Source organism: Cupressus sempervirens, chromosome 11 (genome assembly GCF_028749045.1).
Source record: "Cupressus sempervirens isolate cs-2001-9-10 chromosome 11, ASM2874904v1, whole genome shotgun sequence".
Classification (NCBI taxonomy): Eukaryota; Viridiplantae; Streptophyta; class Pinopsida; order Cupressales; family Cupressaceae; genus Cupressus; species Cupressus sempervirens.
The window spans coordinates 153,647,363-153,791,541 of NC_143128.1; positions in this window are offsets into that span (position 1 = coordinate 153,647,363).

Consider the following 144,179-nt stretch of genomic DNA (forward strand, 5'->3'; position numbering starts at 1 on the left):
CAAACTCTCTCAAATCAAACTCTTCTGTAATAACTCATAAACTTTCCTATTTAACACTTCATTTTCTATTGGTGTCATTTTGTATGCTTCTTTATTTGGAAAACTAGCTCTTGGAACCAAATCCATCTGGTGACTAATCTTCCTCACTGGGGCCAATCCATTAGGTATGTTATCTAATACAATATCAAAAAACTCTTCCAACATATCTGCAACTTTTGCAAGTATCTCCTCTACTTCTTCCTTACTATCTTTAGGAATTATAGAAAAACACATATGCTCATGCTTCATACCTTTAAGAATCTCTTTTCCATCAACAAAACATATTCTAGTACCACTATATTGTTAGTCTCAAAATGGTTTTTGACAATTGAGTGCCAACACATTTAATCACTTTTTACATTGGAGCCAAGTACACTACATATGTCAAGCCACCACATGAGTCGAGTCAGGAAACCCAATAGGTGCTGAGTGATCTTCAGGTGCCGAGCAGCCTTCTAGTGCTGAGTGAAGATTAGGTGCCAAGTGAAGATTAAGTGCCGAATGACTTAAGGTGCCAAGCATGATACAAGTACCGAGTGACATTTGAGTGCCGAGTCATAGATGATGTCAAGCAATATAGAAATACAACAAGTATCGAGTAAGCCAATTTAGTATATGTGTTGAGAAACACAGAATGCACATATGAGTTTGTAACATTGCAAATTCAGTCGATGTAAACCATTTTTATAGCTGACACATGATGAATCTTGAAGGATTAAAAGATAAGATCAAGTCTTTTGTTTTTCCCATGCAATCAACATGCAACCAATAAGAAAAATGGAAAAGGCATGCAACCAATTGTTAATATGCAAGAAGTGAGTAGGAAATAGAGATTCAATATGGATTGTAGATCCATACCTAACCCTAAGTCTTCAAATGTCTTTATAAGGAAGAAAAAATCACATTGAACCCTATGGTGAATGGATGAGGGTGTGCAAGGAAAATTAATTCTCAGAGTGAAGAGTATCAGATCACAAGGGATCAAGATCAAAATAACTAGATCAAGTTCCTATATTTAGCAATCAAAGGATTGTAAGCTATCAGGTTTATTATACCTAATACTCTCCAGCAATTGTATTAGAAAGAAAATCCTATGGTAGTAGGTTATCTTAGCAACTATTTTTTAAATCCTATAAATAGGTGATGAAATCCTTTAGTAGGGTAACACTTCTTGTAAAGTGTTTGAAATCCTTTAACTAGGTCACTATTGATACAATCTAAAGCCTTTAATAGGGCAGGCCTTTAACAGTGCAAACCATCAAAAGTGGTTAAAATTTATTGCTACAATAAATTTTGTGGATATCATCCCCACCCTAGTTTAACCTTCTTATTCCTGGAGGGTTTCTGGGTTACCAAAATCTCAAGTGTTATGTGGTGATGATTATGTGTTTTTCATAATTGTTTGATATGTTTATATGCATGCAATCTATTTTCAGTTAAGAAAAAGTTTTAATGGACAAAGCACAATACTTCTAATTCACCCCCCCTCTCAGAAGAATTATTCCTATTTGAATATTCCAACAATTGGTATTAGAGCAGCAAGGTTCTCATAAGAAGAAGTCTAACAACTTGGAGAAAAAGATCTAAAGATGAAAGTCTTCAAACTTGGGAAGATTATTGACAATCAAGTGATTGATGTGCAACTGGCTCCACACAAAGTAGAGGAAGCAAGGGAGGAATTGAGAAAATTCTTGAAGAGAAGGAAGGATATAGCCATAGCTGAAAATGATATAAACTACAAAGATATTGATACCACAAAACTATGCACCAATGGAGACACTAAAGAGTTTGATGTAGCAATAGCAGAACTGATGGGAAAAAACAAAGTTCAAGCAGACGAGATAATATCTCTCAAGATGGAACATGAATATCAAGCAATAATGTTATGTGAAATCATTGAACAAAAGAAAAGAGTAGTTGAGGACAAAGTCATGATGGAAAATGACAAAAGAAATATTGCAAACAGACTTGAAGAAAAATGTACTGAATTATCAAGGATCTCAAACATGCAGATGGATACACTTGCTCAAATAATGAATCTTCATCATGAACTCAATATAAAAGATATTTAGATTTCTACTTTGAAGATGCAGAATGAACAACTAAAGAATGAATTGAATAGAGAAAAAGAGGTAGCAGAGAATCTCAACAAATCAAGTGAAGCCATCAACTATTTTGAACAATTGATGAAATTTCCAAGATCATCCAATGATACATCGGGACTTGGATACAATAGCACCGAAATTGGAGAATCATCAAAGAGTGTTGAACAAAGAGGTCACAAAGGTAAGGATTCTAAACTGACTTGTCATTACTGTAATAAAAGGGGGCATACTACTAATGTTTGCAAGAGTAGAAGAATCAATCAGACAAGCACACCCAAAAACAAAAGTTACTATCACAAGTGCAACATACAAGGATATATGACACAAGATCACAGATCTAGAGTTACAAGGACAAAAAGATTTGATGGACATTGTTATAATTATAAGAAGTATGGACACAGAGAATTTGAATGTAGATCAAAGCCTATGTGGACATCAAATCAACAAAAAAAAACAAAAGGAAATGAAAGTCAATACCATTGGGATTACAACACCAGGTATAGCTATCATTATTGTTAGGAATATGGACATATACCCTAGAATTGCATAAGAATAGATTTTAGAGGGAATTATAGCAAGTGGCTAAGCCAAACCACATGTTTTAGTTGCCTGAAAACTGGTCATATTAGCACAAACTGTCCGACAAGGTCAAAAGCACCAAAAATTGAATCAAACAAGGGCAAAAAAATATTGATGAGGAATACATTAGAAAAAATATGAAGAAGACATGGCAGAAAAAGAATGAATAAAGTACATCCAATGAAAGGGTCACTTCACCCACAAGGTCAAGTGATCATTTCTCATCCAATTAATCTCAAGATGAGTCTATGGGGTTGATACATACAAGGAAGTATCATACATCAGCCCTAAATCATGAAGAAGCAATGCAAAGTACAAATCCGCATGAAACAAGATGCGAAGACAAAATGATGCCGAGACTGTCTTTAGATGTCGAGTAAAATCCTAGTGGAAGCCGAGTTCCTAACAATGATTGAGTTGATGACTGATACTGAGTTAAGAAACTCCTATGGAAGCTGAGTAAAATAAGAATGTAGTGCAAGTCGAGTAATGTTAAAAATCCTTCATAAGTTGAGTTTGCAGTTAAGCATTTAATATGATGGAAATAGGGTATATTATCGCGATTTCAATCATTTTTCCTCATCCTGATCAAGGAGCAGAGGAGATAAAGAGCATAGAGTGAATTTACAATAGAGAATCTAGTATTCCAAGCAAATTGCAACCTCCTACAATGAGTTTTCATTGATCTTAAGGTATTTTCATTTGTGTTGAGCTACGCAGTTTTGTATTTCTATGTAAAAGAAACCCTAGTTTACATAAATGGCTTCGAGCTCCAATAAAACCCTAAAAAAAGGAATCGTTTGAAGTCCAGCTAGTGTCTAATGAAGGTAGGCAGCCTAATTTTCACCCTATTCTTGAAGTGGGATACAAAAATGACCTAGTCGAAGCCCTTTCTTGCATACCCCCAAACGTCGTCATGGTTCAAGATGTAAGAAGATGTTACAATTGCAAGATAGGAGCCCTAGGAGACATGGAAATTAGAGAAGCCTTTGTAAAGCTATGTGTCAATGGAGTATTAAAAGATGAATACAAAATTGTTGAAAGGAAGGTTTTGACACAAGTTTAAAGTTTTCCCACCATATTCAAGACAGAGTGGATCGGACTTGTATTGAGCAGAATTCATGATGGTAGTCTATGGTTAGAAGATGTCCCTGTCAAACTAACAAAAATAATAATTCATAGGGTAACTGGATATCCTACCCTAGATTGGCACAAGACCTTGAGAAGTGAATCCAAGGAGTTCATTGAAAAGAATACAAGTGCTCAGTGGAACAAGAGAGGAATGACTATTCATACCATTCAGGATCCTCTAGGTGAGTTTGATATTAGAGTTATTGCCCACAAATTCTACCAATCCAGTAGACTCAACAGTGTGTTGTGCATAGTAGTAGATGTAGGTTATAAACTGGTGAAAAAGGATCATACTTATGATTGGCTAAACTACAACTACAATAGATAAATGAAAACCTAACTGCCATAAGAAGGACAAAGGGTGCTCAATGTAAATTTGGAACAATTTTGGTTTGTATATTCTTTTATGTTCAGAATGAATTTCCTTCTTTCAGCAAAGTGACATGGAGGAGTGATAAGACTATCATATCCCAAATAAATGAGTATATAGAACAAATGGGAGAAAATTTTGATGCTTTGATGACAAGCTATCTTGAGGATTTCAAGAAATCCATGAAGCAAAGGGTGAGAATACTACTTTCTTTAGTAGAAAAACATATTAATGATATATGCTTCTTAGTTGATATTGACTTCACCTACATTCAAGCTACAATTCCAAGGGTGAGATGGCTAAGGCCATTTGGTTATGAAATCAATGTTGATGAAGCATCTGCAGCAATAACTACATTGTTGGTAGAAGAAACCGATAAGTGTGCCCCACATTTTGGCACTTATGATGTGGTAAGATCAAAGATAAATATGGAATTAAAAACTACCTCCACATTGAAAAAGAAAGATAAATTGACGAAGAAAATTAAGAAGTAGTTTGGTGAAGGGGTAGAGGCTGAAGCTAAAGATGATAATGATGACAATGATGAAAGACCTTAACAAAACATATATAGTCGGCCAAATAGATTTTTGACAATTACTTTAGAAATTTTGGGTAGCCCAACTTTGAAAGGACATAACTCACGAACCATTGCTCTGATTGGCTATTATAACCACTTTTTAGAAATGCCAACTCTTGATCTATAGGCTTGGAACTGTGCTAGTGCTCTTTCGTTGAGTTTTTGGACCTCATCTAGGCACTCTAAGGCCTCCAATAGTGAGCCTAAATCTTTTTCTACAAATTTTTTCATCGAAAATCTGCAATAGCTTCTCTCATACTAATGCTTGAGAAATGAAATATTTATGGTAGACTTACAACTCTAAAATGAACCTTCCTATAGAAAATAAGAACATTTCAAGCTCATATGAAAAACTTACTAAATATAAAAAGCTCACAGAAATAGCAACCTCCCTATCTCCTAGTCCTTATTAAAATAGAAAAGACTAACAATAAAATATTTTTGGGTGATGCAAGACTGCTCAGACACCAAGGATTCTCTTGCATCACATCCTCTTCTTTCAACCTGTAAGCCTATTTATTCTATAAATCCCTTTTACCTACATGTAACTTACGTAAATCTAAAGTCTAATTTTCAGCAAGGAGTCCATTTTTCCTATCATTAAAAACTCGCATTGAATCTTTGTATCCACCTACACAACTTCATCATAATATTTAGGTTCACCAACATATGCTAATAATTTAGAATACAAACAAGGAGAAAATATTTTTGGAGCTTTCCATAGCCTTGTTAACCATCTACCATTCACTAGGGTTTGTGATATTTGTTGTTGTATTTTTTGTAGAGCATGAGAAAGTTTTGAAACATCATCCTTTCGAGTATCATCCATGACTACATGAACATTTCTTTTTTCTCATGTTGCTGCAATAGATTTTTGTACAACACTTTCTCATTGAATATAATATCCCTACTTATTACAAAATCTATTTTCAAAATCAATATGTGTAGATGCTTCACAACCAAACATTCTAAGAAAAGAATAATCCACCTTCTTACTATTCACTAGTACATTTGCACCCATTTTTCTATAAAAAAATTTGACCAAAGCTATGACTCCTCCTTATTTTTTGATTTTATTCCCACGTTGGTTGAAAAAAAAAAATTTCTCACTTTGGTCAAAATTTTGACCAACATCGGTTTGCCCAACTTGAATATATCTAAAGTTTTCCCAAGTTTTTGACCAACTTGGGTCATAACAGAATTTTGAGCAAAAATTTTTGACAAAGAATTAAAGGTCAAGCCCACATTTGAGTTCAATAAATTTTTCATTACTCATGATTTTGTGGGCTGAACTTTAATGGTGATTTTGTGAGACTGAACTTTAATGGTGATTTTGCATGGCTGAACTTTGGTGATTTTGTAAGGGAATTGAATTTGAGGGGACTTGTGATTGATTAGTTGGATTTTTTGGAAGACTCAAATGGAAGCAACATGTGATGAGTGATGAATTTTATAAGGATTTGAATTATCATCTTAGCTGAACTTTGGTGATTTCAAGATTTTGGGATTTCGGGTGAACTTTGTTGACCATTTTTTCTCGTAGCAGCCCTTTTCAACTATATCTCTGCTAAAATTTGGTGATTTGGGGATTTCAAGATTTAGAGTGAACTTTGGTGACCATTTTTTCTCATAGCAGGCCTTTTTGAGCATAAGAAAGAAAGCAACCATAAGCAAGCTTTGACCTATAACTGAATCACTCTTTATGGTTTGTAACTGCCTCCATTTTTTCTTGTTGATATTGCATGCAAGAAACCTTTCTATTAGTAAGAGTATCCAAATAATATATTATCTTGAAATAATAGACAAAAGGGTTGCACATCTATTAAAGTTTTTTCGTAGACTCATTTTTTCTAGATTCCTTTTGAAACTGTCTTGGGAAACCTTTTAGTATTAATTGATTTAGCACCACTAGTACTATACTAGCAATAAAATTTGATCAATGTTTTCATGAATTTGATAAACATATTTAAGTTTATCTAGCTCCTATTTATTGTGTTTTTATACACAAGAAATTTATTAAGTAACTCATTTGAGCATACTACAACTTGAAATTATTATTGTTCTTGTGAAGTTGGAGTTCCTATAAGGAATATGTGTTCTTGTGAAGTTGGAGTTCCTATATGGAATATGTGTTCTTCTCTCTCACTTCCCACTAGATCAACAAGCCACAACTCACTTTACCATCACACAAATGCTATAGTAAGAGCTATTGCTATGTTCATTAGCATTGGCAGAACCAATTTCTCTAGAATTTCTCTTAGTAAGTCCAAAAACATGAGGAACACCTTCAGCTGCCTATTTTATCTCATGATTTCTAAAAATTTTCCATTGCTAAGATGGAGATTCTTGTACAATTTTATGTACTCATATTTTTAATATTATATCTTTAACAATCATTGTCTTTGTATTCATATAAACAAGTGGACTATTTGAACCTACATATACATATATATCTAATTCTGACAAGATTTTATGATCTTATATAAACACATAATAACACTTATTCTGGGAGGCCCATTGGTAAATACTATCTCTACAAAATAAGGTCCAAAATGTAATCTCCTATGGGAAGGTCATTGATAATATAGCAAAAATCTCCATAGTGAGTAGATTGGTAGATCTAACACATAGCATTCCAAGTGAAAAATAAGGTTCCATTGCTGACACCATCATCTTTGGATAGGCATGTTCCCACTGATGCAATTTCAAATAAACCACTACATTTGATGGCAACAATAAAAGATAATATGTGACTATCCTGATTGTAACAATTTTATAGCCTTTAATTGTTTTCTATTTTACCTTCTAAGGTCTTTAAGATCTATTTCTACTCACTATGAATTAACATCTTTTAGACACTCATTCCATGATTTATGACTTTAAAATATACCACATTTAGTTTGATAAGAATGTTGTTTCTTAACTTTATAGTATTATACTTGACAATCGAACCATCCAAAACTTTTCATCAATACAATAATGACATATTTTCTTTCCAAGAAGCGTTGTCACCTAAACATTACCACATTTGCAAAGAAAAGGGGATCCATCTATACGAAACACATTAGTGCAGACAAAGTTTGGTTGGGGTCAATAACACCATCATTGGGTGTGAATAAAGCATAGTTCAAAGATACCTAGTGAAGGTTATCTATCTAGGCATAATATCATGAAGAGCAACATTGTTTCACCAAAAGAAAATGCTACCATGGACTTCAAGAAAAAAAATAAGGAAAACTTATTGTCTACTCCCTATTTAGGATAGAAATGATATAGAAAACATACTAAGTGTATGAGTTCTCAATACCCTACATGTTATCTGGTGTTTAGCAGCTCCAGGAAATAGCATAAGTTTTGACAATATTCATATACATTGAAGTTGTATTTGCATGGTCTTGTATTATTGGAGAATGATAAACTCTATAAAATTATTTTCAACTCCATCCATTCTAAAGTAAATGCATTTCCATGTTCAAAGATCCCTAAAACAAAAGGAGAAAAAGTCTTATCCTATATGTATCTTCCTATTTGGGTCTAAGTTTTCTTCCAATATAGTCTTCCATTAACTATGCACAAGTACCAAGTGTCATGATATTACAAACATACAGCTTTAGTAGATAATGAAAACCCTAACTGTGTGTATTATCTCATTAAGGTTAAATTCTTCATTTATTAAACTTCCTTGAAGAAACCTACAACATGCCTTTGGTAAGACTCAAGAGAACGCAGCGGTCACAAAACTTCCTTTTTGACTCTCTGAACAATTAGGAAGTATGGGATTGTGGAAATGACCACCTAAAGATATTCAAATGGAAAGTGATGCAATAGGATAGGGTGGTGGTATTCAAAAGCACAATAAGATTTTGTAATTTCAGAGGTTTAGGTACTCTAGCCTATCAACAACCTCTAATGTTGAATTGTCAAGGCTTTCACAATATCACACAATGGTGTATTTTCTTTCATAGACTCACAACTAAGACTCTATTACAATTTTATACCCTCACTTCACAAAATCTCCTCAAACTAAACCTATAAGCTCAATACTCTGCCTATTAGTCCTGCTACATACATAGAATGTAAAAAATTCTACCTTTTCAATACAATTGACAATGTAATGATGCTTAGTCATGCCCTATTTGGTGTACTACAACAAATCATAGACTTCCTTATGTTTTTTTTGGACTAACACAATTAACCTTGACTGATGCCCTATTTTTATGCATAAAGGTTGACCTATTAACAAAGGAACTACATGAAAAAATCCACCTGGCACTTCCTACTATTAGATAGTGTTTTCTTATGCCATCAAATTGTCAATTCCAAAAGGAATTAGTCCCAAGAGTTCTGCAAATCCCGATCCCAAATTCTTGACTCCAAACCTAATTTTGCTAGGGCTTCCTCAATGTTCACTCTCCACACGATCTTGCATCCAATTAGTGATGGATTCACCTTCACTTTACTCTATTTAAATGTTCCCAGGCATAAAATTCACTCCTTCTTGGGCATCTCATTCAATGCCACACATGACATTCAATTATATCTTCACATTGTTCCTTAATTGTGATTACTTCTATCAAACATGAATGTGCATATGCACAGTTAGAGTTTTATGATACATGTTAAGTAATGTCATTCCATGAATGTTAGGCCTCTACATTCATGGAATGACCTTCATTCTCCCTAAGGTATTACAATAACAAAAAGTTTCAATAAAGAGCAACTAATTGAATTATAACTGGTGCAACAGTAACTTACTATAATATGAAATTCAATAGAAAAACAGAAAAAATAATGAAGTGACTCGGTCCAAAATAGATGGAGATTCAATCAAATTGGGATTCAAAATGGAGTCAATTTGCAGAAAATAGAAAGATTCTACATTTGGTGTTTCTTGTTCACCAATACATAACCCAATCCTTCTTCTCCCCCTATCGTAATAGAGACTTCTTCTCTCATATAAAAGACCCCCTATAACTACTTAAGAAACTAACTCAACCAACTTCCATTTTTTGAGTTGAATGTTAAGCATACAACCCCAAACTTCTCAATCCCTAAACTAGCCATGACTTTTTTTAAATATTTAAATTTTAAATAACAAAAATGGTTTTATTTTGATACTTAACCTTTTGTCTAATATCTAGACCTATCCCATGCCCCTTCTATACTTCTTGAAACATTATTGAAGCTTGGACACTTTAGTACATTACAATCAATTCTTTATTCTATAAGAGGATATTACACAATTAAAGTAGTCCTTTGAGGACATTACAATATGATTGAAGAATTACACTATTTTAGTATCATTATAGGATCTAAACCCTTCCAATTGGTTTGAAAACCATGTTTATACATTCCATACTTTTGGTTTGTTTTGAGGTTCTTTGGGGTCTCTATGATCTTCAACTTTGGCTTGGTTGTGCATGGTGCTCCTGCACCAGCGAGGTAATTGGAAACTTTAGAAATTGCTAAAATAGGTTCCCAAAGATAAAACATAACATATAGACCTTTTCTAAAAATTACCATGTTAATAATCTTTAATCGATATTAGAAATTGACCATTTCTGTGGTGACAGTTTATCCACTTTGTCAATTCTAAAATGCTCCCTTGGTTGTCATACTAATTGCTTTGCATCAAGTGTCTCATTGTCCTCTATCATTTTCCTATGACTATCTATTTTGATCTAAATGATCTTCACACTTGGTATTAGGAAGAAAAAAACACTTAAGATGTTATTATTATGGATAAATCTTATTTCCTATTTAAGTTCTCAAAATGATAATATGAACAAGGAGAAACTTCAAGATTTTGGTTCTCAGATTTGCACCAAATATGCCTCTATGAAGTAACATTTCACCCCAAACACTATTCTTTGGTACCTTTAAAGTGGATCTTAGTTCATTAAGTAGTTAAACACTTGATGAAATGTATGTTTTCCCCTTGCTAGGAAAATTTATGCTATTATTAGAGCTATTGAATTCTATAACATCAGGAATAACATAATCAGGATAGACTAGCAGAATATTTTTGGAGGTCAAAATTTGCACTTTTTGAACCTTCCTTGGCAAGGTTCATTCCATGAATACCATCTTCTAAAAAATGCTCATAAATGTTCATAGTTATAGCTAGTTTTTACCAAAATGAATGATCCCATCCAATTGTGTTTTATGCTAAAACATTTTGATAACTTGTAGAATTCGCAAGACCATTGCTTAAATTCTTGATCATTTTTCTTATGCATGTATCCATAGAGAAATTGTATGTAAACAACTCCTAATTGAACTCTCAAAATCTAAAAATACTTAATACAATTGTTCCTCATATTGCTCCAAAAATGAGAATAGTTGAACAAATTGTTTAATTTAGTAATGGTCAAACCCTAAAAAAACTTAAATAGAAAAAAATTAGTGGTAGTGAAATATCTTTAAATAAGGATGCGAGTCCACATCATAACCAAAAACCATCATTGGAAAAAAACTCCCCTTAGGGGTAGCCATATACTATCTCAACTAAAGAAGGGAGTGGTATTTTCTCCATTCTCCAACTTGACTAGTCTACCCAATGCCATAGGAACTTGATGGCCTTAGTGGCTTTTGCCAGCTTGTCACCTAAATCCTTAATGAAGTTTTCTATATTCACCATCTTTCTAATCAATGCCTTTAATGTTGCCTTGATGCCCCCATATTGTCTCTAAAAATGCTAACCATCTAAACTCAGAATCGGTAGTACAAGGTCCCTGTGTCCTCTGCCCTCTCCCTCTCCTATTGTTCCCCATCTTGAATACAACATCTAGATGTTATTTTAGAGGTAGCCTCATAGAGCTTATTGGTTATTCATTCATTGACAAGACATTTTATTTCTCAGACCTCATCACTCACTCAACCCCAAGACCTTAATGATATAATCAATTTTTCTCATTTTTATGAATATCATTAAACCTTTCTTGAAATTTTATTTTTATTTTTTCAAAAACTAGGTGTAGTACATAGGCACCAAAAAAATAAATGACTTGCTTTACATCAACAATTACTGTTATGTTGACATCATTAGTAAACATGCCAAAAGATAGAAATATACAGTTCTCAATACAATCAAAGACTCAAACACTAATCATAAAACTTTTGGTAGTCGTTTATAATGAAAATTCAAAAAAGTAATTAGACTTATTTACAAAAATATTAAGATGTGTCATTTTAAATCACACAGTTGTTTTCTAAAAAATATTACATGTTTCATTGGATAATTAGGAAATGTACTCACCATGTCGAGCAGTAAACTCAAACCACAAAGGAAAATTCTTAGGCCACAATTACTCATTTTCTTCCCAAAGTAATGCTAATAACATATTTTGAGTTCTAGGATAATAAAAAATTGAGATCTAAGGTAATTAACCCTAGAGACACTCGTATAACCCTAGACTCTAACCACAAGAGAAATATAGATTTAACAAATCAATACTAGGTTGCAATACGTTGGTTAAAACACAAATAGGTCAAGGCTACTTTTTAATAGTCCTTGGCACCCTACCACAAGAGTGAAGATTCAACTCAACTATGTCTAAAGATACCTAAACCAAATTCATAGGCTCAAGGTAGGACCCTAAAGATACCAAGAGAGAATATACCTAGAACCATACAAGTTGAGTTTTAAAAGAAAAAGCAACATAGAAGATAAAAATAAACACCTTTCTATAGTGATATGTAGGAGATATTTTCCATAGCAAGTTAGCTTATAGTATTGCTATTAGGATTCAATTGTGTAGTTCTTGATACCCATGCTTTATGAGTAGTACTTCAAAAATAGCATGATAGAGCATAAGGAACAATTATTTTAAAGCCAGGTGTTCAAATTCCTACAAAATTATTAGATAGGAAAATGGAGTAGGGTGGTTGGGAAAAGTGCAAACTATACAACCCTATGGGTAGTTTTGTTGCCATCTACAAATCACAAACATGGATAAGCCCTCTGTCATAGGGTTCACTAGATTTTCAACTTCGAGTTTGGAATTTTACAAATTTATTAACAAGAATGTATAAAAATTGTGGAAGCTTGTGAATATTTTTATTAAAATGTGTTGGTGTAAATAAGTAAATACTTATTTACACCAAAAAAATGTGTTTAGAAATCATTTGTATCCTAGGGCTTTTTTATTTTTTTCTATTAGATAATAAATACACACAATTACTTCCATTCCTTGATAATCTAGAGATCTGATCCAAACAATAACAGTAAAAAAATTATTTATGCACAAGCAGAGAGGAGAATGAAGTTAGTGTGGTTATGTCAACTGCCTTGTCCGGGCAGGCAAGGTGTCATTAGCTAGACACAAGGTGCTTCTAAATAGAGTGAGACCCAAGTGCCTAAATTTATAAGAGAGTATATAACATTCAACAAAATAATATCGTAATTAAACAAAGGTGTGGCACTTAGGGTTCTTAAGGAAGTTGTGATCCTAACATATTACTAACTTTGCCTTCTGAACCTTCTAATTCACCTTTATCTTTATTTGCATGGTGAGTTGCAATTTACTCAAAGTGCCTAGGTGTATTGTCTCTAAGAATGCTAACCATTAAATTACAAACTACAATATTCAGTCTCTGAGAAGAGTCTTCATTGTTTCAATTTTATGGTTATATTAAATTGAAAAAAAATTGTTCTACAATTTGCATGTGGCCTGATCATGGTAATAAAAAAAAGTAGTTCCTTAAACTTAGCCTCCTATTATAATAATTTTAAATTACATCAATACTTTTCCCAAGCTTTGTCCTAATTTCTTTGATAGGTATTTATTGGCACCTTTTTTGAAGAATGTCATTTTCACATGAAGATTCATGCATATTTTTTCTCAACTTTGTTATAGTTTTTGTCAATTCTTAAGTAGCCTTTTTAAGTTTCACCAATTCATCTTTTAAAAAATAGTAAACTCTCTTTTCCTTTCTTCATCCATTTACCCAACTTTTCCATCAAAACATTAATTTATTTGTACAAATAAGAATGAATTACCTAATAATGCACTAATTCTTAATCTTCTACAATTTTCAAACATAATATAATCTCCTTTGGTGATAGGATTGGTGGATGTTGAGACTCCTTTAACTGTTGTTAGATTTAGACTTTCCTAATGTCTAAGTTGAAGAAAACATTGTTCTCCTCAAACAACATTAGACTTAAAAAGGTATTTCACCACAAATCCACTTTTTCATCTTGACCAACTGATTAAGTGTTGGGGACTATGATCAACAATAAAAAATTTAAAGCCATATCAACCTCAATTTATGGTGAAAATTTCCTCTAATTTTCTCTCATCCATGCTTTAACAATCTAATGCCCATGATCATTTGTTTAATTATGAATTCCCTCCTACTAACAACATGTAGTGGTTTGTAGTAACATGCAAAGGTTGTTCACATTCAAAACATGTTGATTATATACTTTTGTGGTGAATCTTTTTGGTTAGTGAATTCATTGAATATATAGCAATCTTTCCTTATTCTCCAATAGGTTGTGGTCCCTCTTTAGAAGGAGGAAGCTTTGTACATATTTCCCTTTGCATAGCCAATGTGGTGATTTTTACCCCAACCAAATGCTAACTTGAATACTACAATTATGATTACAAAGTAGCAGCACTCTTTTGAAAACCTTTGACAAATTCTTTACACAATCTTTGTAAAAAAAATCATTGGTTTGTGCTCAAAACATTTGTATCCATATGTTTACTATCTTTTTACATTCTGGATCATTGGAGACCCAGGGAATTGTCCTCAAAATTCCAAAAACTTCATTGTATTATAATGTAGAAGTGTTGTTACAATTAGAGAATACATTAGTTATACCAAATTTTTCTTTCAAAATAATATGTACAGATATAAACATTAAGTACAACATGTTCAATTTTTTTGCAGATAATATATACATTAGTTAGATCAAATTTTTCTTTCAAAACCATATGTTTAGATATAAACATTAAGTACAACATGTCCAATTTATTTGTAGATATATTTTCCTGTGATGAAAGACTACACCTAACAACATGAACCTAGAACAAAATAATGAGACAATGGCTACATTGTGGTCTCAATTCTGAAGAAAAGCTAATAAATGTAATTTTCTTTGCAAAAAGTGTAAGGGCTTAAATAATCAAAGAAGTCTAATCACAACAACATAGAGTCATTGTAGGTAACATGGTCACATTGATGGTGGCCATTATTTTCATCCATTGTTGAATGTGGATTTCCTACTGGAGAAACATGGAGATGCAAATATCCAATCTAAGGATAACACTCCCATAGAAGAAAATGATAATGTGCTAGAGAACATGATTGAAGAAGATGGTATTGGAGTAGGTGATGAAGAGGCTCACGATGATGGTACTAGCACATCTAATAATGATGATGATGATGGTCTTGATATAACCTTACTTGAGAAGGCACATGAGCCCCTATACAAAGGCTCCCAAAAAACTTTTATCTTGGCTATAGTGTTGTTGGTGAACTTAAAGGTTATGAATGGTTATCCAATGTAGAAATGTCATGTATGTTAAGGTATGCCATTTTTTTCATCTTCAATATTAGCATACAATTACTATTCTTTATATTAACAATGCATATTTATTGTTGTAGGTTGATAGGTGAGTTTTTGTTACCACCATCAATCATTTTTCCTTGTTCGTACTGAGAATTATCTACCATTATGAATCAAATTGAAATGAAGTATTAGAAAATACATGCATGTCCTAATGATCACATTTTATATCATAAACAACATGATTTTGCAATAAATTGCCTTGATTGTCATATTAGTAGATATTGGTCAGATCAAATAACAAAAAAGATGCCTCACAAGGTTCTTTGGTAAATTTCCATTATTCGATGTCTTCAACAATTATTTAGGTGCACTAGCTTGGCACAATTTATGGATTACCATGCATGAAAAATAAGTCAAGATGACATTATGTGAATGCCTACAGATGGTTCTGCATTTAAAGAGATAGAAGAAACATGGTCACACTTTAAAGAAGAACATCATAATTTGAAGCTTTCATTAGTAGTGGATGGTGTAAATCCATTTGGAGATATGAGATCCGTTTACTCAGTGTGGCCTATTTTTGTTATTAACAATAGAATTCCTCCTTGGATGTCCATAAAGGGGGAGTACATAATTTTGTCGATGATTGTGCTAGGTATTTTTCATTTAATAATTTTCTAAATTTTTATAAACAATGCATGAAAATAGTCATAATAATTATGTAATGTTTATGTTCATTCAATTACTAGGTAAGTACCAAGTTAAAGATATCAACATGTATATTGAGCCCCTAATTGATGAGTTGTTGAAGTTATGGAATGGTGTCACTATGTATGACATCTCTAGACCAATAGGACATTGACAATTTCAATTCCATGCAATGCTTGTATGGACAATACATGATGCCCTTGGCCTAACTCTTTTTTGTGGTATGTTATAATGTTAAGATCACATACTTTTGGTCTATTAAAGTGTTTACACATTACTTATTTTATGCTTAAGATGCACATGATAATTGAACATGATCTTTTAGGTCTTTAGACAAAGGGAAAATTCGCATGTACAATTTGTGGTCTGAAGATGAAATCTTATCATTCAAGAAGTTTAGGAAAGCAGGTGTTTAATGAGTTTAGGAACTTTCTCTAAAATAATAATAAGTATCAAATTACTGGAAAACATCTTTTTAATGGGAAAGAAGAGACATTATCAAGGCTACAAAGAATGACACCTCATTTATGGAAGTTAGAATATAATTGACTAAATTGTCGAGGTAATGTCTAGTTTGTTGTCTGAAGTTTAAAATTTGTATTTTGATATTGTCTTATATTTACTAATGATGTAATTGATGCTCATGAGGGTTGTCAAGGCATCACTGACCAAATTCCTAGAGAAATGAAAAGTTATCCTACTCAATTTAGTAGGTTACTGCACTTAATTTATTTGATGTTATTCATATTAGAAAGAATGTAACATAGAGAGTATGAGAAATATTGGATGGAAGGTATGATAGAGAAAAATTTCCAAAATTTGTACTAACATTCTTGAATCCAACCATGCATTAAAATATTTCATTGAATCAAATAGCAATGGAGACTACATAAATACAAGTGCCCTTCCTTGGTTATTAACAGAGAAACAAAGTGATGCATTAAACGAAGTCATAAAAATAAAAAATAAAAATTTTCAATAGGATTTTCTACAAATATAAGAACTATTTTATCAAAGACAAGTGATTTTGGGCCAGGATTGAAAATAAATGATTCGTATACCTTCATCAAGGTAAGTCATGTTCTCTATTTACGGTATATTTGTAAAATTAAATGTACTACCTATTGCATTATTTAATAATATATTGCAATGATCATCTTTTAGTGATTGTAGTACTTCCTACCTCTATCCCTCCTACACTAGTTTGTCAACAATATTAAACAAGTTAAATACAACCTTGAAAAATACATGAGGTTAGAAGTGTTTTTCCTTAGATTTGTATAATTTTATCTAGAATCTAATATATAATTTTATCTGAAATATCATTTATATGTTCTTGTGTGTTGAATCTCTTTTAGGTGGTTGTCATCTAAATAAATTGATAAAAAAGATATAAAATATTGGAAGAGAAAAATTCCACATCTTATGTGTGAAATGCAAAAGTGTCTACCTTCATTCTTTTCAATGCTCAAGAACACTACCTCATACATCAAGTTGAGGAGATTGAACTGTGTGGACCTATACAAACTAGGTCAATGTAGATGGTTGAGAGGCACTTGAAATTTATGAAGGGCTTGGTTCAACAAAGAGCATGTCTTGAGTGTTCTATCGTAGAGGGATATATGGTATACTAGACCATGGTGTACATTAGTAAATATCTTTCAAAATTTGTAGCAAATATCCACATAGATCACATTTGGGATCCCAACTCTAATGAAAAATTTGGAGGAAAGTTCTTGCTAGGGAAAGGTAGATTGAGGAGATTGACAGCTAATTTTCAATATTTTTTTTGTAGTTTATTAATTCTTATTCATCATCAATATAAGTTGTTTCTAACTGGTCTAATTGTTTTCTTTTGTAGTTGGTTGTGAGTGGGATGCACTACATTTGTATATTACAAACGATCTTGATTAGATGATAGTATGGATTGAATAGTCTCAAGAAAATGGTTGTTCATTAACATGGGATAGTGTTGCATCATTGGTTAAAGAAGCTCATCATAATAGAGATCCCAGTGTTACGCTTGTTGGTGTTTTAAAAAACTATTGAACCACAAAATGCTCAATACCAAAATAATAATACTCAAACAACCTAAGGATTAGCTAGTTCCTATTAACAACTACATGTGTAAACCATTTGGACCCAACTTCAACAAAACCAAGGATGGTTTTCTACTCTTTAGGTTCTGCAAAACCAAGGTGGGTATACCTAGGGGATGATTCAAACTAAATGTTGTTATATGAGAACTATATTAGTTTCATTCTGATTCTCATCTTCTATCTTCAGACACAAACATGATTTTGACATTTTAGATAAAATACATCCCATATAGCAGATTTGGTCACGATTCTTCTATAAATTTGCAAGTATTTCCAGCAATAGTGGCTAACTAAGGTTAAAACATTCCATGCAAACAAGTGTTGATCACCTTTGCAAATCTTTAAGAAAATTAAAATCTTCAAGAAAGTTGATTGTGATTTTAAATTTGATTCTTATTCATGATCTACCTAGCTACAGACTAAATTAATTTGATCAGTGTTTATTCCATTGGGATTTAAAGTCTACTACAATTTATAGATCTAATTTGTTGCATTATAGCAGACATTATTAGCTATTCTTATTGGAATTCATTCTTACTAACATCCTTTCTATTACCACAACAATCCCATCAAATTCATCAAAGCCTTTACTTAATTCATTGAATTAATAGTAGTAATGAATTGACATACAACCTAAATGAATTGCATTCAATTGGATGAGATTTACTCATACAATCTCAAAATAACTAGGTAACAATGAAGGAGACAAGTTCAACAAGAATTGATATGGGGACAACTCAAATTTGTATTAATTTTCCTTAAAATTTGTATACAATTGTAGTAAACTCATAATGACCCTAGAAATAAACACAAGGATCACTCAATATTAATGTATTCTTAGAAAATTTGCAGAAAAGATACATTATAAAGTTTGCTCCAAGACTGGACCAAAAGCATCCTAAGTATAAAACTAAAATGCATTAGAAATTAGACCCTTCTCTAGCCCTGGAATCTTACTTGTATAATGTGAGATACAACAAGCTTCAGGCATAGAGAATTGACAAGTGTCCGTTTACAAAAGATATTTACATTTTGCTACCACAAAAAGACAAAATTGTGTGTAACAGAAAAACTTATACATCATTATATTCTTTTGGTAGGCCCTTTTTTTGTTACATCTCTTGGAACAATAAAACTCTATGATTTGATTCTCTTATTATTCTAAATCTTTGGAATAAGTGGATATTAGACTTGAAAGTGATGTGTCTTCTTCAGTTACTTGCAAGCTTACTTCAACTTGGGGATTCTTCTTGTCTTCATCATTAACTATTAAGGTAACAATTACATTTGCATCTTTTTCTACCTTATCACCTTCTACCATCTATTCTGTAGACAAAAAATTGTTCCTTCCACTCATTGAAAATAGTTTCATCAAGCCAATCAAAATTTAGGATCTCCCTTTGCATAGTTACTAAAGAATTTCCAACTGGTTCTATTTCAACAAAGCCTTTTTATGATGCCACTATAGAATAACTACACTTTAACCAACTCCTCATTGGACATTACCCATAATAAATGCCCAATTTCATTTATAACATTATTCATTCTTTGACAAAATATTTCATCCAATTCCTTTTTCCACTCTTCCTTTTCCTTTATTTTATCAATTGTTTTTAGAGCACTAGGAAATAGATCAAACTTTTCAGCTATGTATTTGGAGAAACAAATTTTAACTCTTTTCTGAAATGAATCATGTTTGCCATGAAAATTCTCCAACTTATCTAACAAATCAAAAATCTTCTCTATCTAATGACATGATAGCGGGATGACAGATACGTACATGATAGTAATATCATTATTTCTTTTAGTCCACTTTTGTATAATGGGTTTTATTCTATCCTCATTTCCCTTTGATTCATCTTTGAGTGTTGCAATCCTTGCCAACTGATCAAAAAATGTTGGCCTTTCTATTCTATCCATCAAATACATTATACCCTACCTTATTTTTTCTTCATATTGATTGTTCAACTCTACATGCATTGCATATAATTTATTATTTTCTTCTCCAAATTCTTTTGAAGTGTGGAATTGAGGCCTCTCTAGGGTGTCTAGAATCTCAATAATAGGAGTTGATTTAAATGGTTCAATAGGTGGCCGGGGGTATACAATTTTAGGTCTGCTAGATTCTCCAATCTTTCTTTTCCCAAGTTTCTTTTCCATTTGAGATATTTGGTTTTCCAATAATTGTATTTGCTTACCCCTTTCCTCATATGCCTTCAAAACTTCTTGAAATATAGCATTAAGTTCCAAAAACTTATCCTCTTCCTCTCCAGGCACCACATTATCGAATTTCATTATTTTTGAAGCAATTCCAATAATTTGTTTGCTACTAACCTCACCAGCCCTATACACTGTAAGTGCACCAGTATGCTTTGCACTAGATTTTTCTTGCATTCTGGTTTTGTCTCTCTTCTCAATTGACTAGATTACTAAGGCTTGGTGGTCATCATTGAATTTACATCCCCTGTGGGCCTACAATATTTCTTCCTCTATTTTATATTGTACATCTTTTTCTTTTCTAATTGAATAAAAAATCATAGCATTAACTATGTCCCATTTTGGCAAAATTAGGACCCTTGACTCCTTGACCAATTGCCTCCTGGCCTGTATGTGAATTGGGCAAATTCACTCTAAAACTTGGCTTTTACCTCCTTTTTAATAATAGAGCTTGATTTTCTAGGTTACTCTGCTTTTATTTTCTCACGTGTCTTCTCAAAATTTCCTATATTTTTCCTCCATAAAAATTGTGCAAAAGCCCTAGATTTTACAAAATTTTCATCATTTATAAACTTCTCAGAAGCTTGAGCAATAATTGGCTCTATCTTCTTACCTTGATAATCAGAAATTGTAAGGTCCAAGGAGGGTATAGGAGGCTCTTAAGGTACTCCACTTTCTAGGTTTGTAGTGGTAACAATGACATCCCCTTCTCCACCAATCTGTCTTAGTTGCTCCCTTAAGAATGCTCCATCATCTATTCAGATTGGGGTTTGGCTTGGGGAGTACTCTTCTACACAAGAACAGTATCCTTCTTCCAACTTTTTCCTCTTTGTGGCACTAGTTGTAGATGGGCTCTCTAGCCTTGGCCTTACATGAGGGAAAACCTACTGTATGTGCTGCACCATCACATATCCCACCCTCTTTTGCAATGTGTACTGATCAAGGGCCAATATTTTTCTGTTGTTTATTCTTCTCTATATCTTTGTAGCTCTATCTGGATAAGCTTTGATATAAGTAGCCTTTTTCTCTTTTATGGCTTGCATTATTGTAGCAAAATTATTTATTAACACATGCATTTTGGCTCCCCAATATTTTTTATCTTTCAGAGGGTCATAGTTAGAGTCAGAAGCATTAATAAATTCCAAAGTCTTACTAAATACTACCCTTTTTTCTTTCCTTAATTCTTGCTCTTTTAAATAGAAAATATTTCTGATAATATCTTCAAGAAAATATACCAGTTGTACCATACAAGAAGCTTTTATTCTTTCTCTCAAAACATCATAAAATCCTTCTAGATCAATATATCTCGCATGGGACTCTACCATGTTGTATCTGTCCAAAAATAAACTGAGATGTCTCCATCCCTTTTGACAAAAATAAAATTATGGGCCACTAAGACTACTGGAAAAAAGGTACCTTTTTTAGTCATTTCTCTTTCCTCTATGGTGTCGATCTGCCATGATAATTTTTCTATCCCTATCTTCAAAGGCACATGGAAAGGTAACACATGAAGCTTCCCTAGAAAGCCATATACTCTAATCATTGTAGAAACATTATATGGGATTATATCCCCCCAATTATGACTAACCAAAAGCCCTTTTGCATGGTCCTTAGGTCAGACCAATTCTAGCAGTGATTGTGGAATTCTAGGGCTATCACCTCTCAAAAGTAGTCTAAGCTTGGATGCAAAATATCTATCAAATCTCACAAAACTGGCATCTCTGGCCTCTGAAGTCATGTCAACACTCCACAACTAGACCAGATTCTTTTCTCCATCTCTTTTTACTTCCAAATCCATACCCTTAGAGAAAAAGGTAACTCGCTTAAATAGACATATATGCATGAGCAATGAATACCAACAAAAGGGTTTGTTTACTTTTCCTTGTGATATCCCCACTAAACCATTATGAATTTCTTCGGCAAGAAAAGTGGCAAAATCAAGAATACTACTCATTCCAAATTGCAATGTTTGATCCATGATAAGAACAATGGAGCCTTTAATATGTTCCTCCTCATCCATCCCAAAAATTCTACATAGGGTGAAGTATAATGCTTGAGCCCTAGGATTGAAATGTTTTCTCATTAATGGTTCTGGTGTATGTACTGTAACCAAAGGAAATGTACCAATCCTAGCCAAATATTGTTGCAGAGGCACTATCCTTAGGTATGCTCTTTGTGTATCATACCTTGCTTGAAGTTCATCCATGTCAATGGTCTCATGCATAGCATGGTTAGGGTTAAGATTGAAAACTTCTCTAATCAGTTCAGGAGAAACCTTATAAAGATTGTCTCTAGCATAATTTTTCACAAAAACAATAATATGATCATACTTCTTGGCCAAATAAGCAAGTAGATCACTATCAAAGAAAACCCTAGGTACTAATAGTTTGCCAATGTCAAATTCCCAAACATTTCTCAAAAGAGTGTCAAGGTTTCTCTTAGCAAACCATTTTTTAAACAATTCCAAACCTCCCATAGAAACATTTGCATCTCTTACCCAATTATCTCTATCATAAAAACCCTCAGCTACAACTAACCTAGAGTTCTTTGGTATAATCTCTCTCCCCTTAGTTATTTCATTTATAGATAGTGGGAGTTGTTCAAGGAAATCATCATGCACAACCCTCTTAAGGTATTTAGTCTATCCAAAGAATTCCTTTCGTGGAGGCATTTTAAAAGATTTTAAACTTTCACAGCACCAAATACCTAATTTTACGAGTTGCGGACCTCTTACCCGCTAAATTTGTGCTTCTTTTCTATGGAATTTTCACTGCAATTCATTGAATCACCTGGTAGAATTTATGTGCCCTAGCTCTGGAAGTTTTTGGTGCTCTAATAACTTTTCATGCTTTTTTTGTTCAATAATGGTGGCTTCATGAATTTTATTCATGCATTAAGACCACATGAATTAAATCTAAGCACATTAACTTTCATTAGCCGTTATTTCCATGTTGTTGTCAAATTTAAATCTTATTCGTTAATTTCAGTAGATAGGATGGCCCTAATTCAAAAAGTAGAATTTCTCTATTGCTTTAAAAATTTGGCCACGTGTCAAAAAAGTGCTTCCCTGCATTGCTTAAACTTCTTGTACTTTGAAATTATGGGCAAGCCCCAGTTGTTGATCTTTCTCCAGATCAACAACCAAGAGAAATAAAACATTTTTATAGCAATAGGTGAAAAGTGTAATACAATTGGCTTAATAAATATTCCAACTTGGCACACATCATCCCAATTTGTCACAACTAGTCCCACTTTTCCACATGTCACGTTAGTGCTTCCCCACATTGTTTAAATTTCTTGCACCTTGAAATTATGAGCAAGTCCTAACCCTTCATCATAGTTGAATTGACAATCATGTATTATTGTACTTTGATGGTACCCAATCAGTTGCATTGACAAATAGAAAGCCTCCATTGAATCAATGTCTTCTAAAAAACTTCCATGCAAGCAGGTCCCTTATTATTTTCTAAGAAAGTGGGTCCCTAACATCACATTTTCCATGTGTCAAGTTGGCGCTTCCCTGCTTTATTTAACCAGTGAGCATTTTCATGATGTGGGAAAGCACCAACCGTCGATCTCTATAAGATCAACAGCTATTGACATCATTATGGAAATATGTCCACATGGTGCTTGCTCACATTGCTTAAACTTCTTGCAGGTTCTTAATGTGGGGAAGCTCCCTTCATCGATCTAACCAAGAACAATTGTGGGTCAAAATCTTTGTCTTGTATGGTGCAATCACCCAATTTGACCAATACAATATCACCTTTTAACCATCATTCTCTAACAAGTCTAACTACTACATTAATTATTAGAGTTTCCACTCCCATGACATCATCACTCTTAGCTAGGCACACTTGTCATATTTGACCAATGAACATGCTTGAATTATTACAGTTTTACGACATGGCATGACTTAGAAATATTCCCAAAACCTAGTCCCACTATGCCATATAGTGCAAGGGTGCTTGCCCACATTATTTAAAATTCAAGTAGTTTCTTATTGTGGGTAAGTGTTGGCCACTAATATTTGAAAATCTATAGTCATGAAGATTTAATTCATCTTTTATTGGTAACCTTTCTGAATGGCCCAACTAGCATTACACATCAGCAACCTTTTATAGCTTGGCACAATTGAGCACATACCCTACATAGTTGGTCCCACCTTACACACATCAAATTAGCACTTTCTCACATTCTTTAAAATTCATGCAACTTCATATAGTGAGTAAGTGTTGACCATGGATCTTACATAGATCAACGATCATGAACTCTTGCACCCTTACAACATAGAGTCAGCAGGAATGACCAATGAGACACTTCACGTTAATCCAACTCATTTGAAAATTTCCGTGGAAGATATGTCATTAATACCCTCTAAAAAGGTGGGCCCATGATGTCATGTTGTGCCATGTATCACATTGGTGCTTCCCTTCTTTTTTTAAATCTCGTGCATCTTCTTAATGCAGGCAAGCACTGGCCTTTGATCTTAACAAGATCAATGGTGCATCAAAACTCAACAAAAACTAATACCTTCATTATAGTACCAACCAATGACATCGTAGGAATTTTACAATGTGGATTAAAGGTACTAAAAATTCTAAAAAAATTTCCAACAAACTTTGACAAACCATAAATTTTGTGGTGCACTGAAGTTCCATCATGAGCAAGGGCTACATGGCATAAAGATGCTTGCCTGCTTTAGTTAAAAACCTTACATTTCAATATTGTGGGGATGTCCCATCCATTGATCTAACCAAGATCGATGGTTGATAAAAAGGTGTTGCAATTAATGTTTTCAACAAAATATTCAAAATAACTGCTACCAAAAACAAGGATATAAAAGGTTTAACAAAAATTAATGAAGTCCTCCTTGCATAAATAAAACCCTAGGGTAAAAATGTCCTACCTAAAATAGTTTGAAATAGTGTTTTCAAAAGTTTTCAAAAGCTAGGGTGAAATAAGATAAAGCATTAGGGTTTTTTGATGAATTTTACCCAGGGCCTTAACCTAATTAAAAAATTTCAAGGCACATAGGATTTTTCACTGTTGAATGCACAAAATAGAAATGGTGAAAATCCAAGTCAACAATGCCAATGGTACTTGATCTGGTATATGGTTTAAGAGATACAAAGGTGCATAGAAGATTACTAATCATGAGCCATAAGTTTAATATCACCTCACAGATCACTGCAAATAATCTTGACATGTTTGAAAAATTGTAGGTCAAACACCACAAAGCTATATACTACCATGGCCATAAATTTCACACTAAAAAGTCAGAAAAAATATTAAAAACATGTGATTCTGGGATAAGTGCAGTCTTTGCGGTCACTAATACTTTGTCTAGAACTGACATACATCCTCCAAAATTTGAAAATTGATATTATGGCATTTTGGATGATATACTTGAGTGCAAATTTAAGTCATTCAAAATATTTCTATTTGTCATCAAATGGTATAGGCTATGGCTTAATCAAAATGATCCTAATAGGATTGTTATTGAACATGATAGTGGATTTACAATAATTAATACAAGGTCAATTGAGCCAATCGAAGATGAGCCCTATGTTCTTCCAAGCCAATGCAAGCAAATGTTTTACTTTAGCATTTGACATGAACCATGTTGGTCATTTGTTGTTAGACATGATCCAAAAGGAAGGTTGGCAAAGTATAATGTGATGGAAGAAGAAGATTCTAAAGAAGCAAAAGATGAAGAAAATGATTATCACAAGGGACTGTTACCAAATAATGAAGAAGAAGATGGTGATCACTCTAGTCATGCTGATAGTAATGGTGATAATGATGATCATGATCATGATCATGATCATGTTGATGAATACATTCATGATCATGATGATGATGGTCATGATGATGATAGTGATGAAGATGATGATGATGGCGATGAAGATGATGGTGGTGATGACGATGGTCAAAGTGACAAGTATCATGATGGTGATGATGATGATGACATGGATGAAGAATATGGTCAATGAAATGTCTATCTAGGTATGATTAATGTCAACTATGATAGGGTCATGTATGACCAAACTTTTCTTTCAAAACCATATGTGCAGATATAAACATTAAGTAGAACATGTCAAATATTTTTTTACATATACACATTAGTTACACCAAATTTTTGGGTAACTTAAGATAAAATATTTACATATACAATCTACTTTATTATTAATATTTTTTTTGGTAAGTCTATTACTTTTATTTCACTACTAATTGCTAAGAATTACTAATCTTTTTCACAAGGCAACATGGATAGACCACCACGTTGTACAGGTGAGGAAGCACCATCTCACACACCTTCTTCAACAGAGGTAAACCTTAATTATTTTAATTGTTCAAATTATATAGAAATAAATGTCATATTATTATGTTCTTTCAAAATCATATGTGCAGATATAAAAATTAAGTAAAACATGTCAAATACTTTCATTTTGCTACTGATCTCTAAGAATTACTAGTCTTTTTCACAAGGTAACATGGGTAGACCACCACGTATAGATGAGGATGCACCATTTCACACACCTTCAATGGAGGTAAACATTAATTATTGTAATTTTAATTGTTATATACAAACAAATTTCATATTATTATGTTCTTTTCATTATGGCTTTGGAGTTATTTTGATGAAATTTATTGATTTTGAATTTTTCAAATATATACATTAGTTACACCAAATTTTTCTTTCAAAACCATATGTGTAGATACAAAAATTAAGTACAACATGTCAAATACTTTCATTTCACTACTGATTTCTAAGAATTAGTAATCTCTTTCATAGGGAAACATGGGTAGACCATCACACATAGGTGGGGCTGCACCAACTTAAACAACTTCAACAGAGGTAAATATTAATTATTGTAATTTTTATTGTTATATAGAAACAAATGTCATATTATTTTGTTATTTTCTTTATGAATTTGGAGTTATTTTCATAAAATTTCATTGATATCAATGTCACAAATGATAGGAAAAAGGTAGAATGATAGCAGATCAAATGCTATCTAAAATACTGGTGTCATTTCTACATGACATCGCCTTTAGTGTTGACCCTATGTTCATGGCCCAACAACTCAAACAAAGATACACTAATGAAATTGTCAACATTATCATCGACTATGAAACAAGCAAGGAGAAAGAGGCACTAAAAAAAGAATTGGACTATAGGGTCTAATCTTTGAAGGTAAGTAGTAATTAATCTAAAGCAATAATAGAAGTTCAATAAATGTTAATATTTTATAGTATCTTATGGATCATGATCTAAAATGTTATGTGTTCTTGTACATAAATATGTGACAGTTGTGACATCACACAGTGAACATGGTGAGGGTTGTAGCACACAACCTTCATGTACGTAACACTTTCTTTATTTGTTTTCATCAACATTATAACACTTAACTTTTTTTTTGGATGCTTCTAGCTAGTATCCCATTTTATCTTTATCCATTGCAGATGTCTTTTCTAACAATATTGTACTCTTTACCTCACGATGAAGTGTGGATGCCTCCTTCAGTCAGTGGTCCAATATTGCCTTGTGCATTGTTAGCAACAAGGAGCATGCAAATATCATCATCTATGCCTAGCACAACTGGTAAAAACTTGTTTTCATATATTGCATAGTGTGCTAATCATGCATTTTTCTATGTTGGGTGGATTTTGTACTCAAATTACCTATTTTGTACACTAATAGATAGACTTTTAGTTGATAGAGAAATAGAGAGTAGTACTATTGAAGCTGATCCATTTCTTGGAGTAGTCTATGCGACTAGTACTGGTTCATTTAAAGGGACATTGTTGTTGAACAAGAAAACTATGTTTTTGTTTAAATTACCAAAGCTTCCAGGTGCTTTAAAACCATTATTATTTAAAGTGTAAATTTAGTTTACTTATACATAACTCATTTTGGATTGATAATCCCTTTCTGTTTTTGTAGGTAATAATGTTTTCTTTGACCATCTTTTTGATATGACATTGAGGCTATTTGGACCCGCCATATGTAAAAGGTGCATAGTTTCATATCATTGCTACATTAAAAAAAAATTCTTCTATTTATTGTACTATATTAAAGTCATTGATCTAACAATTTAAAAAAAATTAAAAGGTGGAATTTATAGGCTTTTGAATTAGAAAATTAGCTGATTACATCTTTTGAGGACCTATTTGGAAAAAACATTTTTGACACTACCCTACTTCTAAAAAGAGCATCAAGGCATATAAAGATTGTGACAGATTAATATAGAAGAGGTCTTATGGAGAACCCAAAGTACGAGTGTCCTCCTTTGATTCCATCGATGGAGTGGAATGAAATAATAGAAGATGCAAAGGAGAAAAGGCTATGTGAAAATAGAGTAAATGAACTAACACAAGGCAAAAGAAGGTATTGTCATGCTAGTATTAAGTACATTGTAATCATACACTAATTAGTGATCTTTGTAAATATATAATCTAACATGTTTGAAACTATTCATAGACTACAAGACACATCTATGGCTACAAAAGTGAGACTAGAAAAAGTTGGCCAACACAAACTTGGCTCTAGTGGCTATATGAATCTTTAGTCTTGACTTGTAAGTAGTAGAAATGAAATTTTATATATATATATATATATATATATAATGTTGCAAACAATTTTGTTTAATGAAACCATACATACAAAACTAACGATGTTAAGAAAAAATACAGGGCACAGAATTCAATGTGGAGCTCATAGATGAGGATAGAAAAATTGCCTTGAAGGAAGGCTATAAAGTCATGCTTGCACACCTATGCCAAGAATCTGAAAGCCTTACCCAAGAATTTGGTACACCAAATGAGACATAGGTAAATTGGTCAGATGAAAAGTAAATGAAATTGAATAGTTGAGAAAATTCTTTTTTGGTGCTAGTTTTGAACATAAATTGACTGCATAACAATTTACTACAGCCTTCTTATGCTATCATAAAACCCGCTCGTAATGGAGGCCATGATGTGCATTATAGTGGTGGAGATATTAATTTTCTATTGGAAATTAATCATGCAATTATGAATAAAATTTAACATCTTCAATTCCAATTTGATGTGTATCCTTTTTTTGAATATTTTAGAGCATGTTGAACATCATGGTGAAGGAGTGGAGCATGTTCCAAGTGTTCAGCATGTTGATGTAGCAATGGATGAAAATGTTAATGTACATGATGTGGCATTGTTAGGTAAGAAAAATGCATGTTATGTTGTACTAGTACTTAATTATAGACTTGTAGTAGTTAAAAAAATAAAAAGAGTATGCCAATTTAACCCATTTACTTGTTCTTGCAATAGAGCCCCCTTTAGTGTAGTAGCCTCTTGCTCCTCCAAAGAGGAGGAGCCATTGTAATTTGACATTACATGTGCCACAAGAGGAGGACAATGAGAAAGATTTTTATGCTCCTATCAGCAATTTTCTTAACATAGCTAAGAAAAACAAAAAGAAGAAATGATTTTCAAAATGGTCTTTGATAAACCTTTTTGGATAATGAAAGAACTTTCTTTTAAGTAATTATCTATGAATGTTGCATATTAATATTGATTATTATTTTATGTTAATGAATATTGTTATGTGTTAATGAAGTCTTGATTAGTACTGTGTATTAATGAATTTTATATCACATTAATAAATGTTATGTGATTTTACTGATTGAATGTTATAGTTCATAAATGGATCAATGCATGAATGAAGTATGTAATTAGATTATAATGGGTAGTTTAGATTGATGTTAGGGGGAGAAGGGTGAGGTTAGATTAGCTTCCACCTTCACATGGTTGGCCTTGTTAAGTAGAGAATATTATAGTATTCTCGAAACCAAGTGAAGCTCAAACTAACATACCAAGGAATCGCAAAACCAAAACCCATCTACCTTCTCATCTTCTCATCCCAAAAAGTCATCTTTTCTACCACTTTTTGGATATTCAATAATCTATTATTCACAATCTTGATAATGACAGCCTCCATCTTGTCAGTAAGTTGTTACTATCCTATACTTTCCTTTTATTTTTAAAAATATGTCTATTTCTCTCCTACCATAACTCACATATGACAATAGATGGTGTTGCAGTCCACAAGCCACCATACAAATAGTCCTTATTTTGAATAGATGTTTTTCTTTTGTCTTATCTATTTTGAAATTAGGTAATTATATCCCTCCATAGTAATCTAGTTTGTAGTAGTCATTTAATAGTTCCTCTAAAAAACCTCAACCCCATAAGAAATCTGCAAACCATAGTTGATGAGGACTACTGGAGCAACCTTCATTACTACATCCAAACCAAGGTAACCCATTTACTTTGTTTTTGTATACCATGGAAAGACTTGAAAACTTATCTCCATATTCCAACTTTATTAAACCAATTTCTCCTCTTTCTCTTTTGGTGCTCAGAATTGGTATTACTATTCAAAGACAGTAGCACAGAAAGTAACATGTGAGTATGTGATGTTTAAAGGTATTCTTCATTTGATAACATTACTAGGGTATGTTTAGTTTTGTTTGTTACTTTTGTATCTAATTTTAAATACCTTTCTAGGTTTGCATATATGTTTATAAAATTCAATACAATGGACTTACTCAAACATAATTCATGTTCATTTTTTATGGTTTCTAATATTAGCCCATGAAATTGGTTTAATGTTACTCTAGGCAATTCATCAATAGTGCAACTAGAATTTCCTTCACCTTGCAGTTCAATAAAGAAATTACTTGTATTTGAGAACCATGTCCCAGAAATCAATATTGATAAAGGTGAACATCCAAGTCCAATGTTTGTTGTTGATTGTCCTTTCCAAGAAGATTTTTCCATCCCAAACAAGTTCAAATCTTCATGGTATGTGAGATTTTTTCATTAGCTTTTTTTTTCCAATGAAATCTAGAGCATGTCTCATATAGAGTATATTTTTTTCCATTGAAAAGTTAAATATTGAATCTCTAAGAATGGATGGTATTTATTGTTCAGAGGAATAGTTTCCTAATCTACTATATGTTAGAAATGTACTTGTTGATTTTCATTTCATTGGGGATTATAATACAATTTTTTCTAGATGGCATTCCCCTAGAAATTCATTAGATCCCCATATGTCAAACTGGTCAAGTTCATGTGATCAAGGGAAAATTCATGTTTTTGAGTCATATTTGAAGTAAGTATACTAAATGTAACCATTTTGGGTTAATAGCATGGTTGGAAGAGTAAATGCAAAAGGTTGCTCAAAAATTTTCAAGTGACTTAGTAACTTTTGTTGACAACTTTTCACCAATGGCTAATTTTAGCTAAAAAGTTGGTTGAGAGCAGTTGGGAAGGCTTACAATGTATTTAAACACTCATGTGCATGCCCAAAAAGATGTTGTGGAAGGATTTGGGTTGTAAGACAACAAATCTAATAATGTAAGATTTTCTCTGCAAATTGGTGGTTGCAAATCTTCTTTCTGATTGAAATCATATTGGACATAGTAGAATGTTTTTCTAACATTCATTTGGTATGGTTTGAAGTTCATTTAAACCATTATGTTTAATTCACCTTAACTATTTATGTAGACTGTTATAACTAATAGTTTCTTCGCAGTATGAGGGTTATCATGTGGATATGACACATTCCACTTTATGTGACAATTGTTCCTTGTGGAATGGGTTTGGAATGGTGTATTATAGGATGTTATAACACTAGAATTGTAGAAGAGATCATGGAGATTACATGTTAATACCCTAAAGTAGAGGGTAAAAGGGAAACTGTGCATTCTTGGTGCCATGTATTGGTTTGAGTGAGATCATTGAATGAGAGGGTAATTTTATGAATGATTATGTACCTTCTCATACAACCATCTAAGATCATTGACAATCTCCATTTTTTAACCGCACCCCCTTTTAAGTCCCCAATGAATAATTTAGAATTCTCATTAATCCATAGCTTCTACACCTATTTTCTTTAGTATCATTAATCCCCACAATAGGGCCCTAGCCTTAGCCAAGTTGTCAGTGTCTACTCTAAAGTCTTAAGCATATACACCTTGTGGCTTCCACCATGCATCTTTAAAACTCCACCACTTACAACTTTTCCAAGATTCCCTTTAGCATCTCCATTTAATTTCAGCTTCACCCACCTATGCTCTGACTTTTCCTCCTTATATGTCTTATTGCTACCTTTAGTCAGAAAGGGAGCCATCATGATGCCCCTAAAATTAGTCCATGAGTCTGCGCAGCCCAATTCTGCTTCCTCTACATTCTAATCATCTTTCTTATGAATCTCTCAAAATTCTTTAATGGTGTTAACCACCCTATCCCATATCCTATGAAAATTCACCTCTTTGCCTTAATTGAGTTCCTTTCAAGCCAAATATTCGCCACAATGATTGCCGCAACCATATTCTATATTATTTTCAGGCCCAAACTAGTGGAATTAGAATCCCGCAACTCCAAAAGTCTAACCACATCTTTCTAAATCACCCCACTTGAATCCCCATTTAGCCTAGAAATAGCTCCAAATCTTCCATGTAACATTGCAATGAATGAAAAGGAGATCACTATTTTCTTCTTGAAATTTACACAACACATTTGGAAGGGCTTGTCTTGTCCAATACCTGAAGTTTATCCCAATTTAGGGCTCTTCTTTTCCAAGCCATCCATAAAAACAAAATTTATATTGGTTTTGCAAAGCTTTTTCCAAATCAATGGATTTCCTTTGGAGCCAGCATTAAAGAAATATTTGATAAAGTGTCCTTGATCATCTCCATAACACTATCCTCATTCACCTCCCCACCAAAGGTCACTTGGCCAATCTTATCACATGTGAATTGTAACTCAGCAATAGCTTCTTTCAACCTTTTCCAATACCTATTTAGAGGGAGCCTTACAATTGAGTCCTCAACTTGAGTCCCCTCAACTTCCTCAAAATGTGTCATCAGGGGGACAAAACATTGGTGCTCATTGAAAGCCTTATCTTCCATCCATTAGTCCTCCAAAATTTAGTCTTGTCACCTCTACCCCATTTCCAATTCATATCCAGACTCAAGAAATTGCAGTAGTTTCACAAAAAATTTCAAATACTTGAACCTCCAGGTAGCTTACAAGTGAAAAAATTGTCAACATTGTTCATCAAATACTTAGTCTATATGACTTGGCTCCACAACTTATCTTTGTCGTGATAGAGCCTCCATAGTAATCTAATTCCCAATGCCTAATTCATATCCTTACACTTTCTAATTTCTAAATGACCCTACACATTTGGCTTAAAAGCATCATCTTATTTACCTAAATATATTTGAATGAATTGTACAACTATCTTAGATGACCTTATTGTACCTTCTCATACGATAATCTGTAGCTTGTCCATATAAGATGAACATGTGTTGAATTGGCACCCTAAATCTTCATTGTAGTCCTTTGAGTCATGTAGGTGTCTTGGCTAAAGAGATCACTTAGCCTACCAAATGGTCTTAGTTGTTTGCTCTTTCTATTTCTATACCCTAAATATATTTATCATCTTGTATCATTGAGTTATTTCATTAATCATTAGTTAGCATTGTAGTTAGGATCATTTTTTTTAATCTAACCAAATCTACCTAGCTTGTTAGAATACTATTAAAAGTGAGATGGTGTTCGTCCATTCATCAAATTGAGTTTTCTATGCAATAGATTTGATTTCCTCTCTTATTTATGATTTTCCACTTATGTACTTGTCATAGTGTCTTAAGCTATTGTAGATTCATGATCCATCCCCTAGTCCAACTAATTCAACATCATAAAAGAAACAAAAAATAGCTCACATGTTGTCATCTCTACCGATGAAGCCACATTCAATGATGCATCCTTTTCCAACTATTGCAATAGTACAACCTTCATCATCAAAAAAAAGAGGAGATTCTCTTGGAAAATATGTATGTTGTTTGCATACTTGGGAAAGGAATATTTTTAAACTCTAAGAAGTGATAACTGCACCTTCATAATAATGTTCATTTGACTAAGTTTATATTTCTAGCATCAAATATCTTTAAGGCTTTGTGGAAATATCTCTTATCAGCTCAATGTGGAAAATTGTGTGACCGAATTCATGTATGGTTATGCAGATAATAGAAAATCTTATAGATAATTCAGTGTCTTGCTATTAATGCCATCTTGAATTGTGGGCATGCTCTTTTTGGTTGAATATAGGCAGCTCTTGTAAACATTCTTGTAGGTTTTCAAGTATGGGTGCAAGATTCTAAAGTGGCCTGGATTGATGGAGAAGTTGTGGAGATTAAAGGTCAAGAGGTTAAAGTTCAGAAAATTGATGGAAAGCTAGTAAGTAAGAAATTTTGTTTTGAATGAAAATCTCTTTAGATTTCTTTTTTAATTTATTGTGATTGCTTACAATCGATTTAACAAAATCTTACCAATAGCAATAGGTTTGTAGGAAAACCAATGGCTTATGTCTAGGAATATTATTTCCAACATTTCTTTGTGGATTTTTTATGCTTTCTTTTTGGTCAATGGTTAAAAAGATTCTTTTTCGGAGAAGCTACGTTGCAATATTTCTTTTTTAGGATTGCTTTCATTTCCCCCTAGCAATATAGTCACGCTTTATGCATACTAACCTTGTTCTCCACATTTATGGTGACTACACAAGACATCAACACAACTCTTTTGGCATCAATAAATCAACTTTCTGTAAGGCTTTGTTTGATATCTTGAAACTCAACTAAACGAAGAAATCTGCTCTAGTTGTATACTTACTCCTTTCACCAAATATCCTACACTTCCTTCACTCCCAACACTACTTTTTCTAGAGTTTCTAGGTACTATCCATCAAAAGTTTCTTTAAGGAAATGACTAAGATTGAGTGAAGAGAAATGGGTCCCAGGAGCATTCTTACAACTTTGGACCATTCCAACCATTTGCAAAAACCAATGGAATATCAACACTAGATAGAGAAACATTTAACTAAACACATGCACTAAACAATAGCTAATATACTGCCATTCACCATGAGAATGAAAGCTCAAAATAAGAATCCTTCACAAATGTGGCCACCCTACTTGAATAAATTAAAGCATGATGAAAGTGCAACGAAACTAGTTAAGAAGCTTCATTAACTATCCTCAAGTGTTTCATATTTTTAAAGAGTTTAGGAATAATACTCATACACTAGGACTTAACTTGTGTCACTCTATAAATTAACACCTATAAAATGTCTCATTGATGTGACATTATACACTAAGTATGAGGTCATGTATAACTTCAAGCTATTTGACACCTTTGAAGGATAATCACAAATTGCATCACTAATCTGCTTTACCCAAAAGATTTTATGATTTTCATTCTAACAATGTGAATGTATTGATACATTCATTAGTGAAAAATTTAAGATTTAGGAAGACATTTAATCCTACTAAGAAGGGTTATCAAATCATTGACCTCTTGTTGGAATTTAGTATGGGAGAGTCTTTGGCCACCTTTCAATGGCAAGCTTGGATGTCTTGAGCCAATTCATGTTTATATTCTTCGTACATTTCTAAGAGCTCTTGCATTATAATCTTATGCTAACTATATGATGATAATAGTATACTCATTGATGTTTGGGCATCTAAAATTATTATAAATGAAATCCTCGTCTAGCATTATAATTATTTTAATCTACATTTTTAATGCTCTTGTTCTCTAAATCAATCTGACTCAAGGCTCATTTCATTGACTGACCTTCCCCTTTAGTTCCTTGTCAAAGATGTGAAACACACACTATAACATGTCTCTCTAGCATCTTGATCTATCAATGGAAGGGTTGAACAAAATGGCATGATGTAATCAAATCTAATTTCTAGATGTCCTGAATGGTGATGAACACGTAACCCAGCTAAAGTTTTAGCATCTCCACAATAAGCATGCAAGATCCTTATCTTGTTTTGTAGCTCTTCAATTACATTTGTTGCATCTAACTGCTGATAATGAGACAAAGTTGACTGTACACCCTCTACTATGATGGCTTGCAATTTTGTCCTGCCCCCAATCATGTATTGAACTTCCATTACTAGAAATTAATCTAGTAGAAGGAACTAGAGAATTTGTATTCTAATAGTAGCATTTAGGAGATATTGTGCAATATGGAGATAACATCCCTTCAATTTGTAGCTTTGGAGTGATGCCCTCACATCAAAGTTTTGCAAGGCTACTTTTATAAATAGCAACACTAAACTAGTTGGTTCTTAACAAGTGAAATTACAATGCCACCTATTTAAGATATGTCCCTAAGCCAATCACACCCCATATCAAAGCTCTTATGGTTAGCTATCCATATCAAACTTGAACTTGACTCTAATGCTATGATAAATTGAAACTAGTAGAAGCCTACCAACACCACCTTACCAATGAAAGGAACTTGTGTCCTTCACATTCTTTATCACAACATAATACTACATTACATCACATATAATAATGCAGAGAAAATTTTATGCCCTAAAATAAATAAATAAAATGTAGTTCAAAGAATAAACTCCACACTACATAAGGTGAATGTCCTGGTTATAGTCTTCTTCAAAGTTTCCAACTCATAATACATAATGGTTTTTCTGCAATTAAGTGTGGTTTGGAGAATAAGCTTTGAACTACATAGTAGAATGATCCAAAGACAGAAGGGTGCATCATGAGAAAATTTTCTCACCCTTGCAAAGTGAAGGATTGGCAACATGATAGCTTTGTAGTTAGGGTTATAAAATAAGGTGACCAATGGCAACCTTTGGATTTTTAAATTTGGTCTCTGTACATTTAAGATTTGGCAGTTTTCATGTCATTAATCTTCTTGGACTAGGATCTTTAGTTCTGTTGAAGTCACTTACAATGCCTTGTAAAGTGTAAATAGATTAAAGCTTTGTACTATAAACTTTTTCCTATTTTTTGCATTTTACTTTTCCTTAGACACTGGATTGTTTGGTATTAGTTATTCATGTTGTGGACTTTTCATAGGAATCCCTTTCCATTTGTGATAATTTGAAGATTTTTTTTCATAAGAAAAGTTTTTAAGGGATAAGTTGGTTACATCTTGACTCATTGAATCTTTCTCAAGTTCTAGTCACTTGACTTTGGCTAGTTCTACACTAGGATAATTGAAATGTTGTGGTCAATGCTTTTTCTTTACATTCTGTTACCTATATGAAAGTATGGTGTCAGAAATAATATTTAAAATAGAAGTTAATATATGATGTGCAAGGAGAAAGTTAAGAAATGTGCACATTAATTAGTTACACTATCTATTATAGCATGCCATTTCTAGTGCATGGTTATTTGTTTATTGATAGGTGTGTTTTTCTTCTAGAAAACTTGGCTAGTACATTATGTTAAAGCATAGTTGTATAGATCTATTTCAACTCAATCACCATTTCCTACTATCCTATGTGGGACAATATAATAATTTTATAAAATTCATCCTATTATTATCCAAAATGAGCACATCTTAAAGGTAGTTAGTCCAATGATGACATAGTAATAACGATTTGAGAAAGATCTCAATGTAAGGCTTTTGTTGGGCATCTAACATGCCCATTCAATAGCCCTTAAATTAATAATGTTGACCAAGTCAAGATTAGAAGCCTTGAATTAGAGGCTTTAATTCTTGGTGACTCTTGTAGAGGGTTTCTTGCTTCATACAAACTTCAATTTTTTTTGTGTACGACTCTTAATCTGAGCTTTCCTCCTATAGGCACCACTTGTCAAACCACAATTACTACAAGAGCTTTTAGGTTAGGTTATAATGGCTCCAGCCAGTGGTGAACCAGTTGTTTCTGGTTCTCTCACTGCTACTTCAAAATGTCATGGCATCGCCTCTGAACAAATTCCCATGCAAGTCTGTCCCAAAGGTCTTTCATGAGGCAATCCTGATATTATCCTTCCTTTACAAGAATTTGATGATTTTTGTGTCTAATTAGAACACCACACCTTGATAGGTTATTTTGTTGGTAGGACTCCTCATGAAGCTATGCTCTGAGACTAGATTAACAAATGCTAGACTCCTCATGGGGTGTGCCTTGATTTTGTGCAAAACCTTACCAAAGGTTTTTTTTTTTTCTTTCACTTTGCTAACCCGTCACAAGCAGACGTAGTCTTTAACAACAGACCTTGGTCTGTGAATTCCTCTCTGCTTGTTTTCCAAAAATGGTCTTGAGACTTCATAGTCTTAGATGATAAAAAGCTTAGGGTTCCTATGTGGGTCGAGTTTCTAGGTCTTCCCTTGCCATGTTGGCCTTTCATTGAGTCCATTGCCAAAACCCTTGGCAAAGTTGTCACCAAGGAATCTGAGAAATTTTTTAATGCCCACCCATAGTGACGTGTTTATGTCAAAGTTGATCTTTCCAAGGATCTCAAGGATTCTATGGAAATCTAGATTGGAGATCAAACCTTCTCCCAGAAGGTGCTTTACTTGAATTTACCCAACACTTGTTATAGGTGCTTGTCTGTAGAACACAAGATCAAGGATCGCCCTCTGGCTATGCCTAGGGTCAAGCCCATGCCTAAAGAAGCACATGCCAAACAGGCCGAAGGAAAGAAGGAAGAATGGGTTACTATTGGGTGCAAGGGCAAGGGTCCCTTGATCCCTTGTCCCCCAAGCCATCTTATGCAGTGATTTTTGTGGTTCCTCCTATTCCCAAGGAGCGTTCCACACCGGCTAGAATGGGCCCATAAGTGGCTCCCACAACACCTATTACAGGCATTTCATAGGTTCCAAACCCTACTAGTATGCAGGGGATTAAGGTGGTCGCCAGGGTTTCTACCTTGGCTAGGGTTCATGCTCCTATTGCAGTTTCTTCCATTGTGCCATCAGGAACAAGACGTTCTCATAGTCCTCCTAGACATGCAAAGAAACCATAGGTGAAATGGTAGGTTGTTAGGTTAGACAATTTCCCGTTTGACTTCCACTAGGTTTCTACCTTTTTGCATAATAGCTACTCCTCTCTTGAGGATGAGGATGATATGGAATAGTTCTCATGAACTTCCTCTCCTGGAATGTTTAGGTCTTTCCGACCTCTCCAAAAAATTCTATGTCCGGGACACCCATCATAGACTTGGTAATTTAGATTTTCTCTGCCTTCAAGAAGTTTAAGATTTCTGGTTTTGAGCTTTCTGCTATGTGTTACATCATTTGGTAGGATGGCATTCTATTTTCCTCTTAGAATGAACCTGGCTGAGGTGGTGTAGTTACTCTCCTATCACCTCACCTTCTTTCTACTATTATTTCACACAGTTCTGAATCCACGCATAGAATTATCTAGCTTTTGCTTTCCATTCACAATCATTCTTTTGGAGTCATTAATGTTTATGCCTCCAATGATGCTATGGAAAGGTCCCATGTGTGGGTTTGGCTAGCTGACAACTTGCCTCCCACTACTTAGGTCATGTGTGGGGTCTTTAGTATGGTTCAAGTTGCATCTAACAAAGATGGCATTCTGCCCCTTAGGGTGGATAGCTGAGGAAAGAGAAGCCTAGTACTACGTGCAAAATAAATTAGGCCTTTTTGATCCCAATACAAACCACCACTAGATTAGTGGGGTTTGGCACACTTGGTCAAACTTTCAAGCTAGCTTTGACCATATTTTAAAGCACCTTGATCATGCTATGATCTCTGTGCAATGTTTTTTCTCTTTTTCTGAAGATCAAGATCTACCTGTCATTCCCTTGACAGATGTGACATTATTCAACCACTATCCCATCTATTTTTTCATTTCTTGGCAAACAACTATCCCTAAGGTGGCCAAGTCTCAATTCTTCCTCAACATGTCTATGCTACTGCATGCTTCCACCATCTCGCACATCCAATGTGTCTAGAATTTGGAGCCATGTCCACCATCCCAACGGTAATGGATTCAATGGTGGAATGATGCCATTACCAAAACCACACAATTTTTTTGCATCTATGGGTGTCTGCTGGCAATTTTCAGGAAATGCTCTTATGAAGAAAACACCCTTGCCCTCAAAAAAGCCTCTGAGGCTCTCACCTTCAACCCCTTTGATGTGGATTTGCAAATTAATCTTGCCAAGCTTTGCCATGACAAGCAAATTGCTAACAACTATGCTACCCATGGAGCTCAAATCAAGGCCCATCTCCACTAGTTGGAGGTTGGTGATAAAGCCTCAAAGGAGTTCTTTTAGGCTCTCCAGGCCCATCATACCAATTTTGGAATTAAAAAGATCAAATAGGGAATGGTTGTTCTATCTAGTCTCTTTGACATCCTGCAAGCCTTCGTTCAGTATTATGAGACCATTTTTGCTTCATAGGGAAATTTGATTGCTCAGGAGGAGGCTCTCAGAAAGTGTATCTCTATTACTCCAAACTGCCTTGCAATTGAGAAACATGCTTTCTGTGAGAAACTTCTTTCCCCTAGAGACCTTAAAGAGGCAGTTGACTCCATGGCGGATGACAAATCTCCTGGATGTGATGGCTTTCCCTGTGAATTTGATGGGGACACAACCCAAGCACAAAATGGACACAAAAAGAAAGGGAAAATTTTATTAACTATGAAAAAATGCTAGTACACTTAGTGCAAAGAAATAGACTCCAAAATATGCCCTATAGGCTTACAATAGCATAAATTTGGAGATAAATTCTTCTCCTAGTACCTTCTCTCAAACTCCACTCTGTATTGCCTTTTACAATGCTAGAAATGTTCTTAAATAGACCTCAAAGGGTTAAGGATTAGGAATAGATTCTAGAAAGTGCTAGTTCACATCCACCGACCAAATAGAAGGCTCTAGAAGTAACATTAGAAGTTGGCACAAAATTAGAAGAATCCAGAAATGGTAACCAATCTTTCGAGAGGCATAACTTTTGAACCGTAGCTTCGATTGACGAACTATTTACAGTTTTAGAAAGCTCTTGAAGCACTCTAGAGCCCTATGGAAAGGCTTTTCTTGTACCCCACTTTTTGGCACTATTTGAGGTCATTTAATGTCCCTAACCTAACTTTGAAGCATTCTTAGGATGTCTCCAGAAATTGAAAAACTGCGATAACTTTCAAATTGTGGGGCCTTTTGACTGATTCTTTTTTTGGAATGCTCTAAATTATAATTACAATCATTCGACCAATTTAAACCTTCTAGTTCACCAAAATGTTTGCTCAATTACATACTCCTATTTTTTTGGCATTTACATGTATCCCAAGGTGATTAAAAACTCTAACCTAGAACACTAATAGTGGAACTGTGAGAGTTGGAACCTTTATTTGACCCAAATGGGTATCTAGAAATGAAAACACATAAAACAAAAACTAAGTCTAAGTACATTTGTTTTTTTTTGGTGGCACAGGATTGCCCTTATACCTCTAGATGCTCCTACATTAGAATTCTATAAACACCTCTGGGAACAAATAGGTCCTAACTTGCACAAAGTCTATCTTGAAGCATACCATATTAAAAGCTTAGAAGTGATAATCAATAAAGGGAATATCAAATTCATACCTAAAGTTGGTGATCTTGAGGACATATACAATTGGACACCCATTACCCTTATGAATGTGTCTTATAAGATCATTTCCAAGGCGCTCTCTCTCAAAATTAGGCACATGTTGCCTTTAATTGTGTGGCCTAAGAAAACTGGCTTCATCAAGTCCAGATATATTCTTGACAACATCATTGTTTTTTGCGAGGGTATGGAATGGGCTTACAAGTCCAAGAAGTGGGCTATCTTTTTAAAGATTGATTTTGCTAAAGCCTATGATTGCATTGAATGGCCCTTCATCTTGGCTATGCTTTAGGCTCTAGGTTTTGGTCACAAATTTTTTCAGTCTATGGAGATGGTCTTTGGTGATGCTAATGCTTGCATTGCCATCAATAATTTGCTATCTAAAGCTTTTGGACTTTTTCGTTCAATTAGGGAAGGTTACCCTCTAGCTCCAGTGCTTTATGTCCTTGTTGTTGAAGGTTTTGGCTATTTGTTAGCTCATTATGTGTCTTCTGGACTAGTTCATGGCATTTCCTTACCTGATTCTTCATCCCAGTTAGTCAATGGCTATTTTTCTGATGATTCCTTTCTTATGCTTCTTGAGGATGAAGAAAATATCAAAAAAGCTTTAAATTGTCTAGACACCTTTTGTAAAGCCTTTGGCTCTGCCATCCAATGGCATAAATGCTCTGTTACTGCCAGTCTTTTTTGCTAGCTCCACCTTGGCTTAGCCAATTCTATTGGAAATGGGTTACTCACGAGGAAATCTTCCACTTTCTTGGCATTCTCTTTGCCTTCCAGGCCTCTCCTGTGGAGCTTTGGAATGATGTGCTTGCCAAGATTAGCAAAAAGCTCAACTATTGGATCACCAAGCCGCTTTGTCTTGTTGGTAAATTCTAGATTTGTTCTAAGATTCTAGTTGCCACCCATGTCTACTATTCTTCCTGTTGGATGCCATCCAAAGCTTCTTATCTCAAGTTGGAATGTTTGCTCAGAGATTTTCTTTGAGCTTCTAGTTTTGATTGTCATGGTTTTCACAGAGTTGCTTGGGATTTTTTTTGTCTCCCAAGGGATTCTAGTGGTCTTGGCCTACTTTCCACTCAAAAACAAGGTCGTTCTCTCTGTGCCAAATAGATTATTTGAGCTACCTCTAGGGATGAAGCCTAGAAGATTTTGGTAAGGCACTGCATTTCTTTTAGCTTCCCTATTAACAGGCCTGCATGGAAGGGGATTGATTTTGAAACCCTTCACATAATGTGTGAACTAGTGGCCATTTAGGGCTCATTTATTATTAAGAGTATTTGGAAAGCCTAGAAAGCTCTTAAGTCATGGCTTCGTTGGGTTGGAGATGAGTTTTGCAATGGGCATTCCTTGAGTCAATAGAACATTTGGTTGTCTCCCCTATTTTCTATGTATGGTACTCCTCTCGCCAAGATTCAAGGTGCCAATGCTCTACATTTTTTCAAACATGGCATCTGCACTCCTAAGGATCTCTTTTCAAGAGTCACCATGAGTTTTAGGTCATGGGAAAATATGCAAGTTTAGTAGCGCCTTGTTAGTATGGATCAATAGACTTTTGACCTTCTGTTGTCTTCCATGCATGTGCACCTTGTTCATACGGTGGAGATTCAGTCTGGTCAGCCTTGGTGACATGATTGGAAGTGGTATCCTGCCACTCCATTTGCCAATTATAAGCCCAGTATGGGGTATCGATGGCTCTTACCTCATCTTTCAATGGTTGACATGCTTAACCAGTAGTGGCATTTGCAATCTTTGCTCTCTCAATGGAGAAAACATTTTGACGCCATTTGGAGTGCTATTATAAAACCCAAGATTGCCCACTTTTCTTGGTGCCTTTCCTTCTAAGGTCTTCCCCTAGGGCCTCAGCTCAAGCACATTGGGATTCTTGATCCCATATGCCCCTTCTGTGGTCAACCTGAGTCCCTTTTGCATTTTTTTTGGTTTTGTAAGTGTGCTCAAAATTATTGGCACTGGATTCATGATTTTTTAAAGCCTTTCAAGCCCGAACCATTTTCATGGCACATGATCCTATTGGGTGATTCCCCCATATTTCCTTAGAAATTCCCTCAATTTTGGCATACCTTTAGGATGGAAATTTTGTTTTCTCTATGGAAAGATAGGAATGATTTTCTGTTCACTCATAGCTTTTGGATGTTAACATTGCTATGTACACTAAAGCATGCATTTGTAACAATGTGATAATGTAGATTCAGGTGCAAGCTAATAAAGTTTCCCTAGAAGTTGCTTACTTACAAGAATTGTTAAATCATTGGGGCAATGCTCCTTGTACCATTTCCAAAGTTCCTTCGGATGCCTCGACTGATGCCTGTATGCCTCATGGCCACCATTCTTGCTGCCACTCCTCAGGTTGCGACTTACACATGCCACATTCCTAATCTTCTCGCCACCACTCTCCTAGTGGTGGTGATTGCAGATGGAGGTGCCGCTCTACTTCCCCACCTTGTGGTGGTTCTGGCTAGTCCCTAGGTCTACCTCTTGGGCCTCGGTGGATACATTCTAGGAACTTTCCTCGCCTGGATTTCGCTATTTCTCCTCCATGGCCAGAGTTTAAAGAAGCGGAGGCTACCCCTAATCTTGCTGCTGGCGATGATGGTTGTTCATAGTCTGCCCCAAAATCCCACTTATAGATAAGGATTTCCTGATAGAGATGATCCTCCTCCTTCAACTAACACTACCTTGGTAGCCTGAGGTGGTTTATTCTATTTTTTTTAATCAATAGTTGCTATTTCTGGCTAAGGTTGTGTTGTTAAGTTTGGCTGCAGCCATGTGAACTCTTTCACGGCGTGATCTTGTATCCCTCGGCCCCTTTTTTGTGAATTGTATTCTTAGTATATTTTATTAATAGAAAATGACTATTCATCAAAAAAAGATTAGAAGCCTTATTCAAAACACTTTCACTTATTTTTTTTTCTTTGGCTTCTACATCAACACTCACATAGGGGATAGAAACCCACAGCAAAGATGAAGACTACCAGTCTGTGGTGCAAGTTAATCAATGATGAAGTAGACAATGAAGAAGTGCCCTTTCCACATCCCTTACAACCACAATATTGACCTCGTGGAGATTAGAAACCTTATATTAATTGGTGTCTTTGACCCCAAAAATTTTGGTTACATCTGCATCACTCACATAATTAATGGTGCCCTATGCATACATTTCTAGTTGTTCCATGTTGTATCAAGCAATTTTTTCTTATCCAAGCCATTTAATTTGTAAACTTTTAAATCTCTACAAAGATAAATTTGGAGTAGGAGAATTTTTCTTCTCAAATGTGTCCTCTGATTATAAAGTGTCCATTCCATTATCTTTTCAACAAACAAGACATTTGTAGTTCAATAGATAATGGAATGGATGCTTTACAATCATAGGACACCTTTGAGAAGAAAAATTCTCTTGCTCCAACTTTATCTTTGCAAAGATTTAAAAGGTTGCAAATTAAATGGTTTGGATAAGAAACAATTGCTTGATACAACATAAAAAATTAAAATTAAAAAAATTGATCAAACATTGGTGGAAATTTTGACCAATTCTTGATAGTTTTCTACCAAGACTTGGTCAAAATTTCCACCAATTATTTAAAAAATTGACCAAACATTTGTGGAAATTTTGACCAATTCTTGATAGTTTTCTACCAAGACTTGGTTGAAATTTTGATCAATTATTTAAAAAATTGACCAAACATTGGTAAAAATTTTGACCAATTCTTGATAGTTTTCTACCAAGAACTGGTCAAAATTTCCACCAATTATTAAAAATATTTGACCAAACATTAGTGGAAATTTTGACCAATTCTTGATAGTTTTCTACCAAGACTTATTCAAAATTTCCACCAATTATTAAAAAAAATCGACCAAACATTGGTGGAAATTCTGATCAATTCTTGATACTTTTCTAGCAAGACTTATTCAAAATTTCCACCAATTATTAAAAAAAATTCACCAAACATTGGTGCAAATTTTGACCAACACTCACAAATTAGAGCTAGTAAAATTTTTTTAAAATTGACGAATGTATTGGTCAAAATTTTGACCAACCAAAAAGTTGGTCAAAATTTTGACGAGAAAAATTGCCACGAACTGCTTGGTGAAAATTTTGACCAATATTCATCAAAAATTGAGTCCAAAATTACTAGTTATTCCATGCTTCCTCTGGAATACCATAGCCCAAAGGATTAGAGGGACATGTGTTGATCAAATATATAATAGTATTGATATCCTCTACTCACATGTTTAAGGGAAGCCCAACATGCAACCTCATGCTCCTTGCACACTCCATTATTGTAATATTCATGCATTCAACCACTCCATTTTCTTGTGGAGTCTTTGGAATAATTATCTATCTATGAATACTATAAGTGGAACAATAATATTTAAATTCATTTCTACAATATTCACCACCATTATCAGATCTAACATATTTTAACCTTTTACCAATTTCATTTTAAACCAAGGTTTTAGATTTCTTAAAAGTTAAAAATACATTAGATTTATGTATAAGAAAATAAAACCATACCTTTTTAGTTCCATCTTCAATAAATGCAACTTAACAATGAGAGCCACCAAGGGAATATACCTCAATTGGTCCCCATACATATGTATGCACAAGTTATAATTTCTTATTTTTCTTTTTCTTCTCACTCTGCACAAAACTAACTCTCGTTTGTCTTCCATACACACAACTTTCATAGAAATCAATATTGACATATTTTAGAGCTAGTAAACATTTCTTTGAATGAATTAATTTCATACATTTCTCACTCATGTGCCCAGGTTTATTGTGCGATATTATATTATCATAATCTACAACATTTGTTTGATCTCCCTACTCAACCACAAAAACTTTTCCTAAACGTTCAATTTTCTCTAAAATAATTAAAGTAAAAGGAACAATATGACCTATATAGAGATATAAGGTGCCTATTTTTACACCTTTTTCTAATAAAAGGGGACCTTTTGAAACCTTCCAATTCTTAACATTAAAAGTAACCCTGTAACCCTCGTCACCCAATTGCCATGATGAAATTAAATATCTACTTAGTCTTTGAACATGTTTTACCTCTTGTAGTAGCTAATGATCCTCATTCTATGCCTTAATCTTAATTTTTTCATTTCCAACAATCTAATAGGGTCCATTTCCCCCGAAATAAAGAATCCCAAAATCTCCTTAGACATAGTCAAGAAAATGACCTCTATGAGGATTAGCATTAAATTGAAGCTCCTATGTTTAAAACCCATGAATCCTCAACATTTTGTATGGAAATAAGTGAAGAATCCTCTTAAAATTTATTACTTACCATTTTTTCCTCCCTATTCCCTTCTTTTGTGTCTCCTTTGTTGTTCTTTCAAGTCCAACAATCTTTCTTCTTATGCCCTAGTTTCCTATAATTCCTACAATCTCTTTGGCCTCTTGATTGAGACCCCTTCCCCTTTGATTTTCCTCTTGATTTCCCATGATTTCTTGAATATTTTCCTCTTCCATTTGTTCTTCATTTCCTTTGTGCATTCAAAAAACTTCCTAATGTAGACCCGCCTGAGTTTTCCCTATGATTTTCCTCATAGAATAAAACAAATCACATCATCAAATTTTAGGGTATTAGATCCAGAAACATAATGTTTGCAGTCATTACCAAGGCATTCCATCTTTCAGGAAAAGAATACAAAATCAAGAGGCCCTCTATTTCTTCATCAAAATTAACATTTATAGAAGATAATTGACTGGTAATTATATTGAACTGCAAATGACCCACCTTCTTCCATCTTTATGTTAAATAAATGCTTTACAAGAAATACCTTTTTTGAAGTGGAGCATTTTTTATACAACTTTTCTAGGGTTTACAACAATGCTTCATTCCTCTTCTCCTTTTTAATATTAAGTGAAAGTGATTAAGCAAGGCATAATTGAATACTTTCAAGTTTCTTTCTAAACAAAATATCCTAGTCCTTATCATTCATAGCAGTCAATTTCATGAATTTTCATTGTAATGGTTGCTTTAAACACTTCTAATAAAGATAGTCCTCCAATTGCATTTTCCATAACTGAAATTTCTTCTCATTAAACTTCTCAACTTTCATCTTACCCTTGTCTTCCATTTCTCCCAATCAACCATGAGACTTCTACTCAATCATGAGACCTTCTTGAAGAAGATCACTGAAGCAAGTAGGCTTTAATACCACTTGTTATAATTAACAAGACATGAATAATAATTACATGCAAATATAACTAATATATAAAATAATAAATTACATAGATGAAAACAATGGACAAAATAATTGATGTGGTTCACCCATGTACTACACTCACCAAACAATGTATCCAATATTCTTATTATCCATTGATTACAACCTCATTACAATCTATAATCCCTTACAAATCAATGACAATATAAGAAGCTACAATCTCATCATACAAATTAAAATCCCTAAGCCTCAGCTATTTTATACAAGATTTTTTCTGCTTAAGAAAATTGCCACAAGACCTCTCAAGAGGATTTTCCTCTTGACCCCTAGAGTATGGGGTGTTTCTAAAAAAACCCCATAGTAAAATATAGGGAGGAAACATGCCAAATGAAGTGGGAAAAAATTAACCTCCAAGTTTGATTAGGCTCCACGTCTCAAGTAGGAAAGCCATCCTCTACCAAAGAACAATAATTTCTTTGTACCAATTACAATCATCCTACCATGTCATCCTACCATGTCACTACCTTTTCATCATCCACATTATCCTACCACATCATCGATTGCTATGTCAGATGACACCTCATCATAGTGCCACATCATCAAGACATAGCAACATCATGGCATGTGTCACTTTTTTTCACATCAGCAGCTCAAGAAGCATACCACATCTAGAGTCCTTTACCATGTGTTATTCTTTGATTCATTCATCTAGCACCATGCACTACCATTTGTCACTTTGTGATTCACCCAAAAATAAACATCATCCTTGTGCCATGTCTCTACATCCATGTCAATATATTTTTTGTTCAAAACTTCATTATGGTCCTCCAACAGGCGAAGTGGTCCCTACACAATCTTCATAGTGGCTTTAAAAGTTGTGTCTCTTAAGAAAATTAAACAATTTTTCATAATTGTATTTAAACATCAAAAGGTACTTGTGCCTGGTAAATGAGGGATATTTCACTTTCAACTAACTTCTTTCTTTCTCTGAAAGTCGTCTCTCTGGCTCTTTAGATATTATAGGAGGAAAAAGCTACTTTGTTACAATAGGTTCTAGAGGAGAATCTTATGTTTCATGATCACATTCCTCCTTAACATCACAAAGACCATGCTTCTATTTATCATCACCATGGTGTGGCATACGTATTCCTAGAGCCTTGAGATTATCGTTAGTTTTGTGCTTTGAAATAGCCATATCCACTTCTTCTTCTTGAATAATGATCAAGTAATTACCCAGGCCTATTGATTGTAATAGACCTACCTTTGACCATTCTTCAGCCATAGGAGCTTGTTTCTATATGAGATTGGTTTGAGTGGGTATAGGATATGTTTCTAGCTTGCTAGCTAGAAACAATTTGGGAGTAGGGTTCCCTTTTATAGCAGACACAACACATTGTGCAGCCTTCATCTTTTTTGCATATGGTTGATGTACTAATTTTTAATGGACTGAGCAATGTGGCTAAGCACCTTCTAATCTTGAAACATTGACAAGAAGTGTATAAGTCAAGATCCTTCTATAGATGCTTTCTTTTTCAATCACCCCTTAACTAATATGATAGCATGTCATCATATCTAGCGTTCCCTTATGAATTTGGCACGTACCCTTCCATCTCAAGTATGGGTCCTTCTTCTCAATGTGGAAATCATGAAAATATTTTACTGTCCTCGAGATCCACTCCATTTCATAAAATTATTCACCCCATAATGCATCTTGATGTTGGAGTAGAAAGGGGGAGGGACAAAGAATTCTACTGTCAGCTATAACTCATGTTTCACATCATAAACACTTATGATGTAAGAGGCACTTTCCCTTCCTGCTTATGAGAAACTTTCTTTCTTTTTGGTGGATGCCACCATGCATCCTTCACCTGGCTACTATCCCTAGCTCTTAATCACTTTAGCAAGACCTCTTTTATCATCAGTAGTTATAAAACACCAATATCCCCCTTTTGATTTGGTGTCAACAATATACATAGTGATTTTCAAGGTCACAATTTCATTTTAGTCAAGTATGTACAAAGCCATACCTCAAAGGGGATGTGAATTTTTTTTTTAAATAAAAAAAAATCCATTGGTTATGCAACAAGTTATCAAGTGTAATGTATTATAAAATACTCCTATAGGGTGTTAGTTATAACAAACAAACACCTACATGGGTCCAAAATAATTTGACATAGAGGATCCTCCCTTGTATATTCATCCTCTTTATTGTTCAATATGTATATTACCCACATACCTATTTCATTTTCATTCCTTTGCACACCTCTTAAAATGAAGTGGTATTTAATGATATTACAACATTACTTGAGCATCTTCTATTTCCCAATCAAACTCGCAATAGTTTGAAATTAATCGAGCCCCAAAACGGGTCCAGCTAAATTTTTTTTGATCTAAACCACCTAACATTTCAAACTAGTCAATTAATCCTCTAAAATGATTGAATTCAAACTAGATCAAAATCTACCATCAATTGATCATTTAAAACTTAATTTATCACCTTTTGCAAATTGCTAATTTCATGTCAAGGGGTCCTCTGACTGGCTTTAAAAACTGACTAAAACTGACAATTAAACCCTAAAAAATTACATATTGATTATTTGTTCAACAATATCTTACCCTATTAGATCTCATCTCATTAAAACTTTAGGGTTAAAAGATATTGACCATCAAAGTTGCCTTCTCAGAATTGCTTGGAAGCAAACATGTCAAAAAACTATAAATCACATTCAGTTTTGGTTTTGAAAATAAATCAAACTGACACTTGGGGGGAATAAAAACTAGGGCATTGGTTGATTTCATGATGATAATATAAATTTTGGATTTGGCCTCATGATGAATAATAGGACGCATTTGGTAAGTGGTCAAAGTGGGCTACTCAGATTTGCAGGACTAGGAACAATGGCAGAAAAGTGATTTTTGCAACTAGAATGGACCTAGGAAAGTGTGCAAACAGAATCTTCAAGAATTGAAAATTGTCACACTTAAAGAATTCTTAGAGGAGAACACAACAATATAATACATTTGATCTTACCTATCACAGATTCAGAGTTATGATATCTCGAACAGGGGTACCAAGCAATCTACACTGTATGACATCAGTAAAACTTTACAAATTGTAAATGGAAATCACGTTCAAAAAGTGAACAAATGGATTTTTCATAAGCTCAAAATTGAAACATACCAATTCTTTGACCTCTAGAATGAAATAAATTAGAAATTTTCTCATTCTGGTCAACTTGATCAAAGTTATAACAAGTCAAACATGGCCTCCCATAATTCTAAACAATTTGCATCAGCATGACAACAATAAGCAACCAACTTTGAGGGATTCAAAACCTAATCAAAACATGTGAAAATGAATTGAAACTTAAAACATGGGTTCTTTGATATGGATATAAAATAACTCCCAAAATGGTGAGTCATCAAACATTACTAAGTGTGAGATTTTAAAATGCAAGTTAGGCCTCCTATTACTGCTTGACACAGGCAAAAATGTAGATTTAGACATTGCTCATAATGGAACTTCAAAGAATGACTCAGAATGAAAATTTATCTTGATGGAATGCATGGACATACTGAATGCATGGTGTTAGTAACATTAAAAATCTCTTGGGCCTAATAAGGACAGCCAGCTACACAAGCATTAAATGTAGTTTAAGGGGCTCTAAAGCTTGGAATGGTACTCAAATCGAGAAGGCAATTTTGAGTCCCAATAGTGGCTCTTTCAGGGGATGCATGTCCCTTGAGGACATAGAAATGATCTCATAATCACTGGAAGAAGTAGACCACACACTTGATAGCAAAAAACTCTCTTGAACAATTGTATTGGAAGCAAAAAAAACTACTCCTAAACTATACAAATGATTGCCCCAAGCCACCAAAACTTATCAAAACTTCTTACCTCTATCATAATCCAATTTTCATCTCCACTTTTAGGAGGTAAGATGAAAACATAACTTCCATTAGTTTCACCAACTAGATTAGCACTATGAATTAAAAGACTTGGCAAAACTAGATTTAAATCTTCATTCTCATAGTGCATATAAAAATCAGCATTAACTTTTACATTATGCTCACTATGAAAATATAGATCAGCATACTCATGTAAAATAGGATCAATCTAAAAACCATCATTTGCATATGACTATTGCATGCTATCAACTGGGAACATGAATGATTCATATTACACTTTGTTCAAAAGGTTGAATGTATCAAAATTTTGCAACTCACCTTGTATAACCAGATGTGAGGAGTACATTATTTGTAGTCCTAATACTCATCAAATTAGATTCTTCATTTTTTGAAACAAAAAATTAGTTACCAATTTTGAAAACTTATTATTTGAGTTGCTCACACAAAACTTGTTGATTACTATCACTATTTCTTTCCAAAAACTCATTGAATGAACTTCAAATATTTCAAACTCATCATCACTAGACTCATCAGAAAAAAATGCAAACCCAAAATCAAAATTGCAACTTCTATCATTCTCATTTTCATAACATGAAATAACAAAACATATTATAGCATGAGCAACATGAAGATAATTTGGATCACCATTAAATCCTCCCCTAGCAATACTCTTTACATCAGACAAGTCATCATGTGTATTGACATCCAAAATATGGTCACATACACCTCCAAGATTTGACACATAATATTCTAAATTTGTATTAGTTTCATCATAAAATTTTGGGGAAAGGATTTCATCTTGAGAAGAAACATAATAAGGAAAAACTAGAAGATTCATAGAAACGTTTGCATACCTTTCACAATCATGAGCTCAAAGTTTTGAAATTTCATCAGCATTCAACAAGACTTGATCACAAGTATGTTATCCAAAGCTTTGATCATAAGTTGGCTGATCCATAATACTTACAACAATAGTAGTACAACATCAGTGGAAGAATCTAAAAAATTAGAATCCCTATCACAATTTGTTTCGTCTTCATTGCAAGAAGAACCATCACTACTATAGCTAGAATGTTATTCACATTCAAACATGTCATCACATGAGTCATTTTCAATTATGTCTCCACTTTCCTCATGCTAATTCCAATCATTTGATTCACTAACATTTGAATCCATCTCTTCACACTTAGAAGACAAATTATCTTTCTCTATGGATTCATTTTATTCATTCTTATTTTCAACACCTTCACCATTATTATTAGAAGACTCAACATGAGTTCTATTTTCATACAAATCACTTTCCATCTTCTTGACATATTCTTCAATTTATGCAAGCTTTTGTAATCTTAAATGAGTTGGCCAATTAACTGAATCAGAAAAAAGGCATTTGGGAAAACAATAGGCTAAGAAGATTCCTTAGGTCTTAAATCAAAATGCAATTGCATGAGTACTCATTTGAACTTTATATAAATTTGATAATATCCTAGACCTTGAACACTTCCTACCATGTTTCTTATGAAACTAAAAATCTGATAATGAATTTCTTATCTCTACAACATCTTCAAGCACATCTTCATGACCTGATAAACTAATTTTAGATATGAGATCTGATTCCATCTTGAAACAAACTTTCTACCTCTTTATCCTAGTGCTTAAAATCATTGAATAGAGGCAACCATTATAACACTTGACTTCCATGATAGAGAAACATGAAAATCAAAATACCTCAAGTGCTATTGCTAAACTTTGATCTACTGATTTGGCATAGGTGCAAGACTAAAATTCCTTCACACCACTGATCAAAACCATGTAGAGTTGTCGCCTCCAAGATTAATGATAAAGAAACCATTGATGTGATTTAGTTTTTAACACTTTTATTTCTTATAATAGAAAATTGCAAACAACACTTTAATACTTATCAAGAACTTAAACTTCCTTTTCAAAAAACTATCAAAATCTTCAGATCTTCCTATACAACTAAAAGTCCTTCAAAATATTGCAATCAAATCAACTAGGAAATAACTAGTATAGAGATTTAGAGTCACCACTCATGCTTGTGAGAAATAAAACATAATTTTTCACTTGAAAAATCTAAACCAAACTTTCAATGTAGGAGAAATGCAAATCATCAAACCATTCTTGTAGATTTACAAACTTGAAAAAGAGAACAAAACCTTTTGTTCATTCTTGACTCTTATTTTACAATAACACTTTGAAAATAAAATCCAACTAAATTAATTGAAGATGAACACTCTTAACAATACAATTTACACTCAACCTTCAAAGCTACTGCTACAAATAGATAAAACATTACTAGGAGACATGAATATTCAGCTAAGAGATAGAAAACACTTCATGACCTTGCTAGTGTAGCAAACTTTGTGCATGCCTTTCTTTCAAACGTATTGAATCTCTCTTTCAAATTCAATACTTCCCTAGTAGATTTGCCATTTTGTTCTAGTGTTTTGAAATGTTATAGTTTCAAATTACCACAATGAGAATATAATATATCTAGTGGCAACTACTTCCCATCTACAACATATCCTTTTAGACACCATGCCAACTATAAGGCTAGACCCTTCTTCTACTTTAGGCTCTGTTAAACCTAGGCAGCTGGACCTATTAGATTCTTCATATGGTACTAATATTCAAATCATAGACTAAATCTAAATAAAGAAGATTAAACCCTTATATCTTTTTTACTTATGCAAAGATCATAGACATGAAATAGCTAATGACTTGACCTAAGAAATTGATAAGCTAAATGAGGGCAACACTTTTCAGTTCCTTCAATAATAAAGGGAAAAGATATTTGAGTAATGATGTTGGTTTTAGAAAAACCAAGACATGAACAACATAGCACTTTGATCTTGTAGTTGATTAGTGCCTTATCTATTGGTCAATCCCTTAAACCCCTAAAACACATCCCTAAAAGTCATTGATATATCCCATACATCAGGACTTTCTGATCTATCCATTCACCTTGTGAATCAGACATCTACATCTTTTTGAATCTCATACTCGACCTATCCCTTCATGAGATCTGCAATCCTATGATGATAAACCAAGCAATTACATGACTCCTTGAGTCATACGCAAAATAAATCAACATATACAACCTAGAATTGATTGTAACTGAGTTTCATACTCTTTGTTTACAAAACACAAAAGATCACAAACAACATGAATGGGAGACAAGATATCAGAAGGAAGATTAACTTGCTAATGTATTTTTATTTATTTCTTTGAAATAAATAAAATAAAATTCATGAAATTGAAATATTGAAATGCCTAATAGATCTAAATTATCTATATTATTATTACTTGTTGTTCATTATAAGATAATGCTAAAGAAAATGGTATCACATTAGTGAAAAATGTCCAAAACTAGAACATATCAAAAATTGGAACTCTAGTCTCACAATAATGAAAAAAATCTCAAGATTGGAACCCCCATGGTATCAAAACAATGAGAAATTTTATCCAAAATTGGAACCTATGGTCTCACAGTGGAAATTGCCAACCCTTACAATGAATCAAAAAGAGAGAGATATAGGAAAAGAATGAAATCTTGGATCTAATATGGAAGTGGCATGTGTCCACTTGAATCATCATTCCCTTCTATTGCAACACATATTTCATCCTACTATAACTAAAATTTGATATGATTTTCATCGTTGTTTTGTAACAAACTTGAAATATCTCTTCTTCAATGATGAAAAGCCCTTGTATTGTCGAAATATCTAAAATGCATCTAAAATGCTGATAATACCTTGATTCAACTAACTTGGAGGTAACAAAATTCACCCCTAACTATATTCATACTACCTCTTATGTTCATTTAGTTCACCATTTCACAAGAAATCAAAATTGAACTGGCCCAACTAAATGAAACTAAAAAATGGACACTTGAGACAAATCCTCACATAACTTGAACTAGTAGCATCTTGTGCAAAAATAAACTCCAAAAATGGAAAGTTTATTCTCTCTTAATTCCAATGATATCTAATAATGCCATATCCACTTATTAGAAATATCCAAAATATCAATTTTAATATCAATCTCCTGAACTAGGTCTAAAATCTACATTTCATTTTTCAAAAATCTAAAATCTCCTATAATCCTTTTGATTTTAAAAGCCTTACACGTGATTTTTTGGAGGAAATAATAAAATAGTTAATTTTTTGCATTTTTGGAAAATTTTCATCATTTTCCATCTAAGCCAACTAATTTTGACTAAGTTATGACACGTGTCACACTCTAATTGGCCCATGTTTGAGTAGTCATTTGACACCTGCCACCCAAGTGCAACATGTCACTATCCCATAGGTCCCTATTTTTCCACATAGCATCCACATCATTAGTCACTATGTCACCATCCTACTTAGCATGGTCCCACATCATCGCCACATAGCAATGTCGTGACACATACCACTATCTGCCATGTCATCCTAGCACATCACTCCCTTGTCATTATCCACATCATCAAACACTATGTCATATGACACCTCATCAAAGTTCCATGTCATTGTGACATAGTGACATCATAACATCTGTCATTTTTTGCCATGTCAGCACCTCAAGAAGCATGCCACATCTAAACTCCCCTTCTACATGTTATTCTATGATTCATTCATCTAGCGCCATGCACTACCATTTGTCTCTTTGTGATTCACCCATAAATCCATGACACTACATCTACGTCAGCATATTTTTTGTTCAAATTTTTATTATGGTCTTCCAACTGATGAAGGGAGCCCTGCACAAGCTTCGTAGTAGCTTTATAAGATGTATATCTTAATACACTTAAAGAATGTTGCGCAAGTGTATTTAAACATTAAAAGCTACCCATGCCTAGTGAATGTGGGATATTTCACTTTCAACTAATTTCTTTTCTTTTCTTTGAAAATTATGTCTCTGGCTCTTTACACATTATAGGAGGTGTATATGTGAAAATGCGGCCTATGCTAACACACACACTTCAACATGGTCATTCTATGCGAATTCATCCTGGAATGAACATTGGATTGTTCATTCAAAAATCAGCCAGCAAAGCGACCTATTGCCTTCTATCTAAAGGGAATTGCTTATCAGATATCCTCATATTCGAGGTGTTTAAGCAACTAGGCCCTGTAAGAACGAAGGATTTGAAAGAAAATGTGACTAATCTATATGAGAATGCAGATTAATCTAGAATGGAGTATGCACGTTTAATCTAAGAACATGTAAAAGAAATTATACTAAATGTATGCATATTAAATCTATATGAGAATTAAACTAGAAAATGAATATGAAAGTAGGGAGCTTAAATGAATGCACAATCCAACAGAAATTTGATGCAAATTCTCATTCAACCTCCCCCAAAATGCAGAGATGAGGGTCTCTTAAACAGACTTTCCTGGAATCCATCAATGGTTGAGATCGATTTTAATCAACGGTCAGGATTAAAGGTGAAGTTCAGTCATAAAGGAAGATTCCCAATTAAAAGGAGTTAACTCATTTAACTCATTTTTTATCAATAGTGAACTGAAAATTTCCGTTTTTGAACTGAAGAGAGATTTTGGTGAGATATTTAATTTAATAAAATGAGATATGCTCTCATAATTACCTTTTCTATTTAATTAAATAATCCTTTAATTAATTAGAGACACTTTTCTCATTTTAATTAAATAACTTCATTTAATTAATTAGGAATGGCTTCCCATTATAACTTTGTTTAATTAATTAGAAGTAAGTACTCCATTTAATTAAATAATTTTCTTTAATTGCTTAGAAATATCTTTCCCATTTAATTAAATAATTACATTTAATTAATCAAGATAGGCATATTTATGTAATTAAATAAATTTAATTCCATAGTACATTAGCCTTAAGATATAATTTAATTTAATTAAAGTATAAATACTTAGTAATTAAATTAAATATTAATCAAAAGGTTTAATGTGACTAATATGAGTAAATACTATATGAATTAAATAATAAGCATGATGAATGCAGATTAGGGTTTTCTGCATCTGACAATTAAGTCAAGTAGTGAGTCGTAGAATAAGAATTTGCCTAATGGAATAGGACTTTAGGATTGATCAGAAATAGACCAAAATTGGTTGAGATGGCAATGAGCCAATTTTGGGGTATTACAGGAGGAATAATCGACTTTCTTACCATACATTATGGAGGAGAAGCTTATGTTTCATGATCAGGTTCCTCCTTAACATCACAAAGAACATGCTTCCATTTATCATCACCATGGCAATGCATAGGTATTCCCAAAGCCTCTAGATCATTATCAGTTATGTGCTTTGAACCAATCATATCCACTTCTTTTGCTTGAATAATGATCAAGTAATTACCCAAGCCTATCAATTGTAATAGACCTACCTTTGACCATTCTTTAGCCACAGGACCATGTTTCTATATAGGCTTGGTTTTAGTAGGTACATGATGTGTTTTTGGCTTGCTAGCTTGAAAAGGTTTGGGAGCAGGGTTCCCTTTTACATTAGACACAACACATTGTACAACCTCCATCTTTTCTGGACGATTTATGTAATATTTTTTGATGGACTTGGCAATATGGCTAAGCACCTTCTAGTCTTGAAACATCAGCAAGAAATATATAATTCAAGCTCTTTCTATAGTTGCTTTCTTTTTCAATCACCCCTCAAATCATATGATAATGTGCCATCATAACCAACCTTCCCTTATGAGTTTGGCACGTACCCTTCCATCTCATGTACGGGGGCCTTCTACTCAATGTGGCAATTATGGAAATATGTCACTATCCTCAAAAGCCACTCTCTCCATTTCATAAAATTGTTTGCCTCATAATGCATCCTTATGTTGGTTTAGAAAGGGGGAGGGAAAAAGACTTCCACTACTAGCTATAACTCACGTTTCACATCATAAACACTTATGATGAAAGAGGCACTCTGCCTTCCTGCTTATGTGCAACTTTCTTGATTTTTGGTGAGTGCCACCATGCATCCCTCACCTAGCTACTGTCCCTAGTTCTTAATCACTCCAGCATGACCTCTTTTATCATTATTAGTTATAAAACACCAATATCCCCCTTTGATTTGGTTTCAATAATACACAGTGATTGTCAAGGTCACAATTTCATTTTACTCAAGTATGCACAAAGCCATACCTCAAAGGGGATATGAATTTTAGTTTTTAATTTAAAAAAATATCCATTGGTTATGCAACAAGTTCTCAAGTGTAATGCATTATAAAATCCTCCTATAGGTTGTTAGTTATAATAAGCAGACACCTACATGGGTCCAAAATAATTTGACATAGTGGATCCTCCCTCATATATTCATCCTCTTTATCATTCACTATGTATATTTCCCATTTACCTATTTGATTTGCATTGATTTGCACACCTCTGAAAATGAAGTGGTATTTAACAATATTACAACATTACTTGAGCATCTTCTATTTCCCAATTAGAATCGCAATAGTCTAAAATTAGTCGAGCCCCAAAGTGGGTCTGGCTAAAAAAAAATTGAACTGAACCACCTAACATTCCAAAATAGCCAATTAATCCTCTAAAAAGATTGAATTTGAACTACAACAAAATATGCCATCAATTGAACATTTAAAACTTAATTTATCACCTTTTACAAATTGCTAATTTCATGCCAAGGGGTCCTTTGACTAGCTTTAAAAACTGATTGAAACTGACAATCGGACCCTAAAAATTGACATACTAATTCTTTGTTCAAAAATATCTTACCTCGTCAGAGCTTGTTTCATGATGACTTCATGATCAAAAGATATTGACCATCAAAGTTTCCTTCTTTGAACTACTTGGAAGCAAACATGTCAGAAAACCATAAATCACATTTGTTTTTGGTTTTGAAAATAGGTCAAACTAACACTTAGAGGCACAAAAACTAGGGCATTGGTTCACATTCATGAGGATAATATATATTTTGGATTTGGGCTCATGATGAATAGTAGGATGCATTTTCCAAGTGGTCAAAGTGGGCTACTCAAATTCGCAAGACTGGGAACAATGGAAGAAAAGTGATTTTTGCAATTGAAATGGGCCTGGGAAAGTGTGCAAACAGATTCATCAAGACTTGCAAATTGGCACACTTAAAGAATTTTAAGAGGAGAGCACAACATTACAATCCATTTTATCTCCCCTATCATGGATTTAGAGTTATGACATCTCAAACAAAGGTACCAATGAATCTGCACTTTATGACACTAGTAAAACTTTACAAATTGAAAATGGCATCGCATTTGAAAACTAATCAAACAGATTCGTCATAAGCTAAAACATAAAAAATAAAAATTATTTGACCTCTAAAATTCAATACAAAAGGTATATTCTCATTTTGGTCAATTGGGTTAAAGTTATAACAAGTCAAACAAGACCTCCCAGAATTCTAAACAATTTACATCATCACGACAATAATAAACAACCAACTTTGAGGGATTCAAAACCAAATAAAAACATGTCAATATGACTTGAAATTTGAAATATAGGTTCTATAATATGGATATTAAACACTTCCAAAGTGGTGAGTCATGAAACATTACTAGGTGTGAAATATTCAAATGCAAACTAGGCCTCCTATCATTGTTTGACATTTGGGCAAAAATGCAGATTTAGACATTGCTTAAAATGGAACTTCACAGAATGACTCAGAGGCAACTTATCTTTATGGGAAACATGGAAATACTAAAATCAACGTGTTAGAAACATTAAACATCTCTTAGGCCTCAAAAGGATAGCCAGGTACACATGCATTAAAAGCACTTTAAGGGGCTCCAAATTTTGGAATGGTACTCAAATCAGGAAGTCAATTTTGAGTCCCAACAGGTTGTTCAAAACCCTCTCAATTATTTTACAAAATTCTTACAACAATAGTGTGGAAAGATACAAATAAAAATATTTGCATGGGCTTGCTATAATTAAGGGTCCTCAAGACAAGAGCATCCTTTATGGCTTGTTTAGTATCTTGGAAAGATTTTTTAGGTTTTAACATTCCATTCAAACTTTTCCCCATTGTTTATTATATTTGAAATAGGTATAGTGATTTTAGTGAAATGAGTAATAAACCTTCTTAAAGTTTAACTGACCAAAAATTGATTGCATCCCTTACATGTTTGTAGGTTGAGGCACCTTGTCAATTGCAATCACCCTTTCTAGATCCATCTAAACCCCATCTTTTGAAACAATGCAGCCTAATAACATTCCTTTGGTAACACCAAAAAAAATCTTCCTAGAATTTAGAGACACTCCATACTTAAGTTCTCTGACAATTGTTTTTTCCAAATGCACACAATGATGACCAAAATCCTTTGAATTGGTTGTCAAGTCATTCTAATATATTACTAATAATTTGTCAATAAAATATGCAAAAGGAACATCAACGATCCTCCAAAAATTAGCTCCAATGTGTGTTATACAAAAATACATCCTAACATAAATATATGTTCCCCATGGTGTCATAAATGTTGTTTTAAACTGGTTAGATTCCTTTACCACTACCTAGTTATACCCAAAGAAACCATCCATGATACACACATGTTTACATATTTTAGGCACAATCTATAACATATCCTCCATTTTGGGTAAACAATAGTAATGTAATCAAGCCTAGTGGGACTGATCACGAGGTGATCAACTGGTCCAAAAACCCTATTCACTGAAGTTCTTTAACCAAATCTCTTGGTAAAGATGATCAAATGTGAAAGAACCAATCACAAGTGCTAAAAGGATGATACTAGCTTATCATGACCCTACACCCAAAAAAGGAAAACCATAATCACTAGGGAACCCTATGAACAAGACAACTTATCACAAGTTTCTTATAATGGACAAATTGACCAATTTTGGGAAGACAGCCTAAAACTTCTTCAAATGACCAAGGAAGACTCCAACACATGGGAATAGTCTATTTATGTCACCAATGAAATGAAACAATGGTTAAAACCAAACTATGTAAGTTTTCCACATAGTTACTTTGTTAAACCATCCAAAAAGACTAGTAACCCGTTTTGATGAAAATAAGATTTTAAAGGAAATATCTCCACATAACCTAGGGAAAAAAATTCAGTTTTGGACACCCTTTTTGGATTCAAAAAACATACTAAGTAACCAAGGTTTGATGACACAAACAAATGGGCTTTTGTTCACTTTCTCGCTTAGGCAACTAGGGCAATCAGGCCTCCATTTACAAAGGAATTACATGTTCTAGGAATCCATCTTGTAAAAAAATTATGGGAGCATATGATTACATCCCTAGAAAAGTTAAAAAATTTATTTCAAGCCTTGATGCCAAGTCTAGTTGGAGTTGTGGAAGATGTTGCATCCTTTTCCTAGCATGCACATGGGAAATGCATGCCTAGGACATCAAATTTCTGAAGGATCCCTACAAGTAAAAAATTTGAACTACTTGCATCTTAAATTACATATCCAATCCTAGGATTTCACTAGAGGCTATTAAATTCCCATTGTGAAATCCTCCTATGTGTTTGAAAATGCTTCAAAGCCCTAGGTTAGCAAGAAATTCAGACCTACTTACACAAAATGTGAATATCTTGAGTTACGAGATAGATGGAGGCTTCAAAAAAAAAAGCATTGGAAAATTACTTCATAAACCTATCCAAATATGTAGCTTAGACACTATGACAGAATCAGTATGAATATGTACAACATAGAACAATAGGCTATTTGTAGTTAAAATAGGGTATTTTATTGATTTGAAAATTGAAATTACATTAACTCTCTCTTTTATCTCCATTTATCACCCACCTAAAAGGGTTTATTATAGGCCTTCCGATGTTCATAACAAAATTTGAAACTTTTTATTGCCTTCGAGGAATCTTTTGCTTTGATTTGCAAAAAGTTGCTTGACAACTTTTCAAGAAATTTTGCATTTTTTGCACTTTTTTGTGTTTTATAAGAAAAAGCTATGAAATTATAAATATAATGGCTCAAATAGGTCCTAAACATGATAAAACATGAAATAATCCCAAATTCTAAGATTCTAGGCCCTTTGACCATTTTTTGCCATAGTTGACCGAGGGCTTATAATGATGCCAATCTTGGAACTAGGTCATACAATTTGGTCTAGATGCCTATTTGATTAATCTTTCTGAGGTTATATTTTGGGATCTAAGGTTTTATATTTTGATCCAAAGTTTGTGACCTAGTCTACAAGGTTTTGATTCATTGTGGATGCTCATATACCATACTCCCCTTGTGTTTTAGAATGCAAGTTCCTACTTGAGGGAAATTGCTCCACAAAAGTACTGTGTTGTTTGATCTGGTCTTCTATCATCCAAGGTGCATCAATATTGGGGAGCCCTTTCCACTTGACTAAGTACTACATGTACTTCTTAGTTTTGGTCTATTTTAGCAATTTGGTGTCTAGAATTTCTTTTAACTCCATTGGTTTTCTTCAAGGGAGATGAATTATATAGTCTTCCCTATGGTCCAACTTTCTTCATCTGAAGTTTGGAATATCTACCTTTAGGTAGTCTCTCTTTTCTCAAATATGCCCAAACTATGTCTCCAACTTTTAAGTGGATTTCCCTTCTTTTTTAGCAGCATTTTCCTTGTATTTTAGTGTTGATCGTTGTAATGCTTCTTTGACCTCATATTGCACCTTTGCAATGATTTTTGAAAACTCTTATCCTTGGGCACTGATTTTGAAATCAGATGGTAGTTCTACCAAGTCCAATTGTCCCTTGGTATGAAGGTCATACACTACTTGGAAGGGAGTCTTGGTTGTTGATCTAATCATGGAGTCATTAAATGAAAACTCTACTTGGGGCAAGAGTAGATCCCAACTCTGAGAATACTACTTTGTGAGGCATCTTAGGAGATTTCCTAAAAATCTATTTATCACCTAAGTCTGCCCATTAGTTTGTGGATGGTAGGCAGAACTATAGGGTAGGTTAGTACCAAGTTTCTTAAAAAGTGTTCTCCAAAATTGGACTTGAAATTTTTCATCCCTTTCAGATACAATAGTTTGTGGTAAACCATGGATCCTAACCGCTTCCTTAAAGAAAAGATGTGGAATATGAGAAGCATCATTTGTGCTTTTACATGGTATAAAGTGAAGCATTTTACTGAATCTATCCACTACCACAAAAACACTATCAAAACCTTGCTCAGTTCTAGGTAGTCCCATGACAAAATCCATTGAGATTGATTCCCAAGGTCTTTTGGGGATTGATAAGGGTTGATATAACCCCTAATTCATTGAAACACCTTTTTCTTGCTAATAGATGGTACAAGTCTCTATGAACTTCTTTACCTCATTGTTCATCTTTGACTAATAATAGCTTCTTCTCACCATGTTTATTGTCTTGTCAATGCCAAAATTTCCTCCTAGGCCACCACAATGTTTCTCCCTAATGATATTTGTTATCATTGAGCATTTGGGAATGAATAACTAAGCTCCTTTGAATAGGAGTCCATTATGAATTAGATATTCAGAGAAATCTATATGGTATCTTCCATAATCTCTATGAAAACTTGAAAAATCTCTACAAAATTAGGATCATCAGCATATAAGTACTTGAGGGAATCAATTCCCACACTTTGTAGTTGTACTTCTTCAAATAAACCAACCCTTCTACTAAGGGCATCAAAAACTTTGTTTGCAACACCTTTCTTATGTTTGATGTTAAAAGTATAAGCCTGCAACTGCTCCATCAATTTCAGATGACTAATAGATAGCTTTTCCTAAGAATTGAAGAAACTCAATGCATGGTTGTCAGTGTATACTAAAAACTCTTTTGGGATTAGATAATGCCTCCATTTCTTGAGGGCTTATACCATGGCATAACGATCCAAGTCATAATTTGAAAAAAAATTCTTAGCATCATTTAGTTTCATAGAAAATAAATCTACTACCTTTTTGACTCAGGGCTGCACCTATGGCCAAATTTCTTGTCAGGTACAACCAAGATTGGTATTGAGAGACTCTATTCTTTAGGTACTAAAATGCATCATTGGCTTCCTTTGTCCAAGAAAATTTAGTCTTCTTTCCTCCTTTGATGGTGTTAAGCATGGGTGCACATACATGAATGAATTTTTTGATAAACTTCCTATAGAAGGTGGCATGACCATGGAAGCTTGTTACATCACCTTGGTTCTTTTGTGGAGGCAAGTCGATGATTGCTTCAACCTCCTCAAGGTCTGTCTTGAGGGTACCTTGTGAGATCAAAAATCACAAGAACACAAATTCCTTCTTCATAAACATACACTTTTCCAAGTTGATTACCAACTTGTGTTGATTAAGCCTCCTTAGTGTCTATTCCACATGATCACTGCATATTAGTATGTCATCAAGATAAATAATAACAAATTTGCCAATATAATCTATGAATATCACATTCATAAACCTCATAAAAGTGCTAGGGGAATTTCTTAACCCAAAGGGAATTTCTAACCATTCAAACAAACCTTTAATAGTTTTGAATATTCTCCTCCATTCATCACCTAGTTTTATTTTGATTTGATGGTAGCCAGACTTCAAGTCTATTTGGTGAAATAGAAAGCTCCTCCCAGTTGATCCAATAGATCCTCAATTCTCAGCATGGGGAATCTATGCCTTATGGTAATCTTGTTGATAGCCCTGCTATCAATACACAACCTCCATTTTCCATACTTTTTAGGAGAAGGGATAGATGGAATAGTACAAGGACTTAAACTCCTTTGTATTGGACATTGTTCCAACAAATCATTCACCTGCTTGGTAATTTTAGCATGTTGAGTTGGTTTCATTTTATAGGGTGCTATTTTAGGTAGGGAAGAGCTAGGTATCAAGTAAATTTGGTGACTAATATCTTTAATGGGAGGAAGGCTTGTGGGCAGATCAGTAATAGTAACCTGACTGTACTTTTGCAATAGATCTTGTATGTCTTTAAGGATAGGATCCTTGTCCTTAGAAGTTATGTTTTTCTTTGGCTTAGAGACCAAAATAAAACCTTGGGCATTAGGTTTCTTCAAGGCTTTAATCATTTCTTTCTCCCCTATGGTTACAATAGTAGGTTCTACTTTAGGATTAGGCATGGGCTTTATGGTTAAAGTTACATCATTCCTAGTTATACAATAGGTTTTCTTCTTGCAATGGTGGATGACATCAACATCATATTGCCAGGGTCTTCCTAGAACTATATGAGATGCATTTATTTCTACATCATCACAAAGTACCTTATCTATGAAGTTTTCTAGAGAAAATTCTACCCATGCTTGTTTTGTCACTAAGGTTTGTTGATCCTTTTGTAAGCCAAGAGACATGATAAGGAAAGGGGTGGGGTTTCTTAGGAAGTTTAAGTTTTTATACCATTTTAAAGGAAACTATATTTTTAGTAGAACCTAAATCAATCAACAAATTGCATACCTTACCTTGGCACTTGATCCTTGTCCTAAAGAGATTCTTTCATTGGGGTGGCTCTTGGGTGTGAGAGATCCACAAAAATGCTTGCCTCATCATTAGACATGATCCTTCCTTGGGTTCAAGTTCTTTGCAATCAAATTCCTCTTCCTCCATAATTTGTGATCTTATTTCCCCTTGATTATTGTTTCTCTTTTCAGGGCACTTTCCTGCATGGTGTCCTACTTGATTACAATTGTAGCATGTGAGAGGGCCATTGCCTCTTCCTCTACCTCTAAAAGACTTTCCTCCTCTATAGTTTCTATTAATCCAAATTTCCTCCCACCAAAAAATCAAATTCAAATAATGATTAGTTTTAACGCTCACCTGGGGTGTTCATGAAATGTTGTAACATTGAGCCATTTTCTCCATTTCATTTTATACCTTAATATTTTAATTTGTGACCATGTGATTTGAATGGTCATGACCAGTTGAGCATTGACTAAGGTTAAGGTTACAAAGGTGTGCTTTCCTTTGATTTTTCTTAGTCACACGATCATGTTGACATGCTACAGTTTTAGTTACAATGGCATGAAAAACAAAGATTTTTGATGTCTAAATTATATCCTACACCATTAGATCATTTAGATCTCTGGCCAGCGCATGATTGTCATAGATTGAGAGGTGGCTAAACTCTAAGTGGTGATCAATTGATTCCCTTGTTTTCCTTGGTCACAAAGATCAGACAACAATACTAGTTCAAGGCAGCAAAGAGGCGATGACTAGCAAATCATGATTTCGTAAGCAAAGATAGTTATTCAGAAAAGGTGGTGGCAAGGATGTGATCATGGATAATTGAATGCAAGGCATGAGGTTTGGATACTGACAAATTAGCATGATAATGAGAAATTTTTGGTCCGTGTAGCAAAATTTAATGGTTAGAATCTCATTTGACCAAAGATCATGATCAAGTTGGAGGTCAGTAGTAGTGGAAGCAATTCCTTGATTGATCTTTTTGACTCTCTATAACCACTTTCATTGATCCCTAGGTTTAATAATTTCAAGGAATACTGCACCATCATTTTTGAATCCACTCATTCAATTATAGATTGAATAACTGTCATTCTTGACCTTTAAGAGATTTTCTTGGTGAAGAAGTGATCTTTCATGCATAGATTTACACAAAAATCAAATCCTTCTAGTTTTTTGCAATGTTTTTCTTTGAATATTTGATTGCATTGGTTGAGTTTGTCTTGTGAAGGAAGTCATCCAAGTTATACATGCACTATAAAGGCAAATATTGTACTCTTTCTCAAGGTTAGATTTTCTCTATTTTTTTAAGGATTTGATTTACATAAAAATCAAATCCTTCTAGTTTTTTGCATTTTTTTCTTTAAATATTTGATTGCATTGGTTGAGTTTTGTCTTGTGAAGGAATTCATCCAAGTTATACGTGCACTATAAATGCAAATATTGTACTCTTTCTCAAGGTTAGATTTTCTCTATTTTGTAGTACTACCTTGAGCATGCTACTGTAAATACCCTATTGCCTTTGAGTTATATAACTTCCTACCTTATCTCTTTCAATCATTGTTGTACTATGTAAACTTGTTTGTCCCTCTTTGATGTACTACAAATATGTGTAATCTATACTTTCTGTATCTTTTTGGCCCATGAATGATAAAAGTGAAGTATCTTCCCTATGTTGTTCATATGGTTATCTGATCTATGTGTAGTTTATAGATTAAAGTAGGGTTTGAATCCATATATCTTTACACTATCATAATAATAGCATTGTGCATGTATGGGCAGAGACTAATTTGGACACCCTATTTTGGTGTATCACCTCTTTAGAATAGATTAGATACTTTCTTTTATATATTCCTTCTCCCTTTTCTCTTCAAGAATAGTTTAGGTGCATCCTAATAGTAGAGGAAGTTAGCCTTCTCTAGAGATTCAACCTCATAGCTCAAGTCCCACAACTTGGAGGTTGTTTCCATGTTTCATGAGGTTGTCCTTAGGTAAGACTTTGGGAAAGGGTGCAAGCATTTGTGACAATAGTTTTTGGCATGCTTGGTGGGACTATCATATTTTTTAATATCCCAAAATTAACCAACATTATAAAAGATTCCTTGTTCATGCTAAAGAAATAGTATTGCCTTCAGTATAAAGCCTTAAAGAGGCTCATTGTTCAAAAGTTCTTGGCAACTCTAAGCTTTGAAGTGCATTCAGTTTATAGACCAAAATTTCTATGATTCATGCTCAAGAAACACACAATTGCATCCTCCAGAGGTAAGTTCCAGTATCAAGAGATTTCCTTTTCTAACATAAGAAGAAAAGTTAGAGTATCCTTATCACCAGTTAGGAGTGGGATAGTAGCAAACACCCTTGCAAGATCCATTTTCACTCCTTTAGTTATTAGATCTTAGCCTAGGATACCATCTACTCATATCAACAGAACTCTTATATATATGGCTAGAGCTCACACTTCCACCACTTTCAATGGTGGGAGACCCTCCTATTAGCCCAAAAGCATGACATGCTAGTATCAGCTCTTAAATGTGTACCTAATTTTACTGGTGACACCTCCACATCCCTTATTGAACATATTCAAGAAGTGTCTAATGTTTGTAATATCCATGGCATCTCCAAGGATGATGTAGTAATCAGACTCCTCACTTCATCCTTGATAGGAAAAGTGTTACAATGGTATAGAGTTTTTCCTCACAACTCTATTACTAATTGGGATGGATTAGGAGCATCCCTATGTAAGAATTTTGAGGAAAAAAGTGACCACCTGTCACTTTTAGAGAAACTAACAACTATCAAAAGTGCCCCTCATTAGTGTATGACAAATCTAAATTATAGTTTTCAAAAAACATGGGACAGGATACCTACTACAGTGAAGCCCTCTCCTAGTAATGCATTCTTGTACTACCTTAGAGCCTTCAATAGTGATACCACTACCACCTTGCAATCTATGGGAGGAGACACTTTACTAAATGCTTATGAGGTTGCCATAAGAGCTAAAAATATTTTGATACAGGAAGGGAAGTTAGCTCCAAGGCCCCCAATTCCTTTCTTCCCTGACATGCCTAATCATCAACCCATTGTAGCCCCTACTTATATCTCCTTTGTAAGTTTTCCTACTGATGTGCTTCTAATGACATCTACATGCTCTAGCAGAGTTGATAGGATTGAGGTTGTGATGCAGACATTAATGCAAAATGTAGATAGAAGAATATTGGATCAGGAATAGGGTATACTTTCTGAAACCACCCTTTAGAAAAAGTTAAAAAGCTTGATGAAAGGTGTGAAACATGTGACAAAAAAAATTAATTTTTGTGGTGAAAAAATCAATTTACAAGGAAAAAATAATAATCTCCATTGGAAAATCATTCATAGTCTCTTGAACAATGTGTAAAATTTAAAAGAATTGTGTTATTTTAAAACCACAAAAAATATATGCATTAGCAAACAAAAAATAATTATCATAGTAAAATATTAATTTTTTGGGCAAATCATTTCATTTTATTAGATGGAAAATATATACATTAGCGAATAATAATAATTTCAAAATTAAATATAAATTTTATGGGTGAATTAATTCATTATACAACAGCTAGACATAAAATATATACATTACAATTATATGGTTAAATTTTAGAATAATATTTCGCATCTTAGCATTGCTCTCATAAGGCATAAATTAATATTTAGTGAGAGGATTTGATACTTTAGGAACATAGCATTTATTTTAGCATCTAGATTCAAAAACACCATACAATTTAAATTTTAAATATAAATTCAATACCAACTATTTTCATTAGGTTATTTGACACGTATCAATTTAAATTGAAAGGCTAGTGAAAGCCTAAAATATGTAGACTCCATGCTATACCTAAATTGTTGGTAATTTGTGAGCTTTTCAATTCAAAATTTGAAGTAAACATCAACTATACTTGACTAATAATTCAGTCCAAGTTTGTTGCTAACTTGATTTTAATGAAGATATGAGTTCTACCAAAATGAAATAGCTCTTCCACCCTTTGTTTCTTTATAACCTCCATGACCTAATGATCCATAAACAAGTTGGATGTTCTATGATTTGTATCACAAACATGGACAGTTACTATTCCAATACAACTCTTGACTAACATACTTATTGTTTGAATTAAAATATGTTGGAAAAGACTCCTTACTCCTTAGAGCTCAAATTTATGATTTTTTTAAGTGTGCATTTTTTTAAAGGAAGATCATCTAGTGAATTAAAGAGCAAACATATCATGAAAAGTATTAGTAACCCATGAAATGACTTTGATAAACCCAATGCAGGTGAAAAGTCTCGAAGAGCTAATTTCTCCTCTTATAACTATTTCGCTACTAGTATTTATGAGTGTATGGCCTACAAGAGGCCATCATGGATATCTTGCAGAATTTTCTTGATGTCTAGACATTTATACAACATTGTCACTACTCTTAGCACCCTTGTTTACATTTCAAGGCATCAAAGACAAGTTGACTATAGAAAACTAGCACAACTACAATCACAATCTAGTGAAAGAAATCACAAAAACATGTTTATAAGAGTACATATAGACTAATGAGTCACAAGTTACAACATTGCTTGATAGGAGGTCCAGAAAATATAGATTCTAAAAGATTGAAACAAAAATATTGTATGCAATTACAGCAATGCTTTGCAAATAATAGCTAAACATAATATATCCATGTCATATGATCATAGAAGTGAATGAATGATAGAATCTTGAGTAGGAATATGAGCCTTATTGAGGGGATGATCCTATGCACAATGAAAAAAAAATTTGTGGATGTGATAGTAGATAAAGAATACTCAACCACTACCTCTAATTTATAGCACAGTTTAGGTATGTTGACCCAGTGATACTTATTAGGTTAACTGCTATATATTTAGGCATAGAAAAATGACAAGTCTAGGTTTTAGTATCAATATGAATGTTAGTACATCTTGATGATGAAATCTCATATCAAGATATTAGTCACAAGATATGAATTTTTCAAATACAAAAACAACTCTTCATGTTCAACAATTTAGTAAGTTCCTTAAACCATCATTCATCCAACACAATTTCATTACACAAATGGTATTCAATTTGAAATATTAAATATATCCCAAGCTGCAAAATTTTTAATTGATGGAAACTTTTATGTTTTGACATTATTTTGCATTACACATCTGCAGTGTTCATTATTGCAGTAAATGGGCATAATAAAATATGCATAATTTAGTATGATGTATTAAGAAAAAGTAGCTAAAAATTGTGTTCAATGAACACAAAAGGAATGTGCATATTCACAATACAAATGCAAGGATTTCACCCCAAAATATCTAAAGAATCTACAAGAGAGATTTATTCATGTAGGATACGAAAGGATGTATGATAAGATTCAGGGTGAGCAACCAAAATAAATGGACAGTGTAATATCTTTCTTTCATTAGGTTATTTAATTGTAACTTATCACAAAAGAGCATACAAGGGCTTGCTGCCAGAATTATTCATGTCCCCCTTCCTTGTCAATAAATTAAATAAAAACTATCAACTTCAAAACCACTTTGATCTAAAAGAAATAATCAAGCCCTTGTTAGGGTATCTGATTGATACTACAAATTTAAAAGAATTGAGTGTTAATATGTAATTATAAGTACATCAAAAGTATAAGAATTTTTTAGGTTTTCTTGACTAGTAAAACTTCTCCCATATCCACTGACATTAACTGCCATTGATTCATGTGAATCTTCTACTGATTTCTATTGCAGCTTCTATAGAGGCTGAAGTTGTTGACCCTCCACCTTGATAGATAAAATGTCTATATTGAAAAGCATTCAAAAATCTCAGAAACCAAAATGAAAATGACAAGAGGAAAAACACAAAGTTTCATGCTCTTTTCCCACTTATTCAAAAGGAAAAATAATTAACTACAAACAAGAAATTAGATGATTACCATTTTCTTTTGATGTCAAACTTGTTGTAAGAACTTGAGTTGCAAATGATTGCACCTACTAATGTTTAGATGCAGTATTTGTAGCTGAAATGGATTGTGACTACAATCCAAGACCTAACCCCACTTTTTGTTTCTAAAGAGAAGGGCTTTGAGAATTTTGAAGTAAAGGCCCTTGCTATTGATGTTGTTTCTATAATAACTACACTTGTGCCTACATATTCTACCCAAAAAAAAAACACCATTTTAGAAAAAGTTTGAGAACAAGGTAACAATAACTAACTATTCTCATAATTTTTCCTTTAGTGAATAGACAATTTAATTTAAGCCAATCTAGCCTTGTATTAAAGATAGACTTTCCAATTCAAACCATTATCAAGGACACAAGCCTATTAATGAGTACAAAAACTTTGATTGGAACAAAAAAAGATGCCCACCAACTTATGCAAATATAGATAACAGTCCATTGCATGTACCCTTGATACAAAAAATAATCTACATAAATCATCAAAAAGAGAACATAAAATCAAAGCTAATGCTTTTTTTTGCAAAATCAAATGGTATAGTCAAAAACCAATAGGTTTGGATTAGAAAAGTTGTTTCTTCATTATAAATATTATTAAATTTTGTATATTATAGACAGTCCCTAGGAATGCAAATATAGATTATAGTGAATTGTACATACCCTTGATATAGAAAATATCTACCTAAATCATCAAAAAGAGAACATGCAATCAAAGCTAATGCTATTTTTTGTAAAATCAAATGGTATGGTAGACAACCAATAGTTTTGGGCTAGAGAAGTTGCTATCTTCATCATAAATATTATTAAATTTTGTATATTATACCCAGGTACCCTATTGATGCATCCCCTACATATGTTGGCTCCTCCCCTATTAGATATGTTTTGGGGATGTATAGGATATGTTACCCATAGAAAACCTCTGGTAGAAACAAAACACATTTACAGAAAGGAATATTTGCAAGAGGATATAGCATACAATGGGAGATTTACAAAAGAAAATGTCAAGGAAGGCTTACCTATTCCAAAGATGATAGAGACATGTCCAAGGAACCTACATAAAGGTTATTAAAATAATTTGAAACAATAACTATTGCTATGAAAGTTACTAGGTGGTACATGGAGGTGGAGGCAATATATAAGGAAATGCCACTAAAACCATGTGGCCTTGTATGACATTCCCTAAAAAAAACCTAGACATTAAGAATCAAAGGGGAGAGGATTCTACCAAACATTCTTCCTACTTCAAACAAATGTTCAAAGATGTAATTGTTTTTGGTCCCTCATTTGCACCACAAAGAACATAACTATGGACCACATGCCTTGAGAGAGAGTATTCTATATTGGATGTAATGCCATAGGAAATGAGGCAAGCTTGGGTAAGGGAAGTGTGAACAGGGATTAAACATCACCCACTCATCAATATCATCTTCTATTATACACTTCCCAACCTAATTGATACTAGATATACCAAATATTTTCTTTTGTTACAAAAGGTACTTCAGGTAAAAGAGTCCATAGAATTAATGATGGTAAATCCAAAGTGGGATTCATCAATATCATTTTCTTTAGTAGACTTCTCAAGGCCATGAATACTAGATATACCAACTACTTCCTTTTCTTATAGAGAATGCTTTGGGTAAAGGAGTTTCTACAATTAATTGTGGTAAAAATCCAATGTGAGTATGACCATAGGCAAGCATAGCTCTATGAAAATTTATGAAATAAAATATCCTTCATGATAATTTGTTATCCACAAAAGTAAGGAATTTCTTGGCTCTATTATGAACTTATGAAATGGTTAATTTATTAATGTTCATCATACATAAATCATTTTCCTTCTTTGTAAATTATTTTCCATCTTTGTAAAAGCATTCACTCGTTAAGAATTTAAGATTTGTGACGTAATTCTCTAATTTCTTTTTTGAGATTTTTATTTTTTCTCAAGATGTGCTAAAATGAACTTGGATTCTTTCACTCTCTCCTATCCATTTTTCTTTTCCGCCTTAGCAAGATAGTTTTCCATTTTCCATCTAGTGTATATTGACCAATGTGACATAGGATAGAGAGGAACTCTCAAGAAAGATAATAAATTACTATTTTTTGAAAAGTCTCTCATAGGATGCCCTCTAGATAGAATATGAAAAATAACACTTATCTGAATGGTATTTGCTAAGTTTGCATCATTGGCTACATGTTGAAGCCCAACCTTGATTGGATTACCACTACTGCCACTACTAATTACGGCTAATTTCTTGAAATGTTCTTCATCTTCTATGGCATACTTAACATGAAGGAATTCTTCCTTTGATTTCCATCTCACTATTGCTACTTCCTTTCCATCTATGATTTGTTTTTCATAAACCTTACCAATATGTTTTTCTATAGTTTTGAGCTATAGCTAGAACTTTTTCTCTCTTTTAGTTTTCCAAGTACAAATTGTACACCTACATTCTATTGGTGGTTCATCATTATTTGTAACTGGTTCAATAAACTACTACTTTTCTACCCAATCAACTTGGAAATTCCTTTTCATTTCCCAAATTCCATCAACATCAATATTATCTTCTATTACAATATCTTTTTTTTTTCAAACATTTTTATCCTTATTTGATGCATTTTGATTTAACTGAATAACAACACCATCTTCTAGTGGTGGTGAGCTATTGTGATTTCCTTCTACACTTGTAGTTGCACAAGTTGATGGACCAAAAATATTATCTATTCCAAAGAAAGCCTTTATGGTAGTATCTCTAAGTTTTGGGAATTTTTATGTAATATTAATCCCTTCACTACCCTTGAGGGTCTTACCCTTGTCAACATGTAGCCTTCCATTAACAATCCTTTCAGTTTCACTTCCTTGAGATTGAGCAATATTAGTTAGAGATTCACCCTCCCTTGACATCTCAATCCACTAACAATCCATTTAATTCCTTGAGAATAAGTAGTATTAGTTTTAGACTAGGAATTGAAATTAATTAATAATAGCAATACAATGAAGTGTAAAGAAATTATTTCCTACCTTTGTCTTTTACACTTTCTCTAGAATTCTAATTTATGTGTAATGTGTTATGAGATTGTAACTCTAGTCTCTCACCTACCCATTGTCTGTCAAAAATACATCAAAATTTTTGCATAAACAGAAATATACAATCCAATAAAAATTAGAAACCTATAAAGAGCTAGTCCACCATAACTAGGATAATTTCTAAGGGATGGATAAAATCTTAATCTAAATTAGAATCATATAATCATTTAGAATTCTACCCATGTTGTCTATAGTTAGAGGATTAAGAATGCATACCATATTAGTACATGTGTTTTGTACATACAAACTCTTTTGAGAGATATGTGATTCCTTATCATCTAGTTATATTTTTGGCTTGAACACAACTCTAGCTGCAAATTTCAAATTTGAACTCCAATAGCCAGTTGGTTGGGATGGAGGTTTGTGTAGTTATGGGAGGTTTGGTATGAAAAAGGATTTTAAAAACTCTTAATCCACACCTATTTGATGTTGTTGAATGTGGATAATGGAGGGGAAAGTAAGGTGCATAGTTTTCTCAATGAAGATGTATGGGTTTCTGCAGTCTTGAGTACAAAGTCTAAGTATTGCTCTTAGTTGTTTATATTGTTACCTTTACACTTTGATCTAATAATGTAGAACTTATGATTCCTTGAAGTTTTAATGAGAACTTGAATTCATTTTGAGGGTATTCCTATCAATTAAAAATCCATTTATATTGACTTCTCTTTGACAGTGTTGTAGGTGACTATTTTGTCTTAATTTTGTGATCCTAATGACTGCATAAGGCTCATTCCTCTTTATATATTTTTTGTTTCTTTAGTAATGTGGCCTTGAAATTTATTTTAACATTATTGACTAACAAAATTTCAGAGGTTAGGCTGATAAGATGGTGATAATTGAGCTCGATGGCAAGAATGCTCAACAAAGTCATGAAAGTTGAGGGTTTGGTATTGGATTTGATATTGCTCAAGAAAGTCAAGATATGCTTATATTGATATTTTAGAGCATCAAACTTCATATAAAGAAAGCAATCAATTCTTAGTCTTACTTATAATGGCACGGTCCTATAGACATTTGATTGAGAGATGATCAATAATAGGAAAGCCTATGACCCTATGTATAGAATTGTCTCTTATTAATGATTGTTACAGATTATCTAGTTACCTTGTGATAATTTCAATTGATTATTCTCATATTTTGGTGCTTAAAGAGTAAGGGTGTGCATGAGGTGTGATTCAAATCCCAAAAAGACTCTAGTGGACAACACTTAAATTATTGAAATTTAGATGTGTTATAAGCAAAAGCAAATTGATAAGAGAGACAAACTAGAAAATTAGAGGATTGAGACTACATACCATATTAGTACATGTGTTTGTACATACATACTTTTTTGAGAGATTTATGATTCCTTATCATCTAGTTATGCTTTTTGCTTGAACACAACTCTAGTTACAAATTTCAAATTTGAACTCCAATGGCTAGTTGGTTGGGATGGGGGTTTGTGTAGTTATGGGAGGTTTGGTATGAAAAAGGAGTTTAAAAGCTCTTGATCCACACCTATTTGATGTTTTTGAATGTGGAGAATGAAGGGGAATGTAAGGTGAATAGTTTTCCAAATGATCCTAATCTGTATACTTGTAAATCCTTTTTGGTAGTCAAACATCATAACTTGTGCTTGATAAATAATCACTGACATGTTTTCTTCCAATATGAGCATTTAAAAATAGTGTAGTGAAGGTTTAGTGAATTTATTTTCCTTATTACATTATTGAATAAATAAATAAACTGATCTTTTTGGCCAACCCCATCCCTATGAAGGTCATCTCATCTTGCTCTATTTTTGATTGACTAATAAGGTTATTTGCATGTTTTACACCTAAAATATATTTATAATACAGTTAACTCTTGTCAATTCATTAAGAGGATTTCATTAGGTCTTACTTTTCATTTCCTTTCTTCCTCAACTTGCCATCTTACAATTTTTTATATACATTTCCTTCTGTCTCTTAAAGCACAAAATTTGTTGCTTCTATTTCCATTGTTTTCTATTTGGTATAGCTTTTATGGGGTTTGTGGTTCCCTTTGACTTATGATAATTGCAAATGCAATAGTCATCAACAATTTAAGCTTTTTCTAAATGAATGAGTAAATGTATAAAATTTTTGATGACATAGATTTCAGGTATTCCATGGAAACCAATTTGAACTATTCAGAAACAAACAAGAGCTCTATCCATCAAAACATAATCACTATTTCTATGTTGACCATTTGTCAAAGATTTAAACACACCTTGACATCTACATATTTATAACATACATTGAAAACTATTTCTTATAGAAAGAAAAAGATACTAAAAAGATGTTTCAAATCCCACCAAGAATACTAGGCTCCTTGAATAATTTTGGTGTATTAAAGGAACATTGATCATTTTGGTCTGGCTAGACTCTACAATCATTATAGATGCAGATATACTCTCTAATAGAAACCATTGAACTAGTAAAAATACAAAAATACAAAACAATAAATCAAAATAATGTTAAAGAGCTACCTACTTAAAATACCAAAAACAGTCTGTCTTGATGAATTTCAAGCAAAAGAAAATAAGGAAGCTTAAGATCAAGTTTTCTCTATATAAAAATTTAATATCACTAACCTATGAATTCAAATTTACATAGCTCCATAGGATGCAAATAATAAAATCCTTTCAACTCTATACTAATTCTACTCTATGGTTTTGGACATGAATAGTAATCCTCTTTAGATGACTTGGATGTGAAAAACTTGCCATCTCTTCAATCTCTAAAAATGTGAGGATTTCCAAATTTATAATATTTTCCATATTAAAGTCATATGATACAAGTTCCTATTAAAGTTAACATATTAAAATTTATAAGAGAGATAAACTAGGAAATCAGAGGATTGAGACTACATACCATTTTATTACATGTGTTTTATACATACATACTCTTTTGAGAGATGTGTGATTCGTTATCATCTAGTTATGCTTTTGGCTTGAACACAACTCTAGTTGCAAATTTCAAATTTGAACTCCAATAGCTAGTTGGTTGGGATGGGGGTTTGTGTAGTTATGGGAGGTTTTGTATGCAAAAGGAGTTTAAAAGATTTTGACTCATTCCTATTTGATGTTGTTGAATGTGGATAATGAAGGGGAATGGAAGGTGAATAGTTTGCTTAATGAAGATACATGGGTTTCTGTAGTCTTGAGTACAAAGTCTAAGTATTCCTTGGTTTTTTGTATTGTTAGCTTTATATTTTGATCTAGTAATTTACAAGTTATGATTCCTTTAAGTTTTAATGAGTACTTGAATTTATTTTGAAGGTATTCCTATCAATTTTAGATCCATTTTATATTGACTTCTCTTTGACACTGTTGTAGGTGACTATTTTGCCTTAATTTTGTGAGTGTAATGACTGCATAAGGCTCATTCCTCTTTATTTATTTATTTATTTTCTTTAGGAATGTGTTCATATTTCTTGGTGGAAGATTAGTTTCATGGGTCAATTTTAGTAGGGTTCATTCATGTAGCTTATAAGATGAATGTGGATAGAGAACAAGTTAATGTTTTTGAAATATTGATGAAAAAAATACTTAAAAACATAAAAAGGGTCAAACAAGACGATTACATACCTTTTAGATTTGGATCCTTAGTAGTCTACCTTTCCTTCCAAGTACTCCACAAATTTCCTAGCATGTCAAATATTGAGTGGATAACTAGAACATGTTCAATGAATTTAATTATTGATCACTATAAAAGAAAACCTAAATCTATGATTACAATAAATATATTTGGGATGATCAAAGTATTTCAAGTGGAGATGAAACAAAGAGTAAAGATTATTAAGTCTATGGTGGAGAGGTATGAGGATTTTATATGTTTTATGGTGGAGATAAATTACACTTTTATGGAGGTAATAAATCCTAAAGAAATATTTGTTCACCCAATGGTTTATGAGGCCAATAAGGAAATGTTAGAAGGTGGTCATATAAAAATGTTAGACTGTAAGAGAGATGATGAATGCTCTAGATGGGGGATATATAAGGAGAATTTTAGTGAGGTAAGAGAATAATTGTATAGTATAGAAAGAAAGAGAAAAGTTTCCAAAATGGTAGAAATTTTTTTAAAGAGAAATATAGGAAAAAATAAGAATGGAAGGGGCAAAAAAGAAGGGTTAGTAAAATGCAAGATAAGGCTAAACTTGAAGCCTCTAGCACTCAAGTACACTAGAACACATCACATAAGAGGCAATAGTAGAATTTAAGGAAGATAAAATAAAGGTTAAGTATGATATTAAAATCACTAAGGTGCAATTAATTCCACAAATTATAACTCGTAGAAGACAATCTAAGACCTCACCTGCAATCAAGAAGGAAGATGAACCAAAGAAGCATATTGAAAAGTTGGTCAAGACAGAGATTGAAGATCCAAAGAAAGCCCCTAGATAGAAAGCTAAAGCACATGGTTCAACCTTCAAGAAACCAAAATTGACTATTCAAAGGAAGAGAAAGAAGGATAAGGAAGTAGAAGAAGAGGATAAAGAGGAAGAGGTCGTAGGACATAGAGATGAAGAGAAAATTGAGGAACATCAATAAGACCTAGTTTCATAAAGGAAGAAGTGGAAGCCTAAACTGATGAGAATCATAGAATGAATAGAACATGATGGAAAATTGGATTAAGTAAAAGAATTTACTAGAGATACAATGATAATGATCAAGGATAACTTTAGAATGTAATAGTAAACTGTCTTTTAAATTTTAAGAGGAATGTTGTTAAGCTTAAGGGAAGCATACTAGAACACTTGCTTAACAAATTGGAAGAAACAAGACTAAGAGTTATTGAGAAAGATGAAAAATTTAGAGATGATAAAATTAGTAAAAGAATTACTTTGATAATTTTTGAGGATTTGAATAATGTGCTTGAAAATATGAATCCATTATTGAGTGGGATGTTGAGAACCATTGAAATTATGGCAAGTCAATATGATAAAATTCAAGAAGAAATAGAGAATTCAGTACATCTAATACTTAAATACCTTATTTCCATGAAACTTAAGAAGTTAGTGGCAATTAAAATTAACGAGCCTAAAATATTGAGAAGAAGTGACAAGGAAGCATAATAGTTTGTTAGCATAGTTGAAAAACCTGATGTTTATATAGGAGGTGTACCAATACCTTTTGATGTAGCTATAGGTGAAAAAGATCCATTTAAGGATCTAAACACTACTTGTGTTGACAATTTGGATGAAATTGGAAAAATTATGCAAGTACCAACAATGATAAAGGATATCAAAGATGAAGTTAGTGATCAAGATCAACAAGAAGGAAAAAATGATGGAGATAAAGTTGAGCAAGTTGACTAGACAAAGCAATAGTCAAAGGATCCAAAGTTGGATAAGAAAGATCAAGACACACATGCTCAAGAATCATCATCAGGTAGAGGACACAATGAATTTTGAGACTACTAAAGAATAGAGAAATGATGTTCAATTAATTCAATGAGATGTGGATGAGATCAAAGACACAATGTTAGCTATGGTAAATGAAGAATGGTCTTGATTTCCCATAGGATCTAACACTATTAATGTCTTATCAAAATAGAGGATGAAGACAAAACATAATGAAATTATATATCAGAGGTTAGAAGAGATTTAGATTATGATTAGTGTTACACCACTCACATGAGGGCATCAATTATATCCTTAAATATGCAACCATTCTATTTCAAATAAATTGTAAAATTTAGGAGGCAAATTTTAGAAATTTTGAATAGCTAGAAGTAGATAAATCGTCCAATTTTCACTCTTACCCTTGATAGCAACGATTTTGAAATAGATTTTATGAAATGGAAGGAAAAAGCTATCTTTGAGTCATGGCTGTGATGTGTCATGCCCAAAATCTAGAACCCCATTACTTGGTGAGAAGATAAATTAGAGATACACATAGACTGAAGAAATTTGAAAGAGTGCTAGTGGTATTTAATCAATGTTTCATTGCTTGGGAAAATAGTAATTATCAATTGGAATTTATAAGAATCAATTCCAATTGCCAAAGGAAAAATGAGTTGACTCCTCCACTTCCCATAAGGTGAAATAAATCAACTCCTCCATGGAAAAATGAACAACTGTTTGTGAATTCCCCCATACTACATACAAATGTAACATTGAAACTTGGCAAACACAACATCAGTTACCATTGCCCGGTTGGCTACGTGAAAGGCGAATACCACCTTAAAAAAAGCAAAATGAAAAGTTTTCTTGGTGATTGGATGGATTAATGACCTAGTAAACCTGATAAATCTAGTAGATTGGGCCACCATGGAATGGCTCACAAATTGCCAAAAACAACACGATGAAAACCTCAAATTTGCCAAAATTCAAAAATTCTCCACTATATTATACCTTGATTAGGAAAGGAAGATGGAAGAAAATAGTGTAGTAGTGTAGAAAATGAGAAATAAGTTGGTGACTATGAAGAGGCAACAACCTCAAAATAATAAGCCTCTCCAACTCCAGAGTCAAAGTCCTATTCATGGTAGACCTCCAAACCAGAGTCATACTCCCTACAGTCAAAATAGATCTATCAACCATTCTCATAATCAAAATACACATATTGACCACCCCCAATCTTTAAACACCAACTTAAATAGGGCCTTAGTCCCTTAGAATAACCTTTCCCAAGATCAAGATTTATGCCCTTCTTGTAACTACTCCTATGGATATTGCATGTGTCAAAAGGCACAATCTTACTTGGCTATGACTGTACTTGAGCAAGCGGTTATCTAGTAGCACAATGCTACTCATCTTATTGATAACTTTTGGTAGTATGATTATTCTTTTATGAATCACCTAGTGGAAGAACATGGTAATGTAAACCAAGATTCCTATGCTTACAATACTAGGAGCAAGAAAAGAGCTGCAGAGGAGATGGCACGTCAACCTCCTAATCAACCATCCATATCAATTACAACACCATGTATACAAGCAGTCACCTAGCAACACAATGCTAATTATCCTATTGATATTTCTCTATAGTAGAGATGGGATGGAAGAAAAAATGAGGTAAAAAACCCACAAACTATCTCATTTTAGACTTCTACTTCTAGGGCTCCTACTAGAACATCTAATGCTTCTTTTAGTGTGGTAGAGAAAATGAGGAAGACCAATCTAAAAATTTCCATGTGGGATGTTGTAACTATTGTGCCATCACAAAGGAGACTACTATAGTAGGAGTTGGAAAGAATTGAACTCAGAGATCAGCCACCTAGCATAGAAAATGTTGTAAGCTTGGTGCAACCATCAATCTAGGTAGAAGTAAGTAAAAATGTTAGACCTCCTCCATTCTATGTTCTCTACTCATAAGAGATAAGCTAGTTCATAACTGTATGATCAACTCTAGAGCCAGCATTTCAATAATGCCCAAATGTGTTGTTGATATCTTAGAAATGAAATATGAACCCATTGTTAAAGATGTGTTGCAACTTGATGGTAGTACCATCAAGACTGTGGGGATCCTTAGGAATGTTGAAATGGCTTTACATGCCTGTCCAATTTGTATTGTAGTTCAAGATATATCGATTGCTAAAGTAAAGCTACATTTTTTCATTTGTTTGTCAAGGGATTTCATTGCTCAAATAGGTGGCTACATATCTTCTGATTGGTCATATATGTTTCTTAGAACTAGATATGGAACCAATGCCTCAATTAAAGTAGAACCATTAGCCCTCCATCAGATTTTGCCTTATAGTCATAACCTCATCAATATGAATTGTACTATCTTAGAAGTAGATGAGAATGATACAACAAATGAGCTCACTACTTCCTTATCTAATACACCTAATTTCCTCTTGAACAAAGATCTCATATCAAAGACCTTAGAGACTAGCTTGGGCACATATTCTATATCTAAAAAGGATGCTCTCATCCCTAACTTGATGAAAACCAAAGAAGACACAAGTGGGATATGGAGCATCTATTTTGACAGATCAAGAAATAATAATAGATCATGAGTTGGTGTAGTGTTGGTTTCTCCTATATTAGAAAAGTACTATATCTCACTTAGGTTGTAAATTAGTTGTACTAATAATGTGGCTGAATATGAGGCTTTGATTTAGGGTCTCTTAACTACTTAGAAAAGAGGAATCTAGGCATTAAGTGTGTGTGGGGATAGTGAGTTGGTGATTAATTAGGTGAGGAATCAAAAGGTAACTAAGAATAATTTTCTCAAGTCTTAAAAACATAGGGTATGGGATTTTCTTGAAGATTTTAGTCCATTCAATATTCAAAGCATTCCCGCGAAAGAAAATAGACATGTTCATAGATGTCATGCCCAAACTATGAGGGCAAGAACACAAATTTTTTTTTTGAATAATGATTAATAATTAAGCATGCTCTAGTTCAAAAATATTGAGATAACATCTTACGTACAGGTTCTCTACCTCATGTCTTAAGATTCGAACATGAAGACAATCACATCGCTAAGATATTAAAACTTTTGCTATAAGATTGATATCAATCTTAAGTTACGTTATTACATTAACTTCACAATAACATACTAAAGTTATTTAAATGAAAATCTAATAAATTTTAGGTTAAAATTAATTGAAATAGCTGATCAAGGTCTAATTACTCGAAAAATCATGTCTATCCGATCATATATCTATACTTAAAATTTACTTATTGCAAATCTCAAATTTTTATTTTATTTTATTTAAACTCATAGTGCTATATAAGAATTAAACATATCAAAAGATAAGAACAATATAAGTTACTCTTAACTCTTAAACAATTAATCCTAAAACAATTATAATTAAACAAACATAGTTATTAACTAACTAAATAACTAATAGGTTATAAGTCAACTTCAACATAATGCTAGCTTAAAACTTGATTAGATTAAACAAATTACTCTTTAACAAATTTAAACTTAAACAACATAATCAAACAACTAACTAATTAATACTAAACTATCTAAATCTAAATTAAACCATATTTTAAATTATTAACTACATTGAATCTGAAATATATTTAAATTAAATACTACTAACTAAACCTACCTACTAACTAACACCTAACCACTAACCCTACCAAACCCCCCTGCCGCCACATCACCCCCTGCCCCCTCTACCCAAAGCCTGTGCTCTTTCCAAGAGCTGAGCACGCTACCCAAGCTCACTAACCTGCGTCAGTGTACACCATCCAATCTAAAAAGGACGAGCCCCCAAGGTCAACGATAAACAAGGGGGGTTAAAAAAACATCCTTTAAACTAATGCATTCCAAGCCAAAAGAAGACGTGAGCTAGCATTTTTTTCAGTATGCTGGGCCCAAGGTGAGATGAGGGGATGGGGGTGACATCATCGTTTGTGATGACTTAGACTTACACATATAAATTTAAAACATTACTATATTCTTCCCTCCATACTGATGTTGAAGAAGGAGGTGAGGCATTTATGCAATAAAGTTTTATGGTTGCAAAATTAGATATTTAGGATATTAAAGACCATAATAAGTTACTTGGGTTATTCAAAATTAATTTATTGATTATTAATTAAATTTGAAATCAAGAATCAAAATGGAATATTCTCTGTTCAACCAGGGAATAATTCTTTTCTCCATACAATTTCCAGCATTCTGTAGGTGGATGTTTTGGAAATTTTCTTTAAGGGATGGTATGAAAAGTTATTTTACTCTCTTTTTTTTTTTTGATCAAAAATTGAAAGGCTAACATATTGCTAATGTTATCCCAAGTATTAATTCTTAGAATTTCTTATGGCTTACAAAACTAATAGAGCATCTATTAAATCTATTAGATGATTAAGGTAGGATTCAATACAATTTCTATCACCACAAAAAAAGATTGATTCAAGGACTAAATACGTCATTAATTTCCTTTATAGGCAAATCTATAATGACTTGATACAATCATAACCTATCAAGAGTTTGAATTATTCATTTCATTCAATAATGCAATGCTTTATCATTAGGATCTAACAATCATAAAAGGTGAATCTGCATACATGATCATAGTTTTCATTTTCAACATATATGAAAGCTTGGAAATCTTGTCAATTTTAACATCATCAATTCCTTCCTATTTGGTTTCCTACTCCAATAGTCTAAGTTCCTCATGATAAGATATTACAATTGATAATGTGAGTTATTCATTGGACTAAGTAAAGTTTAGGGTGATAATTCATATAACAATCAACATAAAACTTAATGCAGCCGATAAGCAATCCATGGCAAGGTTAAAGATAACTAACTAATTTATGCTTTAAAATTTAAGGAGATACATAATCTCTTAGTACAATTGATTCGTTCATAAGGAAATTTAATAAGGAAGAGATAGTTTGAGTTCTCAATGTAGGGATCCTGATTCATTTGATACTTATACATCAACTTGGAAATTCATTCTATCAAATTGTTCTTCCCTAACAATTTAAAAACTTGAAATATCATAATTCATAACATTATCTGTTATTCTTAATTATTTATTTTTAAAGTACAACCATATTAAATTTAATACACAATTTAAATCACATGATAACCAAATATTCTCAACACCAATTTTATTGGTAAACCTAATTCAAAGGCTCAGTCGGGAAAGAATCAGGAAGAAAACCCGGACTCGTTGCCATTTACAATAAGGTTTGAAATACAATTTACAATAGAATCTCAATCCCAAATTCCAACAATTATATCAAATCTTCTTCATGATCATAATCAAGGAGTTTGTACTATTTTCTAAATCTCATTTCAAGGGCCATGGAGGAAACCAATATTTGATCGGGTGACAACCAAGCAGAACCAAAAGAAAATCAAACATGCATAATCATACATGGTTTACACAATAGGATTCACAATGAATCAAGACTAGGAAAAGGTGGATTCTTCCAAAAGGAGAAGTCAAGCACAACACCAATTCAGATGCCCAATCGGGGCTAATAACCAAGAACTTTCGTTCTTCCATTTAAACATGCCATATTCATACCAGGGTTGTGCTGACGGGTAAGGGCCCATAACACCCTACCCTTTATCCCTCTTCTCATCTTGAGAAGAGAATCTACACTAGTTGGAGTCCAACTAAACAGACCTCTCCCTAAATTGGTCACTTCTACCCTCTTCAAGGGTGAGTAATACCAAAACACCCATGCAAGGAAAACTCAAAAAAAATGCAAACATAAACATGAAAGGAAAACAACCAAAATAACATAGTTTTCAAATTTTTCCAACATACCCACAACCATACAAATAGTGAAACAACAACAAGGTAGCATGAACATGAAACAAAACATAAAATCTGAATAAGGGAAATGAGAATTTCCTACCTTCACAAAGAGGTAATGGCAATGAACAAATTTGAGTAGAGTATCCCCTTTCCTTCCTTCAACCTTCAAGCATTTCTCTCTAAATGTAGAGATTGGGTAACAACCAACTAGTCCAAGGAAGGCCTCTAAATAAGCTTCCAACTCAACCACCCAAAAGGAGCAATAACTATCTCCACCTACTAACAAATCTAGAAACTCCTAACTCAATCTACACCATGGTTAAATCCTATGTGGAGATGAGGTGAGGTAACTCAAGATAGCCATGGTCAATTTTCGCACAAAGGCAAAAAGGGACTTTTTGAGTGACCTCAAAAGTCAAAAAAAGGGGCTTAGGGGTTGGAAAAGACCCCTAACCCATACCCATACCCTTTAGTTAGAATAATAACATGTTTAAAAGCCTAAGGAAATGGGGTTTAGAGTCAAATAAAAAATTTAGGAATAAAATAGGTCCAACTCACTACTCTAACTTGCAAATAAGTACTAATTCGAATTAAGGGATGACTAACCTTGATTAAGAACTCAAAAGTAAATTGACACTAACTTAGACCAGCTTGGTCCAAAGGTTAAACAATTAACCCTACACAGCACACCGAAGCACATAAACATTTTACGAGTGTCAAGTGATACTGAAAGAACATAATTACGAACATTAACATTCACTAAACAAGGAAGATGCATACATACATCTCACAATACAAATATGTGAATTACGAACAACAAGGTTTTCAAATTTAGCACATAGAGATCAGTTTTGTTCCTCCATAGGGTTTCTCGGCTAAAATATCTGCACACTCATTGCACACATTAGTAGTCCTGTAAAATCATATGTACATAAATGTATACGTATTGAGAAATTCACATAAATTAAAACATACATAAATAAGAGTTTCTTTATCCTACTTAATTCTTAATCATTTAAAATCTCTTAAATCAAAGTCTCAATCCTACATTTACTGATTTCATCAACATACATATACATGAAACATTAAATGACAATCATCAAATATATCTGAAAATAACATCACACAACATGAAATAATAAAATATGTTCTAAGCATTAGATAATGTCTCGACATCTTGAGTCGTGAATAACAAAATAAGGGTAATGTATCACTATGCTACAATGGGTCGGGGCGAGGCCTCACATCCTCCCCCACTAGGCATGAACTTTCTCCCAGAGTTCATCAAAAAGGTACGGGTAGTGAGATCACATCTGCGTTGCATCCTCCCATGAAGCCGTGACCTCATTGTAACAATCCCATTAGACCCTAACCTAGTCCAGCTCTCGGCCTCGAAGTGCTAGGGTCCGTCGAGTAATAATACGGATAGGCTCCAGTGCTAGCTGTCCGTCTGACTCCACCTGTAAAGCATCCCAATCTATAATATGAGACTCCTCATAAATGTGTCCTCTAAGTACTAAAATATGAAACACATCGTGCATGCATGACAGGCTAGGTGGCAAAGCTAAACGATATGCAACAGGTCCTATCCTCTCAAGGATCTCGAATGGCCCAACAAACCGGGGTGCCAACTTAGAGCCCTTTTCGAAACAAATTGGACTCTTGTGTGGTTGCACCCTCAGGAACACTCTATCTCCAACCTGATACTCTCGATCTGTCTTCTTCACATCTGCTTACTTCTTCTGCCTATCCTGTGCCTCTTTCAGGTGCTGTCTAATCAGGGTCACCTGCTGCTCCATCTCCTTTACTAACTGGGGACCAATAGTTACCTGATCCTCGATCCTGTCCCAACTCAAGGGTGTCCTATACGGTCTCCCGTACAAAGCCTCATAAGGAGGCATACCTATGGAAGAATGATGCCCATTGTTGTAGTAAAACTTGACAAGATGTAGGTATTCCTCTCATTTGACCTGATGATCCATCACGTACATACGTAGCATGTCCTCCAAAACCTGATTCACTCACTCAGTCTGGCCATCGGTCTGAGGATGGTATGTTGTACTAAAATTGAGCCTGGTGCCCAAAGCCGACTGCAACTCTCTCCAAAATGAAGAAGTGAACAAAGAGTCTCTATCAGATATGATCTTACGGGGAACACCATGAAGTCTAACAATGTCCTGTAAGAACACCTAAGTTATGTCTCGTGCTATGAATATAGTACGCACGGGTGAAAAATGGGCAACCTTGGTCAAGGTGTCAACTATCACCAAAATGGCATCATGGCGACAAGATGACATAGGAAGAGCAACAATAAAATCCATAGATATAGTGTGCCATTTCCACACTGCAATCTCATGCAGCTGGAGAAGCCCGCTAGGATGACGGTGCTCCGCCTTCACCCTCTAGCACTCGAGGCATCTTGCAACTATGCTAGCGATCTGCACTCTCATGCCTAGCCAATGATACAACTGCCTCAAATCTGCATGTAACTTCTTAACACCGAGGTGCGCTGCATAAGGTGCTCTGTGAGCCTCAAATACAATGAGCTCGCGCAAGCCCCCAATGGAAGGTACATACATACATCCCCTATGCCGCAAAAGTCCATCGGACTCCAAAGAATACTCTGCAAACTTCCCTTCCAAGGGTTTCTGAGAAAGTACTAACTGACTTACTTTTGCATAAAGCTCATCAACTGGTAAGTGCTGCAAAATTCACTCTCTCAAGTCAGTGCAAGTAGTTACAGATGAAAGCTCATGGCGCCGTCTACTTAAGGCATCTACAACCACACTCTCCTTTCCCTTGATGTAATGTACATCAAAATCATACTCACACAGAAACTCCATCCACCTTCTTTGCCTAGCATTAAGGTTCGGCTGAGAAAATATGTACTGCAAGCTCTGGTGATCAGAATGAAGCTTGAATCTATGACCCAGAAGGAAATGTCACCATCTCACCAAGGCATGAACCACTGCCGCTAGTTCTAGATCATGAGTAGGATAATTGAGTTCATGAGTCTTCAACTTCCTAGACTCAAAGGAAATAGGTCATCCTTCCTGCATAAGGACTGCTCCTAAACCATCTAAAGATGCATCGGTGCACACCACAAAATTTGCGATAGGATCTGGTACTGCAAGAATCAGTGCACTCATGAGGGGTCTCTTGAGCTCTTCAAAAGCTCTACCACACTTTTTTGTCCACTTGTACTTCTTCCCCTTCCTTTGAAGAGAAATGATGGGGTGTGCTAATCTAGAGAATCTTGAAATGAAGTGTCGGTAATAACCTGCTAGCCCCATAAAGCTCCTCACTTCAGTAACACTGGTGGGTGCTGGCCAATCCATGATAGCCCTGATCTTTGATGGGTCTACCGAGACACCATCACCTGATATGACATGACCCAAATAATGTATCTCGAGCCTAAAGAATGCACACTTTGACAAGCTGCCAAACAACTGATTCTCTCTCAGCTTCTGCAATACCTATCTTAGGTGCTCTTCATGCTCTCTCTCATCATGAGAATAAATAAGAATGTCAACAAGAAACACAACCATAAACTTATCCAAAAAGGTACAAAATACTCCATTCATGAGGCTCATGAATATAGCTAGAGCATTTGTAAGGCCAAAAGGTACCACAGTGAACTCGTAGTGGCCATACCTATTACGAAAAGCTATCTTGAGGATATCACTATCCATAATCCTCAACTGATGGTAACCCGACTTTAGGTCAATCTTTGAAAATACTTGAGCACCTTGCAACTGATCAAAGAGATCATTGATTCTGGGAAGAGGATATCGGTTCTTGATGGTCACTTTGTTCAATTGTTGATAATCGATACACAACCTAAGTGATCCATCCTTCTTCTTGATGAAAATTACTGGTGCACCCCAAGGTGACACACTAGGTCGAATATGCCCCTTCTCCAAGAGTTCCTCCAACTGAGCCTTTAGATCACTAAGCTCATGAGTAGTCATCCTGTATGGTGCTCTCAAAACTGGCTCAGCTCCTGGCACTAGGTCTATGTGAAAATCCACTGCTTGCGGTGGAGGCATACCAGGAAGCTCTAAAGGAAACACATCTGCAAACTCCTGAAGGATTGGAAAATCATCAAGGGATGGCTCGCTTTCTGAATCTTCCTCTCGGTCACAAATAGTGATAGCAAACAACTGACAACCCTTTCACATGCACCATCTAAGCTGGATAGCAGAAATCATATGAAGGGACACTGGCCTCTTCACTCTGAATATCTCCTTAGAGATACCATCGTCATCCACACATTCCACCCTCTTCTGTCGACAATCCATCTTGGCACTGTGGGCATAAAGCCAATCCATGCCAAGGACAACATCATAAGAACCTAGAGGGGTAATGCGTAGATCAGTCCTAGTGGACATGTCTCCAATCTGCATCTGACAACTCCGCACCATGGAACTAACTGACACTCTAGCTCCTGAGGCTAACTCTACCTCCAACCTAACATCCTGTCTAACTGCCACTAGCTAGGAATTCTCCACCACAAATGGAGATATAAAAGAGTTAGTAGCCTCAAAATCAAATAAAACTGCAACCATATGGCCCTATATAATACATGTAGCCTCGATAACTGTGGCCTGATGCTCAGCCTGGCAGTTGTCAACCGCTGCAAAAACTCTATGGGATCTACCCATGTCGCCAACTATCGGCTCTGAAAAAGCCCTGCTCTGACCACTGGATGTCTATCCTTGCGGACACTCCCTAGCTATATGACCCATGCCACTATAAGTGTAGCATGGTCCGCGAGTATAAGATCGTGCACCCTATGACCCAGACTGTTGTATGCCTCCTGTCTTGCTAGATCCGCTAAATCCTCCCCTAGAAGACTGTTGAATCTTCACTGACTTTAACTGTGGGGCCTGTACTTTCTAATCCTGCCTAGGACCCTGTGACTACCACTGCTTGGGCTTAGAGCCCTGATAACCCTAAGAAGGTTTCTGCTGCTGCTGCTAGGGTTTTGGCTACTGAGACTGCTAGCCCCTAGAGGACCCTACTGTATAGTTCTGATTCCCTTTCCAAGGGGGTTTCTGCTGAGAAGAGTTTCGGTTCTAAGATCAATCTTGTGACTCCTGCCTACCTCGAGTATCCTCAGCAACTAGTGCTATCTCCACTGCCTGTCTAAAGGTGGTAGGGAAGGCCATCCTAACTGGGCCTTGAAGAGAGAAATTCAGACCCATGATAAAGCGATGCACCCGTAGTTTCTCATCCTTCATGTATTCCACATAAGGAAGGAGCTCGAGAAACCTGCTCTCGTACTGAGCCACTATAAGGCCTCTCTGATAAAGAGAATGGAACTCCTCTATCTGTTTCTGTCAGAAATGCTCTGACAAGTACCTCTCTTAGAATCTCTCTAAGAAAGATTCCCATGTGAGGGTGTCCATCCTCACTCCACCAATGATATCCTCCTGATGCCACTAGTTGGAGGCATCCCCTCTCAACTGATGAACTACTAAGCGTGCTCTTAGATTACTCCCATAAGGGCATAACCCAAAGCATTGCTGTAAGCTCTGCAACCATGCCTTTTCTATTGAACCCTCACTGGTACCAGTAAACAATGGTGGTCCTAGTTGAATGAATTCCCTGATGTCATCTCCTACATGTCTAGGAGGTCTGTCAACAGGGGGTCCTCTCTAGTGTATGGATTCTTCCTCGTGTTCACCCTGACCCTCTAACTATCTCTGTGGGGGACTCCTAGTCCTCTCTCTGACTTTGGGCCTACCTCCTCCAGGTCCCTCTACTTCCACTACTGGAATCTGCTAAACTGGCTGAACTATAGGTACTACTCTTTGCTGAACTACACCAATCAAGGTTTGAAGTGCATCTATAATGTCTTGGTTCGGGTTTGGTGGTGGTGGAGGTGGAGGTGGTGGTGGAGGTGGTGGTGGTCCATCCTCCTATCCCGCTCTACCACCCCTAGTCCTATGACCTCTGCCTCATTGGTTACGAGTAACAGGCAGCATCTACACAATTAAAAGTTTGAGTTATGTTAAGGAAGCACAATGGTTTAAGGTTCCTAGTTTTGAAACCAGGCTCTGATACAAAAATTTCATGCCCAAACTATGAGGGCAAGAACACAAATTTTTTTTTTGAATAATGATTAATAATTAAGCATGTTCTAGTTCGAAAAGATTGAGATAACATCTTACGTACAGGTTGTCTACCTCATGTCTTAAGATTAGAACATGAAGACAATCACATCGCTAAGATATTAAAATTTTTTCTATAAGATTGATATCAATATTTAGTTACGTTATTACATTAACTTCACAATAACATACTAAATTTATTTAAATGACAATCTAATAAATTTTAAGTTAAAATTAATTGAAATAGCTGATCAAGGTCTAATTACCCAAAAAATCATGTCTATTCGATCATATATCTATACTTAAAATTTACTTATTGCAAATCTCAAATTTTTATTTTATTTTATTTAAACTCATAGTGCTATATAAGAATTAAACATATCAAAAGATAAGAACAATATAAGTTACTCTTAACTCTTAAACAATTAATCCTAAAACAATTATAATTAAACAAACATAGTTATTAACTAACTAAATAACTAATAGGTTATAAGTCAACTTCAACATAATGCTAGCTTAAAACTTGATTAGATTAAACAAATTACTCTTTAACAAATTTAAACTTAAACAACATAATCAAACAACTAACTAATTAATACTAAACTATCTAAATCTAAACTAAACCATATTTTAAATTATTAACTACATTGAATCTGAAATATATTTAAATTAAATACTACTAACTAAACCTACCTACTAACTAACACCTAACCACTAACCCTACCAAACCCCCCTGCTGCTACGTCACCCCCTACCCCCTCTACCCAAAGCCTGCGCTCTTTCCAAGAGCTGAGCGCGCTGCCCAAGCTCACTGACCTACGTCAGTGTACACTGTCCCATCCAGCAAGGATGAGCCCCCAAGGTCAGTGATAAACAAGGGGGGTTAAAAAAACATCCTTTAAATTAATGCATTCCAAGCCAAAAGAAGACGTGAGCTACAATTTTTTTTCAGTACACTGGGCCCAAGGCGAGATGAGGGGACAAGGGTGATGTCATCAATTATGATGACTTAGACTTACACATATAAATTTAAAACATTACTATATTCTTCCCTCCATACTGACGTTGAAGAAGGAGGTGAGGCATTTATGCAATAAAGTTTTATGGTTGCAAAATTAGATATTTAGGATATTAAAGACCATAATAAGTTACTTGGGTTATTCAAAATTAATTTATTGATTATTAATTAAATTTGAAATCAAGAATCAAAATGGAATATTCTCCGTTCAACCAAGGAATAAATCTTTTCTCCATACAATTTCCAGCATCTTGTAGGTGGATGTTTTGGAAATTTTCTTTAAGGGATGGTATGAAAAGTTATTTTACTCTCTTTTTTTTTTTGATCAAAAATTGAAAGGCTAACATATTGCTAATGTTATCCCAAGTATTAATTCTTAGAATTTCTTATGGCTTACAAAACTAATAGAGCATCTATTAAATCTATTAGATGATTAAGGTAGGATTCAATACAATTTCTATCACCTCAAAAAAAGATTGATTCAAGGACTAAATACGTCATTAATTTCCTTTATAGGCAAATCTATAATGACTTGATACAATCATAACCTATCAAGAGTTTGAATTATTCATTTCATTCAATAATGCAATGCTTTATCATTAGGATCTAACAATCATAAAAGGTGAATCTGCATGCATGATCATAGTTTCTGTTTTCAACATATATGAAAGCTTGGAAATCTTGTCAATTTTAACATCATCAATTCCTTCCTATTTGGTTTCCTACTCCAATAGTCTAAGTTCCTCATGATAAGATATTACAATTGATAATGTGAGTTATTCATTGGACTAAGTAAAGTTTAGGGTGATAATTCATATAACAATCAACATAAAACTTAATGCAGCCGATAAGCAATCCATGGCAAGGTTAAAGATAACTAGCTGATTTATGCTTTAAAATTTAAGGAGATACATAATCTCTTAGTCCAATTGATTCGTTCATAAGAAAATTTAACAAGGAAGAGATAATTTGAGTTCTCAATATAGGGATCCTGATTCATCTGATACTTATACATCAACTTGGAAATTCATTCTATCAAATTGTTCTTCCCTAACAATTTAAAAACTTGAAATATCATAATTCATAACATTATCTGTTATTCTTAATTATTTATTTTTAATGTACAACCATATTAAATTTAATACACAATTTAAATCACATGATAACCAAATATGCTCAACACCAATTTTATTGGTAAACCTGATTCAAAGGCTCAGTCGGGAAAGAATCAGGAAGAAAACCTGGCTTCGTTGCCATTTACAATAAGGTTTGAAATAAAATTTACAATAGAATCTCAATCCCAAATTTCAACAATTATATCAAATCTTCTTCATGATCATAATCAAGGAGTTTTTACTTTTTTTTGAATCTCATTTCAAGGGCCATGGAGGAAACCAATATCTGATCAGGTGACAACCAAGCAGAACCAAAAGAAAATCAAACATGCATAATCATACATGGTTTACACAATAGGATTCACAATGAATCAAGACTAGGGAAAGGTGGATTCTTCCAATAGGATAAGTCAAGCACAACACCAATTCAGATGCCCAATCGGGGCTAATAACCAAGAACTTTCGTTCTTCCATTTAAACATGCCATATTCATACCAGGGTTGTGCTGACGGGTAAGGGCCCATAACACCCTACCCTTTATCCCTTTTCTCATCTTGAGAAGAGACTCTACATTGGTTGGAGTTCAACTAAACAGACCTCTCCCTAAATTGGTCACTTCTACCCTCTTCAAGGGTGAGTAATACCAAAATACCCATGCAAGGAAAACTCAAAAAAACATGCAAACATAAACATGAAAGGAAAACAACCAAAATAACATAGTTTTCAAATTTTCCCAACATACCCACAACCATACAAATAGTTAAACAACAACAAGGTAGCATGAACATGAAACAAAACATAAAATCTGAATAAGGGAAATGAGAATTTCCTACCTTCACAAAGAGGTAATGGCAATGAACAAATTTGAGTAGAGTATCCCCTTTCCTTCCTTCAACCTTCAAGCATTCCTATCTAAATGTAGAGATTGGGTAACAACCAACTAGTCCAAGGAAGGCCTCTAAATAAGCCTCCAACTCAACCACCCAAAAGGAGAAATAACTATCTCCACCTACTAACAAATCTAGAAACTCCTAACTCAACCTACACCATGGTTAAACCCTAAGTGGAGATGAGGTGAGCTAACTCAAGATAGCCATGGTCAATTTTCGCACAAAGGCAAAAAGGGACTTTTTGAGTGACCTCAAAAGTCAAAAAAAGGGGCTTAGGGGTTGGAAAAGACCCCTAACCCATACCCATACCCTTTAGTTAGAATAATAACATGTTTAAAAGCCTAAGGAAAGGGGTTTAGAGTCAAATAAAAAATTTAGGAATAAAATAGGTCCAACTCACTACTCTAACTTGCAAATAAGTACTAATTAGAATTAAGGGATGACTAACCTTGATTAAGAACTCAAAAGTAAATTGACACTAACTTAAACCAGCTTGGTCCAAAGGTTAAACAATTAACCCTACAGAGCACACCGAAGCACATAAACATTTTACGAGTGTCAAGCGACACTGAAAGAACATAATTACGAACATTAACATTCACGAAACAAGGAAGATGCATACATACATCTCACAATACAAATATGTGAATTACAAACAACAAGGTTTTAAAATTTAGCATATAGAGATTAGTTATGTTCCTCCGTAGGGTTTCTCGGCTAAAATATCTGCACACTCATTGCACACATCAGTAGTCCCGTAAAATCATATGTACATAAATGTATACGTATTGAGAAATTCACATAAATTAAAACATACATCAATAAGAGTTTCTTTATCCTACTTAATTCTTAATCATTTAAAATCTCTTAAATCAAAGTCTCATTCCTACATTTACTAATTTCATCAACATACATATACATGAAACATTAAATGACAATCATCAAATATATCTGAAAATAACATCACACAACATGAAATAATAAAATATGTTCTAAGCATCAAATAATGTCTCGACATCTCAAGTCGTGAATAACAAAATAAGGGTAATGTATCACTATGCTATGATGGGTCAGGGTGAGGCCTCACCATAGACTTGTGGTAGTGGGTGCATCTCATGATGTCCCAGGAAGCCTTGAAGATGAAAAGAGATAGAGAATTAAGATCGTAATCAGACCTATTGTCCCTAATAATGATATCAATTAACAAGTCTTCAAATTTTATGCACAAATTGTGAGTTTCTTGCAGAATGAAGTAGAATTTTCAAATAGAAATTAGGTGAGGTTACATGACCAATATGGAGATCAAATCATCAACATTAGCTCCAACAAATTACCTAAGTCTCTCATTACCTTAGAAAGTATCTTTGATCCTGACAATCAAGAAAGGGAAAGAGGCATGAATCTCACCACAAACAAAGGAGAGCATGTACCAATCATAGTTGTTGATGAAAAGATGCTAAACTTGGGAAAGGTATGTTCTAAAACTGAAAAAGAAAATTTTGTTCATCTGTGTCAAGAATTCAATGATGTATTTGCTTGGGCATATGATGATTTGAAAGGATTTGATCATAGTTTGTTTCAACATACTATAGATTTGGTAGATAATGTCAAGCCTATTAGACAAAATAGAGACCAGTAAACCCCAAGATTGAGCCCCTGATGAGAAATGAGTTTTCCAAATTAATTGAGGCCAACATTATCTTTCCTATCAAGCATTCCTCTTGGGTGGAAAACCTTGTCCCTCTTAGAAAAAAGAATGGAGAGATTAGATTGTCCGTAGATTTTTGGAATCTTAATCAAGCCTCCCTTAAAGATCAAAATCTCCTCACTTCTATGGAACAAATATTGACTAAGGTCAATGATTCAGAGAGGTTCTCCTCCTTGGATGGGTTCTTAGGCTATAATCAAGTGTTGGTCAAAGAGATCAACAGATATAAAACTGCTTTCACTACTAAATGTGGTAGCTATGCCTATAGTAAAATTTCATTTGGACTAACAAGTGCAAGTGCCACATTTCAAAAAGTGATGGAGATGGCCTTCAAAAATATGATTGAAAAATTTTTATTGTTCTACCTTGAAGATATCATAATATACTCAAAGAATGTAGCAGATTATTTCAATCATCTGAGGCAGGTTTTTGTAAAATGTAGAGAGTACAGAGTGTCCCTAAATCCAAGCAAGTATGTCTTCACCACTAATCAAGGGAAACTATTGGGAAATATTGTATCTAAAGAGGGCTTGACCATTGATCTAGAAAGAATAAAGGAAATACTTGCCCTCCCTCTTCCTAGTCACAAGAAACGTCTACAAATCTTTCTTGGTAGAATAAACTTTGTAAGGAGATTTATTCCTAACCTAGCTACCATGGTGAAACCTCTTATAGCTATGCTAAAAAGGAATGTGGCCTTCTCATGGACAAAGAAAGGAAAAGAAATTTTTGAGGAGATCAATGAAGCCATAGCTTCAGCTCCCACTCTCATTAATCTAAATTTTGATAATTATTTTATCCCTCACACCTTAGGAGGTGAGTTGAGTATTTATGTTGTCTTGACGCAACTAAATGAAAAGAATGAAGAGAAGCCTATTGCTTTTTTTAGTGAATGACTCAAAGAATATGAAAATAGATATAACTATGTGGAAAAGAAAGCTCTTGCAGTCATAAGAGCCCTGAAGAAATCTAGATAACTATTGTCTCATAAAAAAATCCACTTATTGGTCCCTCATGCTAGTGTAAAAGATTTCTTGTTGACCAAAGATATTAGGGAGAATAGAGCTAGGTAGATCACCTAGGTAATGGAATACAACATAGATATTTAGATCACCAAGCTAATAAGGGGAAGGGGATTGTGTAAATAGATGATCTCATCTCATGAGATTGAGGGAGAGACTATACTAGTATTGGTAGAATAGCAAGAGACAAGAAACAAAAATCCAAAGGAATTGGATGAAATATATGAAAGCCTTCTTGTTTGGGAATAGGTATCCTTAGGGATTGGATAAAGCTAAGAGAAGACAATTTAGGTTGCATTCTATTCCTTACACCATAATTGATGGTGTTCTTTTTAGGAAAGATTTCAATGGAGCCCTACTAATATGCATTGATGTAGATCAAGTAGAGAGAATGATCAAAAAACTTCATGATGGTCCTGATGGTGGCCATTTTTCAAAAAGGACTACTATAAGGAAAATTATGAGAGTTGGTTACTACTAGCCCACCCTATTTCATGACTGCCACAAATATGTGAGGAGATGAAGGAAGTGTGATTTCTTCTCAAGTAAGCAAAGACTTGCAACTCTTCCACTTCATCCCATCCAAGTAGATCAACCTTTTTCCAAGTGGAGACTAGATTTTATTGGTCCCATTAATTCTCTTTCCATCTTTGGTCATAAATGGATTTTAGTTGCTACAGACTATTTTACAAGATGGACAAAGGCAATAGAAATAAGGGATGCCAAAAAACCTTCAGTCATTGAATTCCTTGATGGGATTGTAACCAAGTTTGGCGCCCCTTGAACTATTATTTTAGATAATGCTAAATCATTCATAGGAGCTTAGATTTGTGCATAGGAACTTGATCATGGTATTTAATTGAGCACATCCTCTAACTACTACCCTTAGGGTAATGGCTTGGCTGAGTCATATAATAAGAATTTGATTGAGGATGGTGGAGGATAACCAAAGGTGATGGCATCAAGAGTTGAGGACCACCCTTTGGGAGGAAAAAATCACACCCAAGATAGCCATAGGAAATTCTCCCTTCATGTTAGTCTATGGTAGGAAAGCTAGGCTTCCTGTCTCACTGGAATTTCCTTCTCTTGAGTTGGATTATTAGTTGGAATTGATTGAAGATGATGCTATGTCTATAAGAATGATAGATCTGATGGAGTTAGAGGGAAAAAAAAGTCAAGCAATGCAAACCTTAAAGATACATTAGCAACAAATGAAGAAGAGTTTTTCTAAAAAGGCTAAGGTTAGAAATTTTAGGGAGGGTGACCTTGTGTTAAAATGTGATGCAGATAGAGCAAAGGCTACGAGACACTCAAAGTTTGATGCCTTATGGAGTGATCCCTATGTGATCATCAATTGTATAAAATAAAATACCTTTTAGTTGAGAAAGCCTAATGGTGAAGTCTTTCCCATCCCTATTAATGGGATATACCTTAAACCTTATTTGTGATGATTGTCATTATCTCATGTACATAGTTGGAGTATTTTCACTTTCTTTTCTTCCTTGTTTTCAAGAAGTTCATGAGCACATGTTTTGTTTTGTAAAGAAGGGTCTGGTTCTACAAGTTGTTTGCAAATTATAGAGAAGGAGGATTTGTTATGGCATGAAGTATGACAGAGGTGGTAAACTCATGAGTTTATGGTTTTAGAGACTCTGTAGCCCAATGGATCTATGGCCATTGGTCATATGCTAAGTAAGCTTGCATCCCACCCAAGTTGCTAGAAATGTTAATCCAAATTGGCTCCCACTAAAAAATCAAATTCAAATAATGATCAATTTTAATGGTCACTTGGGATGTTCATGAAATTTCATAACATTAATTCATTTTCTCCATTTCATGTTATACCTTGATGTTTTAATTTGTGACCATGTGATTCGCATGGTTGGATGTGGTTGAGCACTGACTAAGGTTAAGGTTGTGAAGGTGCACTTTTTGTTGATTTCATCCAACCACATGGTCATGTTGACATGCTATGGTTTGAGCTGCAATAGCATGGAAAAGCAAGATTTTTTATGTCTAAATTATATCCTACACTATTAGATTATTCAGATCTATAGCCAACATGACATTGTCACAAATTGAGAAGTGACTAAGCTCTAAGTGGCAATCAAGTGACTCCCTTATTTCGCTTGGTTACAAAGGTTGGACAACAATACTAGTTCAAGGAAGCAAAGAGATGATTACCAAAAAATTGTAGTTTCATAAGCAAAGATAACTATTTAGGAAAGGTGGTGATGAGGATGTGATCGTGGACAATTGAATGCAAGGCATGAGGTTTGGATACTGAAAATTTGTCATGATGATGAGAAATGTGTGGTCCATGTAGCAAAATTTAATAGTTAAAATCTTGGTTGATCAAAGATCATGATCGAGTTAGAGGTCAGTAGAAGCAAAAGTAGTTCCTTGATTGATCTTTTTGATTCTCTACAACCACTTTCATTGATCCCTAGGCATAATAAGTGCAAGAAATACTTTGTCCCCCTTTTTGGATCTGCTCATTTAGTTAGAGATTAAATAATAGTCATTCCTGACCTCTCAAAGATTTTTTTGGTGAAGAAGTCATCTTTCATGCATAGATTTACACAAAAATCAGATCTTTATAGTTTTTTCCAATGTTTTTCTATAAAGATTTGATTGCAATGCTTGAGTTTTGTCTTATGAAGGAAGTCATCCAAGTTATACTTGCACTATAAAGGAAAACATTATACTCTTTCTCAAGGTTAGATTTTCTCTATTTCTTTAGTACTGCATTGGGCATGCTACTATAAATTCCCTATTGCTTTTGAGTTATATGACTTCCTCTCTTATCTCTTTCAACCATCTTTGTACTATGTAAACTTATTTGTCTCTCTTTGGCATACTGCAAAAATGTGTAATCTACACTTTATATATCTTTCTAGCCTATGAATGATAAAAGTGAAGTATCTTTCCTATGTTGTTCATATGGTTGTCTGATCTATGTGTAGTTTATAGATTAAAGCAGGGCTTGAATCCATATATCTTTAGACTATCATAATAATAGCACTACGCATGTATGGGTAGAGATTGATCTGGACACCTTATTTTGGTACATCACCTCTTTAGAATAGATTAGGTAGTTGCTTTTATATATTCCTTCTCCTTTTTCTCTTCAAGAATAGTTTAGGTGCATCCTAATAGTAGAGGAAGCCATCCTTCTTCAAAAATTCAACCTCATAGTTCAAGTCCCACAACTTGGAGGTTGTTTCCATGTTTCATGAGGTTTTCCTTAGGTAAGACTTTGGGCAAGGGTGAAAGATTTTGTGACAATAGTTTCCCTTAGAATTTTTCCCTCCCTAATCCTTATTCTGATCAATAGGTTTGTTTCCATTATTCTACACCTTGGTTCAAGAATTGTTCTTGGGCTTGAAGTTTTTATTATTCTCCTTTATTTTGATCATACCTCCTTCCATTTATTTCCACCTTGTGTGCTAATTGATAGAACTTGTTCACAGAACTAGGGGTGTAAATGATGAGTTCTTCTTGGATGGGTAACTCAAGGCCATTCATGTACCTTGCTAGTTTTTCTTCCTCATCCTCTACTATGTTGGTCTTCATACATAATTTTAAGAACTCCTCTATATAGTAACTAAATTATGGATCCTTTTTTTTAAGACTTTTTTTCCTCCTATGGATTTGTACACCATAGTCTTCTAGCACATATATTTCCCTAACTAGTGTCACCATTCTATCCTAAGAAGAAATCATGTTTCTTCCTTTCTTCACCCTCCTCGTCTGGATGAAGTTCCACTAAGTTAGGGTTGCCCCTTAAACTTGGACATTTCCATCTTTACCCTTTGCTTCTCAGGGATATCTTCACACTCAAAGAAACTAGTTAGGGCTTCTATCCAATCCAATGCTACATCAACATTAATTTTGCCATTGAAAGTTGGCAATTACAACTTCCCCTCGATGGTTCTTTTCTCCATGGATTTGAGAGCATTCAAGATAGGCATTTTTTCAGCAAGCACTTCATCATCTTCATTAAGATCTTCAACCTTTATATTCTGATCTTCCTCAAACTGTGTGCCTCTTTATTTATCCAACTTGCCTTCAACTTCCTTCAACCTCTTTGCAAGAGAAAAATTGGTTACTCTTTGCTCCTTTACTATTTTTTCTAGTTTGGAATTTTTTACCTTGGTAGTTATTTCTTCCTCTTCTTGAGTAATATCCATGGCTTTGATACCACTTGATGCAATGAAGCCTACTTGGACTGATCACAAGGTGATCAACTAATCCAAAAACCCTCTTCATTGAAGTCCTTAAAATAAATCTCTTGGTAAAGATGATCAAATGTGCAAGCACCAATCATAAGTGCTTCAAGTATGATACTAAGTTATCACAACCCTACACCCAAACAAGGAAAACCCTAATCACTAGGAACCTTATGAACGAGACAACTTCTCACAAGTTGCTTACAATGCACAAATTGACTAATTTTGGGGAAAAAAGCCTTAAACTTCTTCAAATGACCAAGGGAGACTCCAAAACATGGTAATAATCTATTTAGGTCACCAATGACATGAAACAATTGTTAAAATTAAACTATGTAAATTTTCCATATAGTTTCTTTGTTAAACCATCCAAAAAGACTAGTAGCCCTTTTTGATAAAAATCAGATTTTAAAGGAAATATCTCCACACAACCTAGGGAAAAAAAATTATTTTTGGACACCCTTTTGGTACTCACAAAACATTCTAAGGCACCAAGGTTTGATGACACAAACAAATGGGTTTTTTTTTCACTTTCTTGTTTAGGTAACTGGGGTAATTAGGCCTCCATTTGCAAAGAAAGTACATGTTCTAGGACTCCATCCTAAAAAAAAATAATGGGAACATGTTATTAAAACCCTAGAAAATTTACAAGCTTTATTTCAATCCTTGATGCCAAGTTTGGGTGGAGTTGTGGGAGATGTTGCATCCTTTTCCTAGCATGCAGATGGGAAATGCATGCCTAGGACATCAAATTTCTCAAGGATACCTACAAGTACAAACTTAGAACCACTTGCATCTTAAATTACATATCCATTCCTAGGATTTCACTAGAGGATATTAAATTCCCATGATGAAATCCTCCTTTTGTGCTTGAAAATGCTTCAAAACCCTAGGTTGGCAAGAAATCAGAACCTACTTACACAAAATGTGAATATCTTGAGTTAGGGGATAGATGGGGGCTTCAAACTAGAAGAATTGGAAAATTAATTCATCCATCTATCCAAAACTATAGATTTTACACTCTGTAAGAATTTTCACAAACCCATACACCACAGAATAGCATGTTGTTTGTAGTAAAAATAGGGTATTTTATGGATTCAAAAATTGAAATTACATTAACTCTCTCTTTTCTCTTCACCTATCACCTAACTCAAAAGGCTAATTATAGGCCTTACAATGGTTATAACAACATTCAAATTTTTTATTACCATTGAGGAAATTTTTTCTTTGATTTGCAAAAAGTTGCTTAAGAGTTACTTGACAACTTTTCAATCAATTTTGGATTTTTTGCACTTTTTTGTGCATAAGAAAAATCTATGAAAACTTAAATCTAATGACCCAAATATGTCCTAAACATTATAAAACATGAAATAATCCAAAATCCTAAGATTTTAGGCCCTTTGACTATCTTTGACCATAGTTGACCAAGGGCTTACAATAGTCCCAATCTCGTAAATAGGTAATACAATTTGGTCTAGCTACCTATTTGATTAATCATTCTAAGGTTTTATTTTGGGATCTGAGGTTTTATATTTTGATCCAAGGTTTGTGACCTGGTCTATAAGGTTTGGATTCATTGTGGGTGCTCTTGCACAAAATAGTAAGATGGCATAATTGATCTACAAGTTACTAATGAAGAAAAGAATTTATAGATTGCATATTTATCACTTATACTATTTTATTTTATGTCAAATGTTTGGCATAATATTTTAATTTTCGACCACATCTTTAGCAAGTATATTATTGAGGGAATTGAGAGACCAAGAAAGAATAGTTAAAAATATACTTATCAAGTAACAATTGGAATTAACAATGGAAGAACTATTAGTAATTAAATGTCTTATTAGACTATCAAAAAAGAAGACTTATTAGAGAAGTGAATCTATTATAGGGGTAGTGAGAAAAGTCAAGTCAATATTAGATTAAGAAGAAGAAGATTACTTGAGAAGTTTTCATAAGGATGAAAGAATATTATGTGATCATTGGATCTAGGTTTAGGGTTAATGATATACTTAAGAGAAAGAAGAAGACAAGAAAGAGATATCATTACTAGAGGAAGTGTGGCTAGAAAAATTAAGTAGAACAAAGATAGAGCTATTAGAGAGAAGAAGTAGTAAGAGGGTTTCAATCATTGTAGAGAGAATAATTAATGGTATGTTATTGTATTGAAGACCTTTAAAGGATATGATATAGAAAGAAAGTGCAAAATATAAATCATTATTTTTGTTACCTTCTTACCATTATGATAGTTGAAATCCTTTGAAAGCTGGCCTTAATCGGTATGTTCAATAGCAAATTTGGACCTATTTTTTGACATGAGTTGGTCAAAATTTTGATGCTCAAAGGTTGAATAATATAGTCACTATAATTTCGTAAAAATTTTGATGTAGTCCACAGCTATTGATTTAAAAATGGACCACTCCATCAAAAATCATTCTAATCTATGTCATAGGGTGATGTCAGACAACTAGTATGAAACATTGAAAGTTTGAAAATTATGCAATGGATATGATGACCATTCTAGTCAAAAGATTGACATTTACAAAATTGTTCTCAACAATTTTTCCATGCCCTTTATGGTAGGCCATATAGAAATATCTACTAAAATGAGTTTTGTTTAGATGAATTTGTCATACCATCGACAACTGTTGTTGTCAAAATTTTGATGATAGCCAAGGTTTTTTTTTAAAATCAAATAGCCTCATGGTATCACGGTAATAATAGTCATATGAAGTCAGTTGAACTCAAGAACAAATACTAGATTAGAAATTTTGCAGACTTGTTAGATATTGATGATTAAACATTCAACATAGTACATATCTAATAGTAACATTCAAAAATTAAAATTTAACTACTCCATAGGGAGGACTAATTAGAAACAAGTACTTGAGATAATTTGTATTTATACAAACCTACCATTTCATGTAGAGAATAGTGAAATGGTGTTGAGTAATGAGTACCCTGAATGTGTGTGTATGGGCATTAGGTCTTTATATAAAGTTCAATATAATTACAAAGTGAGTAAGTATATTTGAGGAAAAGATAGAAGGGTTTTGATGTGGGTAGAGGCCTGTATTACCTGGATTACTTCAAGGCTATATCTGATGTTAGGGAAGTGGGTCATTGATTATTTTTAATTATATAGGATGGTGGTTTAGGTTTGTGACAAAGGAAGAAAATTGAGCAGAGATATTATGTGCTCAAGAGACAATGCAGGTGAGTAATTATTATGGCAATTTGCAAGGAGCAAATTCTCATGATGTAGGTTAAGAAAAGTGTGAAGTATAACTATAGAAGAAGCTTTGATTTCTCCATAACAATCCATAGTATTTACTAGTTTTCATCCATATATAGCCCATAAGGAAAGAGGAGAGGGTCAGTTAAATTAAAGAGAATGCAAAGTGAAAGAAGCATTTTTAGTGCATTGAAAGCTAAGATTAGCCAATACTTTCTCTGATTGAAATACATGCACCATGAATTCCAATGTAAGGTCGTGCATAATATGTTGTGCATTTTAACTAACTTTGGAAAACTCAATTAAGAATAGGATAAATATAAATGCATTTGTGCAATGAGTCTTCCCTATAGATTAGAGCTCTTTATTTTCCTACCAACATGAAGTAAACAAACTTTGATGAGTCTAAAGAGTTGAAATTCTTTAGAATAACTAAGAGAGGTTGGATTAGTCATCCAAGGTCCAGACGTACAAATAAAACTTTTCACAGCTTAGTGAACCCATATCCATAAAATATATTCATCATAAATGCATGCATTATCTAGATCATACATTCACTTAAACTTGTAGGTACTATAAAATCAACTTTGTAGAAATGTAAGAATGAAACATAATAGATTTAATAATACATTTAACACAATGTTTTTATGTAGAAACCCAATTTGAGAAAAACCACCAGTAACATGCTACTAATTCTCACTCTTCTGATGTGATTCCCTGTGAAAGGCCAACCCTACTAAAGGTTACAATGCACACTATTAAATGTGACCTAGTTAGAGGATTTTAATCACCTTATTATGAGTGAGCCTTGTTAGAGAAATTTAGATCATTCACTTAGAATGTCACCCAGTTAAAGGATTTACAAATGACTATTAGGTCAACCTTAATCCAAAGGATTTTTCCTAGACTAATACAATGATTAGAAAGCAATAGTAAGGCTTGATCTGATAAAAACTTAAACTCGCTTTGTAGATTACAAATCGCTATTTCAATCCTCCAATCTTCTTGGCTTTCACACACTTCAGATCTGATAGATTGTCCACTCTTCAAGCATCCATACACTTGAGCCTTCTTTCTTTGCTTCCAATAGTAGTCTCTTCTTTTTGGTCACTAAATGAAGCAATACCTTAGATTCATTGTCTTCCTTAGGTTTTTGCACATGACAACCTTTGCTTCTAACCAGTCGTCTTTATAAATAGAAAATTTAGATCTTTTTTCATTTGTCCTCTATCATCCATTTCAAGGTTTCGTAGGATTAGGTAGGATTCAATGAATCTACCCATCTTTTCATTTTATTTCTGTCTAGAAACTTCTCCTTCAATCCTCTTTGAACTTTCCTAAAAAATGGTTCATCTTGAATTCTATGCCACCAGCTCATCAAGCTTATCTTCCAGATGGTTCACACAATCCAAGAAATTGGACTTTTCATCTTAGATTCATTGAATTCACAATCTTTCTCATAATTTTTATACTCAACATTAACTTTCTTCTAATGCTCGACACATACTGTGTTGCTCAACATCCACTATCAAATCACTCAACATGAGCTAAAGTTTACTAGTCTTTGGCGTCAACTAAAATTTACTTGGCTAACACAGTATCACTCATCATACACTAAAATTTGATGTTGGTTGGCTTCAACTAAATTTATGTTCAGCTTGCACTAACTTTTCTCGATACCTATTGTCCACTCAGTCAAGCTTGACAATCTCAATTCTTCTCTTTTGTTCTTCTAGACTTTGTCAGTGTATCCAGCCTTAGCAACCTTAAGTAGATAATCAATGTACTATAATTTCACTATCTCAACTAATCTTTTGACTCGTTTTCCATATCATAACTCAGCCTTTCCTCTAGGTGCTATTGTTACCTCATTTGATCAAATCCTCTTCATTAATCAAATAAATGATAGTATTCAAATCATCTAAGTAATTGTCTTACCAATAAATAGAAAATTTGACATTAGTGATAAAAAAATGATTGAAATACATTTTCATACATGTATCAATCTATTTTTAACAATCTCACTCTTTGGCATTGACGGAAAACCAAACTTAATCAATACAACCAACAATAATACCAAAAAGAAAATAATTCCTTGTGTTGAAATATCTCCCTCTATTAGCAACTTTCATCTTTTGTAAAGGTTACAAAATTTTATTATGATCAACACATAATCAACTCATTCTTATGAATCCCTCTTGATCACTTATTATATCTCCCTTTTAGTAGATATACCATGTTTCTTCTATCTCCATGTATCTTCTATAATCTCCTCTTTTTGGATTGTTGGATTTCTCCCTTTCTTTATCTTTCTCCCTCGTTGTCTTTCTCCCTCTTTGACAACAATGCCAAAGAATTATCATCTTAATATGAAAATATGAACATTTACAAATTCTCCCTCTGTCACCTAGCATGTGATTGATTTGTAGCTCCATCTCTTCGATTACTTTAGGTATCTTTTAAAGTAAGATCTATTGCATCAATGTGTAACATATGTCAATCATGTTGTTTGATGCATGGTACTTCTCATGCTTTTTAAATAGCCTTTGATAGGGGTATCACCCCTAGTTTACCTCTTAGATACTCATGAGAATCCTTAGGAAAAAAATTGGTCAAGATATTAGCTATTTTCTCTTTTGTATTAACATATTCCATCTTCACCTCTTTATCTTGAACTAACTCTCTCAAGTGCTTGGTCTTTATATGCATCACAGGATTCTTTGATATATTTATAACACTTGTATTATCACAATAATATATTATAGGTTCATTGATTTCTTCTTTCATACCTTTGAGTCATTGATTCCCACTCATGCTCTTTCTATCATCAACATTTCTAGTCCAATCAGCATCAGTGTAAGCTCTTGATTCAAATTTCTCATTTTTCTTATAGTATAGACCATAGTTTTTTGTTCCTTGCAGATATCTCATTATTCTTTTAACAACCATCAAATGATTCTCCCTAGGATTAGCACAGAATCTTACAACTATCCCAACACATAATGCAATATTAGGTCTACTATGTACTACATGTTGTAATTTTCCAATCATAAACCTGTACAATGTCTAATTCACCTCAGTTGAATCATCATTCTTTGATAATTTATGTCCTATCACCATAGTTGTGCTTATTGGCTTGGAGTCTTCCAATACAAAAGTCTTCAGTATCTCCTTTACATATTTTGATTGAGTTTTGTATATACCATATTTCATTTGATGTACTTGCAAACCCACAAAGAACCTGATATCTCCAAACATAGACATTTCAAATTATTTCTTCATTTCATTTGCAAAAGCCTTACATAAGGTATCTTGACCTCCAAATATGATATCATCAACAAAAAAATTAGATATGAAAATACCTTTTCCTTTTTCTATCTTCAAGTATAGATTGTTGTTATCATTAGTCCTCTCAAATCTAATCTTCACAAGATAATTATGAAGCCTTTCATACCATGCTCTTGGTGCTTGCTTCAAACGATATAAAGCTTTGTGTAGTGTACATACCATGTTCTTATTGTTAGCATCAACAAATCTTTTTGGTTGTTCTATAGAAACTTTCTCTTCAAATATACTATTAAAAAATTCATACTTAACATCCATTTAATAAACTTTGAAACCTTTGTATGAAAAGTAAGCAAGTAGAGTTCTTACTCCTTCCAATCTTGCAACAAGAGTGAATATTTCTCCATATTCTATCCCTTCTTCTTATGCATTTCCTTTACAAACTAATCTTGCCTTGTTCCTTGTGACTGCACCATTTTCATCTAACTTGTTTCTATATACCCACTTGGTGCCAATCACATTTTTATCTTCTGGTCTAGGAACTAGGATTCCATGTCTTATTTTACTCAATTTGTTTAATCTCTTCTTTCATGGCTTTACTCTAATCCACATCTTATAAGGCATCTTTCACCACTTTAGGTTCATGCCTACTAATAAAACATGTATTATTTCTCAACTTTTTCATTGTCATTGGTCTAGCATCTATATCTCCAATGATTTGTGCTCCATCATGATGTCTCTTGACATACTTTGACAATCTTGGTTCTGCTCTATTTTCCTTGTTTCCTCTCTCAGTTTTTGAATCACTATGCACATCTCGATCAGGTAGTTCAACATCTCTTTCATGTACACTAATCTCAAAATCATAATGTGCCTCAAATTCATTCTATAACTCAACACCTAAATGTAGCTTGATTCCTAAATGTAACTTGACGTTCATAGTATGTGACTTGACAGTCATTAAAACTTGTTATTGATTTGCAACCTGATTTATAGCATCTTCATCAATAGGCATACCTTCATAAAAGTATACAAATTATTTTTATTCCTCTGGTTCCTTCATAGGTTCACCCTCATGTACTTTTGTATATTCATCAAATTTCACATTTTCACTCTCCACAACCTTGTTAGTGTTAGTATTTAAACACTTATAAGCTTTACTTTGTTGATCTTAGATTGGTTTTGACTAGTGATTATTCATACACTTAAGTCATTTACTTAGTTCATATCAAACATGTAGTATATGCCAAGCACAACATGTATAAGATAGAGCATGTTGAGTTCACAATGAGTGCCAAGTCACTCATGTGCCAAGTCACTTGAGTGGCAACTAGATAGTATATGATGAGTAATTCAAGAGCCAAGTAAGTAGTGAATACCAAGTCATTCAAATTTGGAGCTATAGTACAGAAATCAGTATATGTTAAGCATCAGAGACTTCAAATGTCAAGTAACACAATTTTATCATAGTTTCTTGTATTGGCACAAACTACTATGTAAACCATTTTTTAGCCAACTTATAGATTGAATTATGATATTTTGGTGTTAAGGGCAAATCTTAAGTTGGAATCCCTATGAAGTACATGCATCCAATCGGGTAAAGGGAGGGTTTAAGTGGCAAAATAGATGAATCACAATTGTTGATTCATACTTAACCCTCAGTCACCTTGGTCTTCTTAAGGAGGAAAATCCCTAAACTTCTTATGTGTGTGGAAGGAGGGAATAGAGAAGTTTGCATGTACGAACAGGACATTCATGGTGGTTAAAGAATTGTAAACTAAAATTGCATTGCAAAATTAGTTAAAGAAGAATAGAGGAAGGAAATAGTGAGCAACAGAGAGACATCTAATCAAGAAGAATCAAGAATAGAATAGTTTAGAGGTGATTTGTTATCAAGAAACAAAGTGCTAATTACAGGATCAATATTGAGACATTCTAATAGGTGAATTATTTATATCTCTTAATAGAGTAGTCCCGATAGGCTATATTGAAATCCTCTAACAAGGTGCTTACTTTATTGGGAGTTAAGTCCTTTAACAGGGCACACTTTTAATAGGGTGTTGAAATCCTTTAACAAAATACGACCTAATAGTCTTTGTAAGCCTTTAATAGGGTAGACCTCTCATAGGGTAGATCATGTCTTATGATCAAACATTGCAACCTTCATTAGATACATTTTATTACTATAGTAGTGAAGATTTGTGGGAGTCATCCCCACCCTAGTTTTACCTTCTCGTTGGAGGGTTTTTGGGTAATCATATCTAGTGTCATATATGTGTGAATGCTTACTTGTTCACATGATTTAGATGTACATTCTTTACATGGTATTTTAGTTCACTTATTAAATGTATGAGATGGATTTGTGGTGAATGTTTTATGGGTCAAAGTTTCAAGCACTAATTCCCCCCCCCCCCCCCCCCCTCCCTCACTCTTAGAAGTTTACCTTTCCTATTGTAATTCAAACAATTAGTAACAAATCTTTGTTCTCTAGAAGAGAAGCTTTGCAGCTTTGAAAAAAAATCTAGAAAATGGAAGTCTACAAGTTGAGATAGATCATTGAGAATTAGGGAATTGAAATACAACTCATTCTACATCAACTGAATGAAGAAAGAGAAGACTTAAAGACATCTTTAAAGAGAATAAAGGAAATTTCTATTGAAGAGAATGACACACAATCTAGAGAAATGGATGCTATCAAGCTATTTGCTAATGAGACTCCAATGAATTTGATGCAACAATTGCAAATCTAATGGAAAAGAACAGAACCCAAGCTGAAGAAATAAAAAATCTTAAGTTAGAGAAAGAGTCACAAGCCATACTACTATGTGAGGTAACTGAATAGAAAAATAAAGCTATGGAAGATAAAGCCATGATTGAAGATGACAACAGAGTTTTTGACCAGTAGATTGGAAGAGAAATCATTAGAGCTAACTAGGATTGCTAACATGCAATTGGATACTTTGGGTCAAATGATGAATGCCAACTATGAATTAAATGTCAAGGACATTGAGATGACAACTTTGAAGTTTTAGAATGAGAAATTTAATAATGACCTAAAAAGGGAAAAGGAATTTGTTGAAAGTTTTAACAAACCTAGTGAAGCCATCAAATACTTTGAGCAATTATTGAGATCCCCTAGATCCAAGAATGATACATCTAGACTGAGATACACAAGTACTAAAGAAGGAGAGTCATCCAAAAGTGTTGAAGAAAGCAGTAACAAAGGTAATTCTAAACCTACCTATCATAGTTGTGGTAAGAAAGGACACACTACAAATGTATGCAGGAGCAAGACTATAAATCAAAATGTTAAGCAAAAGAGCATAGGTCACTATTATAAGTGCAACAAAAAAGGTCATCAAGCACATGAATGAAAAAATAAGACCATGGACAATCAAATATTTAAAGGATATTGTTATAACTATCAGAAGTATGGACATAGAACTTTTGAGTGCAAATCCAAACCCATGAGGTCATCAAATAGACAAAGGTAAAGAACAATGGCAACTGTTATAACTAGGATTATAATACAAGGTATAGTTGTCATTATTGTCAAGAGTATGGACATGTTCCTAAGAATTGTATTAGAACACACTTTAGAAGTGACTACAAAAGGTGGTTGAGTCAAACCACATGTTTAGTTGTTTGAAGATTGGTCACATTAGTCAATATTGTCCAACAAGGTCAAAGGCACCAAGTTGTGAGTTCAACAAAGGCAAAGGCAAGGCAGATATTGAAAATGTTAGAAATGAAATGAACAAGACATGGAAGAAAAAGGAGTATTGCAACACATCAAGTGGAGAGGGGATCACTTCAACCAATGGGTTAGGTGATCACACCTCATCAAACTAAGCAATCAAGAGGTATGTGGGACTGATATTCAAAAGTCATATCATGCATCAGTTACAAAGAATTTAGTTCTTAAAAGTTTACATAAGCATGAATAAAGATGTAGTGTTATTAGGAACCAAAGAAAAATCTTTAAGTTTTTCATGTTACTGTCAAACATGAAAATATTCATATAATTGCCAAGTGGAATTTAAGAGGATGTCAAGCTAATAGAATGGCTAGTTGTTGCCAAGCTCATAATGGTTGCCAAATGAATCAAAAGACTAGTGGATGCCAAGTGAGCCAAAAATTAGTTGATGTCAAGCTTATAGTTGTGTAAGCACTTAGCATTTATTGCAGCATTTCAAAGGGGTATTTAATCAATTTCTACTCATTTAACATCATTCAAAATCAAGAGAGAGTAGAAGAGCTAGAGGTGATTTAGAAAATCATTTGAAGCATTTGCAAGAGATTTGAACAACTAGTCAACATCATTCATTATATTTTGCAAGGTATTTATCATGTGTTGAGCTATGCTATTTCTAATTTCATAAACCCTAGTTTTGCAAAATGGTGTCTAGCTCTTCAAACAAAAAAGGACTAAAGGGAAAAGAGATTTTGCATGTTTAGTTGGTTAGCAACGAAGTAAAAAAACTATTTTCAAAGCCATACCAGACATAGCATAGAAACAAGATCCCTCTAATGCATTAACTATGATACCATCGCAAGTTTTAATGATTCAAGATGTCATAAAATGCTATAATTATAAAATACGGAGTATTGGTGACATGGAAATTAGAAAAGTATATAATACGCTATGTGTGAATGCTATGTTAAGGTAAGAATTCATGATTGTAGAAAAGAAAGGGTTAACTCATGTCCTAGATTTCCATAATTTTTTTAAAACTAAATGGATCAGGATTGTTTTGAGTAGGATTCATGATAGTTCACTATGGTTAGATAATGGGCCAATCAAAATATCAAAGAGAATAATCCATAGGGTAACAAGCTATCCAACTGTAGATCAGCCAAAGACTATGAGAAGCAAGTCTAAAGAAGTTATTGAGAAGAACATAGGGGTTATGTGGAATAAGATGGGAATGCACATAGAAACCATCACAGATCCTCTAATAGATTTTGTAGTAAGGGTAATTGCACATAAGTTTTACCAATCAATAAAATTAAATAGTGTACCCTATATTGCAATAGATATGGGTTACAAGATAGTGAAGAAGGATCATACATATGATCTTGCTAAGCTACAACTATAATAATTGATTGAAAACCTAGGAGTAATAAGGAAAAAAAAAGAGTGTTCAGTGTAAATTTGGATCTATTTTGATATGTATATTCTTTTATGTTCAAAACACATTTCCTACATTTGGCACTATGGGATGGAAGACAAGTAGGTCTGTTGCAATTCAAATAGGAGAGTTCATTGAATAGTTAGGTGAAAATTTTGAGTCAGTAATGACCAATAAATTTGAAGACTGCAAGCAATCCATGAAGAAGAGATTGAAGATTCCAGTATCATTAGTGAAAAAATATTATGATGATGTTTGTTTCTTTGTTGATGTTGATTATACATTTGTTCAAGCAGCAACTCCAAAAGTAAGATGGTTGTGGCCATTGGGCTATGAAATCAATATAGATGAGGCCTTTGTAGTAATAACAACATTACTTGCAAAAGAAATAGACAAAGATGTGAAAGCATTTGGTAATTATGAGATGGCCAAGTCAACAAAAAGAACGAGAAATTAGTTAAGAAATTGAAAGAAAAATTTGGTGAAGGTGTCAAGCAAGAAGAGGATGAAGAGGAAGAAGATACTCAGATTCAAGCACCACTTGCATTGACACAAGGAAAAGTGAAGATCAGCAAGAGGAAGAAACAAAAACTATAGAAAGTGCTGAGGAAGAAGAAGTCGAGAAAGCACCTACTCCCATTGATTAGAAGAAGAGAAAGGCTAAGGCACAAACGATGACAAATGAGATGGCCAAATCTAAGATTACTATGGAATTAAAGACTACCTATATCATAAAAAAGAAGGATAAATTAGTAAATAAATTGAAAGAAAAATTCAGTGAAGTTGATGACGAGGAAGAAGATACTCATATTCAAGCACCACTTGCATTGACACAAGGAAAGGGTAAAAGCTAGCAAGAGGAAGAAACAAAAATTGTAGAATGTGTTGAGGAAGAAGAAGTCAAGGAAGCATCTACTCCCACTGATTATAAGAAGAGAAAGGCTAAGGCACATACTATGACAAATGAGATGGCCAAATCTAAGATTACTATGGAATTAAAGACTACCTCTATCATAAAAAAGAAGGAGAAATTAGTAAAGAAATTGAAAGAAAAATTCAGTGAAGGTGATGAAGAGGAAGAAATTGAAGAGGAAGAAGATACTCAAATTCAAGCACCACTTGCATTGACACAAGGAAAGGGTGAAGATCAGCAAGATGAAGAAGCTTAAACTATAGATGGTGTTGAGAAAGAAGAAGTTGATGAAGCACCTACTTCCACTAATTAGAAGAAGAGAAAGGCTAAGGCACAAACTGTGACAAGACCCAAGATGATTGCTAAACCTAGCTAGCCCTAACCTAAAACACCTACCACAAGGGCTAGTGCATGTGTCACTACACAAAAGGCTAAAGAGAAAGAAAAACCTATAGAGCAAGAAGGAGGAGCATAGAAATGACCTAGAAGAAAATGCATTGCTTAGGCTAAATTTGATGAGTAAAGAACTAAATTTGATGAAAATAGCCAATTCCAAGTGGTGATTCATAATCAATCTTCAGATCTAGAAAACCTATGTGAGAATGTTATAAATAATGTAGATCTATCAGGATTCTCTCACATTGATTTTTAAAATCTTGGAAAAGTTGAAAAGAATCAAGTAGAGGAGGAAATATATGCCATGATGGAATATTTTAAGAAAGCCCCTCTAGAGATTGCTAACTCTATGCCTAAAAGTTTATATAAAAGAGTTGAGAAAAAATGGCATTATTGTTTCAACTTAGAAAGGAAAATCAGGGAGATGTCCCTTGTTCAAGTTATTCTTGAGCTCAGTAAGGCACAAATTGCTAAAGCCATAAAGAAATATGTTGTTAGATTTGTTCCTAAATATAGATCCTTCAACATATTATAGAATAACATAGAAAATGTTGTAAAGAAGACTACATAGATGTAGAAACTTACATATGGGTTAGCTATAGTCAAAGTAGGAGAACAAGAGCCTATTGAGGTTAAACATGATGAAGAAGATGACAATAATAAAGGCATGGTTGAGGGAGGTACTAAAATGAATGTAGATGATCAAGCAATAGCTAAAAAATAGAAGCAACAAGAACAAAGTGTACAAGATTCACAATTGCCAAATTTTAACCCTCAACAAATAACAAGTGTAAGTATTGAAACTATCATAGTAAAGGATATTTCTGATCTCACTACACAAAACATCAATCCCCTAACAGAGGAAGACTTGAAAAAGATACTTCATCAATCTACACTATAGGCTAAATTGTGTGACAACCCTATATTAATGAGTGTAGATGAACTTCAAAAATTAGTGGCTAACACTACAAGGGAGGAGGTGAGAACACAAGAACCACCTACTATTACCCCTCAAGTCACTAATGTACAATCTTTAGATAAAGTGCTAGAAATTACACTAGAAAAGATTAATACAATTGGAGAGGATAAAGTGGAAACTCAAGCCACTACTGAAACATAGAGTCAAATAGGTTAGATAGATTCATCTGCACCTCTAGTACAATTTTAAAGTGCAATTCAAGGTAATTTGGTAGAAAAGGACAAGCCTAAAGAGATTGAGTTAAAACCCAAGCCAAAGGAGCTAGAAGTAATTCAAGTACTAGTAACTTTACTAGAATCTGGCACTCCTTCCACTCACACTCTTCAGAGGTTGAGCACAAATGCAACAGCTATGCAATTCTCAATACCAATTCCAAGTTCATTAAAGAAAGAAGAGGTAATAACTATGGAGATGTCAACCTAGATGAAGAATTTTTTTTTCCAAAATATGATTATGCCACAATGAAAATAGAGAAGATGGCTATACTTCAAGAAGCCCTAGCTAGAAAGAAACATCAAGAACTTCTTAGAAGGGAGCATAGGTAGAAGCAAGATTTTCTTGGATGCATTTATCCTACCTACTCTAGATGAAACAAAGCCACTTATTGAACAATTGACAAATATAGTGGAAAAGGTAAGTAATGCAAACCTTGATACTAATGCAAAATTATTGGAATGGTCTAAAAAGAAATTTCAAAGTAAAGTGAATGAGAAAATATCTAGTGATATAGCACTTATACAAGTTGCATTTCCAAGTAAGGTATGAAGTGTGAAGAAGGTACTTGAGAACATTTTCTCTCTATGCATCAAACTTTGTAATCCTACACTCTTCACACAAGAGACAAGGAGTCACTTTTTGAGCTTGGAAAGTCAAATAAATTCATCAAGCACAAAATTGCCCATGACTCCAACTCAAAGTGAGAAGCATTTCAAGACTTTATTACAAACCTAGAGTTAGTTAGTAGTATTATATGTAGATGAAGCCAACATAAGGGCCAAACTGATAAGCATCCAAACTAGATTGATTCCTCACATGGAGATTTTACACAAGGAGTTACGCTATACAAAAACTCTTATGAAGAAAGACCCCAATATTTCTACATTAGATGGCCTATTTCACCTTGCTATTGAGCTGGCCATTTAAATTAAGTATTTGGAAGTAGCTTGTGACAATTGGGATGCAGCTCTTAAGATTATTCCTGAGGTCCATAAATATTTCTTGGACAAACACACTATTAGTGTATAGCCCATTGACATCAGTGTCAAAATGGGGGAGAAAGTTATCTTAAGAAAAGGGGGAGAAAGAAAGCTAAGCTAAGATAGAGTAAGAGCATGGTGGAGCAAGCAAAGAATAGTAAGCAGTAAAAGAGTATCAATTGAAGCACATCTACTCAATAGGAGTAAAATTTTGAGTATAGAACTAGATCTAACAACTCAGGGGGAGTTATAAGATTTTGAGGTATAAGTTGTTGCAACATTTTGCTATTTTGAAATTTTGTACAAAAAGTCAAATAAGAGATATGTAATTCTTGTAAGAATAAAAGTATTAATGCATGACCAAGTGTTTTTGACACTCATCTCAAAGGGGAAGAATTTTTTTCACAGATTGGTTTGCTAGTGAGTGTCCATACACTTAAGTCATTTACTTAGTTCATTTCAAAAAAGTAGCATATGTTAAGCACAACATGTATAAGATAGAGCATGTTGAGTCCACAGTGAGTGCCAAGTCACTCAAGTGCCAAGCAAACAGTATATACTGAGTAATTTAGGAGCCAAGTAAGCAGTGCATGCCAAGTAATTTAGATGTTGAGCCACATTATAGAAATTAGTATATGTTGAGCATCAGAGACTTCAGATGCCAAGTAACATGGTCTTTTTCTAGTTGTTTGTATTGTCACAAACTACTATGTAAACCATTCCTGAGCTGACTTACAGATTGAATTACAATATGTTGGTGATAAGGACAAATCTTAAGTTGGAATCCCTATGAAGTGCATGCATCCAATCAGGTAAAGGGAAGGTTTAAACAACAAAATTGATGAATCATAGTTGTTAATTCATACCTAACCCTAAGTTACCTAGGTCTTCTTAAGGAGGACAAGCCATAAACTTCTTATGTGTGTGGAAGGAACAAATAGAGAAGTTTGCATGCACAAATAGGAAATTCATGGTCGCTAAGGAATTGTGAAATGAAATTTCATTTCAGAATTAGTTAAAGGAGAATAGAGGAAGGAAATAATGAACAATAGAGAGACATCCAGTGAAGAAGGATCAAGAATATATCAATTTAGAAGTGATTTGTTATCAAGAAACAAAGTACTAACTACAAGATCAATGCTGAGACATTCTACCAAGTGAGTCAATTAAATCTCTTAACAAAGTAGTCCTCGTAGGTTGTATTGAAATCCTCTACAAGGTGCTTACTTTATTGTGATTTAAAGTCTTTTAACAAGGCACACTTTTTAAAGGATGTTTAAATCCTTTAATAGGGTAAGACCTAACAGTCTTTGTAAGCCTTTAATAGGGCATACCTTTCATAGGGTAGATCATGTTTCATGATCAAACATTGTAACCTTCATTGGATACACTTTATTACTGTAGTAGTGATGATTTATGGGTGTCATGCCTAGTTTTACCTTCTCATTGGAAGGTTTCTAGGTAATCATATTTGGTGTCATATATGTGTGAATGCTTACTTGTTTACATGATTTAGATGTACATTCTTTACATGGTATTTCAATTTACTTATTAAATGAATGAGATGGATATATGGTGAATGTTGTATGGGTCAAATTTTAAAGCACTAATTCACCCCCCCCCCCGCCCCACCCAGAAGTTTACCTTTCCTATTGTAATTACAACATACTTATTGTGGAATAACCAAGGAATATACCTTCTTTACTTCTTGCATTAAATTTACCATTCCTAAGATCCTTTAGAATATAACACTTGCATCTAAATACCTTAAAATATTTTACATTGGGTGAGTATCCATACCATAGTTCAAAAGGTGTTGAGTGAGTACCTTTCTTGACTTGCACATGGTTCGAGGTATAGATAGCTATACTTACAGCCTCTCTCTAGTATTTCAAAGAAACATTCTTTTCCATCATGAGTATCCTAGCATAGTCCATTACAGATATGTTCCTCCTTTCAGCAATTTCATTTTGTGGAGGGGTCCTAGGACAAATATTTTTCTTTTGATTCCTCTGTCATCACAAAACATCTCAAACTCATTTAATGTAATTTCTCCTCCTTTGTCAGATCTCCAACATTTTAGACTTTTAGTTGTTTCCTTCTCAACTCTTTCTAAGTACCACTTAAACATTTGGAAAGCATTGGCTTTCTATTTCATAAACATAACTATCATCATTCTATAATAATCATCAAAAAATAGCATAATGTACTTATCTCCTTTTTATATTTGCACATCAATGGGTCCACACAAGTCAATATGAACAATCTCTAATATTCCTTTAGAGGTATGAGTCTTACTCTTAAAACTTGACTTTGTCATTTTGCCTAACTGACATTACTTGTAAATTACATTGTCAAGTTTCTTCAACTTAGGCAAACCTCTGACCCTTCTCATGTTATTGATACTAACCAAGTTATCAAAATTAACATGACATAACCTTTTTTGCCATATTCACACATCATCAAATTCTACAACTAAAAAAATAGCATTATCCATATCAAGATAGAATAGATTACCTCTAGTTTGATCACCTTTTCCAATTAGTTTTCCATCAGTATCATATATCTGATGTAGTGCAAGGTAGGAGAATCCCCAAAGAAAATTTCTTAGCCCCTATTAAATAACCACACAGTGCAAGATAAACAACAATGTAAGATTTGAAGCCAAGTCACAATAATTTATTCATAGATATAATTGATTACATGCAATGTGTCAGGTTGTAAGGCCTTCCCAGTTAAAGCCAAATGCAAAGCAAGTAATAGTTCTACAAGATCCCTTAAGGTCCAATCCAAATACTAGCTATTCTAGATCCACACTTTGGTAGAAACATCCAAGAAAAATCCAACTTGTACTCACAAGCTCACCAAGCAATCTCCTTGTTTTCTAAGCCTCAACTACTAGCCTTTCTCAAAATTCACTCCTCTACCACCTCCTCATCTTCAAGATGGATGAATAATGACTAAAGACTTCACCAAAAATCCTACTTTTATCAATCTAAGTCACAAGTTGGCCTAGAATGCTAAAAACTAAATAAACATAACATTAAATCCTTGAAGAGCCAAAGTCAGTCTCCAATAGAAATTAAATATCAAATTCCTTTAAAGGATTACAATCATTATTAAATACGTAAAAATTAACTACCCAAGATCCAAATAGGTCCACTCAACCCTACCAAAATCCCTTAATCATGTAGGATAGCCAACTACCCCAAGATGCTCTTACATGTGAAAAGATGTTCTTAGTAGCTAGAAGAACATCTTCCTGGATTCAATACATAAATCCCAAGCTAGTTCTTCACATACATGTCCTCAAAGTCTTCAACTTGTACACTCTTTCCCTTTCTCTTCTTCCACTTTTCCAACCTTGGTGTTCCATAGGTTTTCTATCCACACTAATCACTAACCCTTTTAGAATCTACCAACTCAACTCGACTACCAATACTCAGGTTATTTCTACCAACCTCTTCATTCTAAAAAGGAATCAAGGAATGCTTCCTGCCACCCTTCTCAATTTTAAACACATTCTTGACACAATCATATACAACCTTGTAATCATATTGCCAAGGTCTACGAAGCAACACATGACAACTGTTCATGTCCACAATATCATGCAACACTTGATCCTTATACTATCTAATCTAGAAATCAACAAGGTACTACTCCCTCACTTCCAAAGCATGCTCACCCCACAACTAGCCAATTCTATAAGGATAAGGATGTCTCACTCTCCTCAAACCAAGTTTCTAACCATCTCCTTAGCAACAAGATTATTAGTACTATCACCATCCAAAATCACATTACAGATTTTACCACCAGATTTACAACAATTTGTGAACAAATTATTCCTCTGAAAAGATTCCCTATGACCAACCAATACTCATCGAGCCAATAAACTCTCTCCTCGCTCAGGTTTATGGTCTTCAACCTCATTCATAGCAGCAACTCTTCTATCACCATCCTTCTTTGGACACTCATAAGATCTATGTCCTTCTTTATGACATCTAAAACAAGTGCCCTTAAACTCACCTCTACTTATCCTTCTCTTTAGCGCAACAAGTTTTGTTTCATCTTTTGCACTCAGTTTAGCCTTAGTGAGGTAGTCTTGCTTCTCCTTCCAACGAGAACTACCTTGATTCTTTCTCTTCATCTTTTCTTTTTCTCTCAAAACATATTGATAAGCATCTTCTACTGAAGAAATATTCAACATACCAACCTCATCCTAAATATTGAATCTCAAACCATTAATGTACAACACTACCTTCTCCTTTGAAAATTATATATGCCCATACTAAATAGTCAACTTATAAAAATCCTTGGTGTAATCTTTCATATTCATATCCTTCTACTTTAGATTTTGTAACCTCCTAAATAACTCAAGTTCATAATCAGCAAGAATGACCTTAGCCTTTAACATACCATCAGTCTCCATCTAGTGATCTTCATTTCACCTTCCTCTTCTCTGTCCCTTTGCAATTCCTTCCACCAAAGAGTATCATGTCTCTTTAGCTTCATTTGTGTCAACCTTACTCTAAGTGGATCCTCAATATCCTCAAGCTCAAAGTAGTCTTCCAATTACCCAATCCAATCAATCAAGTTTTTAGGATTTAAAGTACCCAAGAAAATAGAAACCTCCATCTTATGCTTCAACTTCAACTAAGATCTAGGTCTAGAAAATTGACTAACCCTATTTCCCATAGGTCTCTCCAAATGATCATTTCTGGTCTCACCACTTGATCCAACAAATTCAAAGTCTTTAGTAGCTACTGCATAACCATTCTCAATACTCATATGTCAAGCAACACCAACTATAGCATTTATGATATCAATGACCATATCATTCTTCATCAATGTCATCTTAGATCTGAAACTAGCTTTAACCTCCTTTGTTTAAGATCTAAAGTCTACTTTAACCCTCTTTGAGATCCTTTCTTTGATAGCATCACTAATATCATCAATTGCCCTAGGGTCCAATCTTCTCAGAGGCATCTTCAAAGATTTTTGTAAACACTAATAAATCCACTTCACAAAACCTTAGTGTAAATTGCCTCAACTTTGGCACTCAGTCTACACACTCAAGAACAACCTTCACTCTAATACCACTTGATGCAATGCAATGTAGGAGAATCCCTAGAGGATATGACTTGGCCCCTAGTAAATAACCACACAATAGAAGATAAACAACAATGCAGGATTTGAAGCCAAGTCACAATAATTTATTCATAGATATAACTGATTACATGCAATGTGTTGGGCTATAAGGTCTTCCCAGTTACAGCCAAATACAAAGCAAGTAACAGTTCTACAAGATCCCTCAAGATACAATCCAAACACTAGCTAGTCTAGATCCACGCTTTGGTAGAAACCTCCCAGGAAGATCCAGCTGGTACTCAAAAGCCCACCAACCAATCTCCTTGTTTCCCAAGCCTCAGCTGCTAACCTTTCTCAAAATTCACTCCTCTACCACCTCCTCTTCTCTGAGATGGATGAATAATGACTAAATACTTCACCAAAACCCCTACTTATACCAATCTAAGCCACAAGTTGGCCTAGAATGTTAAAAATTAAATAAACCTAACATTAAATACTTGAAGAACCACAAGTTAGTCTCCAATAGAAATTAAATACCAAATGCATGTTAGATTGTGGTGACTGATTGGGAAAGTACTGTCCATACTTCATAATTAGTGGGGTTTGAGGTATCGTCCTAAAAAAAAAAAAATTGGTACTATTCATAGATTCGCCACTAAAGTTATGGCTAATTTATGGCCGACATGTTATAACCCTAAAGCAGTTTAATACTTGTATAAAAGGGTTTAGGGTTGGGTATTTTCATTATGTTGTGATGCAAAATTGCTTCTTGTGGCGGTATTAAGCTGTAAGGGATTACGGACTGTAATCAAGTTATAATCACTAGATTGTAATAAGATTGGACTTTCTATTTGGTGGACATAGCCCAGGGATTAGGTGAACCACATTAAATTTTGGTGCCTTGTGTTCATTTCTGTGTGATCTATTATTTTTCTATTATTAGTTATATTTGCATGTAGTTTTTATTTATGTCTGTGGTTTATCCTAACAAGTGGTATTAGAGCGAGGTTGTCTTTCAGTTATCCTCTACAAGAAAGTCTCATAGTTAAGTGGGAGTCTCATGGTTGAGTGAGAGTGATGGCAGATGAGGGTAAGCTAAGGGTTGAAAAGTTTAATGGGCAAAACTTTTAGTAATGGAAGATGCAAATGGTAGACTATCTATATCAGAAGGATTTATGGAAGCCGTTGGAAGGCAAAGCCAAGAATCAGGGAACTATGTCAGAGGCTGAATGGGATCTTTTGGATAGAAAGGCACTCGAAAGCATTTGGTTATTCTTGGCACCATTGGTGGCATTTAATATTACAAAAGAAAAGACAACAAAAGATTTGATGAAAACCCTAGTGACACTGTAAGAAAAGCCCTCTGCTTCAAACAAGGTATTTCTCATGAAGCATTTATTTAATATAAAAATGACAAAAGGTGGATCTATTGCAAATCATTTAAATGAGTTTAATACTATTATTAGTCAGTTATCTTCTATGGGTATCAATTTTGATAAAGAAATTAGGGCTCTCTTGATTTTGTGTTCTTTTCCTAAAAGCTGGAATGGCTTGGTAATGGCAGTGAGTAATTCTATTCCTGGATCTAGTACCCTAAAATATGATGATGTGATTAGTGTTGTTTTGAGTGAGGAAACTCATAGGAAATCCTCAGGTGGATCTACATCAGGAAGTGCTTTGAATGCACAAAGCAGGGGCAAAATGACTGAGAGAGGAAGTAACTCTGGAAATTGTGGGAAATCAAGAGGAAAGTCAAAGGGGAAGAGGTCTCAATCGAGAGGACCAAATAATTGCTGGTACTGTGGGAAACTAGGGCACATAAAGAAAGATTGTTGGAATCAAAAGAAAAATGAAGGAGATAAATTAGATGGCCACAAGGAGGCAAATGTGGTAAGTAATAAATCCGAAGAGGATGCTTTTCTTCTGTCTTTAGAAAGTGTTGATGATTCATGGGTTTTAGATTCTGGTCCTTCATTTCATGCTACACCTCATAGAGGTTATTTCATTGATTATGTCCAAGGGGATTTTGGGCTTGTTTATTTGGGGGATAATGAACCTTGTCAAATTGTTGGAAAGGGAAAAATTAAGATTAAGTTGTAGAATTGGAATCATTGGCTACTACATGAGGTAAGACATGTTCCAAGGCTGAGTAGGAATTTAATTTCAGTGGGGCAACTCAGTGAAGAGGTTTGTGTAGTTACTTTTAATGATAAAAATTGGAAGGTTTCAAAAGGTTCCCTTGTAGTAGCAAAAGGTGTGAAAATAGGCACCTTATATCTTTGTACAGGTCATATTGTTCCTTCTACTTTGATTGTTTCAGAGAAAAATGAATGTTCAGGAACAATTGTTGCAGTTGAGTAGGGAGAACAAATAGCTACTATAGATTCTGATACAGCACTGTGGCACAATAGACTTGGGCACATGAGTGAGAAAGGTATGAAAGTACTTCATTCAAAGAAAGTTTTACTAGGTCTAAAATGCGTTAATATGGATTTCTATGAAAGTTGTGTAGATGGAAAACAAAAGAGAGTGAGTTTTGTAAAGACTGGAAAGGAAAACAAAAAGGAGAAATTAGAGCTTGTGCATACATATGTATGGGGACCAACTTAGGTATCTTACCTCAGTGGCTCTCATTATTATGTTACATTTATTGATGATACAACTATAAAAGTATGGGTTTATCTTCTTAGACAAAAATTTGATGTATTTCAAACTTTTAAGAAATGGAAATCCTTGGTTGAAAATGAGACTAGTAAGAAATTAAGATGTCTCAGATCTGATAATGGTGGTGAGTATTGTAGTCATGAATTTGAATATTATTGCTCCACTAATGGTATTCATAGACAGAAAACTATTCCAAGGACTCCATAGGAAAATGGAGTGGCTGAACGCATGAATAGGACTATAATGGAGTGCACAGCGAGCATGAGGTTGCATGCTGGGTTACCCTTACACATGTGGGTAGAGGCTATCAATACTGTAGTATATTTGATTAATAGAGGTCCCTCTACTCCTTTGGGCTATGGTATTCCAGAGGAGGCATGGACAAGTAAGAAGGTGAGTTATTCTTTTCTCAAGACCTTCGGTTGTGAAGCTTTTGCTCATATAGACTCTAAAAATAGAACCAAGCTAGAAGCTAAATCAAAGAAATGCGTCTTTGTTGGATATGGAATTAATGAATTTGGTTATAAGCTTTGGGATTTTGAAAACCATAAAATTGTTAGAAGTCAGGATGTCATATTCGATGAGAAAGTGTTGTGCAAAGATCTATTGCAGCAACATGAGAAGAAAGAAGATGATTATGTAGTGCTAGATGATACTCCAAAAGTTGATGTTCCAGCCATTCCTCATGATGTACAACAACCGCAAAAACAAATACCACACACACCAGTGAATGTTAGATTGTCAATGAGGCAAATTAGACCTCCACAAAGATTTTCTCCCTCTTTGTATTCTATTTTACTTACTGATGCTGGTGAACCTGAAAGTTATGATGAAGTTGTGCAGGTGGATACTAAGATTCAGTAGGAGTCTACAATGAAAGATGAAATGGACTCTTTGCTCAAGAATAAGACATGGGATCTATGCAAGTTACCTACAAGTAAAAAGGCTTTATAGAATAAGTGGGTTTACATGTTGAAAGAAGAGCAAGGAGGTAAGAAAAGATTTAAGGCCAGGTTAGTTGTAAAAGGTTTTGCACAGAAAAAGGGAATTGATTTTGATGAGATATTTTCTCCTGTTGTTAAAATCACTTCTATTTGGACTGTTTTAAGTCTTATGGCTATTGAAGATTTGCATTTAGAGCAGTTGGATGTTAAAACATCCTTTCTTCATGGTGATTTGGATGAAGAAATATGTATGGCTCAGCCATGGGGATTTGAGGTCAAAGGTAAGGAGAACTTAGTGTGCAAATTGAAGAAAAGTTTATATGGCTTGAAGCAAGCACCTCGGCAATTGTATTTGAAATTTGACAAGTTTATGCATGAGTATGGCTATAATAGGGGTCATTCAGATTATTGTGTTTATTTTAAGAGGTTGGATGATGATAGCTACGTTATTTTATGTTTATATGTTGATGATATGCTTGTAGTTGGGTCTAACATGGATCATATTAAGGGGTTGGAATGCCAGTTAGCACATGCATTTGCTATGAAGGATTTGGGGGCAGAAAAACAAATCCTTGGTATGAAGATTTTTAGAGATAGGAAGAATAGAACATTGACACTATCTCAGTATAATTATGTTGAGAAGGTGTTGCAATGTTTCTCTATGGAGAATGCTAAAGCTGTCAACACACCTTTACCCAGTCATTTGAAATTGACTAAGGAGATGTGTCCTAAGACATAGGAAGAGGAGGATAAGATGTCCAAGGTACCCTATGCTTCATCTGTAGGAAGCTTGATGTATGCTATGGTATGCACTAGGCCAGATATTGCCCATGTAGTGGGAGTCGTTAGCAGGTATATGAGTCATCTAGAATTTGAGCATTGGAATACTGTCAAGTGGATTCTCAAATATTTGAGAGGAACATCCAATAAGTGTTTACACTTTGAGGGCTCTACTACTAATTTACAAGGTTATTTTGATTCAGATTTGGTAGGAGATATTGATACCAGGTGGAGTACTACAGGTTATATCTTTATTGTTGGTGGGGTAGCTGTGAGCTGGGTTTCTAGGTTACAGAAGATTAATGCTCTATCCACTACAGAGGCAGTGTATGTTGCTGCTACAGAGGCAGCCAAGGAGATGATATGGCTTTAGTTCTTCTTGGAAGAATTAGGACATCCTCAGAAAGATAATTATTTGTTCACAAATAGTTAGAGTGCCATTCATCTTGCAAAGAATTGAGCTCTGCATTCTAACACCAAACACATACAATTGCAGTACCATTTCATTCAGTCATTTTTGGAGGATGAACAGTTAAAGCTAGAGAAGATACATACCAATGACAATCCAATAGATATGATGACAAAGGATTTAACAAGGGATATGTTGAACTCCTCTTTAGCTTCGGTTGATCTTTTAGACTGAACATGAATAAAAGAATAGCAGAATCTAAGTTGGTTTGCTCTAGTGGGAGCCCCATGTGGTAGTAGTTGTGCTACAGGATCAGTCTCCAAGTGGGAGATTGTTTTCTAGTGTGAAGCCTGATCAATCCCCAAGTGGGAGATTGTTAGATTGTGGTGACTAATCGGGAAAGTATTGTACATACTTCATTCTTAGTGGGGTTCGGGGCACCCGAAAAAAAAAATTGGTACTATTCATAGATTCACCACTAAAGTTATGGCTAATTTATGGCCAACATTTTATAACCCTAAAGTGGTTTAATACTTTTATAAAAGGGTTTAGGGTTGGGTATTTTCATTCTGTTGTGATGTGAAATTGCTTCTTGCGACGGTATTGAGTTGTAAGGGATTAGGGACTGTAATCAGGTTGTAATCACTGGATTGTAATAAGATTGGACTTGTTGTTTGGTGGATGTAGCCCAAGGATTGGGTGAACCACGTTAAATCTTGGTGCCTTGTGTTCATTTTTTGTGATCTATTATTTTTTGTTATTGGTTATATTTGAATGTAGTTTTTATTTATGTCTGTGGTTTATCCTAACAATGCATTTAAAGGCTTACAATAATTATTAAATACATAAAAATTAACTACGCAAGACTCAAATAGGTCCACTCAACCCCACAAAATCCCCTTAATCATGCAAGATATCCAACTACCCTAGGATTCTCTTGCATTAATATCTTAACAATCATGTTCTCAAACTCAACCTTACAACCTAAACTATTTAGTTGTGACACACTCAACAAATTATAGTTAAGTCCTTCAACATAATAAGCATTGTCACATAAAATATTTTTTTTGAGTTTCATAGAACCTTTTCCTTTTATTATATAGGGTGCATCATAACCAAACCTTACAATATTTCCATCATAATAATTCAAGGTAATGAACTTACTTTTTTATCTCTAGTCATGTGATGTGAACACCCATTATCAATGATCCATCTATCATACTTGCTCACACCAGATACCAGTGTAGTTGCCTCATCCTCATCATAATCATCCTTCATTACAATATACACCACTTCATTATCATGATCATCACATTCATCTTTAGTTTCCTCCTCAACAATGTAGCAAGACTTCTTGGCTTTTTCTTTCTAATCTTTGTTGTCTTCATCTCTTCTACTTTTGTACTTGCCTCCACCTCTATATTTATTCTTCTTTGGACATTTAGAAACAATATGACCAATCTCATTGCAATTCAAACACATGATAGGTAAGTTACCTTTTACTTTTCTATTACCTCTAAGAAGTCTCCTTGCTACTAGTGCTTCAATCTATTCTACATCTTCCTCATCTATGTCACTCTCACTAGAAACATATTTTATCTTTTTCTTCTTCTTCTCATTAGATTCCTTCGATGACAACTTGGCTTTAAAGAAAATTCAACATTATCAAATTTGAAGTCATCAAAATTAGATAGCTCAAAAGTAGTGAGCCTAAGTACTAGACCTTCAAGAGTTAGATTAGATCCTTGTATATATCTTAGTTCTTGTATTGCAAAAACTCTAATAGCATAAATGGGTAGTAGTCTTCTCAAAAATTTGCTAAGTACAATCTCATCATATATCTTACTAGTAGCTCCTCTTGTTACATTAACAACATCTTTTATCCTAGAGCAATATTGAGCAACATTCTCACCTTCTTGCATTCTCATGTCATCAAACTTACCTCTAAGACTTTTAGATTTGGCTCTTACAACATTTATGTCTCCTCCATAAATAGTTTGAAGAGCATCCCACATTTTCTTTGCACTGTCACAACCCTTGATGTCATCAAACTCATCATAACTTAGGGTAGAGGAAATCTCCAATATTTCTTGGTTGTGTTCTTTTTTCTTTTTTAGATCTTTAGCATTTAGTGCTCTAGCAAGATCAGCATGCTCTATGGTGATGGTAGATTATTTATGATCTCCAACACCTCCTAGGTGTAGCTTCATCAGACTTTGTCATGAAAGAAAGTTATCTCTATTAAGCTTCAGTACCTCTCTTTTTGACATCTTGATCTTTTTCTTCTAGTACCTTCAAACTAGTCCTCTTAAGTAGATGACTCTGATACCAATCTTTGGGATTCTTTAGAATAAATGAGAGGGGGGGTGAATTAGTTATCCAAGGTCTAGATGTACAAATAAAAAATTTCACAACTTAGTGAACCCATATCCATAATACATATTCATCATGTATGCATCCATTAGATCATTCATTCACTTAAACTTGTAGGTTACTGTCAAATAAACTTTGTAAAAATGTAAGCATTAAACATAATAGATTCAATAACACATTTAACATGATGATTTTATGTGGAAACCCAATTTGAGAAAAACCACCAGCAACATGCTACTAATTCTCACTCTTCTGAAGTGATGCCCTATGAAAGGCCAACCCTATTAAAGGTTACAATGCACACTCTTAAATGTGTGACCTGGTTAGAGAATTTCAATCACCTTATTAGAGGAATTTAGATCATTCACTTGAAATATCACCTAGTTAAAGGATTTACAAATCACTATTAGGTCAACCTTAATCCAAAGGACTTACCCTAGACTAATACAATGATTAGAAAGTAATAGTAACGGTTGATCTGATAAAAACTTACAACTCACTTTGTAGATTATAGATCTTTGTTTTAGTCCTCCATTCTACTTGGCTTTCACACACTTCAGCTCTGATAGCTTTTCTAGCCTTCAAGCATACATACCCTTAATCCTTCTTTCTTTGCTTTCCAATATTAGTCTCTTCTCTTTGGTCACTAAATGAAGCAATATCTTAGACTCCTTATCTTCCTTAGGTTCTCACACATGACAACCTTTGCTTCTGACCAATCATCTCTATAAATAGAAAATTTAGATCCTTTGTCATTCATCCTCTATCATCCATTTTAGGGTTAGGTAGGATTAGGTAGGATTCAATGAGTCTACTCATCTTTTCATTTTATTCCCTTCTAGAAACTTCTCCTTCAATCCTCTTTGAATTTTCCTTAAAAATGGTTTATCTTGAATTCTATAACACTAGCTCATCGAGCTTATCTTCTACATGGTTCACACAATCCAAGAAATCAAATTTGTCATCATAGATTCATTGAATTTACAATCTTTCTCATAATGCTCATACTTGACATTAACTTGATTTTAATGCTTGACACATACTATTTTTCTTGGCATACACTATCAAATCACTCAACATGAACTAAAGTTTATTGGTGCTCAACATCAACTAAACTTTACTTGGCTAACACTGTATCACTCTGCATACACTAAAAGTTGACTTTTCTCAGCTCCAATTGATTTTCTTACTCACTTGTACTAACTTTTCTTAGCACCTACTGTCCACTTGGGCAAACTTAGCAATCTCAAATCTTCTCTCTTTTTCTTTTATTCTTTTAACAGTCATCAAATGATTCTCCCTGGGATTAGTAGAGAATCTTACAACTATCCCAACAAATAATGCAATATGAGGTGTATTGTGTACTACATATTTTAATTTACCAATCATAGACTTGTACAATGTTTGATTCACCTCAACTAAATCATCATTCTTTGATAATTTATGTCTTGTCACCATAGGTGTGCTTACTAGCTTGGAATCTTCCAATCTAAAAGTTTTCAATATCTATTTTACATATTTTGACTGAGTGATGTATATACCATATTTCATTTTATGTACTTGCAAATCCACAATGAACTTGATCTCTCCAAACATAGACATTTCAAATCTTTCTTCATTTCATTTGCAAAATCCTTACATAATGTATCTTGACCTCCAAATATAATATCATCAACCAAAATTTTAGATATTAAAATACCTTTTTCTTTTTCTGTCTTCAAGTACATATTTATGTTATCATCAGTCCTCCCAAATCTAATCTTCACAAGATAATTATGAAGCCTTTCGTACCATGCTCAAATAGAAATATAGAGAAATAGACAGAGAAACAAAAAGAGTTTGGAAAGACAAAGAGGAAAGGAGATAAGTATATAGACTATAAGAAAAATAAAGAGATAAAGAGGAAGAGATCTATATAAAGATATAAAGGAAGAGAAAGAGTGAGTGAAGGGGTTCAAGTTAGAGGAGAGGCTAATATGCGTATAATTATGATTTTGTATTAGTAGTCAACAAAACACTTGAATGTTATTTCTTCAAAATAATAGCCCAAAAGGCATAAAGGACATATATGAAACTATGTTAGTTCACTATTCATAAATACATTATTTTTAATCTATTTTTTAATGTTACAAATATTTCAAATTTCAACTTCTAAGTTATCAATAACTTAATAATTAATTCATAGTACTTATATTAAGGCTATCTTAAGGCTCTCACCTAGAACCTATTATATTCACCAACTAAAAGTAAGTATCGTGTTGGAGACTTCAAAGTTCGAGCATCCCCATCTACAATAGTGACAATAATGCATGTGAGATATGATAATAATAAAATAATTTATAACTAAAATGATTTTAATAGTGAAATTAAAACAACTAATGTTTTAACCAGATCATAAATTAATAAAAGGGATTGTTAGTGTAGTAAAAAACCTCAAATATCATTGTTAAACTCGAGTAATCCAGCTTAAGTTTTTCAGTTTTGTTGCTTGGTACCTATTAACCAAAAATGCCTTCCTGCGAAAAATATTGAATTCAAGGCCTAGGTATACCCTAATGTTCATATATTTGAAATTTCAAATAATTATGACATGTGAGAATACTTTGGTTATGCGTGTTATGTCATAAGTCCCAAGGTTAAGTCATGTTTTCATATTTCTACAGGGCCACAACTTTTCATATCATTATATCTTCCTAGATCTACATTCATCACCTTGTCACCTTATGATTTTACAAGGGTCTTATGGAAGGTGACAAAGTGACAAATGGACATGTAGCATGGTGGACCATCTTTCCTCAGTTATGACAAAGTACATCGTATATCTTCCTAACCATCAATCTTCCCAGAATCAATGGTCCTCACTATGTCATTATGGAAAGCTATGAGTACTTTAATTTATGAAACATAGAAAGCACTTTCCATGTGGATTGTGGGTTGTATTTTCCTTATGGGATGTGAGTGAGGTGGATTAATGTTAGATGAGTTGGCAAAAGGTTGTGTTCTCTATTGGTTAGGTTCTAACACAAATTGGTGTTTTTTTGAAGCTGTTAGATGGATTATGATCAAATGGTTGTCATTTGTCGCCAATGGAAGTTGCACGAAGGATACCCATAGCAACACGGAAAAGTTTTGACGTGTCTAGGTTGAGTCACATCATCTTACAATATAAACCATGTCATAAGATTGTAGGAAGGAAAGGTTGAGTTGTTGATGTTATGATATCCAGCTATCATAACATCATAACAACAGATGATCATGAAAGGGTTAAAGAAATGGATGTGATCCTATGATAACCAATCATAAGATCATAGATGCAAGTGATGAAGGCACTGAAGTCACATCAAGGAGATAGCTAACTATGATTGTAAGATTGTTAGGTCAAGAAAGTGGGCTCATAATATCATAAAGAAAGATTGATTGATCTACTACTCTATGCCATGGTATTTTCATAAGATCATAGGTGTGGCTGAAGAAGTCTTCTAAACGCACGAAGAAAAAGGGTTTTCTATAGCATCAAGGCAATCATAAGATCATAAAGAAGTTGAAAGGAGAGCTCGATGCTAAGATAGGTTGATGGTCGTAGGATCATAGAACCTTGAGTTGATTATGATAGGGGTGTTTCACTCATCCAAGATGGAAAAGAAAAGGGTTTTTGACCAATAGAATTATAGGAAAGGTACAGGATGAACACTAAATATTATTGACCTATCGATACATCTAACTTAGCATTTTGATAGTGAGGAAGAAATAACTCTTTAATGGTTGACCAGATCTTTTGACCATCTACAAATTGCTTTTAGCATTTCCTATGCCTAATAAATGCAAAAGAAGCATGCCCTCATCACTTAGTTATCCATCTACCCATTTATTCATTAAGTTGTTGATCTTCGATTGATTTTGATAATTGAGTGCCAACACACTTAAGATATTTACTAAGTTCATGCCAAGCTAGTAACATATGTCGAGTATAATATGTATAGATGCAGAGTTGTAATGAGTGTTGAATCACTCATTTGCTGAGTAGTTCAAGTGCCAAGTGAACAATTGATGTTGAGCAAGTTCAAGTTTCGAGCAAGATAGAATTATAGTGAGTGTTGAGCATCAGTATTATCAAGTGGCAACACAGAATTGACCTAGTTGTTTGTAATGCCACAAACAACTATGTAAACCATTTTTGAGCCAACATATGGATAGATCTTGAAGTTTTGAAGATGAGATTGAATCTATTTTGATTCCCTATGTGATCAACATGCAACCAATCACAAAAATAGAAGGAATTGAGTGGGAAAATGGATGAATTTCAATGTAGATTCATACCTAACCTTGAGCCACCAAAGTCTTTTTAAAGGGAGATGAAGCCTGATAATTTAGTATGAGAGAGAGGATAAGTGAATTTGAATGGAAGGAGGTGATGCTAGAAAAGATTTGAAGGAAGTGAAAGGGGTGAATTGATCAATATATATTCAAAGTGACTTAGAAGAAGGACAAAATTGCAGAATTAGTTTGCAAAATAGAGAATTAAGGATACAACAATTTCATATCAGATTAGAAAGGATCAAGATGGACTAAATTGAGATCTAAAATTAGCAATACCAGATTGTAAGTGTATCAAATCAAAAATTCTAATGTACTTTCTAAAAATTGTATCAGTAGCATGAAATCCTTAGGATTAAGGTTGAGTTAATAGTCATTGTGAAATACTTTAATAGGGAGACATTCCAAGTGAGTGTTCTAAGGTCCTTAAGCTAGACACACTTTTTAATAGGGTGTTAAAATACTTTAACAGGGTGGGGTCTAACAATCCTCTATAAGCTTTTAATAGGGTAGGCCTTTCACAAGGTGGGTCATGAAAATGGTCAAACTATGTAACCTTAACGGGTGAACTTTATTGTTGCAATAGTGAAGAATTGTGGATGTCATCCTCACCCCAGTTTTACCTTCTCATTAGAGGGTTTTTGGGTAATCATATCTGATGTCAAGTGTTTATGTGGATGCATTTACTTTACATGTTATTTCAATATGTTTATGCATGCATTTTTTTAAAAGTTAAAAGTTTTATTGGTTAGAGTATAGTACTACTGATTCACCCCCCCTCTAGAAGTATACATTTCCCATTTGTATTTCCAACAATTGGTATCAAAGCTGAGTTCTCATTAGGAGAAGCCTTACAACTTGGAGAAAAGATCTTGAGATGGAAGTTTACAGGTTTGGAAAGACCTTTGAAAATCAGGAGATCAAGATACATCTCTTACTACAACAAAAAAATGAAGCCAGACATGCCTTGAGAAGTTCGCTAAAGAGAAGGAAAGAGATTTCTATAGCAGAAAATGACACAATACAAAGAAATTGACACCACAAAGTTATTTGTAGATGGTAATTCCTATGAATTTGATGCAGCAATTACAGATCTCATGGACAAGAATAGAGCATAAGTTGAAGAGATCAGAAATCTCAAGCTAGAACAAGAATCACAAGCCATGATGCTATGTGATGTGATTGAACAAAAGAAGAAAGCTATAGCAGATAAGACCATTATTGAAGAAGACAAAAGAATTTTTTCAAATAGATTGGAAGAAAAGTCAATAGACCTATCTAGTATCTCAAACATGCAATTGGACACCTTAAGCCAAATGATGAATGCCCATCATGAGTTAAATTTCAAGGATATTGAGATAACTACATTGAAGTTGCAGAATGAACAACTGCAAAATGACTTGAAAAGAGAAAAGGATTTTGTTGAAAGTTTCAATAAGCCAAATGAAGCCATCAAGTACTTTGAGAAATTGAAATCCCCTAGATCTAGTAAAGACACATCAGGATTGGACTACACAAGCATTGAAGAAGGAGAATCATCCAAAGCTTTTGAGGAAGGAAACAATAAAGGTAAGAATTCTAAACCCACTTGTCATCAGTATGGAAAGAAAGGACATACAACTAATGTTTGTAGGAGCAAGAATGCTAGTCAAAATGTTAAGCCTAAGAACATGACTCATTTTCACAAGTGCAAAAAACAAGGTCATCAAGCACCTAAATATAGAACTAGAACTATGCATGCACCAAATTTGAAGGATGTTGCTACAATTGTCAGAAGTTTGGACATAGAGGCTTTGAATGCAAGTCCAAATCCACACGTTCATTAAACAAGTCAACAAAGGGAAGAAGATATGAAATTTCCTATAACTGGGATTAGACATAGCTATCATTATTGTTAAGAGTATGGGCATAGCCCTGAGAATTGCATAAGAACACACTTCCATGGTAGCTACAACAGATGGTTGAGTCAAACTACCTGATTTAGCTATTTGAAGACTTGTCATATTAGTAAGCACTTCCCAACAAGGACAAAGGCACCTAACTTAAAGTTCAACAAAGGAAAAGGCAAGGTAGGTGTTGAGCACATCAAAGGAGAGATGAACAAAACATGGAGGAAGAAAGATGGATGCAACACATCAAATGAAGGGATCACTTCACCTAAAAGGTCAAGTGGTCACATCTCATCAAACTAAGTAAAAGGAGGTATGTGGGGCTGATACTTTAAAAAATTTTATCATACATTAGTTCCAAAAGAAGTTTGCACTGAAAAGGATAAATTAGCATGAATAAAGATGCAAGAATATAAGGAAAAACCATGGTTAAATCTTTAAGTTTTCATCTTACTATTGAGTGTGAAAAGTCCTCTTCAATTGTAAAGTAAAATCTAGTGTGTGTCGAGCTATTAGCCAAAGCTAGTTGAAGCTGAGTCAGTAGTAGCTGTTGAGTGAAGGAAATTATTATAGAAGCTGAGGAAGAGTAATTCTTATAGCTACCAAGTGATGGGAAAACCAATGGATGCTGACTGAAACAAAAATTGTATTGGAGCTGAGTTTAGAGTTGTACATGCACCATGCATTAAATGTGATGTTTTGAAAGGGTATAAGGCATATTTTCACTCATTTTTTTGTCATTACAAACATAGAGCAAGAGAAAGCAAAGTGAAGAAGTGATTTTTTAGCAAGGAAAAAGCATTTTCATGAATTCCAACAATGATTAAGGTATTCTTCACCTATCAAGTTATGTAATTTTATTTTGTTAAAACCCTAGTTTGCAAAATGGTGTCAAGTTCTAAGAATCCAAAGGATAAGGAACCATTTGAAGTTCAACTAGTTAGTAACAAGGTTAAGCAACCAAACTTTAGAGCCATACCATACGTTGTATATAATAATGACCTAGTAGACACGTTATCAATCATTCCACCCAAGGTTGTAATGGTTGAAGATGTGAGGAAGTGTTATATCTGTAAGGTTGGAGGAATTGGAGACACAAAAATATGTTAGGCATATGATAAATTATGTGAAAGTGGAGTGTTGAAGGAAGAGTTCAAAATCATAGAAAGAAAGGGACTAACCCATGCCATAGATTTCCCCATTGTCTTCAAAATATAATGGATAAGAATTATCTTAAGAATAATCCATGATGGATGCCTATGACTAGAAGGAGGACCTATCAAACTTTCAAAGAGAATAGTACATAGGGTTATAGAATACCCAACCCTATATTGGCCCAAGACACTAAGGAGTGAATCTAAAGAGGTGATAGAGCAAAATATAGGGGCAAAGTGGAACAAGAAAGGAATGACAATTGATACTATTGAAGATCCACATCTTGAATTTTCAGTGAGGGTTATATCACATAAATTCTATCAATTAAGGAGATTGAATAGTTTTCCATGTAGGGTATAAGATTGTGAATAAAGATAATACTTATGATCTTGCAAAACTACAGTTGCAACAAATAATGGAAAACCTACGAGCAATAAGGAAGACTAAAAGTTCTTAATGTAAGTTTGGTTCCATATTGATATGCATATTTTTCTATGTTCAAAATAAATTTCCATCTTTTGGTAGAGTAGGATGCAAAACCAATAGGTCTATGGCTATGCAAATAAATGAGTACATTGAACAAATGGGAGAAAATTTTGAGTCAATAATGACTAGTTACTTTGAAGATTTCAAGCAGTCAATGAAACAAAAGCTGAGAATTCCTATTTCCCTGGTAGATAAATACTACAATGATATTTTTTTCTTGGTAGACATTGACTACACCTACCAAGAACCTCTTGCCCTAACACAAGGCATGGATGAAGATTCTAAAGAAAAAGGTGTTGAGGAGAAAAAAGCCAAGGAAGCACCAACCAAACAAGAACCAAAGAAGAGAAAGGCTAAGACACAGCCTACAACATAGCTAAAGGGAAAGAAAATTGCAAAACTAAGCCTTGCAAAGCCTACTACTCCAACTACAAGAGCTAGCACAAGGGCCACCACTCAAAAGGCCAAGGAGCAAATAAAGGAAAAGAAAGAGGCTACTAAACATCAAGGTCTTGTGCAAAAGAAACTAAGGAGAAAATATGTGGCACAACTAGAATCAGATGAAGAAATGACCAAGTCAGAAGACACAAACCAATTTAGAGTGGTAAGTCATGCTCCCAAGTTTGATATTGAAAACATTTGTGATAATGTTAGGGATAATGCAGACTTAACAAGATTGCAAAATATTGAATTTAATAAATTGAGTAGAGAAGATCAAAATAAGGTTGAAGAATTAGTGTATGTCATGATGGTAAAATTCAAGAATACCCCTCTTGAATTTGACAACATAATGCCAAAAGACTTGTATTCAATTGTTGAGAATAAATGGCACTATTGCCTAAATATGGAGAAGGAAATAAGAGAATCTACATTGGCACAAGCGATGCTAGAATTGTCAAAGGGGAAAATTACAAAGGCAAACAAGAAGCATGGTAGAAAATTTGCACCCAAGTATAGGACATTCAACATCCTTCAAAACAAGATTGAGGATGTTGTAAAGAAAACCACTCAAATGTGGAAGTTGATATTTGGCTTGACTACTGTCAAGGAAGGAGAAGAGGATCCATTTGAGGTAAGAAATAATGGAGAAGATGAGGATGATAATAAGGAAGGAGAAATTGAGAAAGAAAAGGGAGATAACATAGTGGAGTAGGCACAAATAGAAAAAGGATGAAATGGAAAAGCTGAGTAGTAGAAAATAGAGAAAAGTGTGCAAGACACACAATTGCCACCATTAAGCCCTCCACATGACACAAACACACTTGTAGAGACAATAAAAGTGAAAGATGTTCCTAATAAATCATCTCAAAACATCAATCCACTAACTGCAGAGGATATAAAGAATATCCTTGACCAATCCACACTATAGGCTAAATTTTGTGATAATCTAGTGTTGTTTAGTGTGGATGAGCTATAGAAAGTAGTAGCTAACATAACTAGGGATAAGGTGAATACACAAGAACCACCTTCTTCCATCCCTATAGCTACTAGTGGTCAACCTCCAATGAAAACATTAGAGGATAAATTAGAAAATTTGACACCACAATCAAAGTTGTTATGATTGAACAACAAACTCAGACTACAGAGGAGCCCACAAAGGAACAAGTAGGATGGATAGATGCTTACGTACCTATTGCACAAACATAAGGTGCACCATAGATAATTGTGATTAATCTAGGTAGATCAGAAGAAGACAAGGACATACCCAAGGAAAAGGAGTAGGAAGCCATACAAACAGTGGTTAATTTACCAACAACTGGCACTCCTACCAAAGCCCTTCAGAAGTTGATCACTGATGCAATGCCACTTTAGATTTCTGCACTAGGCTTGAGCTCAACAAAAGTTGCAAGGGTACTTCACTATGGTGATCCAACATTAGGTGAAGAAATAGTTATACAAAAATATGAATGTACAACTATGAACTTAGAACATATTAATATCATCCAAGAGGCATTGGAAAGAAAGAAGAATCAAGAGATACTTAGGAAGGAGTATAAGCAAAAGCAAGCACTATATGAGATCAAAGACATCTTTTTAGATTCCTTCAGCTTGCAAACACCTAATGAAACCAATTCTATATTGGAAAAATTGTCAGAAATTTTTGAGTAGGTGACAAATGAAGACTAGGAAACCAATGTAAAACTCATGAAATGGTCTGAAAAGAAATTTCAAGGAAAAGTAAATGAGAAGATATCTAGTGGAATAACACTATCACAAGTGGAACTAGCTACAAATATTTAAAAAGTGAAGAAGGTACTTGAGAACATATTCTCATCATACACAAAATTCTGGGACCCCACACACTTCACACAAGAAATGAGCTAGAGGATTCTGAGTCTAGAAAGAAACCTAAATATATTAGGCATAAAACTGCCTCAAAATCCAACTCAGAGTGAGAATCACTTTCATTTAACACTTCACACACAAAAGGAACTAGCTATATTAATAGTAGAAGAGGCTAACACAAGAGCCAAGCTAGTCCACATTCAAACTTCCCTTACCCCCCACATGGAAATACTTCAGAAAGAACTAGCCTATGCAGAAGTAGTGCTAAAGAAAGATCCTAATCTTTCAATTTTGGATGGCTTAGTTCACCTTGCAATAGAGATAGCCATCCAAATCAAATCATTAGATGTTGAAATAGACAACTGAGATGCTGCTCTAAAGATTGTAATTGAATTCAATAAGAATTTTTTGGATAAATACACAATCAGTGTATAGATCCTTTGACATAAGTGTCAAAAAAAGTGGGAGATAAAAGCCAAGGGGAGATAAATATGCAATGGGCAGACATGTGAAAGGGGGAGATAAAGCAAATAGAGAGAAGAACAAACAAAGGGGGAGTAAATAGTGGAAAAGCGAAAATAGGGTATATCAGATAAAGAGTATTAGCAAGAGGCAAATCTACTTAGAGAGATTTTAGATACATAAAAGACACATTAAATTAGGGGGAATTACAAAATTTTGAGGTATATAGTCAATTACAAAATTTTGAACAATTTTGAAGTTTTGTATACATGTCAAACTAGATGTATACTATACTCAAGAAAACTAGATTCATCATGTATAGTTAAGTGTTTTTTCCACTCATGTCAAAGGGGGAGATTGTTGATCTCAAATTGGTTTTGACAATTGAGTGTCAACACACTTAAGATATTTAATGAGTTCATGTCGAGCTAGTAACATATGTCGAGTATAATATGTATAGATGTCGAGTTGTAATGAGTGTCGAGTCACTCATGTGCTAAGAAGTTCAAGTGGTGAGTGAATAGTTGATGTTGAGAAATTTCAAGTGTTGAGAAAGATAGAATTATAGAAGTGTCAAGCATCAGTATTATCAAGTGTTGAGTAACACAGAATTGATCTAGTTGTTTGTATGGCACAAACAACTATGTAAACCATTTTTAAGCCAACATATGGATAGATCTCAAAGCTTTGAAGATAAGATCAAATCTATTTGGATTACCTATGCAATCAACATGTGACCAATTAGAAAAATGGAAGGAATAGAGTGGGAAAAATGGATGATTTTCAATCGTCGATTCATACCTAACCCTGAGCCACCAAAGTCTTTTTAAAGGGAGATGAAGCCCAATAATTTAGTATGGGAGAGAGGATAAGTGAATTTTTATGCAAGGAGGTGATGCTAGTGAAGATTTGAAGTAAGTGAAAGGGGTGAATTGATTAGTATAAATTCACGGTGACTTAGAAGAAGGATAGAATTGTAGAATTAGTTTGCAGAATAAAGGATTGAGGATATAGCAATTTCATATTAGATCAGAAAGGATCAAGATGGACTGAATTGAGATCTAAAATTGAAAATACTAGATTTTAGATGTATCAGATGAAACATTCTACTGTACTTTCTAACAACTATATCAACAGCATGAAATCCTTAGGATTAAGGTTGATTTCATAGTCATTGTGAAATCCTTTAACATGGTGACATTCCAAGTGAGTGTTCTAAATTCCTTTAGCTAGGTACACTTTTAACAAGGTATTAAAATCCTTTAATAGGGTGGGATCAAACAATCCTTTATAAGCCTTTAATAGGGTAGGCCTTTCATAGGGTAGATCATGAAAATGGTCAAACTATGTAACCCTAACAAGTGAACTTTATAATTGTAGTAGTGAAGAATTGTGGGTGTCATCCCCACCCCAATTTTACCTTCTCATTGGAGGGTTTCTAGGTAATCATATATGGTTTCAAGTGTTTATGTGGATGCATTAACTTTACATGTTATTTCAATATGTTTATCCATGCATTGTTTTAAAAGTTAAATGTTTTATTGGTTGGAGTATAGTACTTCTGATTCACACCCCCCCTCAGAAGTATACATTTCCCATTTGTATTTCCAACATAAATGACCATCACTTTTGTCTTCTCAAGGTCATACTTTTGGAAAAATAGTGGATTTTCTTACATCTGGATTTATTTTAAGATCAAATTTTCTTGATCTTTATGGTTATCTTAATTATGGTAGTTGTGCTTTGGCTTCTAGTAGAAGTTTCTCAGTTATGCTTGAACTATAAAAGTAAGTTTTGTACCCTTTCGAAGGGTTGATCTTTCTCTGATTTTCTAGTATTACTCCCATGCATATTAGTTTAATTTATCATGCCTCTAAGCTATTGTAATCCTCTATTGAGTCTCTTTTAGCCATCAACAAATTGTGCAAGATTCCTTTGCCTCTGGTTAATGTTCATGTCTATATTTGACAATTTGCATGATTGTATCTATTTTTGGCATTTGAATGATATTAAGTGAAGCTTCTTCCTATAGAATTCTTTTGTTGTCTACTCTACATGTCATTGTTGGACTAAGTAAGGTCTAAATTTGTATTTTTTGAGGTTATAACTGGTTAATTATGCATCTATAAGCAGAGTTAAGATCAAACACTCTATTTTGGTGCATCACCTCGTTAGAATAGTTTAGGTAGTTTTGCTTCTATGCATTCCTTCTCCCTTTTCCTCTCTAAGAGTACTTAGGTGCATCCTAATAGTAAAGGAAGTTGGCCTTCTCCAGAGACTCAACCTCACAGTTCAAACCCACAGCTTGGAGGTTGTTTCCATGTTTCACAAGGTTGTCCTTAGTAAGAACTTTGGACAAGGGTCCAAACTTTTGTGACAATAGTACCCTGCAACCAAATATAATGAAATCATGGTCAATTAGCATTTATAAAAACAACTTTAAGAAGACTGTGATCATCATGTTACCATCATCATTAAACTTATCATCAACATTTAAAGCATATTTATATGTTTTATATGATATAACAAAGTATTGAAGGGATCGTTGAGTAATGGAAAGAATAAAAGAGAGCAAGATGAGAAGAGGAAAAAAATGTGTGAGGAAAGGAGGTAGAGCTATACTACTGAGAAAGAGATAGATAATGAGGCTTGATGCCATGGAGAGGAAGATGGGGTTGAAGCAAAAAAAGCACAAACAACTTAAAAATAAGCGGGTTCAAGATTTGTATGGTTCAAGATCTATATTTTTAAAGATCTATATGGTTATTTATTTGGTTTGAAGTGTGCATTGGGAAGGTTTGGATCCATTCATGTGTCACTATTATGCCACAATAACACTATGATGTTCAAATCAGATTGTGATTAAAATGGTGAGGCTTCTATTAGGAATTTTTTCATAAAGCCTTTGTAATCAAAAAATGAATTTGATCCATTCGATCCTATTTAGAAGGTGTTATGATGAGATTTAGTGAAGTTTTCTTTTTTTGAAGATAAAGGCTGATAGGCACACCATGACTATCTTTGGCATTCTCCTCTAGCTCTTGTGGTTCTAATCATATGACATGAGGCTTTTGATTCTTTTGTTGAGGACAAGGCTAATGTGCCCTTGCAAAAAGAAATAAATGGGTTTAATTCTAAACATTTTTTTAATTAATGTATTTTATTAATCTAAAGAGCATAATAGGGATTTTTCTTTACCTGATAGTGCCACATCATCTACTCACATTTTTATCAGCCCCAACCCCAACATGCTCAACATTAACCTCACGCTCAACATACTCAAAAATGATCACATAAAGGTTACACCAATTGCAATTTAAGATGTTAAATTTTATTAATAATTACATAATTAATTTTTAATAGAAATTGAATATGCACCTATATCATTGTGATGCACATCAAGGCCTTTGTCATGTGTAGGATCCATGCCTTCATTATCATGAGTAAGATCTATGTCAGGAGTAGTAGGTTATAGTGAAATGTCATGTACACATTGTTATCATTGTTCAAAATTAACATCAAATATATTATTCATCATGAAGTTCTCAATTTCTATTATTATTCATTAGGCCTATT